Raw genomic sequence first — 144,179 nt, 5'->3', positions numbered from 1 at the left:
ATTATTAAGTAGGCAACATTCCATTGATTAAAAACACCCAGTGAGATCCTCTTGGAGAAAACATAATGACAAAAAGGAATCAAATTAAAATTAATCCTAGAGGTATGAAAAAGATTCTATAGGATGCTCTTTAATAGAATCGGAAAACTCTATATATGGAACCATTAATTAATGACAAAGAAGTTTTCATTACAGTTGATAAAGTGAAATGATTATTGGAGTATTGGAAATGATATAATTAATACAACTTTATTGGAGTTTTCCAGCCTTTTCCTGGCTTAGTGGAAAACATAAAACGAAATGACAAATATGATAGGTCTCTTAAGAGTTCACTTTGTAAATACCAAAATAGAAATAATGGAAAAGTTACTGATACAGTGCTAATAATAGGGATGAAATTTGATCTATGGTGATTATAAGCTAAGAAAAAGCTTGAGACGAAAGCTAGCATCATGGTTGCTATAGATATGCAAAGAGTTAAGAGCCCAAACACCAACCGAAGTGGTAATAATGAGAGGAACTCTTTTTCTACATATCGTGCAGTAAGGATGGACAAATATATTAGTATTGAAATCAAAGAGAAGGATAATGCCATTGCTTCTGACACAGCAAACATCCGAAACACGACGTTTCTCCAATGAGTAGGTAGTCCTTCTTCGTCATTGTTACCACCTGGCACGCTAAAGATTGCTGCAAAAACTACCGTAGCAATGATTGTTGCAACAAGCATACATTGGGTAGCTGTGTTCCTCATCCATTCTTCTCCTTTTCTCAACAAGTTTGCATGCTCAATGGTGAACAACTCTCGAGGTGTTTTGTCCTGTCTATTCTTCATCTCTCGATGTGAGGGTTGTACGAGCAATTCAACTTCCTATATTATTAACATGCATCGTTTGACAAAAGTTGCAAGCAGGTTAATTTTTTAAAAGATGAAAAAAAAATCGCATTAAAGGTTAACCATAATAATAATAACAATAACAGTAATAATAATAACATAGAAATTATTAGCAAATCATTTTAATCAGAACGACAACAAAAATAATAAAAATGAATGAGAAAACTACCTTAAAGATTATCAACTCTTGCTGCATTTCAAAAGCTGCGCCAGGCACACTGCTTGCTTGTTTTGTATCTGGATATTTTGCCGCTAGATGTAATATGCTATTTTCTTCAAAATCCTTATAGCTTGCAACAAGTTGCTTGTTGAAACCAATCTCATATATCAGATCAAATACATTGGTATGACGGTGTATAATAGCAATATGAAATATAGTTCGCTTATTTTCATCTTTAAGATGAACCAAATCAGGAAAAAGGCGAATGAGTTCAGCTAAAAATTTATAGTTACCCAAACGAGCTGCATCAAAGAGTAAACTTTTATTCCTATAGAAGTAATCCCAAACTTTCTCATCTTTTTTTAATATTTTTTCCCAAAGATTTTCCACTAACTTAACAGCTTGATCTGATAAATCTAGGCCTGTTTCTTCATCTTTGATAGTTTGGTCCAGCAAATGCAAGGGCGTTTGAGCCAACCGAAGCAAGGCTGTCATCGTAGTTTTGTCAACCATATAGCAAGCTCCAGCTAGTTCATTTTCTTGATCATCTTCTAGCAATTTCAATGCGAGACCTGAGAAATTCACCCAAATTAATATGTTCAGAAAGCTCATAATTCTCAGAAGACTTGGATCATATGTAATTTGCCCACTTACTTGAATTATTCTTGATCATAATAAATAGTATATATTATATAGATATAGCTGAAATATACAATTAAAATCTAGCTGGAATATTAATAAGTAAACAAATACATACCGTACAAAGTACTATCGATGCTTGCGTAAAATATAGCATTTCTTTGCCGTTTCAATTCTTCTTGGGCTTCGGTATGCCTTTTCATTTTATCGTATAAAAATAGTGCAGTTTCCCTTTGTCCAAACAAAGTAGCTAAATAGAGTGGTGTCATATCTTTACCGCCTCGAATTGTCAGAAGACTTTGATCCTTTTTCAGCATTGCCTGAGCAATTTCCTTACTTCCAGCCATAGCAGCGTAACAGAAGGCAGTGTTGCATTTTTTGTTTTGGAACTTGAGGTAGTCCATTTGTTCCTCTTCAATCAATTTAATCGCCTCCTCTACAAACTGAGTTTGTTTTGCCCCTGCTGCTATATGGAAAACTGTTTCATGTTCCTCTGTGATAGCGGCACCTAATAACTTACGATTATGTCTCATCAAACCAATTATATCCTCAGCCACATTTCCTTCTAGAGCAGCCTTTCGAATGGCCAACAATAACCAGTGCTTATCTCTCCTTTCTTCACAAACAAAAACAATTTGGTTAAATCTTAACTCGATTTATACAGAATCGGTCAACTAATGCTGAAAGGATTTTTCAAAAATAAGGTACCAGCCAGTACAAACATCAGAAGACTATGAACGTTAACGTAAACAATGCATATTCTAAATTAGATTGACATAAGACATATAAAATTAATCTTACGACTCTTAATATAGAACGAATTTCATAAAAGAAAAAATATATCTGGGTGATACTATAGAAAATCTTATCCTTAAATACTACAATATAGGCAATTTTTGTACGTCATCTATGTCTATGTAAGCTTATTGTATGTAAATATAAAAGGAGCTTACCAGAAAGGAGATCAACAATAGGAGGCCACTTAATCATGTTGATATTTTCTGAACTATATAATGAATCAGATCTTGAGGAAGTTTCACTGTTCATGACTTGTTCCGAACGAGATGATGGCCCTGATCCAGCTGAAGTATCACTCTGATTCATATTTTGTTCAAGCGGAGCAACATCTACTATTGCATGTTCCAGTGATGCAGGAGCCGAATTTCGACGTCTTGTCTCCATATCCTTTAATTTTTTTTTTAAATGCAAACAAGCGCATGTTAACGAGTTTACTAGCTAAGAAAACATAAAAAATTTTCATTTTAACATTTATTAGGGTTAATAATTAAAAATTTGTTGTCAAAAAACTCGGATGAAAGCATGCATAGAACAATTGAGACACTACACGGAATTTTCAATATCTAAAATGCATGAAAATTCTAAAAGATCCATACCTCAACAGAGGAAATGATTCCCAGCAGAAAGTTGGAAGTGTTGGTCAACAAATGAAATTTCAGAAGACTAATCTTGACTACAATGTACAAAACACGATCCCATGCTATAGGATTATATCCAAAAATGGGTTTATATAAAGTAGATAGTGTCCTAATGCAAGGTCAAGTACGTATAACAAATTAATTAAAGAAAAAAATTTATATAATATGCATGGAGATTGTCTTTTCCGTTAATTAACTTTATAATGCGAGAATCTTGTAGTTTTTTGCTTAATTAATTAATGAAGTTGGTAGTGAGGCTTCTTTCAATATCTTTTATATTTGTATATAATATTTATAAAAGACAAATAGCCAGGTGGGCACATTGGAGTGGTTATTAAATTAACATTATAATGCAGAGAATCTTGTAGTTTTTTGCTTAATTAATTAATGAAGTTGGTAGTGAGGCTTCTTTGCATGTCTTTTATATTTGTATATAATATTTATAAAAGACAAATAGCCAGATGGGCATATTGGAGTGGTTGTTAAATTAACTTTATAATGCAGAGAATCTTGTGGTTTTTTGCTTAATTAATTAATGATGTTGGCAGTGAGGCTTCTTTCAATATATTTAATATTTGTATATAATATTCATAAAAGACAAATAGCCAGGTGGGCATATTGGAGTGGTTATTATGGTGGTAAATAAATTATGTTGGTAAACATTTTAACTGGAGCAATAATTGGACAGCAGGCCAACAAATCAATTTATTTTAATTTGAAAAATGACTTGATATATGAAATTAAGTAATTCAGCGAGGCCTTCAGAGAAATTACCAAGAAATTTCGCAAATGTAATTGATAAATTAACATATATTTATTAAATGTATTACATCATACGTTTAAATATTTTATCTAAATATTTTTCCAATAAACTCCTACCAATTATGACGCCAGTAATTAATCAATAGCTTAGAGAAAAATATTATCTAAGAATAAATTACCATATTTTAATCCTTCAAACAAACGAACTACAGTCAATAATTTTTTTTGTTCTTTCATAAAAAGTATCTTTTATTGATGGAAAATAAAGATTACCCTTAACAAGGTAGGAAGTGAGTCCAACTACAAAGATAATATATAAAGGTAAAGTCTAGAGCTAAGTGAAACGACAGACAGCATAATTACAACGATCATATAAAAATAGAGACTGAATTTGTAGAGGAGGTTCATGCCTCCATTGAAGAGTTGAAAATTGAAGTCTCATGTTTGCTAAGGTCTCAGCCATTCTATTACCCTCCCGAAAGCAATCCGAAACATGTATTCTCATATGCTGCATGGAGTTTGGTAGACAGGGTTGAACAGACATTGAACAACAGAAGATGAGTCACTCTCCAGCCAATTAATTGCTATTATTTAGGTGATAAATAATTTTTACTTAAAAACTATTTTACTAAGTCCAATTTTAATTCGAAAGGCTTTAAAACATAAACATCCTTCCGGTTTAGTTTAAGTGACAATTAGACCCTAATGTTTAAACAAGTGGAATTAAAAGTCTAAATATTATAACATCTAGTGACATTTTAACCCATTTTCAAAGGAATCTAGATAACATATTGACATTTAATTTTTTTTCTCAAATTAAAAAAAAAAAAAAATCTATTTATATCGTTTCTTGATTCAGACCATTACTTTCTCTTAAATTTGTTTAACTCTTGGTCTCACTATTGAAAGACTTAAAGATAGACCAATACAATTGTTTATTTTGCATGGAATCAGTTCTTATCTATTCAAGATTTGTTATAAATTAAATAAATAAATATATAAACTATTGAGAGCAGAGTTGACATTTTATTTTGTTTAATTTCAACTACTCATAAAATTTTCATGTTCATTATCACTGGGTATGGAAGACTAGAAATCACAAAAAGGAAGAAAATGCCAATTACAGATAGACACAGCCCTAATCAATCAATAATTTTCCAAAACCAAAATATATATAGATAAATTGTTAATATCTTATCTGAATAAAACAAAGTAAATTCGTGAGTACTGCTGGGCCGTAATTGGAGATATAAAATGGCTCAGCTGTGTTGTTGTTTAACTAAATACAAGGCACGGATTGATTATTAACGAAAACACGCCAAAGAAAAATCATTTGAAAGCATTCGTTATTTAAAGAACATTTAGTTGAAAAATTGCTCTAAAATCACGCAGAGTAAAGCTACTAAATAAATGATCAAACTATATATCTCCAAGGCAAAGGAGAAAGATGACGAATAAATAAAAACTAAAATCAATCAATTAGCCATGCAAGCAAGCTACAACTTAAGCAAACTCATGCAAGTTTTTAAGTCATTTTACGATAATCAAATTAGTTAGAGCGAGTTGGCTTTTGGCGCCAGTTTCCCTTTCAACACTTTGCGTCCTCTCTAACTAACTGCAAGTTGCAGCTCAAGTGGCAGTGCAAGTTGCAGATCAGATGGCACAGGAAGACAGCTGAAGAACAAGTTTCAACGGAGAAGATTGTGCAAAAGTTCAAGTATTTTTTGTATAAATTGTAATCATAGTCAAGGTTCTGTGTGTGGAAAATTTTCTTATAAAAAGGAATAAAAAAACGTAGTTCCTATACTCTTTTTCTGTGGTTTTCTTTTTCTTTATGTTCTTCTATCTTTTCATGGTATTAGAGCACGCCGACAGATGTCAATGGCAGATCCTAAAGCATCCTTTTCTTCAGCTTCAGTTGTACGCGAAAAAATAACAAACTCCATTTCAACCTCACCTTTAAGCAATATGCTTTCAACTATTTCAGTAAAACTAGGAGAAAGAAACTATGCATACTGGAAATCTCAGATGCTTCCAGCCTTGAAAGCTTATGATCTGGAAGGTTTTGTTACAGGTGAAAAATCTTGTCCCTCATCCTTTATTCTTGTTGATGAATCTAAAAGAGAAATTATTTTTGAACATGTAATATGGAAGAAAGTTGATCAGTTCTTGTTTGGTCGTTTAAATTCATCAATATTAGAAACAATGTTTCAACATGTAGCAAACTGTGAAACTGCATATGATATATGGCATACCTTAGAGATGCACTTTCTTACTGATTCTAAGGCTAGAGTGTTGCATTTACGAAATCAATTACAAACAACTAGGAAAGATAACTCAAGTATAAACGATTATGTGCTAAAGCTGAAAGAAATTGCTGGCTCTTTAACCACTAGTGGCGTAACTGTTAGTGATGAAGAGTACTGCTCTACATTCTTGATGGTCTTGGCTTTGAATATGATGCCATGGTTGCCACCTTAACATCAAGAAGCAGCAAGGTATCCTTATAGGAAGCGCAGTTTCTACTGCACAAGCACGAAATGAGTTTAGAAAAGAAACATTCAGCTTACTTAGGCTTTCATGAAGCAACGGCTTTTCTTGCTCACAAACAATCTGCTCCTCTGCCTAAAAATGTACTAATGAACAATGATTCAACAAATGCCTCAAGATTCACAATCTCTACCTCCACATCAAGATGAATACAAGAATGCCTATAACAGCACTCAGTAGTTTCAAACCTTCAATCCAGCATTTGGCAGGGGCAAAGGTAGAGGATGAATTTTTTACAAACCACGACTGATTTATCTATTATGTGGAAAGCCAGGTCATATGGCTCTTCATTGCTATCATCATTTTGACACAAATTTTCAAGGACATCAAAACCACAGACCTCAGTTTGGCATGCACAACAGCAGTCCACACAACATGTAAGTCCTGCACAGGCCTACTTTGCAAATACAACAGGTTCATATGCTCCTTATGCACACTGCAGTCTTTTCCTCTGACTCCACCAATGATTCCTCATCAAATGTAGTTTCAAAATACTTCGCATCTGAATCAATCTTCTCCTCATAACCTGAATCAATATGCTGCAATACCTTCCCCTGTTGGAAATCAGAAAAGTCCAACTACAACACCACTTAAAGTGACTGATCCTACTTGGTTCATTGACTTTGGAGCCACTCATCATATCACGTCAGATCCTCAACATCTTCCTTACAAAAATCAATATACAAGATCAGATTCTCTTCAGGTTGGCAACGGTCAATGCCTTGAAATCTCACACAAAGGTTTGGCCTTTATCTCTTCTTCTTGTGTAAATAAATCCTTGCAACTTAGAAATATACTCTATGTTCCTCAAGTTACCAAGAATCTCCTTAGTATTTCCAAAATTACAAGAGATAATCATGTGGTAGTTGAATTCTCTGCTGATGAATGTGTTTTTAGGACAAGCTAACTCAGGAGGTCCTGCTTAGAGGGACTATGCACAATGGTCTCTACCATCTTACCATTCCTTTAGATTCTGTCGAAAATAAACAAGCCATAAGTTTAGCATTGGCTTCTGCTCAATTTCCAAATTCCACGAGTAAAAACTCAATGGTTTCTTCTCAGCATCAGTCCTTGGTTCACAACTCTTCAACAATTTATGTTACTCCTTCTGATTGCTTTAGTGTTTTACCTTCAGATTCTGATATTGTGTATAATCCAACAAATAGTTTGGTCACTTGTACTTCACCTAGTATGCCTAAAAATAAAGTTGTACAAACTGATCCTACACAAGAAGGGGATTTGTGGCACCGCAAACTTGGTCACCCTCATGTATTTGCTCTTAATTCTCTTATTTCACATTTGAATGTAAAGAATCACTTTATCAATAAAGTTAAGTTCTATGAAGCATGTCAGTATGGTAAACTCTACCAGAATTCTTTTCCGACATCAACTTCTCAAACAAGCCAACCTTTTGAACTTGTTTTTGCCAATGTATGGGGTCCTGCACTTGTTACTTCAGCCACTGGATTCAAGTATTATCAGATATTTTTTGATGATTACGCATGCTACTCTTGGATTCATCCTCTAAAACTGAAATATGAGGTACATAATATTGTTTAACAATTTGTTGCATTAGTGGCTCAGCAATTTGATGGCAAGATCAAGACCTTCCAATTAGATTGGGGAGGTAAATTTTGTCTGCTTGCTGTATATTTTGCTCAGCAAGGTATTCATTTCAAGTATCCTTGCCCTCATATCCATCAACGAAATAGAAATGTTAAGCGAAAACATCGCCATGTGATAAAAGTAGGATTAAAGTTGTTAGCTCAAGCCTCTTTGCCACTTAAGTACTAGTGGTTTGCCTTTCACACTATTGTGTATCTAATTAATCGTCTTCCCTCTGCAGCTACATCCAATAACTCACCTTTTCAAATGCTTTTCCATAAAGTTTTAGACTATAAAGCTATTCGTACCTTTGGATGTCAATGTTTTCCTTTCCTTAGACCTTATCAACAACATAAATTTTCTTTTCATTCAGAGCAGTGTGTTCTATTGGGTTATAGTTCTCATCACAAGGGTTATCTCTATCTCAATCCTCATGGCAAAGTTTACACGGTTCAGATTGTCAAGTTCAATGAGCAACTATTTCCTTTTGCCCATGGTTTTTCACTTACCAATTCTGATTTGTCTACTAATGTTGACCTTCCTTTTTCATCTCAGGCCTAGAAAATTCCTCATATATCATTGTTATATCAAGCTTTGTCTCAAAATACCTCAGCTTCTTCATCACCTTCCTCTAATATAGAGCCATCTGCCCATGACACTCCTATTGTGTCCTCCTTACTGTCAGCTATTTCCTCCTCTCCAAGACCACCTGTACCATGTTTGGAAGTTGACATTCGAGCCTACAACATTCTCTCTCAGCCCTCCCATATTCCTACACTCAATGTCCATCCTATGATTACTCGCAGGAAAGCTGCTGCTCTTATCAGTCATGTTCTTCTTGACTTTCATGCAACCACTTCCTCAACTCCCCTTATCCCTAAACACACAGCCATAGTTTCTGTTCCCTCACTTTCCTTTGAGATTCATAGAGAACCCTCATCAGTCACTACTGCCTTACACAATCCACTTTGGTTCTAGGCCATGAATGCTAAGTTTACTACACTACAAAATAATCACACCTGGACTTTAGCTCTTTACATTGATGACATGACTTTAGTTGGCCATAAATGGGTTTTCAAGGTCAAGTTAAATGCTGATGGCAATCTCCAGCGTTACAAAGCATGACTTGTGGCTAAGGGTTTTCATCAAACCCCCGGTGTTGGTTTTTCAGAAACCTTCTCTCTGGTTGTTAAGGCATCCACCATTAGAGTCATCATATGCTTAGCTATGCACAATATGTGGGAGGTCCAACAAATAGACGTAAATAACGCCTTTCTCAATGGCGAACTTACTAAAGCCGTCTTTATGACACAACCTGAGGGATTTGTTGACCAATCTAAACTCCCCGTGTTTTCCGATTGCACAAAGCCTTATACGGCTTAAAACAAGCCCTAGGGCCTAGTTCGATAGGCTTAAAATTGTGTTGTTGAGCAAAGGGTTTTAGAACTCCACTTCTGATTCTAGTCTCTTTTATCTTATTCAAGATGCCATGATAGTTTATATTCTTGTTTATGTTGACGATATACTATTAATTGGCAATAACCCCTCCTTCATTCACTCTATAGTGTCAACTTTAGATGCTCAATTTGGTCTGAAGATTCTCGGACCTGTTCATTATTTTTTGGGCATCTCTGTTGTTCATACTTCCTATGGGTTAAAACTTAATTAGGCCAAGTATGCTCAAGAGATTCTCTCCAAATTTTGAATAACAGACTGCAATCCATGTGCCACCCTTATGGTTCTTTGTTCCAAGCTGCACTTTGAGGATGGTTCTCTCTTTAAACAACCTTCTCTCTATAGAAGTCTCACTGGTGCTCTGCAATATCTTACCATGACTAGGCCTGACCTCTCCTTTGTTGTGAATAAACTTAGCCCATTCGTCAAAGCTCCAACTATCACTTATCAGCAGGATTGCAAACGTGTTCTCTGGTATGTCAAAGGTACAATCACTCATGGTCTAACCTTTCATCGCAGTTCCTCTCTTTAACTTGAGGCTATACGAACGCCGATTAGGCTAGCAATCTGTCTAATCGCTAGTCTACCAGTGGGTACTATCTTTTCCTTGGTTCTAACTTGATACAGTAGGGCTATAGAAAGCAACAATTCATTGCTCTATCTTCTACTGAGGCTGAATACCGAGCTTTAGCTGAGGCCTCTACTAAAGTTGCTTGGCTTTAGAATCTATTCCAGGAGCTTCACATTTCTATTATAGGTTTGCCTGTCCTCTGGTGTGACAACACTAGTGTCGGTGCCCTTGCATCCAATCTGGTTTTCCATGCTCATACAAAGCACAATGAAATCGATGTCCATTTTGTACATGAAATGGTTCAGTCTAAATGCCTTGTGCTGCAGTATGTTGCTTTACCAAGCCTCTCTCTGGCTCTCGGTTTCAGACTCTTCGTGATCATCTTCATGTGTTTAGCTCTTCCTCTGCTCTTCAGCTTGAGGGATGATCTCAAGGACAAGCTTCACCGCCTAAGGAAACTCTAAACACAAATGATAAAAACACACACTAGTAGTAAAGATTTAGGGAGGTTTAGGGACGACATACAAGTTTTGCAGAAGAATTTTTTTTGTTTTTGCTTAAGTTTTGCTTGAGGGATGATGTTAACGATGTTAGCCATGCAAGCAAGCTGCAACTTAAGCAAACTCATGTAGGTTTTTAAGTCATTTTACAATAATCAAATTAGTTACAGCAAGTTAGCTTTTGGTGCCAATTTCCCTTTCAACACTTTGCATGCTCTCTAACTAACTGCAAGTTGCAACTCAAGTGGCAGTGCAAGTTGCAGATTGAATGGCACAAGATGACAACTGAAGAACAAGTTTCAACGGAGAAGATTGTGTAAAAGTTCAAGTATTTTTTGTATAAATTTTAATCATAGTCAAGGTTCTGTGTGTGGAAAATTTTCTTATAAAAAGGAATATAAAAACGTAGTTCCTAACTTCCTATATTCTGTTTTTCTGTGGTTTTCTTTTTCTTTACTTTTCTTCTATCTTTTCACCAACCATCACTTTCGGTAAAAGAGTTCAGAAACTTCGTAGACATTAAGGCTTTTAACGCATTGATATTATTTTTATGCATCATACGCGGTGAGGTTTTCATATTTCTTAGTCATGCAATCAAAGTATTATACGAAGGTCAACCAACACCAATTGCATTTTCCTATCATTCATTATCATTGAATGTGTGTTTATTAACTTTATTTTTTTATTAATCCATTTAATCATATTCTGATATATCACTTTGTGTGAAAAACTTTGTATAGAGTTTTTGTAAGTGTAATATTATTCATCCCTTAAACATAACAAGGTAGATAATGAATGTCATAGAAGCATGAAGGCATAAAATAAGATAAAACTTAATTAAATAAATTGTTCCGAAGAGAAATGGAAGATGCTTATAAAGAAGGATTAAGACAACAATTTTGTGGTTATATCTGGTAAATTTTTAGATAGGAATGAGAAGGATTCAATTTTCATTTTGTAGTGACTTGGTGCAGCATCCCTTCCTGAAAGAAAATAAAATAAGAGACATAATAATCAAATTAAGATTTTTATGTGTGCCTCCATAGATAAAGGATAAACTAATTAAACCTATTGAACCGGGTCAACCTGAACAAGGTTTCTGTAGACGTAAAAATCTACCTGTGCGGAAAGTGGGGTCTGATCCCGCGAGGTTGAGGCCACTAGCGATCTGTTGCACCTACACACGTAGAGAAATACACGCGTGAAGCGAACGGGAAACACCAGGGTGGTGTTTGCCGTAGGCACTCCGACGCTCAAGTCAGCAAGGCTGAAAGGCTAATATAGTGAGGGCTAGGGAATGAGAGATTACCGGAAGTCTAGTCGGGGACTGTGACTACGGTGATGAAGCGAAACTCTCAAGTAAAGAGTTTAGGGTGTGAAGGTATAATGTCGATGTCCTTTGTGAGAGGGCTGGTCTCTGCTTATATAGTGGTCGTCGGGTCTCCCAATCCTGGTGGGAGCAAGAGTCCTAGTATGACTCTGATACCAACCCTAGAAGAATCAGGGCCGTAATCAGCTGTCTTATCAGTGTCCGGGTAGGAAGTTAATTCTGATTAGGAGAATAACTCCCAAATGGGAAAGTCATCAGGAAAGGGGAAGGCGACCTTGAGTAGGGGATTGATCAAGAATAGGAAAATATTGAAGGGGCTATGGGCTCTGGACTCGCCCATGGGCCCAGGAAGTGGACTGGGCTTAAGAGGCTCGCTCCCATGTAGTTTGGGCCGGCTATACCTCGTATCAAATAGAGCTAATCCGAATTGGGCCTCTGCAAGACTGGGCCTAGTCATTCTTCACTAGTGATCCTGTTCCCCTATTTGGGCCAAGGACGATTTTTGGCCCTAACAGTTCGTCCCCCACTCTCTAAGTTGAGAGTAACTTAAGTTAGAGAGTAGGTTACGCTCAAGGCGAGCTCGGTCTTCCCTCATGGACGAACGATCATTGAAGTGAATGCTCTGACCGTTGCAGGTGATCCTTGATTGGACGTCGTTCGATATCCACTCCTAAACAAGAGCATGCCACCATCGCGATGTGCCTAATCGGTTCGATGAGCCGAAGAGCAGAGAACTAGGTATGGTCGCTTGGTACGTCCGCGTGACTAGCAAGGAAACTGCGTAGGGGGCAATCATTCGTCATGCCGGATCGGACGAGTTAAGTAAGTTTACTAAAAAGCTTCATTCGGTCGGGCTGTTGGGACGACCAGTTAGGTGAGGCAACCGAACTACACGTTGACCACACTTTCGCCACGGACGAACGAATGGGCGAGGCTTGATGCGTTCTGAAGAGGGCTTAACCCGGGCTATTCCAAGCTCATTTATCGATCAACCAGGCCTTCTGGGCTGGCCGAGTATGGGATGCTTGGGAGGGCTCCTGACCTGAAAAGCTGAGTCGGTCGGACGGATTGAGTGGCCAAGTGTACTGCTGGGGTGAGCGTGGGATGCGCGTCAAACTCACTTCGGGAGGTACAAGCTGAGTCGGTCGGAAGGTTTGGGCGACCGATATGCAGAATCCGTACAGAGCCACGGTTTCCCAGGTGGTCTGGATCGCTGCCACGTGTATGGTGGCGATCGATCCGTCGTTTCGAGAGCGGGAAAACGAAGAGACCCCCTGACAACTAGCCAATCACGAACTGCCACGTGTCTGTATTCTCTTTACAAATCTGGGGAGCAGACTGTTCATCTTCCGTCCGCGTTTGTTTCGTGCTTTCACCAAAGGAAAAAATCTCTGTTTTTTTGTTCTTCTTTTGTTCTTTTTTGTTCTCAGTTTCTTTGAGCGACGATGGTCTTTTCTGCAACAAGGTAACCATTTTTTCTTTTTAGGCCGTTTTTCTATTCTGTTTGTGGGTTTCTCTTCTTTTTTGTGGTTTTTGGTGGTTGAAACTTTGGGAGGTAGGACGAAGGTTTTTTTTGAACTTTTGAGGGGGTTTATACTGGGTTTCCAAGTGTTTTCGTGTTAGGATTCAAAGAAAAGGTATAGATTTAAATTTTTCGATGGATATCCGGGAAGAATCCGGTGAATTCGAGCATTTTCTGGGTTTTTTGGTAAAATTGGGAAGGAGAAGTCGTGCTTAGTACGAGGTCGTTCGATCGGTCCGCCTGACCGAATAAGGTGTAACCTCTAGAAGAGTTAGGTCATCCGCTCCGTCCAACCGAGTGGAGAAGGGGCGCGTGGAGCGAACTGAAGGGACGGTCGGTCGGTCGGTCATCCAGGGCGAGTGGGAGTTTTTAGGTTCGTGGTACAGTGAGCGAGGCTAGTAGGTGACTTGGTTTGAGCTTGGAGGTGGGTCGGTCGTCTGGGGCGAGCGAAGTACTCTACTGAACCTGGTTCTAGGGTCGGTCGGTTGGAGAGGTCGACCAAGGATAGGGTGAGGTCTAGTCTTCAGGCAGGTCGACTAGTAGCATGCCTCTTCATTCGGCCAATTAGGTGGGGCGACTGAGATTGAAGAGTGACTTTCGCGGGTGTCGGTCGGTGTTAAAGGACGACTGGTAGCTAGGTTGACACTCAAGTGTTTCTTGTAGTTAAGTTCCATAACAAGGAATGTGTCGGTCGGTTTGGACGGGCGAGTCGTCCGCTATGTCAGACGATACGTCAGCAGAGTCGAGTTGAGATGTGGTGGATGTTGGGGACGAGTATGAGCGTGCCCCGACTATGGTGATAATGCCTGAGGGGAGTGTTCCAGTCAGCGTGCCGACTGCAGTTAGTGTTGTTACTCCAGGGTCGAGTGGAGTTAGGCCGAGTGGCTCGGGCCGGCATGGTAGGAGTAGGGAAGACTCTGGAGGGGCTGGTAGTCCATCTTCATCCGGTAGTAGCTCCGAGGAAGAACCGAGCCAGCAGGGCAGTGGGATTTTGACAAGGGATTATCCGCCTGTGCTGAAGGATAGTGATGTGTGGCGCATCCGTACACTGTATCATATCCCTGGTTTGGTCAAAGTCCGGTCCCCACGGTCATACGAGCGGGTTGATTGGGAAGCTGAAGGCTGGGTCTGTGTGTACGAGAAATGGTTTCATGATGGGTTGAGGTTGCTTGTGCCTCGCCTCATCTTGGAGGTGTTGAACCACTTCATTATCGCCCCTTCCCAACTTATGCCGAACGCTTGGAGATTGCTGATGGCCCTGGAGGATCTGTGTGTTCGGCACCAAATTGTGTTCGGGTTGCCCGAGCTGCTGTACTTGTTCTTCCTGAAGGAGAATAATAAAGAGAAGGGCCGATATCTGCTAAACTTGAGGCACGACTGGTCTCATCTGGTGACCGACCTGCTGTCTAGTGATAAAAACTGGAAAGACCGCTACTTTTTCTTGAAGGGTCAGGCTGTTTTTGGAGAGAGGGGCATAGGCGAGATCCCGATCGGCTAGCGAGCTACTGGTGAGAACTTCGTCGTTTCTTTCGTACTTTTGATTACTAAATCTTGATTGTGTTTTTTGTTTGCAGAGCTTGATTTCAATCGTGCTGGGCAGAGCGGGGACGACTTGGACGTAGCTACCCAGAGGGTGTTAGCCATCCCGTTGGAGCAGAGGGATTGGCGAGTAGTGCTAGCAGAGTCTAATTTGAGGAGTAGTATTCTTTGGGCCGGAGTAGAGGCTATTCAGAGAGGTACTCCCTTCCCCTCGCTGAAGCAGACTTGGGATGTGCTCCTGAGTCGATACTGCAACCATGTCATTTTTGGTGAGTCCGAGCTGAACCCACTAACCATTGGAGAGTTTTCACTTGTAGAGTCGCTGATGAAGAAGTTGACTGTCCCGAGGGTGAGCGAATCCATCGCCAGGCGTCGAGAGAAGAGGAAGAGGGAGTCGTTGGTTAGGGCAGATGCGAGGGTTGAGGACGTATTGGCGACGCCGCCCAGTCGACAGCCACCGAGTCAGCAGCCTTCGGCGGGAGCCAGGTCATCCCAGGCTGTCGTTGTGGATGAGGAGACCGGGACTATTACCATCACGATTCTGGCTAATGTGTCGACTTATTCTGACGCGACATCTATGAGTAAGCTGGCCGACTCCTTCTTGTTCCCGACGGATGAGGCGCGCCTGAACCAGATGGGTGCAGTTGCTACCGCTGATTGGGGTGTATCCCGCGCCGTTCAGGTACAGCAGTATTTGTTCATTTTTTCTGTTTTTGACTATGTTCTCATTGCTGAGTTTTGTTGTGCAGGTACTCACTAGCAGTCTCCATCTAAGGAAGTCTGTCGTGGCGCAGGAGAAGCGGATGCAGGATGTATCCAAGGCCAATGCTGGTTTGCGACAGAGGGAGGCAGCGTCTCGGAAGGCTGAACAGGAGAGTCAACAGCGCCTCAGGGATAGTGAGGCCGAGGTTGAGAGGTTACGGCGCGAGTTAGTCGAGAGGACCGCGGAGGTCGAGTCCCTCAGGGAGCAATGCATCTCCATTGCTGATGACGCCATCATTAAGGCCCAAGGCAAGCTCATGCTGGAGTTTAAGGAAGGGCGGACCTCTCATTGGGATCCTGATGAAGACATTCTGCTCATGCAGGAGTTGTTGGAGGAAGGAACTGGTCATCCGGTTGGACAGGACGAGGAGCAGGCGCCTGAGCTTAGTCAGCCGGGTATTAGGGATGTGAGCGACCTGGCTGCGGGGCTGAGCACTAGTGGTGCTTGCGTGGCGACTGATTTGGTGGTGGAGGATGAGGCTCGTGCTGAGGATGCTTAGCGCTCTCCCCCTTTTCCTTTTTTGTATTTTGGGGCCTGTGATGCCCTTTTGTCTGGCGTCTGTGCTGTTTTTTGTATTCTGAACTGGGGCGTTTGATGCCATATATGTTACCTTTGACTGTTCTGGTTTCTCGTGTTGTCTCCTTGGATGAATGAACTGTTCTTTTATTTCTCTTCTTTATTTTTGTGCATGTTACCTCAGCGTGGCCCAATGGCTAAGGCATGTAGGCCTTGTGTTGGGTTGGGTTGGTGCTTTGCTTGACAACGGTATAGGAATCATTCATTCGGTCGGGTTGGCCGAGTGTGTAGTCCCCTGGATGAATAGCAGTGCATCTTTAGTTCAGTTTTTTGGGTAAGATGGGGCCGGTCCCAAGGTGCCAAGTCTTGGATCGGGCAGGGCCGATCTTAAGGTGTTCTCGCCAGTCGAGCGGGGTCGAGTCAAGGGTGTGAGTAATTCATCGATCGGGTCGACTTGAAGGTGTCCGTATGTTTTATCGGGCAGGGCCGATTTGAAGGTGTCCGTACGTTCATCGGGCAGGGCCGATTTGAAGGTGTCCGTACGTTCATCGAGCAGGGCCGATTTGAAGGTGTCCGTACGTATATCGGGCAGGGCCAATTTGAAGGTGTCCGTGCGTATATAGGGCAGGGCCGATTTGAAGGTGTCCGTACGTTCATCGGGCAGGGTCGATTTGAAGGTGTCCATACGTTCATCGGGCAAGGCCGATTTGAAGGTATCCGTACGTTCATCGAGCAGGGCCGATTTGAAGGTTTAAGTAATTCGTCGACCGGGGTCGATTTGAAGATGAGAACTACTGAATAATACTTCATTAAATATCTGGCCATGAGGCCGACTGTCTAAGAGGAGGTGGATAGGCCCACTCATCCTTTTATTAACAATGAAAAGAAATGAAAAAAAACAAAATTCCCGATAAGGACAAGGTTCACCTATAAGTAGTAACGTTTGAGGTGAACGGCATTCTAACTGTTGTTGATGTCTTTGCCCTCGGGGGTCTGGAGTTTGTAGGTGCCCTTCCCTGCTTCTTTGATTATCTTGTAAGGGCCTTCCCAGGTGGGGCCGAGTTTGCCAGAGTTAATCTCCTTGGTGTTTTGGAAGACCTTACGAAGGACCCAGTCGCCTATCTTGAAAGTACGGATCCTCACGCTGTGGTTATAATGTCGGGCAGCCTGTTGCTGGTAGACTGTGTTGCGGATGCTCGCCTATTCCCGTAGCTCGTCCACAGTGTCTAGGTTCTGGCAAAGGTTTTGGCTATTTGATTTCTCGTCCGCCCATTGGAGCCTGGTGGACGGAACTGATATTTCGGCTGGAATGACTGCTTTGGAACCGTATGTCAGGGAGAAAGGTGTTTCACTAGTTGATGATCGAGCCGTGGTTCGGTATGACCAGAGGACTCCGGGTAGCTCGTCCGCCCATGCGCCCTTAGCTTTCTGTAATCGCTTCTTCAGTGTCTGCATGATTGTTTTGTTTGATGACTCGGCTTGGCCGTTAGACTAGGGGTTACGGGGTGTTGAGAAGCTCAACTTTATTCCCCACATGTCACAGAAATCCCTGAAGCCTGAACTAATGAACTGGGACCCATTATCAGTGACAATCTCCTTTGGTATTCCGAACCTGCAGATCACATTCTTCCAGATGAAAGCTTTTACCTCTCGGTCTCTGACTTGAGCGAAGGCTTCGGCTTCGATCCACTTGGTGAAGTAGTCTGTCACAGCCAACATGAAGACTCGTTGCCCCGGTGCAGTAGGTAGCTTTCCCACGATGTCCATTCCCCACTTCATGAATGGCCACGGTGTGAGAATGGAATGGAGTCGTTCTGGTGGGAGGTGTGAGACGTGAGCAAACCTCTAATAGCTGTCGCATTTCTTTGCATAAGCGGTTGAATCGGTGCGTATGGTCGGCCAGTAGTACCCCGCGGTGATCACCTGGTGAGCCAGACTGTGCCCCCCTGCATGGTTGCCGCATTCGCCTTCATGGAGTTCGGCTAGAACACTTTGGGCCTCTTCTAGGCTTATGCATTTGAGGTAGGGGCCCGAGAACGACTTTCTGAGGAGTTGGCCCTCATGTAGGGTGAATCTGGCGGCTTTTGCTTTCAATCGGCGTGCTTCGTTCTTGCCAGCCGGGAGCTCATCATCTTCCAGGTACTTTATTATTGGGGTCATCCAACAGTAGGCTTGTTCAACGCCCATGGCTTCTACAGAAGACTTGTTTGGTGGCGGTTCCTTCCAGTTGGCTGGCTACTGCATGAATAAGAGGGGAATGGATGACTGGGAGGAACATGGGAGTGCTGAGCCAAGGTTGGCGAGGGCGTCGGCATGGTTGTTCTCAGCTCTGGGGATCTGTACTATTGAGAACTCTTCGAATTCGGCCTGTAGCTCTTTGACCATGCTCAAATAGGATGTCATTTTTGAATCACGTGCTTGATACGTACCTTGTAGTTGATTGACCATGAGTTGGGAGTCCGACTTCACTTCTAGTCTCTTGGTGCCAATTTCTCTGGCTAGGGAAAGTCCAGCTAGGAGGACTTCATATTCGGCCTCGTTATTTATGCATTTGAACCCATACCGGACTGCTCGCTGGATGATGTCTCCCTCTGGCATGATCAGTACTATTCCGAGTCCGCTTCCATTGACATTACTCGATCCGTCTACTAGGAAGGTCCACTTTGAGGGTGGTGCACCGTTCATGCATAGTAATTCTCTTTCGGCCTGGGTGGTGGCACTTGGTGTAAAGTCGGCAATGAAGTCTGCCAGTGCTTGGGACTTGACGGCGGTGCGTGGTTGGTAGGATACGTCATACTCGCTGAGCTCTACCGTCCATTGCATGAGTTGGCCTGATAGTTCTGGTTTGTGCAATATTTTCTTAAGCGGGAAGGAGGTGATCACAACTATAGGGTGGCACTGAAAATACGGTCTGAGCTTCCTGGATGCATGGATGAGGGCGAGGGCAAGCTTTTCCAGTTGGCTGTATCGAGTTTCTACGTCGAGGAGCGACTTGCTGATGTAATAGACCGGTGACTGCTTTGTTTCTTCTTCCCGAACTAGCACCGCTGATATGGATGTCTCTGAGACCGCTAGGTAAGTGTAGAGCTTTTCCCCGTCCATGGGTTTGGAAAGCAGCGGGGGGGTGGTCAAATACCTCTTCAGCTGTTGTAGGGCTTCTTCGCATGAGGGGGTCCAATCGAACTTGTTGGATTTTTTGAGGGCATGGAAGAATAGATGGCACTTATCAGCAGACCTAGAGATGAAGCGGCTCAGGGCGGCCACTCGTCCTGCAAGGCGCTGGACATCTCTGATGCAAGTCGGGGATGGTATGCTGAGGACCGCTCTGATCTAGTCGGGGTTTGCTTCTATCCCTCGCTGAGTAACCATATAGCCGAAGAATTTACCTGATGAGACGCCGAATGAGCATTTTTCTGGGTTCAGCTTCATGTTGTACTTCCGGAGAACGGCGAATGCCTGGCTAAGGTAGTCAAGGTGTTGTTCGGCGATCAAGGACTTGACAAGCATGTCATCGATGTACACTTCCATGGTCTTCCCTAAGTGGTCAGAGAACATTTTGTTGACCAGACGTTGGTAGGTGGCTCCAGCGTTCTTTAGTCCAAACGACATCACTTTGTAACAGTAGGTTCCCCTCTCTGTGATGAAGGTTGTCTTCTCTTGGTCGTCCGCATGCATTAGAATCTCGTTGTATCCCGAGAAGGCATCCATGAAACTGAGGAGTTCGTGCCCTGCGGTCGCGTCTACCATTATGTCGATATGTGGAAGGGGGAAAGAGTCCTTGGGGCAGGCTTTGTTCAAGTCAGTGAAGTCGATGTAGACTCTCCACTTCCCGTTCTTTTTCTTTATGATTACAACGTTTGCCAGCCATTCGGGGTAGTGGACCTCTCTGATCATGCAGTTGTTTATGAGCTTTTTAATCTCTTCATTGACGATCCGGTTTCGCTCAGGTGCGAATTTCCTCCTCTTCTGCTTGACTGGCGGGTGATCCGGATCTGCCTTAAGCTGGTAGACCATTGCGTCTGGATTGATTTCGGTCATGTCAGCATGGGACCAAGCGAAACAGTCTTCGTTCCGTTTGAGAAATTCTATCAGCTTCTCTCTTGTCTCGGGTTCGAGGCGGGAGCCTATGTGTGTCTTCCTCTCCGGATCATCCGGATGTATCTGCACTTCATCCAACTCCTCAATGGTTGGTTGGTCAGGCTCTGTTCGAGGGGTCGGATGAGACTGTAATTGCTATGAAGAGTTTCCCTTGCCTTTGAAGGCGTTTTTGTAGCAGTCCCTGGAAGCTTTAGGGTCACCCTTGATCTCCCGTACTCCCCACTTGGTTGGAAACCTGATTGTCTGGTGGAAAGTAGATGGGACTGCCTGCATGTCGTGGATCCAAGGGCGGCCCAAAATAACGTTGTAGGGGGATGGGCAGTCGATCACCAGGAAGACTGTCTGTTTGTTTACTCCGCCAGCATAGATAGGAAGGATGATCTCCCCGATAGTATATTTCTGCTCCGAGCTAAATCCAACTAGCAGTGTCGGTCGCCTGTTGATATTTGCTTCTTCCAGTCCCATTGCTTTTACTGCTTCGAGGAATAGGATATTTGCTAACGAACCTCCGTCTACGAACACTCTTTTCACTAGGATGTTGGCTATTTGCAGGGAGAGGACTAAAGCATCGTGGTGAGGAGCGGCCAGGGTGACCGGTTCGTCATCCTCGAACTGAATTACTTGATGGGAGTATGACCTCGAGACCGGGTGGATGGACTGGACTTCATGATGGTTGGTTCGAGCATGCAGCTTCGCTGATGAGTAACTTATCCCACTGATTTCTGATCCTCCGGAGATTAGCGAGCAGAAACCCTTCGGTGTGGGTTCTCATGGAGGGGGCGACTGCTGTTTGGAGCTTTTCTGGCTAATGGTGTTCTTCCCCTTGTCAGTGAGTAGATCACGGAGATGTCCCCTCTTCAGAAGTGCGGCAACCTCGAGCTGCAAGGCGATACAGTCTGCGGTGTTGTGCCCGTGATCGTTGTGGAACTCGCACTAAATAATACATATTATTGTTATTATTAAGGTATGTCAACTGAATGAGCTGTTTGTAACGCTTAGGCTACTTTTATGATTCAAAAAACACCTACCAATCCACAACCATCTCCATACCCCGAGGTAAATCCTCACGTTCAATTAGAATGGCCCATTGGGAGTTTGTAACTCATTTGTGTATAGTTACCAATTTAAGTGCAGTAAAAAATTTGCCAAGTTGATTAATGAAATTTCATTAACATTCATCCACAAGTGCATAAAATAAAGAATATAACCATATACATGGCACTGACAACATGCACCAGCATCAGCAGAGAAACTACGTTCCAAGAGCCATCAAGGTAATGAAGAAATGTTGAGGTTTTGGCACAAAATGGAAATGAACCTATGAACCTTTCAAGGGAAAGAATACTCTAATAAATTTCAGAGTACAAATGAATAAAATATCAAAAGTTTATATTCAATACACAAGAAGGGATGATATATAGTGTAGGGTTTCTTGCTCAAACATATGGCCACGTCAGCAACAAGGGGCTGACCCATGTTTGTCCAAATAAGGAAAGTATTATTTTTTGGTTTGGACCACAAAACAAATCAGGAAAAACAAATTTATCCTAAGACCACTTAGGTAATATGACACATGTAAAAGATCCTAAAAAGGTAGAGACAAAGATAAACAAAAAATTTTTGCTCATTATTAGACATACATTGTGCTGGGTTGCAATATCTTAAGCGAGTGTGCAAGCACAACTATTGTGCACAACACACACACTAGATATGAAATAAGCCAAGACTAAGTCTAGCAACCAGTGGACATAAATAACTATTATGCACAACACATGACAAAAGAAACAAGCCAAATCATAAGATTGACAACCACCTTCACAGCACCAGCAACATCAAGTGCACGCCATATCCTAGCAACAACTGTATGATGGTGAACGAACGCAAGTGCAAATAATTTCGAAACAGGTTATCTCTAACTTCAAAACTTTCTTCTTTCTTCCTTAATTTGCAAGGAATTTTTTTTTCTTCAATATATTAACAAATATCTTTGTACAATAATATTTCTAATTTTATATTAAATATTTTTGGTTAATGGTCGACAATTAAGGGTGCGTTTATTTCCCTATTTTTCTCCTATCATTTCAAAAATCCACATTTGTTTCCCTATTCTAAAAATATTATTATATTTTATTCAATTAGTTTAAACCCCTTAAGTTTGTAATTTAACTAAACACCCCCTCAAAAAGTATAGGATTGATAAAAACCCCATGACCACCATCGCTGGAAGGTGGCTGGAATTTGGTATAATGGCGCACTGCTAGCTGGATCTGGCCGGTAGTGCATCAATATCACTTTTTTTGCGATCCACAGTGGATCTGACAGAAAAAAGGCTAGATTAAGTCAAGATTGGTCGTTGATGGTTAGATCTTTGGCTGTAGCTAGTCATCAATGACCAGATCTAGCGTCAAGGGCCAGATCTAACCGTAGATTTAGTTAGTAGATCTGGCTAAAAAGACCGTCTCGGCGCATGATGGCTAGATCCAGTTGGTCGTGTGCCGTATGGTGGACTCCGGCTACCCTATAATGGTGGTGGTCAACTGTTGGTATTTAATGGGTGAGTGGGGGTGTATATATAATTTGAATACTTTTATTATAGGGGTGTCTAGAAAATTAATAAACCTAGGGGGTGTTTTATTAATTTTTAAATCTACCTCGTTATTACCACCCAACTTACTTTTTTCAAAAAATACTAAAACAAACGCACCCCAAACGTTTATTTTATTTTAGATTAAATATAATACTCTTTATTATTAATGCACGTCTCCATTGTTAATGCAGATGTAAACTGGAAAGTGAAAATTTTGTTTAGTTGTGGGGGTCAATCCAGTTCCCTATCGCAGTTGGTTCTTCATTGATGTTAAGTAATGTCGATTATACTGTATGCTATTTCAATTTTGTGTTAGTATTACATATGAAAAGCACATATTCAATTTTTTTTTTTTTTTAAATGAGCAAGGGTATCCAGACAGTTTACTCATTAGTGGATACGAACTTCAGTGGTTACCTTTATTAGCAGTCGTGAAAACTCGAACTCAAGAGATATATAAACTTAGTTCTCCTTTACCGTTTATCATCAAACCACCCAATGGTGGTTACCTATTAAATTTTGTATCCCCTGTATAAAACAATAAAAAAATATCGATTCATTGAGCAAAAGGAGAGAGAGGATTCGAAACCTCATAGTTCTTTGTTCCCAAATACTGGTTTTCAAGACCAGAGCTATCAACCACTCGACATCTCTCTAAAAGACAATTTTTATTTCACTTTTATAAACAGAACACGGCCATATTATGATACCATCACTAAAAGTAGAAAAGATATTGTAGACATAAAAATCTACCTGACGGAAGGGGGGTCTGATCTGTGAGGTTGAGGCCACTAACGATCTGCTTACCTGCACAAGTAGAGAAAACACCGTGAAGCGAACGGGAAACACCAGGGTGGTGTTTGCCGTAGGCACTCCGACGCTCAAGTCAGCAAGGCTGAAAGGTAATATAGTGAGGGCTAGGGAATGAGAGATTACCGGAAGTCTAGTCGGGGACTGTGTACGGCGAATAAGCGAAACTCTCAAGTAAAGAGTCTAGGGTGTGAAGGTGTAATGTCGATGTCCTTTGTGAGAGGGCTGGCCTCTGCTTATATAGTGGTCGTTTGGTCTCCCAATCTGGTGGGAGCAAGAGTCCTAGTATGACTCTGATGCCAACCCTGAAGAATCAGGGCCGTAATCAGCTGTCTTATCATTGTCTGAATAGGAAGTTAACTCTGATTTAGGAGAATAACTCCCAAGTGGGAAAGTCACCAGGAAAGGGGAAGGCGACCTTGAGTAGGGGATGATCAAGAATGGGAAAATATTGAAGGGGCTATGGGCTCTGGACACCCATAGGCCCAGGAATTGGACAGGGCTTAAGGGTCGGCCCATGTAGTTTGGGCCGGCTATACCTGTATCAAATAGGGCTAACCCGAATTGGGCCTGTAAGAATAGGCCTGATCATTCTTCACTAGTGATCCTGTTTCCCTATTTGGGCAAGGACGATTTTTGGCCTATCAGTTTGTTCCCCACTCTCTGAGGTGAGAGTAACTCAAGTCAGGAGTAGGTTACGCTCAAGGCAAGCTCGGTCTTCCCTCATGGATGAACGATCATTGAAGTGATCGCTCTGACAATTGTAGGAGATCCTTGATTGGACCTCGTTCGGTATCCACTCCCGACCCAAGATTCATCGTTGGAGGTGCCTGATTGGTTCGGCGAGATGAAGAGTAGAGAGCCAGATGTGATCGGTCGGTACATCCGTACGACAACAGGGGACGTAAGAGGCAATCTCGTCATGTCGGGGCGGACAGGTTCAGGAAGTTATAAAAAAGCTTCATCGGTCGGGATGCTGGGACGACTAAGTGGGTGAGGCACTCTCGGTTACATGTTGTCACCGTTCTCCACGGACGGATGATGGGCGAGATTCTCAATTTGTTCTGAAGATGGCTCGACTGGACCATTCCCAACTCATGCATCGGTCGACCAGGCCTTCCGGGCCGGTGAGCATGGGATGCTTGGGAGGGCTCCCGAACTGAAGAGGCGGTCGGGTGGATCGAGTGGCCAAGTGAATTTGTTGGCGCGTGTAAGATGGAGATGTCGGATTCATTCCGAGCGGTACAAACTGAGTCAGTCGGAAGGACGGGCGATCGAGACGCAGCTTCCGTACGGAACACAGTTTCCCAGGTGATTCGGATCACGCCACGTGTATTGGTGGCGATCGGTCCGTCGTTTCGAGAGCGGGAAAACGAAGAGACTCTTGACAACTGACCAATCACAGCCTGCCACGTGTTTACATTTTCTTTACAAAATTGGGGAGAAGACTGTTCATTCATTCGGTTGGTTTTCTTTTCATCGAAAAATTTCTTCCCCCTTTTTTTTCGTTTTGTCTCAGTTTCTTGAGCGAAGGTGGTCTTTTCTACAAATCATCCAAGGGAATTTTCTTTTTAGGCCGTTTGCTGTTTTGTAGGTAGATTTTCTTTTTTGTTGAAATTTCTGGGAAGTAGGATAAAGGGGTTTTGAACTTTTGAGCAGGTTTAAACTAGGTTTCCAAGTGTGTTTGGTGTTAGGATTTTGGAGAATAGGCGTAGGTTTGAATTTTCGGTGGATATCCGGGAAGAATCGACAGTTTTGAATATTTTCTGGGTTTTTTTAGATTGGGCTGGAAGACGAAGTCGACTTAGGCGTTGTTGGGTCGGTCGATAAGTCTGACCGAGTGGTGAGGAGGCGTGTGGCATGGATTAGGCGATCGGTCATCCAGGGCGAGTGTGAGTCTTTAGGTTTGAGGGATTGGTGATCGGGGTGAGTAGAACTAGGGTTGAAATTGGAGGTGGATCGATCGTCTAGGGCGAGCGAGTTGGTGCTCTGCTGATTTTGGTTAGGGTCGTTAGGTTGGAGGGGTCGACCCAGGGCAGGGGCTCTCGTTGTCGGGCAGGTCGATAGTAGTGAGCTTTTTCTTTCGGTCGGTCGGTCGGATAGGCGGGACGACTGGCTACTTGGAATCCACCTCTCGGTAGAACGGGTCGACTGAGACTGAAGAGGCCGGTTTGAGGGACTCATGCGTGTTGAAGGGCGACCAGTAGCTAGGTTGATACTCATAAGGAACGATGCGGTCGGTTGGGACGGGTAAGTGATCTGATGTCAGACGATACGTCAGCAGGTTCGAGTCAAGATGTGGTTGATGTCGGGGACGAGTATGAGCATGCCCCGACTATCGTGAGATGCTGAAGGTAGCGTCCCAGTTGGCGTACGACTGGAGTTAGTGTAGGCGCTCCAAGGTCGAGTAGAGTGGGAGAGTGGCTCGGGTCGGTAGGTAGGAGTGGGGAAGACTCCAGAGGGGCTGGCAGTCCCTTTCACCGGTAGTAGCTTTGAGGAAGAGCCGAGCCAGCAGGGCAGTGGGATTCTGACCAGGGATTATCCACCCGTGCTGAAGGATAGTGACGTGTGGCGTATCGTACATTGTATCATATCCCTGGTTCTGTCAAAGTTGGACCCCGCGGTCGTACGAGCGGGTTGACTGGGAAGCTGAAGGTTGGGTCTGTGTGTACGAGAAATGGTTTCACGATGGGTTGAGGTTGCTTGTGCCTCGCCTCGTCTGGGAGGTGTGAATCACTTATTATCGCTCCTTCCCAACTTATGTCGAACGCTTGGAGATTGCTGATGGCCTGGAGGATCTGTGTGTTCGACACCAAATTGTGTTCGGGTTGCACGAGCTGCTGTACTCGTACTTCCTGAAGGAGAATGATAAGGAGAAGGGCCGATATCTGCTAAACTGAGGCACGATCGGTTCTCATGGTTACCGACCTGCGGTCCAGTGATAAAAACTGGAAAGACCGTTACTTTTCTTGAAGGGTCAGGCCGTTTTCGGAGACAGGGGCAACGGGCGAGATCCCGATCGGTGGAGAGGCGAATGTTGTTCTTCATGTTGTCCTTGAGTCTTCATTGAAATCCCTAGCATTTGTGATGAGCATGATTGGCTTTGATTCTCATCATTAATTATTTATACTTACGAATCTAACCAAACATATTTATGTAATATTCCTTATTAATCTTCAAGATAATCTATTTTAGTAGTAATCATATCTTTTCAATAATAAAAAATTATTTGAACCAAACGCTACCTCGTAGTAATAAAAGGATTATGAGAATGGAACTGTTCACGTACGTAGCTTTAATTTGCATGAAAGTTGCTAACGATGATGACCCACGAGACTTTTGACATATTTTCCAAAAGGATCACACAACATTATTGTGATCTACTTTATATGATTCATAGGGTTAAATATATTTTGGTCCTTATCTTATTTAGGCCGAAGGGAAAAACTTATTTAACTCAATTCCAGGTGGGTCTCTTTCATCTACTTAAATTATTTATTTCATAGGTGGTCGACCACTTCTTTACGTGGTATTTGGTTCACATACTCAACATAGGAATAGGAAATGGAATGGGCCTCATTCCCATGTTTTGTTTGGCCATTTATCAAAGGGATTGGCATTCCAAAGGATTCTCAAACAAATCCCAATGGCTTAAAAGTCAAAAGGACAAAAATTACGAGGAATGTCAATATATTACTGGACAAGGCGGATGAAAGATCCTATTTGTCTCTCTTTTAAATTTTAAACCTCCATTTTTCCATCAAAGTTGTTAGTTGGCGACTGTCTGTCACGTTATTGACATAATTGCAAATACATAGAAGACCAACAACAGATGATCTGTCGATCTATACAAAATTTGATCGCTAAAACCGGTTTCATGACATCACACACGACAGTTTTCTAGTCCCCCATGCGCCAGCGGTGACGCCAACAGCGTGACAAGCAGTCGTCAATCAACGACTTTGACTAGTTTAGAATTTCTTAATTTTTTTTTAAAATTCGGTTAATTAAACAAAATTTAAATTTATTAAATAAAATAAATTAATATTATATGGAATCATTTATGATAATCAATTTTAATTTATATATTTTAAATAAGGATATATATTTATTTAATTCATTTTCAAATAATTTTATCATGTGATAAAATATACAAATAAATCATTTAAATTTGAGGGCATTGTCATTAAAAAATCACCAAATTTATATCATTCCATAAAGGCTCAGTATTAGAAGCAAACAATGTAATTCCATTATATTATTTTGTTTACGCCACTTTTCCCAATTTCAAACTTAATTAGGATTTTGTTTACATTACTTTTTCCGATTTTAAACTTAATTATGGTTTTTGTTTACGCTATTGTTCCGCAATTTTAAACTTAATTAATTTTTTTTATGTCATTTTTTCCCAATTTAAGTTTTCAAACTTACTTTTTTCCTTTTTAGATTCAGATTCATCCTGCTGTGTGATTATTTTCTCAGTAGCTTTAGTAATATATTTTCATCAAACAAAGAAAATTTTGAAAAAAAAAATGTTTCAATGTTTTAGAATATTTAAAGTTAAGGTTTATGTAAGATTTAAATGTTAAAAATTAAATATAAATATAAAATAGAGTAGGAGTATAGTTATAAATTATTATGTCACTTTAACATTAAGGTTAAAAATTTTAAAACCAAAAATATTGAAAGTGGGGATATTGATCAATTTGATTGGGGCCTAAAAATCCATATTTGACTGTTTTAGATTTTTGGAAGCACTGTTCTGGGCTACCGTTTTCACTGTTTATAGGCTACCTTTTCACTGTATTTTGGGCTACTGTTCTGGGCGGTAGACTTTACGATTTTAGGCTGCTACAATCACTGTTTTGGGGCTGCTGTTCTACTGTTGTTTCTGGCTACAGTTTCATTGTTTTGGGCAAAAACCTTCACTTCTTTGCAGCTCTCCTTTACTGTTTTTGGGCTACAGATTTTTTTTTATTTTTTTTATTTTTTTATAAGGCTGCTTAACCACTCTTTTGGTGTTGATGTTCAACTGTTTCTTGGTCCCTTAGCAACCTTGGGCTGCTTTTTTGAGTAAAATCTGCACTTTTTTGAGCCGTGATAACCACTGTTTGAGGCTGGTGTTTTACTGTTTCTGTCCTGCTGTTTCATTGTTTTGGGCGAAAATCTGCACTGTTTTGGGGCTACTGTTTCACTAATTTTCGGCTGCTTTAACTACTCTTCCACAGTTTCTTCGGCTCTTTGGGGATGCTGTTTACTGTTTTGGGGCTCTTGGAGCATTGATTCTTAAACGTGCTAAAAAAAATTTTGGATCACTGGTTTTCAGCAACCGGCTACCCATTCCGGCCACTGTACTAGCCAAAACATTTAAAGATAATGTATAGTAAAAAGGCCTTAAAAATGAAGGACCACTAATATATGGTTTGATTTTAGTTAACAGAGGAAGCAGTTCTTTCATTGGTAAAACATACTAAAGACAAGATTTAGAGAGTAAAATAATACATATTATTGTTATTATTAAGGTATGTCAACTGAATGAGCTGTTTGTAACGCTTATGGCTACTTTTATGATTCAAAAAACCCTACCAATCCACAACCATCTCCATACCCCGAGGTAAATCCTCACGTTCAATTAGAATGGCCCATTGGGAGTTTGTTAACTCACTTTTGTGTATAGTTACCAATTTTAAGTGCAGTAAAAAAATTTGCCAAGTTGATTAATGAAATTTCATATTTAACATTTCATCCACAAGTGCATAAAATAAAGAATATAACCATATACATGGCACTGACAACATGCACCAGCATCAGCAGAGAAACTACGTTCCAAGAGCCATCAAGGTAATGAATGAAATGTTGAGGTTTTGGCACAAAATGGAAATGAACCTATGAACCTTTCAAGGGAAAGAATACTCTAATAAATTTCAGAGTACAAATGAATAAAATATCAAAAGTTTATATTCAAATACACAAGAAGGGATGATATATAGTGTAGGGTTTCTTGCTCAACACATATGTGCCACGTCAGCCAACAAGGGGCTGACCCATGTTTGTCCAAATAAGGAAAGTATTATTTCTTTTGGTTTGGACCACAAAACAAATCAGGAAAAACAAATTTATTCCCTAAGACCACTTAAGGATAATATGACACATGTAAAAGATCCTAAAAAGGTAGAGACAAAGATAAACAAATATTTTTGCTACATTATTAGACATACAACTTGTGCTGGGTTGCAAATATCTTAAGCGAGTGTGCAAGCACAAACTATTGTGCACACACACACACTAGATATGAAATAAGCCAAGACATAAGTCTAGCAACCAGTGTACATACATAACTATTATGCACACACATGACAAAAGAAACAAGCCAAATCATAAGATTGACAACCACCTTCATCAGCACCAGCAACATCAAGTGCACCGCCATATCCTAGCAACAACTGTATGATGGTGAACGAACGCAAGTGCAAATAATTTCGAAACAGGTTATCTCATAACTTCAAAACTTCTCTTCTTTCTTCCTTAATTTGCAAGGAATTTTTTTTTCTTCAATATATTAACAAATATCTTTCGTACAATAATATTTCTAATTTTATTATTACATATTTTTTGGTTAATGGTCGACAATTAAGGGTGCGTTTATTTCCCTATTTTTCTCCTATCATTTCAAAAATCCACATTTGTTTCCCTATTCTAAAAATATTATTATATTTTATTCAATTAGTTTAAACCCCTTAAGTTTGTTAATTTAACTAAACACCCCCTCAAAAAGTATAGAGATTGATAAAAACACCCCATGACCACCATCGCTGGAAGGTGGCTGGAATTTGGTATAATGGCGCACTGCTAGCTGGATCTGGCCGGTAGTGCATCAATATAGCCTTTTTTTGCTAGATCCACAGTGGATCTGACAGAAAAAAGGCTAGATCTACAGTCAAAGATCTGGTCGTTGATGGTTAGATCTTTGGCTGTAGCTAGTCATCAATGACCAGATCTAGCTGTCAAGGGCCAGATCTAACCGTAGATTTAGTTAGTAGATCTGGCTAAAAAAGACCGTCTCGGCGCATGACTGGCTAGATCCAGTTGGTCGTGTGCCGATATGGTGACTCCGGCTACCCTATAATGGTGGTGGTCAACTGTTGGTATTTAATGGGTGAGTGGGGGTGTATATATAATTTTGAATACTTTTATTATAGGGGTGTCTAGAAAATTAATAAACCTAGGGGGTGTTTTTATTAATTTTTAAATTCTACCTCGTTATTACCACCCAACTCTTACTTTTTTCAAAAAATACTAAAACAAACGCACCCCAAACTGTTTTATTTTATTTTTAGATTAAATATAATACTCTTTATTATTAATGCACGTCTCCATTGTTAATGCAGATGTAAACTGTGAAAGTGAAAATTTTGTTTAGTTGTGTGGGGTCAATCCAGTTCCGTATCGTCAGTTGGTTTCTTCATTGATGTTAAGTAATGTCGATTAATACTGTATGCTATTTCAATTTTGTGTTAGATATTACATATGAAAATGCACCTATTTCAATTTTTTTTTTTTTTTTTAAATGAGCAAGGGTATCCAGACTAGTTTACTCATTAGCTGGATACGAACTTCAGTGGTTACCCTTTATTAGCAGTCGTGAAAACTCGAACTCAAGAGATATATAAACTTAGATTCTCCTTTACCGTTTTATCATCAAACCACCCAATGGTGGTTACCTATTTAAATTTTGTATCCCCTGTTATAAAACAATAAAAAAATATCGATTCATTGAGCAAAAGGAGAGAGAGGATTCGAACCCTCATAGTTCTTTGTTCCCAACTATACTGGTTTTCAAGACCAGAGCTATCAACCACTCGACCATCTCTCTAAAAGACAATTTTTATTTCACTTTTACTAAACAGAACACGGCCATATTAATTGATACCATCACTAAAAGTAGAAAAAGATATTGTAGACATAAAAATCTACCTGTACGGAAAGGGGGGTCTGATCTCGTGAGGTTGAGGCCACTAACGATCTGCTATACCTGCACACGTAGAGAAACACACGCGTGAAGCGAACGGGAAACACCAGGGTGGTGTTTGCCGTAGGCACTCCGACGCTCAAGTCAGCAAGGCTGAAAGGCTAATATAGTGAGGGCTAGGGAATGAGAGATTACCGGAAGTCTAGTCGGGGACTGTGACTACGGCGAATAAGCGAAACTCTCAAGTAAAGAGTCTAGGGTGTGAAGGTGTAATGTCGATGTCCTTTGTGAGAGGGCTGGCCTCTGCTTATATAGTGGTCGTTTGGTCTCCCAATCCTGGTGGGAGCAAGAGTCCTAGTATGACTCTGATGCCAACCCTAGAAGAATCAGGGCCGTAATCAGCTGTCTTATCATTGTCTGAATAGGAAGTTAACTCTGATTTAGGAGAATAACTCCCAAGTGGGAAAGTCACCAGGAAAGGGGAAGGCGACCTTGAGTAGGGGATTGATCAAGAATGGGAAAATATTGAAGGGGCTATGGGCTCTGGACTTACCCATAGGCCCAGGAATTGGACAGGGCTTAAGAGGCTCGCGCCCATGTAGTTTGGGCCGGCTATACCTCGTATCAAATAGGGCTAACCCGAATTGGGCCTCTGTAAGACTAGGCCTGATCATTCTTCACTAGTGATCCTGTTTCCCTATTTGGGCCAAGGACGATTTTTGGCCCTATCAGTTTGTCCCCCACTCTCTGAGTTGAGAGTAACTCAAGTCAGAGAGTAGGTTACGCTCAAGGCAAGCTCGGTCTTCCCTCATGGATGAACGATCATTGAAGTGATCGCTCTGACAATTGTAGGAGATCCTTGATTGGACCTCGTTCGGTATCCACTCCCGACCCAAAGTATTCTATCGTTGTGAGGTGCCTGATTGGTTCGGCGAGCTGAAGAGTAGAGAGCCAGATGTGATCGGTCGGTACATCCGTACGACTAACAGGGGACCGTTAAGAGGCACTCATTCGTCATGTCGGGTCGGACAGGTTCAGGAAGTTTACTAAAAAGCTTCATTCGGTCGGGATGCTGGGACGACTAAGTGGGTGAGGCATCTCGGTTACATGTTGTCCACTCGTTCTCCACGGACGGATGATTGGGCGAGATTCTCAATTTTGTTCTGAAGATGGCTCGACTCGGACCATTCCCAACTCATGCATCGGTCGACCAGGCCTTCCGGGCCGGCTGAGCATGGGATGCTTGGGAGGGCTCCCGAACTGAAGAGTCGGTCGGGTGGATCGAGTGGCCAAGTGAATTTGTTGGCGCGTGTAAGATTGGACGCATGTCGGATTCATTCCGAGCGGTACAAACTGAGTCAGTCGGAAGGAACGGGCGATCGAGACGCAGCTTCCGTACGGAACAACAGTTTCCCAGGTGATTCGGATCACTGCCACGTGTATGGTGGCGATCGGTCCGTCGTTTCGAGAGCGGGAAAACGAAGAGACTCTTGACAACTGACCAATCACAGCCTGCCACGTGTTTACATTTTCTTTACAAAATTGGGGAGAAGACTGTTCATCTTCCATTCGCGTTGGTTTTCTATTTTCATCCGAAAAATTTCTCCCCCTTTTTTCTTCGTTTTTGTCTCAGTTTCTTGAGCGAAGGTGGTCTTTTCTACAATCATCCAAGGTAATTTTTTCTTTTTAGGCCGTTTTGCTGTTTTGTAGGTAGATTTCTTTTTTGTTGAAATTTCTGGGAAGTAGGATAAAGGTGTTTTGAACTTTTGAGCAGGTTTAAACTAGGTTTCCAAGTGTTTTGGTGTTAGGATTTTGGAGAATAGGCGTAGGTTTGAATTTTCCGGTGGATATCCGGGAAGAATCCGACAGTTTTGAATATTTTCTGGGTTTTTTAGATTGGGCCTGGAAGACGAAGTCGACTTAGGCGTTGTTTGGGTCGGTCGATACGTCTGACCGAGTGGTGAGGAGGCGTGTGGCATGGATTAGGCGATCGGTCATCCAGGGCGAGTGTGAGTCTTTAGGTTTTGAGGGATTGGTGATCGGGGTGAGTAGGTAACTAGGGTTGAAATTGGAGGTGGATCGATCGTCTAGGGCGAGCGAGTTGGTGCTCTGCTGATTTTGGCTTAGGGTCGTTAGGTTGGAGGGGTCGACCCAGGGCAGGGGCTCTCGTTGTCGGGCAGGTCGACTAGTAGTGAGCTTTTTCTTTCGGTCGGTCGGTCGGATAGGCGGGACGACTGGCTATCTTGGAATCCACCTCTCGGTAGAACGGGTCGACTGAGACTGAAGAGGCCGGTTTTGAGGGACATCATGCGGTGTTGAAGGGCGACCAGTAGCTAGGTTGATACTCATAAGGAACGAGTCGGTCGGTTGGGACGGGTAAGTGATCTGATGTCAGACGATACGTCAGCAGGTTCGAGTCAAGATGTGGTTGATGTCGGGGACGAGTATGAGCATGCCCCGACTATCGTGATGATGTCTGAAGGTAGCGTCCCAGTTGGCGTACCGACTGGAGTTAGTGTAGTCGCTCCAAGGTCGAGTAGAGCTGGACCGAGTGGCTCGGGTCGGTATGGTAGGAGTGGGGAAGACTCCAGAGGGGCTGGCAGTCCCTCTTCATCCGGTAGTAGCTTTGAGGAAGAGCCGAGCCAGCAGGGCAGTGGGATTCTGACCAGGGATTATCCACCCGTGCTGAAGGATAGTGACGTGTGGCGTATCCGTACATTGTATCATATCCCTGGTTCTGTCAAAGTTTGGACCCCGCGGTCGTACGAGCGGGTTGACTGGGAAGCTGAAGGTTGGGTCTGTGTGTACGAGAAATGGTTTCACGATGGGTTGAGGTTGCTTGTGCCTCGCCTCGTCTGGGAGGTGCTGAATCACTTCATTATCGCTCCTTCCCAACTTATGTCGAACGCTTGGAGATTGCTGATGGCCCTGGAGGATCTGTGTGTTCGACACCAAATTGTGTTCGGGTTGCACGAGCTGCTGTACTCGTACTTCCTGAAGGAGAATGATAAGGAGAAGGGCCGATATCTGCTAAACTTGAGGCACGATCGGTCTCATCTGGTTACCGACCTGCGGTCCAGTGATAAAAACTGGAAAGACCGTTACTTTTTCTTGAAGGGTCAGGCCGTTTTCGGAGACAGGGGCACGGGCGAGATCCCGATCGGCTGGCGAGCCACTGGTGAGAACTTCGTCGTTTCTTTCGTACTTTTGTTGACCAGACGTTGGTAGGTGGCTCCAGCGTTCTTCAATCCAAACGGCATCACTTTGTAATAGTAGGTTCCCCTCTCTGTGATGAAGGCTGTCTTCTCCTGGTCGTCCGCATGTATCAAAATCTGGTTGTATCCCTAGAAAGCGTCCATGAAACTGAGGAGTTCGTGCCCTGCGGTCGCGTCTACCATCATGTTGATATGTGGAAGGGGGAAAGAATCCTTGGGGCAGGCTTTGTTCAAGTCAGTGAAGTCGATGCAGACTCTCCACTTCCCGTTCTTTTTCTTTACAACTACAACGTTTGCCAGCCATTCGGGGTAGTGGACCTCTCTGATCATGCCGTTGTTTAGGAGCTTTTCAATCTCTTCATTGACGATCTGGTTTCGCTCAGGTGCGAATTTCCTCCTCTTTTGCTTGACTGATGGGTGATTCGGATCTGCCTTGAGCTGGTGGACCATTGCGTCTGGATTGATTTCGGTCATGTCGGCATGGGACCAGGCGAAGCAGTCTTCGTTTCGTTTGAGAAATTCTATCAGCTTCTCTCTTGTCTCGGGGTCGAGGCGGGAGCCTATGTGTGTCTTTCTCTCCGGTTCATCCGGATGTATCTGCACTTCATCCAACTCCTCAATGGTTGGTTGGTCAGGCTTTGTTCGAGGGGTTAGATGAGACTGTAATTACTATAAAGAATTTCCCTTGCCTTTGAAGGCGTTTTTGTAGTAGTCCCTGGAAGCTTTAGGGTCACCCTTGATCTCCCGTACTCTCCACTTGGTTGGAAACCTGATTGTCTGGTAGAAAGTAGATGGGACTGCCCGCATGTCGTGGATCCAGGGGCGGCCCAAAATGACGTTGTAGGGGGATGGGCAGTCGATCACCAGGAAGACTGTCTGTTTGTTTACTCCGCCCGCATAGATAGGAAGGATGATCTCCCCGATAGTGTATTTCTGCTCCGAGCTAAATCCAACTAGCAGTGTCGGTCGCCTGTTGATATTTGCTTCTTCCAGCCCCATTGCTTTGACTGCTTCAAGGAATAGGATATTTGCTGATGAACCTCCATCTACGAACACTCTCTTCACTAGGATGTTGGCTATTTGCAGGGAGAGGACTAAAGCATCGTGGTGAGGAACGGCTAGGGTGATCGGTTCGTCATCCTCGAACTGAATTACTTGATGGGAGTATGACCTCGAGACCGGGTGGATGGACTGGACTTCATGATGGTTAGTCCTAGCATGCCGCTTCGCTGATGAGTAAGTTACCCCACTGATTTCTGATCCTCCTGAGATTAGCGAGCAGAAACCCTTCGGTGTGGGTTCTCGCGGAGGGGGCGACTGTTGTTTGGAGCTTTTCTGGCTAATTGTGTTCTTCCCCTTGTCAGTGAGTAGATCATAGAGATGTCCCCTCTTCAGAAGTGCGGCAACCTCGAGCCGCAAGGCGATACAGTCTGCGGTGTTATGCCCGTGATCGTTGTGGAACTCGCACCACTTGGTTGTGTCTCTCCTTGCCTCGGGATTGAGCTTACCAGGCCACTTGACTGCGGATCCCATTCCTTTCATTATTGCTGCGACCTGGGTTGGTTCGACGGTGAGACTGTACTCTGGTATTTTGAACTGGTTCGATCCGAAATGCCTGTTATCATTTCTCAAGGGTTGGCGATCATATGGTCTTTTGGTTCTGCCCATATTGAGTGCGGGGGGTTGGTAGCAGTGTTCTACCGGTCTAGGCTCTGGCTTCCTGTCGTTCCGCCTTGGTTCGTATCTGGAATGGGCAGCTCGGTTCATCTCATCTTCCTCCCACCTTATCTGGATAACGGCTCGGGCTAGAGCATCTTCCATGGTGGTGCAGCCCAGCTTTGTAAGCTCTTTGTATAGTTCTCCATCTGGTAGGAGGCCTTTTCTGAAAGCGTCTATAGCAGTCTCGGGGTTACAGGAGGGAATAGAGATCTTCTCTTTGTTGAATCTGCTAACATACTGTCTTAATGGTTCCCCCCTTCGTTGGTATACTCGGTACAAGTCGGCCGACAACTTCTCTAGCTTCTTGTTGCTAGCGAACTGTTCCACAAAGGTGTCAGTAAGCTGAGCGAATGAATCGATGGATCCGTTCGGGAGGTTCGTGTACCATTGGAACGCCGGGCCGGACAAACTAGAACCGAAATTTTTGCACATGCAGGCTTCTCTAAGCAGTCGGGGTATGGAAACAGTGAACATCCGCTGCTTGTATGAGGCTATGTGGCCGTCCGGGTCAGTGGTACCGTCATATGGTTTCATGTTGGGGATAGTGAATTTCTAGGGCATGTCAGCCAGGGCGATCTCATCCGCAAAGGGTGAATCGGCATAGCAATTCGGTCTACTCTTCTTGGTTGGGATTGGCATTCCTGGGATGCGCCTCATTACTGCCTCAACGTTGGCCAGTCTTTTGGCCAATAACTATTCCACAGGGGAAGGGGATACTATCGGGTCATCCCGTCTTACTGGGTCTGGTACGTTCCGTGGGGTCATCCCTCGGGGGGTAGTCTGATAGATCAGTCCGTCGTGCGCTCCTTGGTAGCATGTGTCTTCGTTCATCCCTTCTGGTTGGATGACTCCCATTGTCACTGTTCTGTTGTTCTTCCCTACATGAACGGTCAGGGGAGTTGTCTGGTAGTCGTTCGGTCTTTCGGGATGGACGGGCTCAATAGCTGGAGTTGGTTTGGTTTGGCCGTTCAACCCGCGAGGGTGAGCCGGGCCGGATGGGGTTTGTGTTTGGGTTGACTGGAGGTGAAGTGGTATGGTGGGGATGGGTTGATCCTTCGGGTTCTCTATTACTGGATCATTTTGATCATGAGGCTGGGATGGGTCGACTGGACCGCGCACTGTTGTATCTTTATCTCCGTTAGTCAGAATGGAGTAGTCGAGCGCCAGTGCATTAAGCTGACGCGGCCCTTTACCAGAATCCGAGGGTCGATGCTCTGGTGTGGAGAGGGGTTGCATGGATGGGATAGTGATGCGGAACCGATTGGGGGGTGCTTGGTCGGGCAGAAACTCGAGTTCATAGAATCGGCTTACTTTCTCTTTTAGCGACTGGTTCTCGACCCTGATGGATGTGTTTTTGGCTTCCAGTGCGGCCACCTTGTCCAAGTTTTATTGCATGAGAGCGGTCAAAGCCTCCAAACCTCGAGGCCTGAGTTAACATCGTCTGGATTGTCAGCCATGGAATATTCCTCCACGTAGCAAGGTTCATCATGCCGAATGATAGCTAGAGGCCCCACGATGGGCGCCAAACTGTAGATGTAAAAATCTACCTGTATGGAAAAGGGGGTCTGATCCCGTGAGGTTGAGGCCACTAGCGATCTGCTGTACCTGCACATGTAGAGAAACACACGCGTGAAGCAAACGGGAAACACCAGGGTGGTGTTTGCTGTAGGCACTCCGACGCTCAAGTCAGCAAGGCTGAAAGGCTAATATGGTGAGGGCTAGGGAAGGAGAGATTATCGGAAGTTTAGTCGGGGACTGTGACTACGACGAATAAGCGAAACTCTCAAGTAAAGAGTCTAGGGTGTGAAGGTGTAATATCGATGTCCTTTGTGAGAGGGCTGGCCTCAGCTTATATAGTGGTCGTCTGGTCTCCCAATCCTGGTGGGAGCAGGAGTCCTAGTATGACTCTGATGCCAACCCTAGAAGAATCAGGGCCGTAATCAGCTGTCTTATCAGTGTCCGAATAGGAAGTTAACTCTGATTTAGGAGAATAACTCCCAAGTGGGAAAGTCACCAGGAAAGGGGAAGGCGACCTTGAATAGGGGATTGATCAAGAATGGGAAAATATTGAAGGGGCTATGGGCTCTACAGTTACCCATAGGCCTAGGAATTGGACAGGGCTTAAGAGGCTCGCGCCCATGTAGTTTGGGCCGGCTATACCTCGTATCAAATAGGGCTAACCCGAATTGGGCCTCTGCAAGACTGGGCCTGGTCATTCTTCACTAGTGATCCTGTTTCCCCATTTGGGCCAATGACGATTTTTGGCCCTAACAGATATTGGGTGTGAATCTATAGGTATATAAAATCGCACCTTTTCATTATGTTGTCTACAGTTTTTTATTATTATTATTATTATTTAAAAGTTTTATTCCAAATTGTGAAACCAAAATTCCAAATGTTTTAGAATGAAATGATTACACCCTTATAATTGAATGATATTTGTCAAAAATAACAATAATAAGAGTAAAATATGCAATACAATAAAAAACAAGTTTTTTGTATTTCCCAAACATCTTATTGAATTGTTAAAGTTTAAGGCTTCGTTTGGTTCACATATTGGGAAAACTTTTCTAGTTTTTCCAAAAAAATTAAGTTTGTTTCACCTATTTTCCAAAATATAATTCTAAATTTTTTAATTTCCTTTAAACCCCCTAAATTTGTTAATTTAACTAAACAACCCCTAAATTTTTTTTAAAAATTGACAAGAACACCCCAGCAACCCAAATTTACCAGATTCTGGCCACCACTACCGGAAGCTGGCCGGAATTTGGTGTAATGACGCACTACCGGCTGAATCTACCCGGTAGTGCACCGATCTAGCATTTTCTGGTCAGATCCATAGTGGATCTGGTCGTCAACGACCAAATCTTTAGCTGTCGACAGTCATCAACGACGGCCGTATCTTTGGCTGCTATTGATGACCAAATGCGGCCAGATCTGCTCGTCAATGGCCATATCGTCGCACAATCGGCAATATCGAGCCGCTCATATGCCGATACGGAAACTCTGACACCCTCCGATGGTGATGACCAGCTATCCGTATTTATGAGTGAAGTTGGAATGTTCTTGTTAACTTTGAATATTTTATTATAGGGGTGTTTAGTAAATAAATAAATATAGAGGGTATTTATGTTAATTTTTAAAATTCTACATCGTAATACCCACTCAATTTATTTTTTTTCAAAAGATTATTCTAAAATCTACCTAATAATAAACTAAACGGAGCCTAATATTTTTTACGAGGGTGGCTAGTTAAGGAGGTATATATACACGTGTTGATTGTTTTCTCCTATTCAAGCACTTGTCGTCTTCACTTTTCTTTTTCTTTATTTTTTTAAGTTGTACGGGATTTTGACTCTAATAATTACACTTTCTCAAATTATGTATGTTTTTATTAAAAATATAACTATAAAATCTGATGATTTACTAATTATATTTTTAATAAAACAGCAAATCTTATATTACTAATATATATTATTAGACTATATTAGGTTTTATAGTCTAGATTAAGTCTAATATTTGACAGTCTAATTAAAACATGTTAAATCATGCAAAAAGATGCTAGACTTGATAGTCTAGTGCATTTAACTATTTTTATTATTTAATTTTTTATTAAAGGTAATTAGATTAAATCATATGATTTTATTATTAAATCTGCCATTTAAACAAACTTTTTACATTTTAGGAAGTAAAATTAACAAAATTGCTTATATATGGAAATATTTCTATTTCGATTGACCTTTTAGCGGTTGAAGCAATTTCAACACACGAGGCCAACTAAAACAAAGTGTTCTAATAAAATAATGGGTATTTTGTTTAATAAAATATATAAAATGTAAAAAAAGAAAAAAAAATCATTTTGTTTATCTATTTATAAAACTTTTCTAACTAATCATTTATTTTATTGGTCATGAAAATACCAATGATTGAATTCATATTTGCAACTTTGTGATAATAAATTGAGTGAATGACAATTTTCCACCCAAGGTTTGCCGTAATTATATTTCCCCGAACGACTTACATCTATCCAAAGTTTGGCGAAACGACAGATTGGTATCCAAAAGGTTTGAAAATGACAAACAGATATCTTCCGTCATGTGCTGTTAGTGAAAAGACTAGAATGCCCTTTGAGAAATATTAGTCTATTTTTTTAATTACTTTTAGACCCCTTAAGTTTATTAATTCCATCAAATACCCTTAGAAAAAAGTTTAAAAATTAACAAAAATACCCTCACCCGCCCATACTTGCCAGATTTCGGCGGCCACTGTCGGTGGTAGCAAGAATCTGTCACAACGGTCTACGCCACAACTGGTAATTCACCAATCTAGCATGTTCCGACCAGATCCACAATGTATTTGACCGAAAAAGGCCAGATCTGACGTGAAAAGGCCAGATCTGGTCGGAAAGTGAAGGCCAAAGATGGAGTGTTGCGGCCGTCAACTGCCAAATCTGGCATTTTTTGACCATATTCGTGGTAGATCTGGCCGGAAAATGCCATATTAACGCTCTACTTGCTAGATCCGACAAATATGTGGTGTAACGCAATTTTCTGGCCAAATTCCAATGGTGGTGGCCGGAATCTGGCACTGCGGCTAGTGGGGGTGTTTTTGTCATTTTACAAAATTTTTATATATTGGGGTATTTAGTTAAATTAGCAAACATATGGGTTTTTTTTTTTTTTATCAATTTTTAAAAAACTAAAATATCAAACTTTCAAGGGCATTCTAGTCTTTTCACTAATAGCACATGATGGAAGGTACCTGTTTGTCGTTTTGAAACCTTTTGGGTACCAATGCGTTTCACCAAACCCTGGGTAGGTGTAATTGGTTTCCCCAATTATATTTTCTCATTCATAAACCGTCATGGAATCTGTTACCTGATAAGGGTAAAGCTACGAAATATTATAATACCCTTTACTTTTGGCTTTGTAATTTTTAAAAGGCTAAATGACATTTTCCCACCTAAACTTTGTTAAATATACTTTACAACTAGTTTGGTTTATATTAATTTTAGGGTTAATAAAATTTAAAAATAAAATCTGTCAGAATCACACCAGCTAGTGCGAATCAGTCAGAATCGCTGGGTGTGATTCCAACCAACTTTATTTTTCAGTTATTAATTTTTTTTTCGAATTTTTTTTTGCAAATTTTTTTTTTCGGGGAAATTATATTTTTGTAATTTCATAAAATTATACAAATTTAATGAAATATTGTTTTATAGTTTTATAATATTTAATTGATAAATATTATAATGTTTTTAAAAATACTATTTTAAATTTTAAATATTTTTAGAAACATGCATACTTTAAAAGTGAAACCTCCATTATAATTATAGAAATTGAATATAGGGATTTAAATGGCTGATTTCAAAGTTAGTAGAGGTAATTTTATGTGTTTATAACTTAACAGTGAACATTACATATAATAAATTTGTACGAACTGAAAAAAATTGCCTTTTTACTATTAAAAGATAAAACTAACGTCTGAATTTAACAAGGTTGGGAAAAAAATATAATGTCTGAATTCAATGATGGTGGGAAAATATTTTTTTCAAAGTTTATGGGTGGAAGAATTATGGAAAATTTTGGCTGGGCAAGTTATTCACTCTAAAACTTTTGATTTAAATGTTCAAAGTTTTTGATATGACAATTCGTGATTATTAGTTATTTTGTGTGTTGCTGTCAAAACCGCAGACTTATCGTATTTTGAGGAGATTTCAGCCATTGACGTTTGTCAAAGCTCTGATACCATGGTGAAATTTTGAGATTGAAAATGTTTGAAGCTCAAAATGAAGATCTGAGAAGAAAAAGACTTTCTCTATTGATTGAAAAGTTACATGAAATGCAGCTGACTTCTCTTAAATATGCAGAGAAGTTTCAGCTCAACTTTACTAAATCAGAGAAGAAAAGAAACTGTAAAAAACGACCACAGTTTTTGTTTAACATTTAAACTATAAACGTCAGCGTTTTTAGTTGCCACTTAAACTGCAGAACGACAGTGTTTGGTCAGTTTTTATCTTGCTAACAGCTCCCCTCAAGCTGAACTACTTCATAGCTTTAGCTTGCCAATTCAACTTGCAGCTAATATTCGCAAAAAAAAAAAAAAAAAAAAAAAAAAAAAAACTGCTGATATTCTCAAGTTTGCTGCAACACAGAATCTTAAGTTCAAATCACTGCTTAAAATTCTGCTTTGAATCTCACAAAACTCTGAAACTCAAAATCTGTCAAAAGCTGAACATAAAATCGAGATATTCTCAAGTTTGCTGCACACAGAATCTTCTTCTTTTGAATCATCACAAAAAAAACTTCAGAGTAACAATTTCACAGTAGAACCTGATCACCAATGCCAATGCCAAATGCCAATGCCAACAACTTCAGAGCAACAATCTCACTGATCCATCACAGTCTCACCGATCCATCACAAAATGCCATCAGACTTAACCATTGTTCACTACTTCAATGCCTTTGCTACCAATAGTTGCAACACAATGACTAACCACCTTCCAAAAGCCATAACGCATCAATCACTACTGCCATCCACCATACTTAACCACTGCTTCACTACTTCACTGCCTTTGCTACCAATAGCTGCAACACAATGACTAACCAACTTCCAATGCTACAATAACTGCAACACAATAACTGCTTCACTGTTTTGGCTACCAACAACTACAACACAATAACTAACCAACTGCATAATACCATAATGCATCAATCACCACTATACTGCTTTAGATAGCAGTTTTTTATCACAACAATTAATCAACACACAACATTGCCAACATGAACAAACATATAGCCAACATATCACAACAATTAACCAACACACAACGCTACCAACATGAACAGACATACAGCCAACATAAACAAATCACTATTTCAACATTTTGTGTAGCAGATTCAGTCACTACTGAACATTTTACTGCAGCATATTCAGTCACTACTCATACTGCCAACATTTTACTGCAGTAGATTCAGTCACTATTACCAGCATTTTATTGCAGCATATTCAGTCACTACTGCCAATATTTCACTGTAGCATATTCAGTCAGATTTAATAGTTAGCTTTGCTTTAATTTCAAATTGAGCAGTAGGAAGAGACTTAGTGAGTATGTCAGCAATTTGCAACTTAGAAGGTAATATTGAACAGCAACTTGTCAGCCAATAATTGTTCACGAATATAATGAGTGTCAATTCTATGTGTTTGGAGCGAGCATGAAAAACTGGATTTGAGGCCAAGGTTCCAGCACTCACATTGTCACACCATATAACTGGAGTTTTGTTGAAGGACAACTAATTCAGTAAACACACTATTCAACCAAGCAATTTCAGTGGCTGTGTGTGCAAGTGCCCTATACTCAACTTCAGTAGAGGAAAGAGCCACTACTTTTGTTTATAGAGCTCCATTGGATTAAGTTAGGACCTAGGAACACACAATACCCACTAGTGACTCTATCTTTCTTATTACTTCCCCAATCAGCATCAGCATAACACTCAATTTGAAGAGAGACAGCAGGAGTGATTTTCAGCCCAGATCTTTAGTACCCTGAAATACCACATGACTCTTTTACAAGCTTGCCAATGAAGGGTGGTAAGAGCTTGTAAGAATTGACTTAACTTATTAACTGTAAAGCTCAAATCTGGTCTAGTTAAAGTCAAATACTGTAAAGCTCCGACAGTACTTTAAATAGGCTGGGATAAGAAAACAGATCATATCTCCTGAAAACAGTCTTGCACTAGTAGCCATAGGAGTAGCACATGCATTAGCTTCTAACATATTTGTCTTGGCAAGTAAATCATAGCATATTTGGACTGTTAAATGTAAACCCGTGGCCGTCCTTGTTGCTTCCAGCCCTAAAAAAAATGAATTGAGCCAAGTGTTTGAGTGCAAATTGGTCATTAAGCTCTGCACTAACTGTTTTAGTAGGACAATCTGAACGGTAACAATATGTCATCGACATAAACCAAAATGTAAGTGACTTGACCATTTTGATGCAGATGAACATGCTCGAATCTGATACAGAATTAACGAAGCCTTTCTGTAGAAGAGCTTGTTAAGCTGTCAACTAGGCCCTTGGAGCCTGCTTAGTCCATAAAGGGCTTGTTTAACTTGCAAACTGAAGTGGGTTGTGCAATATCTTCAAAACCAACAGGTTGAGTCATGTAAACCACTTCATAGTGTGCCATTGAGAAATGCATTGTTTACATCCACCTGCTGGATATCCCAATTTTTTGTCACTGCCAGTAGAATATCCGTATTGTGGAAGGCTTAATTACTGGACTAAAGGTTTAAAATAGTCAAGGCGAGGGTTTGTTGAAACCTTTGGCTACGCCTTGCTTTATACTTTTGCAGTGACCCATCGGCATTGAACTTTGTCCTAAAGACCCATTTATTCCCTACAACATTCATTTCCGAAGAAAAGGGACAAGAGACCAGGTTTGGTTGGCAATTAGAGCATCATACTCTACTTGCATAGCTGACTTCCACTCATGACTAGATAGGCTTCTGGACAGTGCTGGGTTTAGGTATTATGGAGGCAGCAGCTAGTAATGCTGTTTTGGGAAAAAGCAGCAGAGTTTGCTTCTGTAACCATAGGATGAGTGTTTATGGGCACCTCTGAAGAGCTTGGAATGGCGCAAACTTGGACAGGTTCAGATCAATTTCAATGGAACATGATGGTTCAGTTTTTTGTGAGATTGTGTATGATTGGTTCTGTTTTTCTTTGAGAATTGTGTATGACTGATTCTAGTTTTTGAGAAATATATAGGTTGATTCAATGTTGGGAAGTTAGTGGAGTTGTTGAACGATTAGGAAGTTGTGAAGTTGTTAAGTCTACTGTGATAGTACCAGACGTGTTTTGGATGGTGGAGATTCACTGGATGATGTATAGGTACAGGTAGTGTATTTGAGGTAGAGAAGTACTAGATGATGGTATAGGCTGTGTATTTGTGGTGGAGATGCATTGGATGATGATATAGGTATAGGCAGTGTATTTGATGGTGGAAATGCACTGGATGATGGGATTGAGAATGACAGGAATAATAGATGAGGAGTGTTGAACTGGTCATCACAGTCACAAAATTAAACCTAAATACCGTAGTAAGCGGTAGCAGGGTCGAATCCACAGAGAGCAAGACTAATGACCTAATGTATATTTGAGTTAACGAAAGAGAAATTGGCAAAATGATTGATTAAAACAAAGGAAACTAAATGCAAATAATGAAAGAGTGAAATTAAAACTAATAAAGAATTTATAATAAAATGTTTCCGTTACAGTTTTGGTTCGACACGAGACTGACTCACACAATTCTCCTCCACCCTCTACGATCCCCTAAACCCAAGGCAAGGTAAATCAATGAAATGGCTTTCGGCACTCTAGGTATAATCTATCCTGTCTCACCCGATCACTCAAGTTCGATTGGTTAAAAACTATCATTGAACGCGATAAACGCTATACGACAATACCACTAGTTGGTACAATGTTAATAAGTACAACCTATCAACTTGTATTTCTAATCAACCAACTTCACATAAATGCCACAACAGTAGAAATGAAATTAAATCGAACACAACTCAATTACATCGATGCGAAGTAATGAAAAGCAGTATTCGTCATTCAATTATTTCAAACCAACGTTTATCATTCAGCAAGTTCTATGAAAACATTAAATCACAATGGACAACAATATTCATCACAAATTATGCTCAAATCATATTAAAGTATCGAAATCAAACATGAAACGAAAACAAATATAATTCGAAACACAATACTACCAAATTTCCTACAATCAGGCTCATCCAACTAGTCGAGAGCTGATGAGGAGAGTCGTGGAGTCAATCTCGATATCGCCTATGCCGTAACAGACAACCGGGAACTTAGTCGCTCATGGTGGTGATGACGGAGGCTGAAACGATGGAAACGAAGCTGATCATGGCGGAGAGGAGGTAACCGACAGCGATATGATGTGAATAAGGGGTGAAAACGACCAACGGACAGCCCGGAATACGAACAGTCGCACTCGCCGAAAAATGTTAATTTTTTGGCAGGTCTTCCGGAAAACGGTGGCGGAAATGGGATCCGAAGGTACCGATGGAAAGCTCTGGTGATTGGGAGTTCAGATCAGGTCTTGGGGAGGTGAGAAGTCGCCTGAAATGAGCAAGATCTGGGCTAGAAGATGAAGAGGCGCGGCAGCAAAATCGTGGATTCTGGCGGTTTTTGTGGTGGCTGAAGCTTGGAAATGCTAGATCCGGCCGTGGGGAAGGGAGATCGACTCTTGCAGAGCTGAAACGTAGTTGGAACGGCCAAATCTGGACAGGAAGATGAAACGTCGTGGTGGGAAGATGAAGCTCATGGTGGCGTGCGTGTTTCACGGTGGTGATGAAGGGATGATGGTGACCGAAGCAAGGGGAAGCCGAAACGTCGTCGGAAAAGGAGTTGAAGGGTCGCCAGAGCTTGATCAGAGAAGGTGAAGAGTTTTGGTGGGCGGCAGCCACCTGATCTGCGAACTTGCACTGTTGTTTTATACAAAATTTGGCAAATATCCATTTGGTCCCTACACGATTGAAACATGACAAAATCAACCCCTTGAAACATGACAAAATCAGCCCCTTGAAACATGACATTTTACCCCCTAAACAGCATAAATGAGATAAAATCACCCTTAACCACAACCTAATATCAACTCATATACTTTCCAAAATCATTCCAAACATGTTAAATTCATAAGAAAAATATTAGGAAGCGATTTTCGTGAATAAATTCATAAATTCTTTAATTGTCTCAATATACTTCAATTTAATCACACATGGGGTATTTTTATCACCAAAATAGAGTCACTTTCATGACTCTAACAAGGAGAAGAGTAAATCCTTACCACTTGTTGGAGGAGAATCATTTGAAGGACAGGCTACTCCAGGAGAACTAGAGCTAGCTGAGTTGGTAGGATTATGGATGGAAATGAAAGGGAAAAATGTAGATGCAGGGGAAGGGAATTCAAATGAAGCGGGCTGAACAGGTTTCACTGTGGTGAAATCAGAAGAAAAAGGGAATTCATGCTCATTAAACCTAACACTAGGAGTGATAAAGATTCGACCATCAGAGCTAAGACATTTGTAATCCTTATGCATCAAACTATATCCAACAAAAACACACTTACTTGAATGGAAACTAAACTTATGTTTATTAAAAACCCTTAGGAAAGGAAAACAAGCACAACCAAAGACCTTCAAGGTATCATACAAAGGAGGAAATTTAAACAATAGCTGATAAGGAGATGTATGTTGCAGTACATCAGTAGGCATTCTATTTATTAAGTAGACTGCAGTCTAAAAAGAAAGCCACCAGAAACCAATTTATTTCTCCTAACCAAACATATAAACATAACATACCTACCAATTTATTCCTTCCAATCAAACACATTAATATAACATTCCTAGTAATCTTTCAAGTTAATTTATCTTCCCCTTAATATAACATTCTCATTAATTTTGTATTCTTTGAACCAAATGAACCCTAAGGAGAATCTGGGGCATATAGAGTTAAGAGTTGTGGTCAATTCCTAACTATCATCAAAGTAATCCTAAAACTAGGGGTGTGCAAAAAAAACTGATATCTGATATCTGGTCCGTATCTGATCCGAAAAAATCGGATATCTAAAAATTCGGATATCAATTTTGGAAGATGGGGATATCCGAATCCGATCCGGTTTTGTCCATAACAAGAAGTTTTAAGAAGTTATTTTGGGGTCTTAGGTGAAAAGTCTTAAAGTATGTGGACTATTCTAATATTCGATGACAACTTTGGGGGACAAAATGTAATGAAATGCTTATGTGGTAGGGGGTACTAAAGAATAATACAAAATTTTAGGAGGCAAATTGATATTTCCCATGAAATTTTGGATAAAATCGGATATCTAGTTTATCCGATCTGAATATTTAGATCGAATCAAAACTGGATCAGAAGGAATTCGGATCAGATTTGGATCAGGTTTCATCCTGATCCGAATTTTTGGATCAGATCAGAAAAATACAAAATCGGATCGAATATCTGGTTTTGCACATCCCTACCTAAAGCATTGATGTTCACTAAGAACAACAAACTGATTTCTCAAAGACAGAAGATAAATAAATTGCTCTAAAGAGAAAAAAATAACATAGACATGGACTTTTGTTGTAAGTTATAATGTTAAATATGAATTTGAGCCATGTTTACAGTAGGCACCTGACACATCATTGGCCATTGTGGAATTGGCCATAGCAGACCTACCCAAACTCACTTATTTAAAGGTAGCAATCAATGGCTAACCCCAAATCAATAATGGCGCTCAGCTGATTTAAATTTTACTGGTACCTGAACTCATTTCATTGCTGGCCATTTACTTTATCATAGACTGTTTTCTTAGCTTCTTCCAGGCCCGTTTTCTTGTGCTTCATTTAATCGGGCTTAGATTGATTTTTATTCTAAACGTGTTATATAATCATATTGTGCATGAAAAATTGAAAATGAACCTCTCAAATACAATTTCACCACCACTGCCTGCAACAACAATTGCTTAAAAGGAAAAAAGTTACCACATAATTGAATCGAAAAACCTTAATTAATATAAATAGGTTCCGACGATACAATACAATAAACTTTCAACATCAAGCAAATCAGAACGGGGATTTACTTGGCTCAAACAAAAACCTAGAATAGTATGTTGAACAAAATACATCTCTTAGAAGAAGAGGATACTGCAATAGAACATATAGAGTGGCTAGTGTAGACACAACTATAGTAGTAAGCATGATGACACAATTTAATCTATCATGATAAGCTAATAAAATGGTCATGCTAAAAGCTATCATCATGGTGATTATAGATACAAAGAGAGTAGAGAGTCCAACCATCAATTTAAATGGTAACGACTCGAGAAAATTGTCTTCTGTATACCGCGATGTAAGGATCAACAAAAACATTAGGACTGAGATAGAAGAGGAGGCCAATGCGATTGCATCTTATATGACAAAAACCTGAAACCATGTCTCTTTCAGATGAATAGGTAATCGTTTACTACTATCGTTACCACCTGGTACATTAAACACCGATGCAAAAATTATAGTGGTAATGATTGTTGCAACAAGTATACATGAGTTAGCGGTATTCTTCATCCATTGTTCTCCACTTTTCAATAACTCTCCATGCTCTTGAGTGAACAACTCTTGAGGTGTTTGGCCTTTTAAGTTTTTCTTTTCTCGGAAGGAAGGTAGCACTATTTTTTCGATCTCCTATAGATATCAAACATGTTATATTTCAAAATATGGCAATTGAAATTGGGACAATAATTGAATTCAGAAAATTGAATTACCTTAAACCATAATAATTCTCGCTGCATTTGTAGAGCTGCACCTGGTACGATACCAATTCGACTTAGATGTGGTAATTTTGCAGCCAAATGCAACATATTGTTCTGCTGATCCTTATCTTCACAAGTCATGAACAACTCCTTAGTTAAACCTATCTCATATATCAGATTGAATACATTGGCATGACGGTGTAAAACTGCAATGTGAAATATACTATAACCATTTTCATCAAATTGATATATCAAATCAGGATAACGACAAATGAGCTCAAACAAAAATTGGGAATTTCCGAATTTTGCTGCCTCAAAAATGATTTGTGAAGGTGTTTGTGTTAGTTTCACTAGCTCTGAGTCATCTTGTTTTAACATTTCATCCCAAAGGCATCTGACTAATTGAAGAGCTTGAGTTGATTCGAAATCCTTCTTGTGATTCAACTTCATTAATCCTGAGACTAAGAATCAAAGCATGCAATAAATTTTGTACTAATTAATTTTATGGTTGACTAAAATCACAGATAAAAGAAGTTAAGTGTTGAAGAAATTAACGAGTTGATAAGCCTTCTGAATAGACCTTGATTTTTGCTGGAACATATTGAAGGTTTTCGGGCCAAAACATGTAAGGCAGTCTCAGAATTTTCGTCACGAGCCACAGCTAATTCTGGATCATCCTTTAGCATTTTAAATGCGAGATCTGAGCAATTCAATAAATTAATTGTAAGCAAAAAAACTTAAAAGCATGTTAATATTTAGCTAGCTTCTTTAAATTTTTCTTTACTATTTTAATTTTTCTTTTTTAACTTTTCTATGATAAAATATAGGATAAGTTTTAGTATGAATACCATTAATCATGTTATCTTATTATANTCAAAGATTCAATACTCAGCTAAGGAATCCTTCTGCGACTAGGATTCCAGGTCTGGTTTTGCAACAACTACTGAGAACCCAAACGAACTTGGATTCTCACCCATAATACCTTCCTGAAAAGCTTGATTCATCTACTTTAATTTCTCTGAAGAACACTTTTGCAATCGAGGAATCTAGCTCCCTGAAAAACCTGAAAAACATAGCACTGGTCAGAATAACAACAATTCTGGAATTTCCTAATCTTTTATCACTTATTTCCTAAAGTCTATCCAACTATGCCAAACTCACAAAATAAACTATAATCAACTCAAATAGGCATAAAACATAACAAAAAACATAATATGCAAGGAATAAAAATATCTAAATTACACTCTTATCAATTAGCTTTGCCTATTGTCTACATTCAATCCATAAAAACTCTTAACATTAACAAAGCAAAGTTAACCACCTTGAAATTACAACAATTGGTATCAGAGCCCTATTGGTCTTACATGACCTATCAAAACCAGTAAAACACAAACACAACTTCACTCAAGCAAATGGCCAGCAACAGTCTTTCCTTGGTTACACCTCAAGTCTTCACTGGCGAGAAATACACCATTTGGTCAGTGAAGATGCAAAATACTTAGAGGCTTTTGATCTTTGGGAAGTTATAGTTGAAGATAGACTTGTTCCTCCACTTCCCAGAGATCCAACTCTAGCTCAAATCAAAGCCAACATTGAGGAAAAGACCAAAAGATCCAAGGCAAAAATAGTAATCCAGAATTCAGTTTCTGATTCTTACCTCTCCACTGTAAAAATTGGCAAAGGAGATCTTATGCAAGTAGAGGGAAAAGGCACAATTGTTGTTACAACACACAAGGGTGTCAATTTGATCTCTGATGTTTTGTATGTGCCCAACCTCAACCAAAACCTTTTAAGTGTTGGTCAAATGCTTGAAAAAGATTATTATTAAGAGTTCAAGAATAATGTATGCACTATATTTCAACCTAAATGCCTAATGGTGCTGAATTATTGAGTATCAAGATGAAAGGGAAAACATGTACCCTTGACTGGGATGAAGGAGAGTTTGCCAACTCTGGAATAGAAGCTGGAGACATGAATGTGATGAAAGTAAGAGCTTCGATTGATTCTTTGATATCTTCCTTTAATACGTGAATCACAGAGCTGTAGGAACTTGTAATCGCCCGAGTAAAAGCGATAGAGCTGCAAATTTGAGTGCTCAAGGACCATTGAGTGAGGAGACCAAGGCTATTCCTAAAGCTAAAAGACTCGTAGATGTATGGCTACGACAACGGAAGATACTGCAAAACATGTTTGTCTAATGTTTCCTCACATTTGGCTCAGAGAATGACCATGTTAGATTTGGATACTACTAGATGTTTGCTTCCAGAAGACCCTAAACTACTTGATGGTGCGTCACTGAAACCAGACAAGCCAACAGTAATACCCAAGGAGAAAAAGAGTCGTGGCTCTCCACCATTATGGTACATAACGACCAATGAACTGGATTCTCTATCCTCATTTATGAGAGGAAGGCTTACACTTGAGAAAGTTAATGCAGCAATCAATGACATGGCAACATATGCAGAAGAAAATGCCCAAATTATTTCAGGCACAAAGAAGAAGCTGGCAGAGAACCTCTGGGAAAGAGCATTGGAGTTGAGAGATATTGCAACAACAGAACCAATTAAGAGGAAACATTTCTTCCTTGAAACTGACATGAAAGGACTAGCATTGAAGTTTGACAACACCGGAAAAGCAATACTCACTGTCCTTCATCACTAGATGCCAAGGAGGAGTGTTGAAATGTTGGCATATCAGGTGCCAAAAGACCAGGTCAAAATCAATTGGAATAACTGCAGATTACTGCAGACTTAGTCCACAATTTACAGATATGATTTTGCTTGATTTTAGCTATAATTTGTTTATGATTTTTTAGCTGTAACAGCCCTTGATCTTTGCATCTAGCTTAGGTTATCTCAAAAATGTATAAATAANGTGCAGGGGGTTGGTAGCGGTGTTCTACCGGTCTAGGCTCTGGCTTCCTGTCGTTCCGCCTTGGTTCGTATCTGGAATGGGCGGCTCGGTTCATCTCATCTTCCTCCTACCTTATCTGGATAACGGCTCGGGCCAGAGCGTCTTCCATGGTGGTGCAGCCCAGCTTTGTAAGCTCTTTGTATAGCTCTCCATCTGGGAGGAGGCCTTTTCTGGAAGCGTCCACAGCAGTCTCGGGGTTACAGGAGGGAATAGAGATCTTCTCTTTGTTGAACCTGCTAACATACTCTCTTAATGGTTCCCCTCTTCGTTGGTATACTCGGTACAAGTCGGCCGATAACTTTTCTAGCTTCTTGCTGCTGGCGAACTGTTCCACAAAGGTGTCAGTAAGCTGAGCGAATGAATCGATGGATCCGTTCGGGAGGTTCGTGTACCATTGGAGTGCCATGCCGGACAAACTAGAACCGAAACTTTTGCACATGCATGCTTCTCTAAGCGGTCGGGGTATGGAAACAGTGAACATCCGCTGCTTGTATGAGGCTATGTGGTCGTTCGGGTCAGTGGTACCGTCATATGGTTTCATGTTGGGGATAGTGAATTTCTGGGGCATGTCAGCCAGGGTGATCTCATCCGCAAAGGGTGAATCGGCGTAACAATTCGGTCTGCTCTTCTTGGTTGGGATTGACATTCCTGGGATACGCCTCATTACTGCCTCAATGTCGGCCAGTCTCTTAGCCAGTAACTGTTCCACAGGGGAAGGGGATACTACCGGGTCATCCCGTCTTACCGGGTCTGGTACGTCTCATGGGGTCATCCCTCTGGGGGTGGACTGATAGATCAGTCCGTCGTGCGCTCCTTGGTAGCATGTGTCTTCGTTCATCCCTTCTGGTTGGATGACTCCCATTGTCACTGTTCTGTTGTTCTTCCCTACATGAATAGTCAGGGGAGTTGTTTGGTAGTCGTTCGGTCTTTCGGGATGGATGGGCTCAAGAGCTGGAGTTGGTTTGGTTTGGCCGTTCACCCCGCGAGGGTGAGCCGGGCAGGAAGGGGTTTGTATTTGGGTTGACTGGAGGTGAAGTGGTATGGTGGGGATCGGGGTTTATCCTATTCGAGTTTTTACGCTGGGTCGTTTTGATCATGAGGCTGGGATGGGTCGATGGACGTGGACGTTGTATCTTATCTTCGTTAGTCAGAACGGAGTAGTTTAGAGCCAGTGCGTTAAACTGACGCGGGCCTTTTCCTGAATCGAGGGTTGATGCTTGGTGTAGAGAGGGGTGCATGGATGGGATAGTGGTGCGGAACCGATTGGGGGGGTGCTTGGTCGGGCAGAAAAATCGAGTTCATAGAATCGACTTACTCTCTCTTTTAGCGATTGGTTCTCGACCCTGATGGATGTATTTTCGGCTTCCAGTGCGGCCACCTTGTCCAAGTTTTGTTGCATGAGAGCGGTCAAAGCTCCAGTCTGGCCTCGAGGCCGGTTAACGTCGTCTGGATTGTCAGCCATGCAATATTCCTCCACGTAGCTAGGTGTGTCACACCGAATGATTGCTAGAGGCCCCACGGGGGGCGCAAACTGTAGCGTAAAAATCTACCTGTACGGGAAGAGGGGTCTGATTCCGCGAGGTTGAGGCCACTAGCGATCTAATGTACTTGCACACATAGAAAACATATGCGTGAAGCGAACGGGAAACACCAGGGTGGTGTTTGCCGTAGGCACTCCGACGCTTAAGTCAGCAAGGCTAAAAGGCTAATATAGTGAGGGCTAGGGAATGAGAGATTACCGGAAGTCTAGTCGGGGACTGTGACTACGGGAATAAGCGAACTTAAGTAAAGAGTCGGGTGTGGAGGTTGAATGTCGATGCCCTTGTGAGAGGGCTGGCCTCTGCTTATATAGTGGCGTCTGGTCTCCCAATCTGGTGGGAGCAGGAGTCCTAGTGTGACTCGATGCAAACCCTAGAAGAATTAGGTCGTGGGTGAGTTGTCTTACCAGTGTCCAAATAGGAAGGTGACCCTGTTTAGGAGAATCGCTAAGTAGGAAAGTGATCAGGAATAGGAAGGCGTCCGAATAGGAAGTTGACTAGGAGTAGGAAAGTACTATGAAAGGGCTGTGGGCTCTGGATTCGTCCGTGGACCTAGGAAATGGACTAGGTTTAGAGACTCGTGCCCCGTGATTTGGACCGGTTTATACCTCATGTCAAAGTAGAACTAACCGGCTTGGGCCTTGTAGGACTGGGCCGGTCGTCTTCGCTAATGGTCCTATTTCCCTATTTGGGCCAAGGACGATTTTTGGCCCTAACACTTATTGGTAGAAATTAAACGCAAGAGATTAAACCTTGCTAATGAGATTACATCTAATCCTAGACTTAGGATAAATTTCTTTTCTGTGAAATAAATATACATTATTTGTAATTAAAATATTAGAATATGCATTTTTCAGTAGATTCAGAGTCAAATAACTACCATTGGATGACCTATAGTAAAGAGCAAAGAAGATCTAATATGGTCTCCAAGTTCGAGTCCTCTTAATAGTAAAAGAGCAAAAAGGAATTTAACATGGCTCCTAAGAGGAGGATCTAAATGGTCTTTCAAATTCAAGTCCCTTTGGGGTAAAAGAGCAAGAGGGGATCTAACACGGTCTCCTGCGCTCGAGTCCCCATTGTTGTTAATAGAGGTGGCCAATGGAGCTCGTACCGGCTGGTAGTTCAAGGTCCTGAAGGATTAGTTAAGGTGCACGTAGCTGCTCGGATACTCCCAGTCATCAAAAAGAAAAAAAAAAAAAAAAAAAAACGTCGAATTTTCTTTTAATTGTATCTTTCATGCATGGCTCTTTATAGAAACAATCCCTGTTCTATGCAATATTAATCGGTGATGAAGGAAAGCAATAAGGAATGGGATCAACATCAAGTCTTTCTCCTCTTTTTTCCCACCCAACTAAGTCATGTCTAGATCTTCAGGATTGGGAGCGTCCATCAAAGTGGTACAAAAGCTAGCAAGTGGCAGCTCATATTTGATATAGCGCAAACGTTTTCCTGGACAGATCCTCCTCCGGCACCAAATGGGATGTATTGAAAATCTGTGCCCCTGAAATCAACTGAACTATTAAGAAACTCTCGGATAAAAGTCTCAATTTGTCTTGCTGGCTGTTGTTACCATCACTGAGCATATCAAATAAAATAAAAATTTATCTAATAATCTTCAATAAATGAGGCTAATCCATCTACATTTAGTAAAATAGCAGTTTGAATTGAGATAACCCAATGCACTCACCTATATTTGATAAAAAGACGAGCTCTACCAGTTGCTTATCCTTGATGAATAAGAAAATCCAAAACAAAGAAAGATAACAATATTTCAAGCAATTCCCATTCCAAAAGAAATCTCTGTATTGGACCATAGTATAAGGAAGTTGAACGCCAGAAGAAATCTCAATTTAGTACCAAAGCAAAATGTAAAAGTCTGTCAGATCGGCGCAATGTCACAGCAAGTTTCCTCATGTCATACCAAGTCTCACCTTCACACAGAGATTTATTAATCTCCATCTTTCTACCGTGTGAATTATTTACGACCAATAAAGTTGTTTAAAAACTAAGAAAGAATGTAACAATTTTTTCTTAAAAGAGACTATGTTAGTTGAAAAGAATGCATGTTTCATGTTTTTCAAAAGGAAACCATTTTTCAAGATATTCATATGTAAATTAGGGATCATGCTGGCCACTTCTGCTATTACTATTATCTTAAATTAATTAAAACATGATTTATTGTTTTTAATGATTAAGAAAACATGTACCGAAATGTGTACATTCGTTAGAGAGAGATAATAATTTGAATAAGACATATACGGAATATATCAGCTTAATTTATATCAAGCAAGTGGGGCTACTGAGAGGCCATGGAGTTTTCTTCAAGATAATCGATGGGGGTACTAACTAGATATTCTTAGTTGAATAAGTGATGCATGCTTATCAGAGGGAATCAATTTTTCCAGCCATTGATATGTAAATTAGGGATCATGCTGGTCAGTTTATAATACTGTTTCTATTATTAAATTAATTAAAACCACGTTTTTATTGAGTTTAAAAAAAAAAAAAAAAAACTATTTTCGATATAATTAATTAGATTTACTATACATTTTTACCTTTTACCAAGAGTTTGTGTGTTTGTTTGCCTAATCTCTTCAATGGTTAATTCAACGAATAGAGAAAAATATGTAAAATAATATTGGTTAAATATGTGTGAAATCCACCTACTATTTAAACATCCAGAGGGATTTATATAGTCAGAACCTCTTGCAATGGTGAGAGTATTAAAGGGGGTGGCAAAATTTCTGTGGCCCCGGATCCCATTGACAATGGTGGACGAAATAGTCTTGAAAAAAAATCAAACATAAAATAATGAAGAAGTTGAAAGTTATTATAATTATAACATTCGACAATACATAAATACCTCATTTTTTAACTAAATTTAATTATGGTAATGGTCATTTAGTCAAAAGGAATTAGGTTCAATGTATATAAATATCTTGTTTCTTTTAATTAGTCTCCTCTTTCATTGACATATTTCATTAACTTTCTCTCTCCTCTCAGCAAAACACTTTGAAATCACCAACACACAAATACGTCGAAATCTATGTATTCTAGAAGAGTTTGTAGATGGATAGATGCAGGGGCAAGGTTTGACTTTGAGGGGTCAAAATGTAATCTTTAATGCATAGAGGGCCCAATAAAAAGTTACATTTGTAGGGTCTAGAGTTTTAAGTTCAAAACCTAGGGTGGTGGAGTGTAACAATTTGATTATAGGGACTATATATATAAAATTTAAAGTCAAAAAAATAATTATAAAAATTGTGGGCCGAGTGGCCATGGCCACACAATGCTATATTTCCACACTCTATTGGCTGCTGATTGGACCAGGTATTAGCTATGCATGCTCTGATACTTTTCTTATGGTAGAGTTGGTGTTAGTAAACCAAGGAATTTAATTAGCATATGAATATGGCTATTGTAACATCACACGAATATATATATATATATAATTCTAGTCTAATTATATTTGACATTAATTTTGTCAAGACTATAGTTATATATCACTAGATTTATCTATAAAAAAAAAATATTTATATACAGTTATAGAAAAATCTCTAATCAAGACATTTTATGTTAATTCTGTTAAGACCAATTTAATTATCGTTGGATTTTTATTCATAAAATATCATTTCATTACTGAATAATCCAACTTATTTAAGCATAATCAACATCTAGACTTCTTCATAAAGAAAAATTCTCTTATCTATATATGTATGTATGTAAGTTATCTTATTAGCCTAAATACTTGAGATTACCAAACATTAACACTAATTAATAACTGTGAGAGTCTTACTTAATAAGTTATTTCTTTTTAATTTTTCACAAGTTAAAAACAACTATTTGTTTATTGAAGAATTATATGTTTTCAATTCATTGATTTTCACTAAGAGGTCAGGCTTTGTATAAGGAAGATACAATTATAGAATCTCCTATTTATGTCAATTACAATAATAGACATAATTAAGAGATTACAGATATCAAAAACATTATGAATATCCTAAAAACCGATAAAACATGGAGATTATGAAATATTCAAGAGATATTAGGGAAATCCCAACACTACCAACTATTCTATCGATTTCTTTAATTTATAATTATTTTGGCCTGCCAAAGGTTTGAATCTCCGTATTTATAAGGATACTGTATTTATTTATTTGAGCACACATTTATTATTATGGGAGACCCTTTTAGTTCTATATGATTTTACCGATTAAGTTGGCGACTGACTTTAAATGTGAGAGCTCATTTCAATGATATTGAAGCTTCCAATTTTTCGAAAGCCGAAGGCCTGCTCAGTCATCTCCTGAGGTCTCACTGATGAGATAGCTAGCAAAAAATGTGTCAGAGATTGAAAATTTTTGCACGCTGCAAAACTTATATCTTTTCAGAGATGAAAAGACAAACAATAGACTGCTTATTGGGAGAAATTAAACACAAGAGATTAAACCTGTGCTAATTGACATTTACATCTAATCCTTGAAATTGGGAATAATTTTCTTCTTTTTTGTGAAAATAATATACTTTATTTATCGAATCTTTTTCTTTTAATTGTATCTTTATCATGCATGGCTCTATATAGAACATAATCCATGTTCTTATGCAATATTAATCGGTGATGAAGGAGAACAATTAGGAATGGGAATCAACATCAAGTCTTTCTTCCTCTTTACTCCTACACCCAAGGCCTCAGTCATGTCTTGATCTTCAGGATTGGGAGCTTCCAATCAAAGTGGTACAAAAGTTGAGCAAGTGGCAGCTCCATATTTGATTGATACCGCAAACGTTATTCCTGGACAGATCCTCCTGGCACCATATGGGATGTACTCAAAATCTGTCCCCCTGAAATCAAGTGAACTATTAAGAAAATCTCTCAGGATAAAATATCATACACTTGTATTTGGATCACTCAGGTATATTTCAAAACTGGAAAACATCTTAACAACCAATGAAAACTTGAAATTTGTATTAAAAGTCTGGCTGGAAAAATGTTTACACAACTAACTCAAATATGCCCATACATTTACAATAAATTTGGACTAAGGAAATATGCACACATTTATGTAGAATGTTACAACATGTGTAAACAACAGACACGATTGTGTGCTTCATCAAATAAATGTGCAAACATCAAAATTGAATGTGCACGTATAACTTCATAAGTTGACATAAATACTTGCAAGTGCCAGAAGAAATCTCAATTTAATACAAAAGCAAATTGTAATGCTCTGTTAGATCAGCACAATGTCACACTACCAAGTCTCTCTACACAGATTTATTAATCCCCATCTTTCTACCGCTGTGAATTATTTATGAACAATGAAGTTGTTTTAAACACTAAGAAAGAATGTAACAATTTATGTGTTTCTTATTTGTTTCTTTTTTTTGCTGATGAAGAAGGTGGAGGATGATAAGGAATGGGAATAATGTGCAGGTTGTCTCTTCTTCCAACTGTTAATACCAAAGGCCTCTGTCATGTCCAAATCTTCATTCTTCATCCCACTGGGAAGTTTCCAATCAAAATGGTAGAGAAACATCGCAAGGGGAAGCTCAACGTTAGCTAGACCAAATGACATTCCTGGGCAAACTCTTCTACCGGCACCAAATGGGATGTACTCAAAACTGGTCCCCTTGTAGTCTACTGAATGATTAAGGAACCTCTCTGGATTGAAGATCTCGGGTTCACTCCAATATTCTGGATCTCTTCCTATTGCCCATGCATTGACAATGACTCTGGTTTTGATGGGTATGTCGAATCCATTAATCACACAATTCTGTCTACATTCTCTAGGAATTAACAAAGGCGCCGGAGGATGTAGTCTTAGAGTCTCTTTTACTACTAGCTTCAAGTATTTCATTTCATCCACGCTTGATTCATCGATCTTGCCTTTTCTATTGAGTACTTCCCTCACCTCAGCTTTTGCCTTCTCTAGCACCCTTGTATTTCTCATCATTTCACACATTGCCCAATCTATGGTTGTAGCAGCTGTCTCACCACCAGCACCAAAAATATCCTGAAAAGAGAGTGAAAATCGTAAATTGAGAGAAAAATTAAAAGAAATCAAAGCTTCAATTTGTGTGTTTGATTGAATGAATCAACAATACAGTAAGGGTTTGCTACTTTAAGTAAGTCAGTAGCTGAGAGCGTGGAGAGAAAAAGGAAAGTGAAAATACAGAGACATTCGTTCTCTTTAAGAGAGAAAGCAAAAACGACAGCGTTTTTTGTTTTTCCTTAGCTAAATACTGGCTAAGCCCTCAACTTCTGAATTCTGACACTTTAATCCACAAAGAGGATTTATGAATAAATCTCAGCTCAAGGACAAGTTTATACCAAAAAAAAAAAAAGAAAAAAAAAGGGATCCTACATCATGATTTGTACTCAGCCACGAGTTTTTTTCTTCAATGTTTCAAAGTCTTAGAAACTAACATGGCATCCTCTAGTATAAACAAGCGCGACGGCAGTGGCCTACAAATCTGACGAGACCACTGCTTTGATGTTGTCCATAGTTAAGGGAAATTGAAGATCACCATGCTGTTGAACTTTCAAGAGAACATCAACCAGATCTTCAGCTTCCCCACTCTTGTCAATGTTTAACGTTTGCCGTCTCTTCTTGCGGTCATTTATAATTTTTTCAACTATTCTATCAGCTTCTTGATGCAGCTTCTCTACCTGAGACTTGATTCCGGTGATCCATTGGAGAAAATTAGTGGAAGGAAATAGATCTGAAATATTAAAACCTGCCGTCACTTTTACAGTTTTTTCCGTCAATGATGTGAATAATTCTTGATCTTCGGATTTGCTGCCAAAGGCTGCCCTGGAAGTGATACCATAAATCAGTGAGATAATTTTCTCTGTAAGGTCGATTGGCGATCCCGCTTTTGAAGCAATCCAATCAATGAGAGAAGCCACCTCTTCCTCTCTAATTGATCGGAAAGACTGGACTCTTCTCTCGCTAAAAAGCTCCAACATGCAATTTTTCGTAATTGTCTCCAAGAATCATCATATGGTGCAAAGATTATATCATTAGAGTCATGACTCAGGATACTTGTTGCCAGCATCTTAGGCCTTGACGCAAAGTTTATATCATGGGTTTTCATAACTTCTCTAGCATACTCCGGAGACGAAACAACCACTGTGGAAAGTTCCCCGAGCCGTAGGTGCATAAATAGTCCATATTTCCTGGCCAAACCTCTTAATCTGTGATGGGGTAGGGAGCCTCCCAGCTGGTGCAAATTTCCGATGAGAGGTAATTTCAATGGCCCTGGAGGCAAATGCAAAGTTTTGTCAATGGTTTTGGATCTCTTTCCTATTTTCAGGACCATTACGAGAAAGAGAAGAAAGGCGAGAAGGATTGCGAAGTTGGGAAAAGCCAGCTCCATGAGAGAAATTAAAAAAGAAGATTGAGAATTGAGATGATAGGATTATGAGTGTTCTTGACCCTTCTTTAAATACCTTTAATTTATACTTTGCTGAATAATGAAAAGAATTTAGCTGGACCATCTCGCAAGGATATTTTTGAATTCAATAATTTATATCCATGTAAAATAAACAATAATATTTTTCCATCAACTTCAAGATAATTTGCAAACGATGTCTCTATCTATAATTGCATCGTGATATTTGTCTGAATCTCCAAGAATCTGGTCCCAACATTAAGAAGTGAATAATACTAATTTATAGAGACTATATAAATTCTTTCATACAAGCTAGTGACCAAACTAAAATATAAATTCTTTCATACAAAGTGACCAATAACTTAGATTGTATAATATTATTTTTTAGTCTTTGGGATCTTGAAGTAAAGATCAGATAAACCCTCCTATAGTGACCCCCTATTAGCAATCGAGAGAAATTGAATTTAATACTTTTTAAGTAATTCACTCCTTATCATGCCACCATGGGTGGTTTATATTATTAGAATTTATTTATTATTTTTTTTCCTCATGAAGAAGGTAGAGGATGATAAGGAATGGGAATAATTTGCAGGTTTTCTTTTCTTCCAACTGTTATACCAAAGGCCTCGGTCATGTCCAAATCTTCATTCTTCGTCCCACTGGGAGGTTTCCAATCAAAATGGTAGAGGAACATTGCAAGAGGAAGCTCAACATTAGTTAGAACAATTGACATTCCTGGGCATATTCTCCGACTGGTACCAAATGGAATGTACTCAAAACTGGTCCCCTTGTAATCCACATAATGATTAAGGAACCTCTCTGGATTGAAGATATCTGGTTCACTCCAATATTCTGGATCTCTTCCTATCGCCCATGCGTTAATAATGACTTTGGTTTTGATGGGTATGTCTGTTGAAGTCTTGATATTTTGTTGGAAATGCAATGTTCAAGGGTTGGTTGTTTGAAGTTATTTTTTGGCGCCAAGGAAGAGCAGTACGCTATGCTGGAAGAAGTAATTTAGGGGAAGCTAGATTATATTTTGTGTTGTGATGTAATTAGGTAGATGTAGCCGGAAATATGGCTTTATGTCCCTTAATTGTAATGCATTAGTTCACATTGTTTGGCTTAGTTTTAAACATGCCAAAAGGTCCCTGATATAGGGGTTGTAACAGTGGACTGCAAGTATTATATTGTATATAAGTTGTGCTTAATTGTTCAATGAATATAGCTTGTTCTCTTCGGTTTTTTCTCTCTTAGTATAATCTGGCATTCAAACCAACAAAATGGTATCAAAGCCATCTCACCAGACCTCTAGATAAAATCTCAAAACTAATCTTGAACCTTTGTCACCCTCCAGCTTTCTTAAAGAACAACTCTATTCCAAGTCACATAACCCTACATCTATGGTATCTCAGTCAGCCTCCCTTTCACCTTCTGTCTTCAATGGTGAGCAATACCATATTTGGGCTATTAGGATGAAGGCCTATCTAAGAAGGCAAGGGCTCTGGCAATACGTTGAAAAAGAGAAACAACCTCCTTAGCTACGTCCAAATCCCACTCTGAATCAAATGAGGCTGTATGAAGAAGAAATGTTAAAGGCTCTAAGGGCTTTATCTCACATTCATTCGACTATTACAAACCTTGTGTTTACAAGGACAATGGCATGTGAAATAGCAAAAGAAGCATGGGATAAGCTGAGAGAGGAGTTCATGGAAAGTGACACAATGAGAAATATGCAAGTGATGAACTTGAGGAGGGAATTTGAGATGTTGAGAATACAAGAAGTTGAGATAGTGAAAGAATATGTGGAAAAACTTATGAGTGTGGTTAATAAGGTCAGGTTACTTGGAGTGGAAATGAGTGACAAGATGATTGTTGAAAAAGAGCTAGTGAACTTGCCCAAGAGGTTTGAATAAAAGATTTCCTCTCTAGAGGATTCCAAAGACCTGCCACAAATCACCTTTACTGAGTTGGTCCATGCATTGCAAGCTCAAGAACAAAGAAGATTAATGAGGCTGGAGGATGCTAATGAAGGTGTTATGATGGCAGCTCAAAGAAGAAAGAATATGCAAGGGAATAATAGAAGGTATGCCGGAGATAAAAAAGGGAAAGAAAAGACCAGTGGTTAGTGGGGTAAATCAAGTGGAACAAGGGGTTATCCACAATGTCCCCACTGCAAGAAAAAGAGTCACTCAGAGAACAGGTGCTAGTTTATGCTTGGAACTCAATGTAGAGCTTGCAAACAATTTGGCCACATTGAGAAAATGCGCTAGAACAAAGTTACCCAGTCACCACAACAAGCTCAGGCTGTAGAAGATCAACAACAAGGCCACGAGTCTGAACAATTGTTTGTAGCTTCCTGTTACACAACTCATGCCAGCAATGAAGTGTGGCTAATAGATAATGGCTGCACCAACCACATGGCAGCAGATTTGTAGAATTTCATCAAGCTGGACAAGTCTTACTGCTCTAGAGTTAAAATTGGAAATGGAGACTATGTGGGGGTGAATAGAATTGGTGATGTTGTTGTCCTAACACAATCAGGTACCAAAGTTATTTCAAATGTTTTATATGTACCCGAAATCACTCAAAACTTATTAAGTGTAGGACAAATGCTAGAAAAGAATTATTCCTTGCACTTTCAAAACCAATCATGTGTCATATTAGATAGTGAGGAAAATAAGTTGATGAGTGTGAGGATGCTGGGAAAGAGCTTCCCGGTTGAGTGGAAAAAATCATAAAATTATGCACTAACCAGTAAGTCTGAAGAATCTGATCTTTAGCACAAAAGACTTGACCATTTCCACTACATAAGTCTTAAAAAACTTAGAAGTAGAGACATGGTCCTATACCTACCTGAAATTGAAGGGAAGAAAAAACTTTGCACAGCTTGCCAGCTTGGCAAACTCAACATGCCATCTTTTCCATCAAATCATGCCTGGAGAGCCAATGATAAACTACAGCTAATCCACACTGATGTGTGTGGTCCCATGAAGACTGAATCTCTAAATGGAAGTAGATACTTTGTGCTGTTTGTTGATGATTTCTCTCGGATGGCCTAGGTGTATTTCTTGAAGCAAAAAAGTGAAGTAGTTGTTGTATTTAGAAAATTCAAGCTTCTAGTGAAGAATCAAGCTGGAACAATGATCAAAGCTATAAGGAGTGACAATAGGACAGAATATACATCAAGTGAGTTTAGCTCAATTTGCCAAGAAGTTGGAATTTTGCATCAGTTTACTACTCCTTATACCCCACAGCAGAATAGGGTCAGTGAAAGGAGAAACAGAACCATCATGGAGATGGCAAGATGTATGATGGCAGAGAAGAAGCTTCCCAAGATGTTTTGGGCTGAAGTTGTTAATACAAGAGTTTATCTCCTGAATAGACTACCAACTAAAACAGTCAATAACCAAACTCCAGTTGAAGCGTGGAGTGGAATAAAACCAGCAGTGAGCAACCTAAGAGTATTTCAGAGTATTTGCTATGTCATGGTTCCAGCAAGCAAGAGAACCAAGTTGGATGACAAAGCTGAGATAGGTATCTTTATAGGGTACAACAATCAATCAAAAGGTTACATAGTTTATATTCCTAAGTCCAAGAAGATTATGATTACAAGGGATGTAAGGGTTGATGAAACGTTAGTATGGAACTGGGAAGAGAAGAGAATAGATGAAGGAATTAAGCCAAGATAGGAAGAGCCAACAAGGGAACTGATTAATGAGGCAGATTCTGATGAAGAGGAAGAACCTTCAGTAAGAGGAACTAGATCCTTAGCTGAAGTGTATGAAAGGTGCAATTTGGCTATGTTTGAACCCCGGAATTACAATGAAGTTGCAAGGTCAGAAGTGTGGAAAACTGCAATGCATGAGGAGCTTTCAATGATAGAAAAGAATAACACTTGGAAACTTATTGATAGACTAGGAAATAGAAAGGTGATCCAAGTGAAGCGGATTTTCAAGATGAAAGTAAATCCTAATGGATCAGTCCATAAACACAAGGCAAGGCTTGTGGTCAAGGCTTGTGGTTAAAGGTTTTGCACAACAACAAAGGGTTGATTTTTCTGATACTTTTGCGACATCATTAGGTTGTTACTTGCGTTTGCAGCTCAATTTGATTGGAAAATTTTCTAGTTGGATGTTAAATCAGCATTCTTGAATGCTGGATTACTGGGGAGATCTATGTGGAACAGCCAGAAGGCTATAAGGTTAGAGGTAAAGAGGACCAGGTGTATCTGCTGAAGAAGGTTTTGTATGGCCTATGGCCTAAAGCAAGCTCCTAGAGCCTGGTATATCTGGATAAATGACCACCTATGTAACTTAGGATACACAAGGAGTCCTAATAAACATACACTCTATGTTAGGAAGACTGAAAGTGGCTTGACTGTGGTCTCATTGTATGTTGATGACTTGCTGATTACAGGAAGCAACTCTGAAGAATTGAATTAGTTCAAGACAGCCATGCAAAATGAATTTGAAATGACTAATTTAGGATTGATGATTTACTTTCTCGGTATGGAAATAAGTTAGTCTGCAGATGGAATTTTTGTGTGCCAACAGAGGTATGCAAGTGAGATACTCAAGAAGTTTGGCATGGAAGGTTGTAAACCTGTGGATACTCCATTGGTTCCCAACCTAAAGCTGAGCAAAGAGGATGGTGCAGAAAGAGTGGATGAAAGTCAGTATAGAAGTCTGGTTGGTTGCCTTTTGTAACTTACAGCCACTAGATCTGATCTCATGTTTACTGTAAGTTACCTTTCTAGGTTCATGAGCAATCCAAGTGAGCTGTATTTTAGAGCAGCCAAGAGAGTTTTGAGGTATGTGAAAGGGAGCACAATGGTTGGTATTTGGTTTAAGAAATCAGAAAATTTGGAGCTGTTGGGATACATTGACAGTGACTGGGGTGGATCCCTTGATGACCTGAAGAGCACCTCTGGTTATGTGTTTTACATAAATTCAGGTGCAGTTTGTTAGTTGTCAAAGAAGCAAGAGATTGTGGCTTAGTCCACAGTAGAAGCAGAGTACATCTCTGCTGCTGCTATCGTGAACCAAGTTGTATGGCTAAGGAAAATCACGGATGATTTGAAGCAAACTCAGGGAAGTCCAACACAATTTCTTGTAACAATCAGTCTGCTGTAGCCATGGCCAAAAATCTTGTACTCCACAGCAAAACCAAGCACATTAAGATCAAGTATCATGCCATGAGGGACGCTGAACAATTAATGTGGGGAACTCAGTTTGGTGCATTGCAAAAGAGAAAATCAGATTGCTAACATTATGACAAAAGCCTTGTCCAAAGCCAAGTTTGAAGACTTAAGGCTAAAACTTGGTGTTTCCAGTAAAAGTATCAAGTAGGAGTGTTGAAATCATGATATTTTGTTGGAAATGCAATGTTCAAGGGTTGGTTGTTTGAAGTTGTTTTTTGGCGCCAAGGAAGAGTAGTGTGCTGTGTTGGAAGAANGTTGATACTGCAACCATATCATTTTTGGTGAGTCCGGGCTGAACCCACTAACCGTTGGAGAGTTTGCACTTGCAGAGTCGCTGATGAAGAAGTTGACTGTCCCAAGCGCGAGCGAATCCATCGCCAGGCGTCGAGAGAAAAGGAAGAGGGAGTCGTTGGTAAGTGCGGATGCGAGGGTTGAGGATGTATTAGCGACGCCGCCCAGTCGGCAGCCATCGAGTCAGCAGCCTTCGACGGGAGTCAGGTCGTCCCAGGCTGCCGTTATGGATGAGGAGGCCGAGACTATTACCATCACGATTCTGACTACTGCGTCGACTTACTATGACGCTACATCTATGAGTAAGCTGGCTGACTCCTTCTTGTTCCCAGCGGACGAGGCGCGCTTGAACAAGATGGGTGCAGTTACTGCCGCTGATTGGGGTGTATCCCGCACCGTTCAGGTATGGCAGTACTTGTTCATTTTTCTTGTTTGACTGTGTTCTCATTGCTCAATTTTGTTGTGCAGGTACTCACTAGCAGTCTCCATCTAAGGAAGTCTGTCGTGGCGCAGGAGAAGCGGATACAGGATGTATCCAAGGCCAACGCTGGTTTGCGGCAGAAGGAGGCAGCATCCCAGAAGGCCGAACAGGAGAGTCAGCAACGCCTCAGGGATAGTGAGGCCGAGGTCGAGAGGCTACGGCGCAAGTTAACCGAGAGAACCGCGGAGGTTGAGTCCCTCAGGGAGTAGTGCATCTCCATTGCTGATGACGCCATCATTAAGGCCCAAGGCAAGCTCATGCTTTAGTTTAAGGAAGGGCGGACCTCTCATTGGGATCTGGATGAAGACATTCTACTCATGCAAGAGTTGTTGGAAGAGGAAACTAGTCATCCGGTGGGACAGGACGAGGAGCAGGCACCTGAGCTTAGTCAGCCGGGTGTTAAGGACGTGAGCGACCTGGCTGCGGGGCCGAGCACTAGTGGTGCTTGCGTGGAGACTGATTTGATGGAGGATGAGACTCGTGCCGAGGATGCTTAGTGTTTTCCCCCTTTTCCTTTTTGTGTTTTGGGGCCTGCGATGCCCTTTTGTCTGGCGTCTATGCCATTTTTTGTATTCTGAACTGGGGCGTTTGACGCCATATATATTACTTTTGACTGTTCTGGCTTCTCATGTTGTCTCTTTGGATGAATGACCTGTTCTTTTGTTTCTCTCCCTTATTTTTGTGCATGTTACCTCATCGTGGCCTGATGGCTAAGGCACGTAGGCCTTATGTTGGGCTGGGTTGGTGCTGACCCAACACAACGGTATAGGAATCATTCATTCGGTTGGGTTGACCGAGTGTGTAGTCCCCTGGATGGGTGGCGGTGCCTCTTTAGTTCAGTTTCTGGGTTGGATAGGGCCGGTCCCAAGGTGCCAAGTTTTGGATCGGGCAGGGCCGATCTTAAGGTGTTCGAGAGTCGAGCGGGGTCGATTCAAGTGTGAGTAATTCATCGACTGGGTCGACTTGAGGGTGTCCGTCCGTTTTATAGGGCAGGGCCGATTTGAAGTTGTCCGTACGTATATCGGGCGGGGCTGATTTGAAGGTGTTCGTACGTATATCGGGCAGGGCCGATTTGAAGGTATCCGTACGTATATCGGGCGTGGCCGATTTGAAGGTGTCCGTACGTATATCGGGCGTGGCCGATTTGAAGGTGTCCGTATGTATGTCGGGCATGGCCGATTTGAAGGTGTCAGTAATTTGTCGACCGGTGGTCGATTTGAAGATGATAATTACTGAATAATACTTCATTAAATATCTGGCCATGAAGCCGACTGTCTAAGAGGAGGTGGATAGGCCCACTCATCTTTTTTATTAACAATGAAAAGAAACGAAAAACAAGATTCCCAACAAGGACAGGGTTCACCTACGAGTAGTAACGTTTGAGGTGAACGGCATTCCAACTGTTGTTGATGTCTTTGCCCTCGGGGGTCTGGAGTTTGTAAGCGCCTTTCCCTGCTTCTTTGATTATCTTGTAGGGGCCTTCCCAGGTGGGTCCGAGTTTGCCAGAGTTAATCTCCTTGGTGTTTTGGAAGACNGCCGGAGGATGTAGTCTTAGAGTCTCTTTTATTACTAGCTTCAAGTATTTCATTTCATCGACGCTAGTTTCATCGATCTTGCCTTCTCTATTGAAGATTTCCCTCACCTCAGCTTGTGCCTTCTCTAGCACTCTTGTATTTTTCATCATTTCACACATTGCCCAATCTATAGTTGTAGCAGATGTCTCACCACCAGCAGCAAAAATGTCCTGGAAAGAGGATTCATGAATAGATCTCAGCTGAAGGACAAATTTATACCACCAAAAAAAATAAAAAAATAAAAAAAGGCAAATAAATAAATAAATTCTACATCATGATTTGAACTGAGCCACAATTTTTTTCTTCAACGTTTCAAAGTCTTAAAAACTACCATGACATCATTTAGTATAAACTAGAGCTGACGGTGAGTCGTGTTGTGCTTAAAAATTCAAGACTTATCATGCTATGCACCGAGTCGTGCCAAAGCCCGCAAAAATTCGTGTCTTGTCATGCTGTGCCAGCCCACCAAATTTGAAGGCCCATAATATGACTCACTATATATTGTGTCGTGCCCTAGGCCATGCTGTGGGCCTACCCGTGTCCTTTGTAAAAATATTTAATATTTATAAATTATAAAAATATTTTATATATTATATTTAGTTACATTTTGTATTTATATTAATTAAAAAATAAATAATCACTATGAACTATGAACTATAATAAAATAATGAGACATTGAAATATTAACTGAATTTCAACACTTATTATTACTTCTAAATTATAATTATAAATTATAAATACAAACTTAGAAATTAGGATTAAGAATTATTATACATTTTCATTTTCATTAATTTTTAAAATTTTAAAATCTTCAAATATTTCTTATATGTAAACATAGATTAATATTTTTTTTAAATTCTTTTTTTATTTTTTTGTGTCGTCCCGTGTTAGCCTACGTGCCTTTTTTAAGGCCCATGGCATGGCCCTCATAATCGTGGGCCATGCCATGCCGTGCTGTTTTTTTTTTTTTTATGTTGTGCATTATTGTACCGTGCTTTTTTTGTCCCATGGCATGGCACAGTCCATCGTCGGCTCTATAAACAAGCGTGATGGTAATGGTAGGCCACGTTATGGCTTTGGGAGCCATGGCCAACCCAGGTCCAAGGGAAATTTTGAAAATTTACATTTAAAATGTATCAATTTTACCGCCTAACATCTACGTATTCTCTTTGCTCCTTTATTTTCCCAACTCTGAACTTTGGTCCCCTAAATACAATTTCCAGATTTCATCATCACCACTACTTTAAGCTATGCATTTAAGGCTAGTGCGTGCCTAATCAAGTAGTATAACAGTTTGTCAAATTGTGCTCACATGGAAAATATTGGCTTAAAAAAGAAAATATCAAACAAAGTAAATGGAAACTAATTGATTTGACTTACCAAGACCACTGCTTTGATGTTGTCCATAGTTAAGGGAAATTGAAGATCACCATGCTGTTGAACTTTCAAGAGAACATCAACCAGATCTTCAGCTTCCCCACTCTTGTCAATGTTTAAATTAGCATAAAACTGTTAGACGTATTTATAGAGTATATAAGAATGATCATATGACTGATATCCACCTAAGGATTGTCGAAAAGACATGCTCCGAGATGATGCCTAGTATTCTACAAATACGAAACTCTATTGACGGTGAGGTACTTGGCCTAATTAATCATTGTGAGTTTATTAAAGAACTAATGGATTATTTGGATTTCTGTATTTTGAAATGGAATGTTTCTCATTCATAGAAGTGTGTAAGGCAGTCTATCATGCAGAGAAACAAGATAAGTCCCTTACAGCTTATTTTATGGAGTTTAAGAAGACTTATGAAGTGTTGAACATGTTGTTACCCTTTAATGCTGATGTAAAGGTCACAACAAAACAATGGAAGCAAATGGCAGTTATGAGTTTTCTTGTAGGTCTTCCTTCTGAATTTGAGACTGCTAAGTCTTAGGTTCTAGCCAGTCCAAAATCTCTCGTTGCAGGATGTCTTGAGTAGGGTACTTGGCTCAGAAGTTACCCCACCGGTTCAGTTTAGTAGTGCCTCGTCAGCAAAAGAATGACTATGAATCTGGGCAATCACAATTTGGAAGTGGCAACAAAGGAGGGCTAGAAGTTGAATTTGTCCCACATCACCCCAATAGTGGTTTGTTATGTGTTATAAAGTGATTGGGCTCCCTCCTCCCTTGAGCTAGCTTTTGGAGTGAGTTCTACCCAAGGCCCCTTTATCATGGTATTAGAGCCACGTTTGTTTCTCTCCCTCTTTGGTTGGGGCGATGATGGTTTTAGACCTCGGTCTTGCACCTGAGCGTGAGAGAGGGTGTTTAGAGTTGAATTTGTCCCACTTCGCCCTAATAGTGGGCTGTTATAGTGTATATAAGTGATTAGGCTCCTTCTTCCCTTGACTAGCTTTTGGGAGTGAGTTCTACCCAAGCCCACTTTATCAAATGTGTTGTCACTATTGCCATAAGCTAGGACCACATGAAGCATGATTTAGAAAACTTTAGAATAGAACTAAAAGAAATCCCTCTGCCCATGTTGCATCCACCAATGATACTCTTATTAGTCAGTTCTCATTCTGCAGATTTGCCTAGTTTTCATTGTACTAAATCATAAAAACTTCATCTACTCTTGTCATGGCTATGGCTAACTCAGGTAAGCCAAATACATGTCTCATTTCCTCATCCTCCAAATTTCATTGACTCTGGTGCAACAGATCCATGTTAGGTAATCCCACTCTTTGCTACATATCATCAAAACCTTTCAATGTGACTTAGTGAGATGGGTCACCATCCTACGTTCTTGGTTGGGCACAGTACCCTTACCCCACAGCTTCCTTTGTCAAATGTCTTACATTTTATAGTTTTTTTCTTTCAATTTGATTTCTATTAGCCAACTTACTCGTACTCTTAACTGTTGTGTTTTATTCTTCCTGATTATTGCTTGTTTTAGGATCTTACGACAAAGAAGATTATTGGTAAAGGACATGAATCTAGAGGTTTATATATTCTGACGGACCAAAATCTACACCTGTCGCTTGTTCTAGTGTTGCACTCGGTTTCAAGCACATTGTCATTTGGGCCACCATCTCTTCCTTCACTGAAAAAATTATGTCCTCAGTTTAATAAGTGCCTACATTAGAGTGTGAGTCATGTCAGTTGCTAAACATCATCGTGTCGGTTCTAGTCCTAGAGTCAATAAAATAGCTAATTCTCCCTTTGAATTAGTTCACTCTGATGTTTGGGTCCCTGTCTAGTTCTGTCTAAACTGTTTTAGATATTTTGTTACATTTGTGGATGATTCTCTCGTATGACTTGGTTATTCTTAATGAAAAATCGTTCTAATTTGTTTTCTTATTTCTGTGCTTTTTGTGCTGAGATTAAAACTCAATTCAATGTTTCTGTTCATACGTTGCGCAGTTGATAATGCAAAAGAATATCTGTCAGTTTCTTTTCAAAATTACATGACTTAGAATGGCATTCTTCATGAAACTTCATGTGTTGATACTCCATCTCAAAACGGAAAACAGACATCTTCTTGAAACTACCAAAGCCTTATTATTCCAAATGAATGTTCCTAAACCATTCTGGACTGATGCAGTTTCCACCGCCTGCTTCTTGATTAACCGCATGCCGTCTCTATCCTTCATGGTGAGACCCAGTACAGTATTCTTTTCAACAAGCATTATTTTCTCTTGAACCTAGGATATTTGTAGCACTTGCTTTGTTCGGGATGTTCAATAGTCAATCACTAAATTAGATCCCAAGTCATTAAATGTGTTTCTTGGTTATTCTCGACTTTAGAAAGGTATCGGTGCTATTGTCCAGTCTTAATAATATCTTTTTCCATTGATGGTTGCCTTTCTAGAAGAAACACCATACTTTCCATCTTCTCATGCAGATCGCAAGGATAATGATATGATGATTTTTAGTTTATAACCTTCACCACCACTGCACCTATATCTGAACCAGCTCCTGTCTCTGACCCTACACCTATTCCTGCCACTTCCTACATTGCTCTTACTCTGATCTTGCTCCTATCAAAGTCTACTCTCATCGTCCACCTCCCTTTGCTTCATGTCCGGCACAACTCTTTCGTCTCAGATCCAGTTTCAAGTGATGATCTTCCTATTCATTGCAAAGGTAAACGGCAGTGTACTTATCATGTTTCTTCTTTTGTTCTTATGATCATTTGTCACCTTCATCTGCTCTTTTTATTGCTTCCCTTGATTCTATTACTATCCCTAAACTGTTCATGAAGCCCTTCTCATCTTGGTTGCGTAATGCGATGATAGAGGAGATGAATGCCTTAGATGACAATGGTACTTAGGAATTGGTAGATTTATGTTTAGGGAAACATGCTATTGGATGCAAATGGGTGTTTACAGTTAAAGTTAATCCAGATAGGTCAGTTGCTTAGTTAAAAACTTGTCTGGTTGCTAAAGGATATGCTCAAACCTACAGAGTTTTTTATTTTGATCTTTTTCCCCTGTTGCTAAGTTAACCTCTATTCGGTTGTTTATCTCTATGGCGCTACTTATGATTGGCCTTTGCATCTGCTAGACATCAAAATGCTTTTCTTCATGGAGATCTTCAAGAAGAGGTATATATGGAGCACCTCCTTGGTTTGTTGCTCAAGGGGAGTATGGGAAAGTATGTTATCTTCGCAAATCTCTATATGGTTTAAAACAGAGTCTTCGTGCTTGGTTTTGAAAGTTTAATCAGGCTGTTGAGAGATTTGGTATGCTGAAATGTAAAACTGACCTTTAGTTTTCTACAAACGGTCTGAAACTGTCATCATTCTTCTAGTTGTGTATGTGGATGATATTGTATTACTGGGAGTGATGATTGTGGCATCACATCTCTTAAGTCTTTTCTCCATACCTAGTTCCACGCAAAGACTTAGGGATGTTGAAGTTTTCTTAGGGGTTGAAGTACAAGGAGCAAACGGGTGTATTCCTCTCTCAGAGGAAATATGTGCTTGACTTATTAACTGAGACAGGGAAATTGGGGGCAAAGCCATGCATGCTCCGATGGTTCCTAAGGTGTAGCTTACGAAAGATGGTGAACTATTTGGAGATCCTGAGAAATATAGAAGATTGGTTGGGAAGTTGAACTATCTTATGTGTACCGTCCAGATATTGCATATTCAGTAAGTGTTGTCAGTTAGTTTATGGCCTCCCAACAGTTCATCATTGGAGCTTTGGAGTAGATATTGTGTTATTTGAAAAGACGCCCCTGATGTGTATATTATATGCCAACTCGTCACTCTCATATTGAATGTTCTCAGATGCAGAGTCGGCAAGTTCTAGGGTGATAGAAGATCCATATCAGGCTATTGTGTCTTTGTCGAAGGAAATAAACGGTGACTGGCAAGTTGTGTTGCTTGATTTCAAGAAGATTTTTACATAAAGTAAAGATCTTTCAAAGATCTAGTTGGCATACTCTCTTGGATGTTTGTCCACATCTCTTGGGCATTTTTGTTTAAGGCAAGGTGCGCTATCTCCTGGTTCAAGGAGTTGCTGATCTAGGCGCAAACCAGGGTATTGCACCGAATCCAGTGTTGGACAGGTGTGGTTTAGTGGGTTGGGGAGGGTTCCATCGATGAACCCTTCCTTATTTTTTCTGCTACCAAAGCTCGTCGGAAGTCTCTAGCCCAATGGTGTAATTTGGAGATCCGACCAAGGGTTGTTTTACCAGCACAAGCTCAAGCCATCGAAAATCGGTGAAAAAAGGGCATCCCCTGGTTCTGGTTGACGGTGGAGGCTAGAAGAAATTGGAAGATCGGGTAGGGGTTTTGACCCGTCGGTAGGGGTTTTGACCCATACCTAAATGAAATGGGCTAGTTTGAAAGTTGAATCTAGGTTGGTGGCTGGGCTCTGTTTGATGGTTGGACCAGTTTGGATGTTTGGGCCTGTTGGATGAGTGGGTTAGTTTAGTTTGTGGGCCTGTTGGTGTTGGGTTTGTGGTGGGGGACTCATTGTTGGCTGTGGACTGTGAGTCTGGTTCTATGGGTGTTTAGGTTGGGTCCTTTTAGTGATGTTTGGGGAAAAAAAAAAATTCAAATCCTACTGCCTTGTTTTGCATGTTCAGAGAAACAATGGCTTAGAGAGGATTCTAGTGGAAGCAAGATTAGCTCTGATACCATGTCAAAGTTTGAGCTGGAAGGAAGGCAAAAGAGGCAGAACACTACTGAAGAATGCCAATGGATGGAAGCTTGACAAAGTAGTAGACACAACAAGATAATGACACTTTGATTAAAACATATTTATTTCTTGTCGTGGTTGGTTGCTTATCTCTATAGGTCAATCTTATTTGCATTGGTATTAATTTTATGGATGCTTTACTGCTTGTCCACCAAGTGTTTGATAAATTATCGGCTACACACGACCAGGCTATTGTATCAGTACCCATAATTGTTATTCTAGAATTTTGATGCTAAATTCTGTATGGGGCCTGCTCAATTCAACTCTAAATTTCATTCTGTCATAAAGATCTGAACTTTACACTGAGATTTATTCAAAATTAGTCCCTTCACAGAAGATTGATTTACCACACATGTTGGAACATGAACATATCACAAGATGCTTAAAGCTTTAAGAAACACTTGAATCAGGAGAGATCAAATTCTTTTATCTTAATTGGGAATGAAAAACAGACCTTTGAATGATTATTGTTGGCAGGCCCAATACAGAATTTATAAAGAAAGCAGACCTTGAATTGGGATATTTATATTATAAGGAAGTTGAGATATTGAACCGCCAGAAGAAATCTCAATTTAATACACGCAAAATGTAAATGCTCTGTTAGATCGGCACAATGTCATACCAAGTCTCTACACAGAGATTTATTAATCTCCATCTTTCTACCGCTGTGAATTATTTATGAACATAGAGATGTTTTAAACACAAAGAAAGAAAGTAACAATTTCTTTGTGTTCTTATTTGTTTCCTTTTTTTGCTGATGAAAAGGTGGAGGATGATAAGGAATGGGAATAACGTGCAGGTTGTCTTTTCTAGCAACTGTTACACCAAGGCCTCGGTCATGTCGAATCTTCATTCTTCTCACTCACTGGGAAGTTTCCAATCAAAATGGTAGAGAAACATCGCAAGAGGAAGCTCAACGTTAGCTAGACCAAATGACATTCCTGGCATACTCTTCTACCGGCACCAAATGGGATGTACTCAAAACTGGTCCCCTTGTAGTCTACAGAATGATTAAGGAACCTCTCTGGATTGAAGATCTCGGGTTCACTCCAATGTTCTGGATCTCTTCCTATTGCCCATGCGTTAACAATGACTTTGGTTTTGATGGGTATGTCGAATCCATTAATCACACAATTCTCTCTAATTCTCTATGAATTAACAAAGGCGACATTTCACATGTAATACATATATATAAATGAAGCAATAAACCACATGTGAAATAAGAACACTTTCTTCTATTGATAAGATAAAATGTATATACAAAATACATACATTAACATATATACACAAAATACATACATTAACATATATATACAAAACATAATGCCTTGGAGCCGATGACACGATTAGTTCTTAGGGCATACACTAACAAGTCGTTTACTCCTCCATATAAAATAGTGCTTTCTCCTTCAGATTGCCCTAGCCCCCTTTTTCCATTGCTATGTTTCATCTTCGGTGGTCCAATCTGCTGCCGCTGTGGGTTGACTGCGAAAGTAGCAGCCTCAGTATTTGGTTAGGAGTCAAACGAAGTCGATCTTTGGCTTTTGTCTTGCACCGCCAACTTGTAGGTGCGCCGGAGAGATGGCGCCAGTGATGTAGCCAACATTTGTGTCCGAAAAGCCAAAAAATTGTCATTTAAACCAATCAAAAATTGAATTAACCTGTTTTGATCCTTAAGACGCTTGATCTGGTGAAGGATCATGGAGGGTCCTTCAAGCGGTTCTTCAACGGCGTCAAGTTTGTTTCTATTACAAATGTATATTTGGTAGTTATAGGTTGCATATATTTAGAAGTTAATTTCCAGGATTATAGGGATCACATTGATATTGTATCCTAATATAGATTGATCACATACCTAGTTTAGAACATTGCAAGTGTATTTATATATGTATTCTTTTTCTCTATGAATAAGACAAGTAGAATATTCATTCTTAATACTTGTTACATGGTATCAGAGCTAATAAAAGGTGATTAGGGTTTGGGTTTCAAATTGAGAACACTATTTTAGAGTGAGATTTGTTCGACACTGCCTCCCTAGGAAGATTCAAAAGCAGCCGATTGGCAAAACCTCAAGTTCCAGCAATCAGAATCTCTGCGCGTGAGCCCCACGTGCCACCCAAAGCTCCGGTCACTAGTACCACGCGTCGGTGCATGAGCGCGTGTCCACCATTGATGTCTCCTCATGTTCTCTTCATCTACTTCGTCGGCACTTGTACAACACATTTTCGTGTTGGGCTTTGGTAATATCTTACTGGTTACTACTGTTCTTCATTTGTTTATTGGACTTTTACTGTGCTTTGGTCTCTGGTTGGTTGTGGCTATTGATTGATTTGGTGTGTCACTGAAATTTGGTTAATTTGCTTTGTTTTAACTGTTTTTTGGTGTGCATTGGGATTATTGTTTGTTAAAGACATGTCTGATACAAAGCCAGTGGTAGAAACGATACCGACGATGTCGAAAACTACAAAACATAAGCTCATTGGTATAACTAATTACCATGNTGCCTCACGGAAGCTATTCTCTTTGCACACCTCTTCAAATGTCTATTAAATTGGGTAGTGCTTCTAGTGGCATTAATTTTCAGCTTGGTTTTACAGTGGATGCACTCCACCTTCTTTGTACCATCAGGAAGAACCACCCTCCTTAAATTTTGTCCACACTGCTGATGTCTTGGCTCTCTTTCTCCTATGAAGTGGATTGTCATTGTCTTCCACATTTTATGGGCTACTAACACTTTGTTTTATATTTATTGTGGTTGCATAAACGTTACGACGATCTATCGCTCTGATTGTAATTGTACCATCATCCAATGTCGGGATGCTTGAGGAACTGCCTTCCATTTCCATACCTATATTTGAAAAATGAAAATAACAATTAATATAAGTGAAATTAACTGCTCAACTCATATCAACAAACCATATGAAACTTATATAATAAGAATTATTTTGATAGATAAGTCAAAGAAATAAATAATCAAAGAAACTCCTACAACAACAACAACATATGCAAAGGTTGAGGTTTCAATAGCATCAACAAAAATATCAAGCCGATTAAAGCACATTGTACTCTAGCAAGAATACAAACAATGGCATAAACCTCAAATTATTAAACCACAATAATAACAACAACAACACTCAGACTCAACCTAGAAAATTATCAACAAACAAAAGGCAGTAGCCAAACTCAGAAAATTTTATACCTCTCTTTATATTATAGCCAACCAAATACACAGAAGAATTAAACTTAGCAATCACTACCTGACAACACAATCAAAAGGAACAACAATCATTTTGAATAAGAAAAATGATCAAGAATGGGTTTTGAAAACTTTAGTAGGTTGTCATGCAACCATAGAACTCCATTTAAGTTTGAGTTGAAGTCATTTTTCACCTTTTTTGCAAAACTCGTGGACTAAAGCACTGAAGTTTGAGAGAAATGGTTTCACGTCTAAATTCAATCGACATTGGCGTGAAACTCTGAATGTTGAAGCAGTCATGATTCGTGGATGTCGTCAATCGATCGGCGTTGGCATCTACGGTGTCTTTGATGGCAAGAAGAGGAAAAAAAGTGGTGAGATTACATGGTTGAGGGATTTGCAGTTTAGGGGGGTTTAGAGTTAGTGTTTGTTGATTTGGGCATTTAGGGTCGTGTTTTACAACTAATTACTTAGGGGGGTTAAATGTCATTTAAAAAAAAAATTAAACTTGAATATAACCAGTACCCCACAGTTTATAAAACTCACAAAAGTAACTCTGCTTATGCGAGCCACCTCAGGCTCACGAGCCTATCGAGCTGAGCCTCCCCTTGATCAAACTCGACTCGTTTTTATTTGAGCCGAGCTGACTCAACAGAAGTCAAGTGGAGCCATAAACGAGCTTCAAACGAGTTGAGTCAAACTGGCTCACGAGCTACTCGACCCGTCTGACAGCCCTATCAAGAACATTATTAGTATCTTAAAACTTACAAAATATGGAGATTATTAAAATATTCAGGAGATATTCAAGAAATCTCAACACTACCAACTACTCTATCGATTTCCTTCATTTATAATTATTTTGGCCTGCCAAAGGTTTGAATCTCCATATTTATAAGGATACTATATTTATATATTTGAGCGCACATTTAGTATTGTGGGAGACGCTTTTAGTTGCATAGGACTTTAACTGTTAAGTTGGCAATTGACTTTAAATGGGAGAGCTTATTTCAATGATATTGAAGCTTTCAATTTTTCGAAAGCCGAAGGCCTGCTCTGTCATCTTCATGGGCCTCATTAATGACATAGCCAGCAAAAAATGCGTCAGAGATGAAAAAAATTTGCACACTGCAAAACGTATATCTTTTTAGAGATGAAAAGACAAACAGTAGACTGCTTATTGGTAGAAATTAAACGCAAGAGATTAAACCTATGCTAATTGAGATTTACATCTAATCCTAGACATTAGGAATAATTTTCTTTTCTGTGAAAATAATATACATTATTTGTAATTAAAATAATTAGAATATGCATTTTTCAGTAGATTCAGACGTCAAATCAACTACCATTGGATGACCTAATAGTAAAAGAGCAAAGAAAGATCTAATATGGTCTCCCAAGTTCGAGTCCTCTTAATAGTAAAAGAGCAAAATGAGAATTTAACATGGTCTCCTAAGAGGAGGATCTAACATGGTCTTTCAAATTCAAGTCCCTTTGAGGGTAAAAGAGCAAGAGGGGGATCTAACACGGTCTCCTGCGCTCGAGTCCCCATTGTTGTTAATAGAGGTGGCCAATGGAGCTCGTACCCGGCTGGTAGTTCTAAGGTCCCGAAGGATTAGTTAAGGTGCACGTAAGCTGACTCGGATACTCCCAGTCATCAAAAAAAAAAAAAAAAAAAAAAAACGTCGAATCTTTTTCTTTTAATTGTATCTTTATCATGCATGGCTCTTTATAGAACATAATCCATGTTCTTATGCAATATTAATCGGTGATGAAGGAAAGCAATAAGGAATGGGATCAACATCAAGTCTTTCTTCCTCTTTCTCCCACACCCAAGGCCTAAGTCATGTCTAGATCTTCAGGATTGGGAGCGTCCAATCAAAGTGGTACAAAAGCTGAGCAAGTGGCAGCTCCATATTTGATAGCGCAAACGTTATTCCTGGACAGATCCTCCTTCCGGCACCAAATGGGATGTATTGAAAATCTGTGCCCCTGAAATCAACTGAACTATTAAGAAAATCTCTCCGGATAAAATGTCTCACATTTGTCTTGCTGGCTGTTGTCACCATCACTGAGCATATCAAATAAAATAAAAAATTTATCTAATAATCTTCAATAAATGAAGGCTAATCCATCTACATATTAGTAAAATAGCAGTTTGAATTGAGATAACTCCAATGCACTCACCTATATTTGATAAAAAAGACGAGCTCTACGCAGTTGCTTATCCTTGATGAATAAGAAAATCCAAAACAAAAGAAGATAACAATATTTCAAGCAATTCCCATTTCCAAAAGAAATCTCTGTATTGGACCATAGTATAAGGAAGTTGAACGCCAGAAGAAATCTCAATTTAGTACCAAAGCAAAATGTAAAAGTTCTGTCAGATCGGCGCAATGTCACAGCAAGTTTCCTCATGTCATACCAAGTCTCACCTTCACACAGAGATTTATTAATCTCCATCTTTCTACCGCTGTGAATTATTTACGACCAATAAAGTTGTTTTAAAAACTAAGAAAGAATGTAACAATTTTTTCTTAAAAGAGACTATGTTAGTTGAAAAGTAATGCATGTTTCATGTTTTTTTCAAAAGGAAACCATTTTTCAAGATATTCATATGTAAATTAGGGATCATGCTGGCCAGTTCTGCTATTTACTATTATTCTTAAATTAATTAAAAACATGATTTATTTGTTTTAATGATCTAAGAAAACATGTACAGAAATGTGTACATTCGTTAGAGAGAATAATAATTTGAATAAGACATATACGGAATATATCAGCTTAATTTTATATCAAGCAAGGTGGGGCTACTGAGATGGCCATGGAAGTTTTTCTCAAAGGATAATCGATGGGGGTACTAACTAGATATTCTTAGTTGAATAAGTGATGCATGCTTATCAGAGGGAATCAATTTTTCCAGCCATTGATATGTAAATTAGGGATCATGCTGGTCAGTTATATAATACTGTTTACTATTATTAAATGTTAATTAAAACCACGTTTTTATTTGAGTTTAAAAAAAAAAAAAAACTATTTTCGATATAATTAATTAGTATTTACTATACAGTTTTTACCTTTTACCAAGAGTTTGTTGATTTTGTTTGCCTAATCTCTTCAATGGTTAATTCAACGAATGGATGAAAAATTATGTAAAATAATATTGGTCTAATATATGTTGAACTCTCACCTACTAGTTTAAACTCATCCAGGAGGGGATAGAAAGTCATTGTAATTTTGCGTATATTTGGTGTATTTTAATGAGTATATCAACTAATTTATATAGTGGCTTTGAATACAATAAAGGCAATGATATAATCAGTAGATGTAATAAAGTCTTAATTACAAAATCAATCAAATAATTGTAAATCAATAATTGCTTGATTCCAACATGAATATCTTCAGCATTCCATATTTCATCAAAGAGTTTGTAGATGGATATTCAAATATAACTCTATGAATAGGGGCCTCATAATTATAGAGTTACATTTATAGAGTTACATTTGTCAAGTCTAAAGTGTTAAGTTCGAGATTGAGAATTTGATTTATAAGGACTAAATAATTTCTATATAAATTAAAAAAATAAAAATTGTAGGGTCGAGATGCCATGACCACCATATAAAGTAATTCTTAGTCAAGTGTCTTACTATTAATTTTGTTAGACTATATTTAATTATCGTTAGATTCTCCGTAAAATATCATTTCATCATTACACTGAGAATAGATCCGATGGTATTTAGTATGGTCTTGACACAATAAATATCTAGACTTTTTCAATTAATCACCCAGGCCCTAAAGTAAACACCGGATGAATCTCCTAGTAGTCACCCTTATTAGTGCCTGAAGGGACTAAAACTCAAAACCCATGTTGAACCTTTTTGCTCTTTTACCATCAGATGGCCACCTCACTTAAAAACTCATATTAAATCTTTTTTCTCTTTACTATCAGGTCACCAGAAATGGTTAGCCTAAATTACTTGAAGATTACAAAAACACCACACTAATAACTGTGAAGCCCCGTAGAGTGCTTATCCTTGATGAATAAGAAAATCCAATAACAAAAGAAGCAAAATGCCAAAAGCCCACTGCTACAATCACATGCCATAAAATAGGATTATTATTAAATCCCCCAACCATGAAGATAATGACAACTTTGTAAAAAACAAATATTTATTTCTGTCGTGGTTGGTTGCTTATCTCTATAGTCAATCTTATTTGCATTGTGATTAATTTTATGGGATGCTTTACTGCTTGTCCACCAAGTTGTTTGATAAAATTTCGGCTACACAAACGACCAGGGCTATTGATTCAAGTACCCATAATGTTATTCTAGAATTTTGATGCTAAATTCTGTATGGGCCTGCTCATTCAACTCTAATTTCATTCTGTCATAAAGTCTGAACTCTACACTGAGATTATTCAAATTAGTCCCCTTCACAGAAGATTGATTTACCACACATGTTGAAGAACAAGAACACATATCACAAGATGCTTAAAGTCTTAAGAAACACTTGAATCAGGAGAGGATTCAAATTCTTTTATCTTTAAATTGGGAATGAGAAACAGACCTTTGAATGATTATTGTGGCAGGCCCAATACAGAATTTAAAGAAAGCAACCTTGAATTGGGATTTATATTATAAGGAAGTTGAGATATTGAACGCCAGAAGAAATCTCAATTTAATATTAAAGCAAATGTAAATGCTCTATTAGATCGCACAATGTCATACCAAGCTCTACACAGAGATTTATTAATCTCCATCTTCTACCGCTGTGAATTATTTATGAACAATAGAGATGTTTTAAACACAAAGAAAGAAAGTAACAATTTCTTTGTGTTCTATTTGTTTCCTTTTTTTGCTGATGAAGGGTGGAGGATGATAAGGAATGGGAATAACGTGCAGGTTGTCTTTTCTAGCAACTGTTCACCAAAGGCCTCGGTCATGTCGAAATCTTCATTCTCATCTCACTGGGAAGTTTCCATCAAAATGGTAGAGACATCGCAAGAGGAAGCTCAACGTTGCTAGACCAAATGACATTCCTGGGCATACTCTTCTACCGCACCAAATGGGATGTACTCAAAACTGGTCCCCTTGTAGTCTACAGAATGATTAAGGAACCTCTCTGGATTGAAGATCTCGGGTTCACTCCAATGTTCTGGATCTCTTCCTATTGCCCATGCGTTAACAATGACTTGGTTTTGATGGGTATGTCGAATCCATTAATCACACAATTCTCTCTACATTCTATGAATTACAAAGGCGCCGGAGGATGTAGTCTTAGAGTCTCTTTATTACTAGCTTCAAGTATCATTTCATCGCCGCTAGTTTCATCGATCTTGCCTTCTCTATTGAAGATTTCCCTCACCTCAGCTTGTGCCTTCTCTAGCACTCTTGTATTTTTCATCATTTCACACATTGCCCAATCATAGTTGTAGCAGATGTCTCACCACCAGCAGCAAAAATGTCCTGGAAAGAGGTTCATAATAGATCTCAGCTGAAGGACAAATTTATACCACCAAAAAAAAAAAAATAAAAAAGGCAAATAATAATAAATTCTACATCATGATTTGAACTGAGCCACAAATTTTTTTCTTCAACGTTTCAAAGTCTTAAAAACTACCATGACATCATTTAGTATAACTAGAGCTGACGGTGAGTCGTGTTGTGCTTAAAAATTCAGACTTATCATGCTATGCACCGAGTCGTGCCAAACCGCAAAAATCGTTTCTGTCATGCTGTGCCAGCCCACCAAATTTGAAGGCCCATAATATGACTCACTATATATTGTGTCGTGCCCTAGGCCATGCTGTGGCCTACCCGTGTCCTTTGTAAAAATATTAATTTTATAAATTATAAAAATATTTTATATTATATTTAGTTACATTTTGTATTTATATAATTAAATAAATAATCCACTATGAACTATGAACTATAATAAATAATGAGAATTGAATATTAACTGAATTTCACACTTTTATTACTTCTAAATTATAATTATAAATTATAAATACAAACTTAGAAATTAGGATTAAGAATTATTATACATTTCATTTTCATTAATTTTTAAAATTTTAAAATCTTCAAATTTCTTATATGTAAACATAGATTAATATTTTTTTAAATTCTTTTTTTATTTTTTGTGTCGTCCCGTGTTAGCCTACGTGCCTTTTTAAGGCCCATGGCATGGCCCTCATAATCGTGGCCATGCCATGCCGTGCGTTTTTTTTTTTTTATGTTGTGCATTATTGTACCGTGCTTTTTTTGTCCCATGGCTGGCACAGTCCATCGTCGGCTCTATAAACAAGCGTGATGGTATGGTAGGCCACGTTATGGCTTTGGGAGCCATGGCCAACCCAGGTCCAAGGGAAATTTTGAAAATTACATTTAAAATGTATCAATTTACCGCCTAACATCTACGTATTCTCTTTGCTCCTTTATTTTCCCAACTCTGAACTTTGGTCCCCTAAATACAATTTCCAGATTTCATCATCACCACTACTTTAAGCTATGCATTTAAGGCTAGTGCGTGCCTAATCAAGTAGTTATACAGTTTGTCAAATTGTGCTCACATGATATTGGCTTAAAAAAGAAAATATCAAACAAAGTAAATGGAAACTAATTGATTTGACTTACCAAGACCACTGCTTTGATGTTGTCCATAGTTAAGGGAAATTGAAGATCACCATGCTGTTGAACTTCAAGAGAACATCAACCAGATCTTCAGCTTCCCCACTCTTTCAATGTTTAACGTTTCCCGTCTCTTCTTGTGGTCATTTATAATTTTTTCAACTATTCTGTCAGCTTCTTGATGCAGCCTCTCTATCTGAGACTTGACTCCAGTGATCCATGGAGAAATTAATGGAAGGAATAGTTCTGAAATACTAAAACCTGCCGTCACTTTTAAAGTTTCTTCCACAATGAAATGAATAATTCTTGATCTTTGGATTTGCCACCAAAAGCTGCCCTGGAAGTGATACCATATTAGTGAAGCAATTTTCTCTGTAAGGTTAATTGGTGATCCTGCTTTGAACCAACCAATCATGAGAGTAGCCACCTCTTCCTCTCTAATTGATCGGAAAGACTGGACTCTTCTCGCGCTAAAAGTTCCAACGTGCAAATTTTCGTAACTGTCTCCATAATCACCATATGGTGAACAGACTATATCAGTAGAGTCATAAACATGATATTGTTGCCACCGTTTGAGGCCTTACGCAAAGTTTATATCATGGGTTTTCATAACTTCTCTAGCATACTCCGGCGATGAAACAACCACCATGGAACTTCCCCGAGCTGTAGGTGCATAATGGTCCATATTTCCCGGCCAAGTCTCTAATCTGTGATGCGTAGAGAGCCTCCCAGCTGGTGCAAGTTTCCGATGAGAGGTAATTTCAATGGCCTGGAGGCTTCTTCGAGTTTGGCGTTTGCGCTTCTGGTCGTTTCAGAATTTTGAATAAAGTAAAAGAAAAAGGAGGAAGTTAAGATAAGGGTGAAGGATTGAATTGAAACTCCATGACTACAAGGAATTTAGTTACACCATCCCAAGCTTCATATATAAAAGAATTGATAAGAGCTGTTACCACAGTTAGGTATAAATAAATTTTATCTTTTAGTCTTGTAACTTTATCAAAATAGTAATTATCAGTATTTTTTATTCGGACGACCCTCTATTTTGTCAGGACTATGCATATATCTATTAGATTTAAATTAAAATATCTCAATGAGATAAATCCCTAATGCATAATGATTCTGATAAAGTTTACATTATAACGTTCTGATTAGAGAATAATATATACCATTATCAACCTAGCTAATGTGGTTATAATATATATATATTTTTTTTTTATTTTAAAGCGTTGTGCAAAGTAGAAACTGCATTAAATTTACATTATTTATGAAAGACAATAAATTATATTTCACGAGGCCCCGAGAAAATATATCTTTTTGAAATTTCCTATTGTTGATGCGGGATTTTGACATCACCTAATCGACACGTACGCAACGTTGGTTGGCCATGAAACACACGTGAATATGATAAAATGTAGTAGTAAGAGCTTTTTAAAGTGGTTCGGATGCAAGGTAACAAGTCCTACGTCCACCGATAGTTGTATTAATATTGTGGGTCAGGTCGCAACAGCGGACTGACTTACAAATGATTAGTGAAAAGTAAATGCAAAGATACAAGAGAGAGAGTGTAGCTAATTCAGAGTGTAAATGGTCGATTCCCCTCAATAAAGGGTCTTCTCCTTTTTATAGTGAGATGAGTGCAAGTATCATCATTAAATCCGTGGGTTGGTGTGAATGTCAGGACAAAATTCGGCTTTATCACACTGCCCACCTTCCAAACTGATTTCACGCGATTTGGAGCAGTGAATGGCCACGGGATCTCCACGGTGTCTAGCAGGTCTGGTGCACGCTACCGTTCGCGAAAGCAGGTCACACTCCATCACATGATTTCCTACGTCAGCCCTTGATTTCCTAGCATAACACCTATGGATGATAATTCAATGTTTCGATCACAAAAATACCAAAAAATTGTTTAAAGAATGAAAACAAAGTCATAAACCATATGGTACTTATATCCACATTTCTTTGAAACTCCAAAATGTATTCCATAAAAATAAATACAGTATTTTTTTTTTTTTCAATAGAAGAAATAAGTTTAACAAAAATGTTCTTTGTGTTCATTGGTACCAATAAACCTTTCACTAGGGCCGATAAACTATTTTCGATGCCATCCAATGAGGTCTGTAGTTTATCAGCTTAATTTAAAGAAAGCGAGGAGGGACCACGAGATGGCTGGAAGTTTTTTCTAAAAGAGAATATGTTAGTTGAAAAGTGATGCATGTTTCATGTTTTTTCACAACGAAATAGTGCTTTAAAAAAAATCAAAACATGAAATAATGAAGAAGTTGAAACTTATTAAGTATAACATTCGAAATTCGTACATAAATATCCTCATTTTAAATTAAATTTAATTATAATGGTCATTTAGTCAGGAACTAGGTTCAATGATATAATATATCTTGTTTCTTTTAATAGTATCCTCTTTCGTGGACATATTTAATTAATTTTATCTCTCCTCTCAAAAGCACATTTAATATCACCAACACACAACACGTCGAAATCATGTATTCTAGAAGAGTTTGTAATGGTAGATGCGGGCAAAGGCTTGACTTTGAGGGTCAAATGTAATCTTTAATGAATAGGGGCCACCATAGAATTACATTGTAGGGTCTAGAGTGTTAATTTCAAAACCTAGAGTGGCCGAAGGTAGCAATTTGATTTTATAGGGACTATTTTTCTATATAAAATTTAAAAATAAAATTGTGGACCGAAGTGGCCATGGCCACCATATGCTTTATTGCCACACTATGACTGTGAGCTGATTGGACCGGTATTAGCCACGCATGCTGATGCATCTTTCCTAGGATAGAGTTGTGGTTGTAACCAAGGAATTTAATTATCATATGATAAAAAAAAAAAAAAAATAGCATAAACAATATCTAGATTTCTAGTCAATATATATAATAATTCTCTAGTCAATATATTTTGACATTAATTTTGTCAAGACTATACTTATATATCACTAGATTTATCTATAAAAAAATAACTACAATATCTAGATTTCTTCACTAAAAGATTGATTTCCTTATCTATCCATGTATGTTTGTAAGTTATGTTATTAGCCTAATTACTTGAAGATATTTATTTTTTTATTTTTGATAATCGAGGTGTTCGGGTCAGTTTGTGCGCATCTCAACTAATTTTCAGGGTGCATTGAACATCCTACAAGCCCAATGTTCTAGGTAAACCACAATGTGGTAGGTGACCCCTGTGGTTTGAATCCAAGAAATCAATGAAGAACAAATTTTCTTGACCATCAGCCAACCCATTAGGCTCCATTACTTAAAATAACCAAACACTAACACTAATAACTGTGAAGTTCTACTTGAAACGCGATTAATTATGTCTTTTTTTAAATTATTCACAAGTTAAAAACACTATATGTTTAATTAAAGAATTGTATGTTTTCAATTTATTGCTTTTCACTAAGAGTTATAGGCTTTATATGAGGATAATCTGCAGAATCTCCTAATTATGTCAATTACAATATATACATAATTAGGACTATAAGATATCGAGAATTAGGTTGTAATCAAGTCGAGCCGAGCCGAGTCTTCAGCTAATCAAGCTCAAGTCTGTCGAGCCAGGAAATGGTGATCGAACTTGAACTCGTTCTGGTTCAAGTTCGAGCTGGCTTGCGAGCTCGAATTCAAGCCAAGCTCATTAGGCTCAGTCAACCCTGGCTTGACCACCCCCAATTTCAGCCCTAATATATTTTTTTTTTTTTTTTTGCTCATCAACCTGTTTAATTATCAATTTTGCAAACACATCTACTATAAATGACAATACATAAAAAAAAAATTAGCTACTGCATTTCCTTAATCATATTAACCATGCCGGTTTGTATTAGAAATTAATTTAAGTAACTAAATTTCTTAGTTTAGTTCACTTGACTTAATTAATGTTTGAGCAAAACGAAATAACATGTGATTTTGAGCCGCAACTAACAATTGTACATGCTAGTAGTAAGCTAGTAACTATACATCAAAATACAAGCCAAGTCATCAAATAGCTGTCCAATAATAAAAAAAATAGGTGGCTGTAGATGGGCTGTCTTCTACCGAAACCACCAGTTTCCCGAGGCTGCAAACAATTCAATTTAGTAAGTTTCTTTTTATGTAAATATTCTAATTGATTGGCTTGAAACTAAAAAAAAAAAATTAGAAGAACAAGAGATCATGCATGCTCCCATGTGGTTTAGGTAACTCTCACATTTAATATATGCATAATCATGAAACGAAACCAAATGAATCAACACGAACCTGCGCATGCCTACTACCGTGCAACCAACTGTATGAATCCCAGGAACTTATAGGATATGAAGCTTGATCTCCAACGTTGCTGCCTTCCTAAAATGAAAAAGGAGGAAAATTAAAGTTTAGTTAAATAAAGATACTGTAATTATTAATTGAACTAAAACTATATTCATATAACATACTTTGCACAATTCTTCACCCATTCAAAGAGCAACACCAATCACATCCACATAAGAGAATCTTTTTATGTTGAGAGCCAATGATTCGATATGTTCAATTACCCTACTCTCGCACTAAAGCAACACCAGAAGCAACCTAATGATAGAGATGGCTAATATATCTCACGAGCCATGGTAGACAAAATTAGGTATTTGTTGAATTTGTCTTCACCCCTGTAAAGCATCAAACGCACCAGGATCCCCCACAATTTATGGCATCCCTCTCTCAAATAATAGTCTAACTCAAATTTACTTGGCTCAACAGTCTCAACTACATCTAGAAAGTTAATAAATCATCTCAATCCTCTGCCTTGTCTTTTTGCTGCCCCCACCGCTCACCAACAGCCTAATCCATCCCTTACTGATGTAGAAGCACAGACAGTATTTATGCTTTACTATCATCATACTCCCTATATACCTCATACAAGGCATCCAGAACAATCACAGTATTTGCCTGCGCTTCATGGTTAGGATACATCTTAGGGAACGACCACTAAATCACCCTCATCTTCAATCTAGGGTCCAGTACAGCAGCCACGACCATCAGCATATTACATTCCCCCCAATTTTTGTCAAACTTTTCTTTATTTTTCAAACCATCCTAATAAAATCACTTCATCTTCACTCTTTCTATCCACATGATTTTGATTAGACAAACTTGTTTTAGAAACAAATTTGCTGTTGGATATCATCCCTAAGATGAGATTGGTCACACCACTAAAACCTTTAAAATATCACATACTTTCTCTACTTTGTCTTAATCATCCTCCTGAGGACAATAATGATACTTAAATCCCTTTCCTTCAATCTTGAAAAAACACGTCTAAACCTAATTGCCGTTGCCAACATTTCATATGTGAATTCCACCATGTTTTTCATAAAAATAAGCTTACGAAACGGCAATCGCAACTGTTAACAATCTTTGAAAAAACCTTAACCTACTTTTAGAGGTATGATATTGATACACTATCATGGATGTCATCAATGATAGTCTAATTTGATAAAGACCATCTTGAACACTAGATTCAAAATGTGCACAACATCTATATGAAACAACTTGCCCCCGCAAATGAGCTTCGCTATAGCTTGGAAATTTCCCTAAGGACTTTAATTGCAACTCATTGCTTGTATTATGTCCACTGAGATCGTATGGACCTTATTTCATTCCCAATCGATCAAACACTTGTAAATGGCATCAGAAATGGCAACACCGTTACAGGGAGGAGGAAATGAACAAAGTTGAGGATCGTCTATTCAGCTTCCAATTATCATCGATTTAATGCCCAGTCCACACACCATTTTCCATCTTTTGATTTCATGAAATCCATAGATTTGTGGTCAAATTGATCTTTCTAGCACCCTTCAATAGCATCTTCAACTTCTACTTCTCATTTTCAATCACCTTCACACAATCATTTTTGCAGGTATTACGCGAAATGGATTCCATTCAGGAATCTCATACTTCATCATGTGTTTCAATCCCTCTTCCTCCCAATCGTAATGGATGCTCATGCATCGCACCCAATGGCAATAGTTCCCTCATCTTCAACATATCGAACTTGCCTCTAGAGCAGGCAGGATAACAATTGCAGATTAGCACCGGTAGGGGAAAATATTTGTTGTTGCCTCACGGAAGCTATTCTCTTTGCACACCTCTTCAAATGTCTATTAATTGGTAGTGCTTCTAGTGGCATTATTTTTCAGCTTGGTTTTACAGTGGATGCACTCCACCTTCTTTGTACCATCAGAAGAACCACCCTCCTTAAATTTTGTCCACACTGCTGATTTCTTGGCTCTCTTTCTCCTATGAAGTGGTTGTCATTGTCTTCCACATTTTTATGGGCTACTAACACTTTGTTTTATATTTATTGTGGTTGCATAAACGTTACGACATCTATCGCTCTGATTGTAATTGTACCTCATCCAATGTCGGGATCCTGCCTTCCATTTCCATACCTATATTTGAAAAATAAAAATAACAATTATTAATTGAAATTAACTGCTCAACTCTATCAACAAACCATGAAACTTATATAATAAGAATTTGATGTTAAGTCAAAGAAATAAATAATCAAAAAACTCCTACACACAACACAACATTGCAAAGGTTGAGTTTCAATAGCATCAACAATATACAAGCCGATTAAAGCACATTGTACTCTAGCAGAATACAAACAATGGCATAAACCTCAAATTATTAAACCACATAATAACAACACAACACTCAGACTCAACCTAGAAAATTATCAACAAACAAAGGCGTAGCCAAACTCAGAAAATTTTATACCTCTCTTTATATTATGCCAACCAAATACACAGAAGATTAAACTTAGCAATCACTACCTGACAACACAATCAAAGAACAACAATCATTTTGAATAGAAAAAGATCAGAATGGGTTTTGAAAACTTTAGTAGGTTGTCATGCAACCATAGAACTCCATTTAAGTTTGAGTTGAAGTCATTTTTCACCTTTTTGCAAAACTCGTGGACTAAAGCACTGAAGTTTGAGAGAAATGGTTTCACGTCTAAATTCATCGCATTGGCGTGAAACTCTGAAAGTTGAAGCAGTCATGATTCGTGATGTCGTCATCGATCGGCGTTGGCATCTACGGTGTCTTCGATGGCAAGAAGAGGAAAAAAAGGGTTGAGATTACATGGTTGAGGGATTTGCAGTTTAGGTTTGTTGATTTGGGCATTTGGGTCGTGTTTACAACTAATTACTTAGGGGTTAAATGTCATTTAAAAAAAAAATAACTTGAATATAACCATTACCCCACAGTTTATAAAACTCACAAAAGTAACTCTGCTTATGCGAGCCACCTCCGGCTCACGAGCCTATCGAGTTGAGCCTCCCCCTGATCAAACTCGATTCGTTTTTAAATGTGGAGCTCGAGCCGAGTTGACTCACAGAAGTCAAGTGGACCATAAATGAGCTTCAAACGAGTCGAGTCAACCGGCTCACAGCTACTCTTTCAGAAAGGATATCGGTGCTATTGTCCAAGTCTTAATAAGTATCTTGTTTCCATTGATATTGCCTTTCTAGAAGAAACACCATACTTTCCATCTTCTCCCGCAGATCGTCAGAAGGATAATGATGATGATGATTTGTTAGTTTATACCTTCACCACCACTGCACCTATATTTGAACCAGCTTACTATTCCTACACTTCCTACATTTGCTCCTATCTCTGATCTTGCTCCTATCAAAGTCTACTCTCATCGTCCACCTCCTCTTACTTCATGTCCAGCACCAACTTCTTCATCATCAGATCCAATTTCAAGTGATGATCTTCCTATTGCATTGCCAAAAGGTAAACGGCAGTGTACTTATCATGTTTCTTCTTTTGTTTCTTATGATCATTTGTCACCTTCATCATGCTCTTTTATTGCTTCCCTTGATTCTATTACTATCCCTAAAACTGTTCATGAAGCCCTTTCTCATCTTGGTTGGCGTAATGCGATGATAGAGGAGATGAATGCCTTAGATGACAATGGTACTTAGGAATTGGTAGATTTATGTTTAGGGAAACATGCTATTGGATGCAAATGGGTGTTTACAGTTAAAGTTAATCTAGATAGGTCTGTTGCTTAGTTAAAAGCTTGTCTGGTTGCTAAAGGATATGCTCAAACCTACGGAGTTGATTATTTTGATACTTTTTCCCCTGTTGCTAAGTTAACCTCTATTCGGTTGTTTATCTCTATGGCAGCTACTTATGATTGGCCTTTGCATCTGCTAGACATCAAGAATGCTTTTCTTCATGGAGATCTTCAAGAAGAGGTATATATGGAGCAACCTCCTTGGTTTGTTGCTCAAGGGGAGTATGGGAAAGTATGTTATCTTCGCAAATCTCTATATGGTTTAAAACAGAGTCTTCGTGCTTGGTTTTGAAAGTTTAATCAGGCTGTTGAGAGATTTGGTATGCTGAAATGTAAAACTGACCATTTAGTTTTCTACAAACGGTTTGAAACTGTCATCATTCTTCTAGTTGTGTATGTGGATGATATTGTTATTACTGGGAGTGATGATGTGGGCATCACATCTCTTAAGTCTTTTCTCCATACCTAGTTCCACGCAAAAGACTTAGGGATGTTGAAGTATTTCTTAGGGGTTGAAGTTACAAGGAGCAAACGGGGTATATTCCTCTCTCAGAGGAAATATGTGCTTGACTTATTAACTGAGACAGGGAAATTGGGGGCAAAGCCATGCAGTGCTCCGATGGTTCCTAATGTGTAGCTTACGAAAGATGGTGAACTATTTGGAGATCCTGAGAAATATAGAAGAGTGGTTGGGAAGTTGAACTATCTTATGGTGACTCGTCCAAATATTGCATATTCAGTAAGTGTTGTCAGTTAGTTTATGGCCTCCCCAACAGTTCATCATTGGGTAGCTTTGGAGTAGATATTGTGTTATTTGAAAAGAACCCCTGGATGTGGTATATTATATGCCAATCATAGTCACTCTCATATTGAATGTTTTTCAGATGCAGAGTCGGCAAGTTCTAAGGTAGATAGAAGATCCATATCAAGCTATTGTGTCTTTGTCAAAGGAAATAAATGGTGACTGGCAGGTTGTGTTCCTTGATTTCAAGAAGATTTTTACATAAAGTAAAGATCTTTGCAAAGATCTAGTTGGCATACATCTTTTGGATGTTTGTCCACATCTCTTGGGCATTTTCAGTTTAAGGCAAGCTGGCAGCTATCTCCTGGTTCAGGGAGTTACTGATCTAGGCACAAACCAGGGTATTGCACCGAATCTAGTGCTGGGACAGGTGTGGTTTAGTGGGTTGGGGAAGGGTTCCATCGATGAACCTTTCCTTATTTTTTTGCTACCAAAGCTCGCCGGAAGTCTCTAGCCCAAGTGGTGTAATTTTGAGATCCGACCAAGGGTTGTTTTACCAGTACAAGCTCAAAGCCATCGAAAATCGGTGAAAAAAGGGCATCCCCTGGTTCTGGTTGACCGGTGGAGGCTGGAAGAAATTGGAAGATCTGGTAGGGGTTTTGACCTGTCGGGTTAGGGTTTTGACCCATAAACCTAAATGGAAATGGGCTAGTTTGAAAGTTGAATCTAGGTTGGTGGCTGGGCTCTGTTTGATGGTTGGACCACTTTGGATGTTTGGGCCTGTTGGATGAGTGGGGTTAGTTTAGTTGTGTGGGCCTGTTGGATGAGTTGGGTTTGTGTGTGGGGACTCATTTGTGGCTGTGGACTGTGAGTCTGGTTCTATGGGTGTTTAGGTTGGGTCCTTTTAGTGATGTTTGGGGAAAAAAAAAATTCAAATCCTACTGCCTTGTTTTGCATGTTCAGAGAAACAATGGCTTAGAGAGGATTCTAGCGGAAGCAAAGATTAGCTCTGATACCATGTCAAAGTTTGAGCTTGAAGGAAGGCAAAAGAGGCAAAACACTACCGAAGAATGCCAATGGATGGAAGCTTGACAAAGTAGCAGACACAATGCTGAAGAATGTCAAGAAAAGAGATAATGAAAGATTGTAATTTTTGCGTATATTTTTGTGTATTTTAATGAGTATATCAACTAATTTATATAGTGGCTTTGAATACAATAAAGGCAATGATATAATACAGTAAAGGAAATGTAATAAAGTCTTAATTACAAAATCAATCAAATAATTGTAAATCAATAATTGCTTGATTCCAACATGAATATCTTCAGCATTCCATATTTCATCAAAGAGTTTGTAGATGGATAGTCAAAATATAATCTTCAATGAATAGGGGCCTCATAATTATAGAGTTACATTTATAGAGTTACATTTGTCAAGTCTAAAGTGTTAAGTTCGAGATTGAGAATTTGATTTATAAGGACTAAATAATTTCTATATAAAATTAAAAAAAATAAAAATTGTAGGGTCGAGATGGCCATGACCACCATATAAAGTAATTCTTTAGTCAAGATGTCTTACTATTAATTTTGTTAAGACTATATTTAATTATCGTTAGATTCTTATCCGTAAAATATTATTTCATTACACTGATGAATAGATCCGATGGTATTTAAGTATGGTCTTGACACAATAAATATCTAGACTTTTTCAATTAATCACCCGAGGCCCTAAAGTAAACAACCGGATGAATCTCCTTAGTAGTCACCCTTATTAGTGCCTGAAGGGACTAAAACTCAAAAACCCATGTTGAACCTTTTTGCTCTTTTACCATCAAGATGGCCACCTCTAACTTAAAAACTCATATTAAATCTTTTTTCTCTTTTACTATCAGGTCACCCAGAAATGGTTAGCCTAAATTACTTGAAGATTACAAAAACACCAACACTAATAACTGTGAAGCCCCGTAGAGTTGCTTATCCTTGATGAATAAGAAAATCCAAATTAAACAAAAGAAGCAAAATGCCAAAAGCCCCACTGCTACAATCACATGCCATAAAATAGGATTATTATTAAATCCCCCAACCATGAAGATAATGACAACTTTGATTAAAACAAAATATTTATTTCTTGTCGTGGTTGGNTATCTCATGTCAAAGTAGAACTAACCTGGCTTGGGCCTTTGTAGGACTGGGCCTGGTCCGTCTTCGCTAATGGTCCTATTTCCCTATTTAGGCCAAGGACGATTTTTGGCCCTAACAGTTTGTCCCCCACTCTCTGAGTTGAGAGTATCTCAAGTCAGAGAATAAGTTGCGCTCAAGGCGAGCTCGTTCTTTCCTCATGGACGAGCGATCATTGGAGAGATCTGACCGTCGCAAGTGATTTGATTAGACCTTGGTCGGTATCCATTCCTGAACAAGAGCACGCCACCATCGCGGTGTGCCTGATCGGTTCGACGAGCCAAAAAGCAGAGAACTAGGTAAGGTCGCTCGGTACGTCAGTGCGATTATCGAGGAAACCGCGCAAGGGGCAATCATTTGTCCTGTCGGAATGGGCGAAGTTTAGGAAGTTCACCGAGGAGCTTCATTCGATCGGGGTGTTGAGACGACTAGGTAGGTGAGGTGACCGAACATGTTGACCACTCGTTCGCCTCGGACGGACGAATGGACGAGGCTTGATGGCGTTCTGAAGTTAGCAAGGAAACCGCGCAAGGGGCAATCATTCGTCCTGCCGGAACGGGCGAAGTTCAGGAAGTTCACTGAGGAGCTTCATTCAGTCGGGCTGTTGGGACGAAAGTTGGACGCGTGTCGAACATACTTCTAGATGTACAAGCTGAGTCGGCCGGGAGGGTCGGGCGACCGAGATGCAGAATCCATACAGGTCCACGGTTTCCCAGGTGGTCAGGATCGCTGCCACATGTATGGTGGCGATCGATTTGTCGTTTCGAGAGCGGGAAAACGAAGAGACTCCTGACAACTGACCAATCATAGCCTGCCACGTGTCTGCATTTTTCTTTACAAAATTGGGGAGCAGACTGTTCATCTTCCATTCACGTTGGTTTTGTGTTTTCATCCGAAAAATCTCTCCCCTTTTTTTTTGCGTTTATGTCCCAGGTTCTTGAGCGAAGGTGGTTTTTTCTACAATCATCCAAGGTAATTTCTTCTTTTTAGGTCGTTTTGCTGTTCTGTATGTAGATTTCTCTTTTGTTGAAATTTTTGGGAGGTAGGATAAAGGTGTTTTGAGCTTTTGAGCGGGTTTAAACTGGATTTTCGAGTGTTTTGGTGTTAGGATTTTGGAGAATAGGTGTAGGTTTGAATTTTCCGGTGGGTATTGGGGAAGAATCCGGTAGTTTCGAATATTTTTTGGGTTTTTTGGATTGGGCCTGGAAGACGAAGTCGACTTAGGTGTTGTTTGGGTCGGTCGATACGTCTGACCGAGTGGTGAGGGGTCGTGTGGTGTGGACTAGGCGATCGGTCATCCAGGGTGAGCGGGGGTTTTCAGGTTCGTGGGAGTGAGCGAGGTTAGCAGGTGACTCGGGTGGACTTGGAGGTGGGTCAGTCGCCAGGGGCGAGCGAACTACTGTACTGAATCTGGTTTTAGGGTCGGTCGATCGGAGGGGTCGACCAAGGGTAGGTTGACCTATTTATCAGACAGGTCGGGTAGTAGCGTCTCTTCATTCGGTCAATTAGGCGGGGCGACTAAGATTGAAGATTGACTTTCGTGGGTGTCGATCGGTGTTGAAGGGCGACTGGTAGCTGGGTTGACATTTTGGCTGTTTAGTTCTCCAAAGAACGGGTCGGTCGGTTCGGACGGGCGAGTCATCCGCTATGTTTGACGATATGTCATCGGAGTCGAGTCGAGATGGGGTTGATGTTAGGGACGAGTATGAGCGTGCCCCGACTATGGTGATGATGCCTGAGGGGAACATTTCGGTCGACGTGCCGACCGCAGTTAGTGTTACTGCTCCAGGGTCGAGTGGAGTTGGGCCAAGTGGCTCGGGTAGGTATGGTAGGAGTGGGGAAGACTCCGGAGGGGCTGGCAGTCCCTCTTCATCCAGTAGTAGCTTTGAGGAAGAGCTGAGCCAGCAGGGCAGTGGGATTCTGACCAGGGATTATCCGTCCATGCTGAAGGACAGTGACGTGTGGCGTATCCGTACGCTGTATCATATCCTTGGTTCTGTCAAAGTCCGGACCCCGCGATCGTACGAGCGGGTTGATTGGGAAGCTGAAGGTTGGGTCTGTATGTATGAGAAATGGTTTCACGATGGGTTGAGGTTGCCTGTGCCTCGCCTTGTCTGGGAGGTGCTGAATCANTATTCTGTCAGCTTCTTGATGCAGCTTCTCTAACTGAGACTTGACCCCAGTGATCCATTGGAGAAAATTAATGGAAGGAAATAGTTCTGAAATACTAAAACCTGCCGTCACTTTTAAAGTTTCTTCCATCAATGAAATGAATAATTCTTGATCTTTGGATTTGCCACCAAAAGCTGCCCTGGAAGTGATACCATATATTAGTGAGGCAATTTTCTCTGTAAGGTTAATTGGTGATCCTGCATTTGAACCAACCCAATCAATGAGAGTAGCCACCTCTTCCTCTCTAATTGATCGGAAAGACTGGACTCTTCTCGCGCTAAAAAGTTCCAACGTGCAAATTTTTCGTAACTGTCTCCAATAATCACCATATGGTGAACAGATTATATCAGTAGAGTCATAAGACATGATATTTGTTGCCACCGTTTGAGGCCTTGACGCAAAGTTTATATCATGGGTTTTCATAACTTCTCTAGCATACTCCGGCGATGAAACAACCACCATGGAAACTTCCCCGAGCTGTAGGTGCATAAATGGTCCATATTTCCTGGCCAAGTCTCTTAATCTGTGATGTGGTAGAGAGCCTCCCAGCTGGTGCAAGTTTCCGATGAGAGGTAATTTCAATGGCCCTGGAGGCTTCTTCGAGTTTGGCGTTTGCGCTTCTGGTCGTTTCAGAATTTTGAATGAAGTAAAAAGAAAAAGGAGGAAGGTTAAGATAAGGGTGAAGGATTGAAATTGAAGCTCCATGACTACAAGGAATTTAGTTACACCATCCCAAAGCTTCATATATAAAAGAAATTGATAAGAGCTGTTACCACAGGTTAAGGGTATAAAATAAATTTTATCTTTTTAGTCTTGTAATCTTTATCAAAATAGTAATTATCAGTAATTTTTTATTCAGGACGACCCATCTAATTTTGTCAGGACTATGCATATATACTATTAGATTTAAATTAAAATATCATTCAATGAGATAAATCCAATAATGCATAATTATGATTCTGATAAAGTTTACATTATAACGTTCTGATTAGAGAATAATATAATATACCATTATCTAACCTAGCTAATGTGGTTATAATATATATATATATTTTTTTTTTATTTTAAAGCGATTGTGCAAAGTAAAGAAACTGCATTAAATTTACATTATTTATGAAAGACAATAAATTATNGAGGAAGATTGGGATAAGATACATAAAGTTTGTGAAATTTTGAAGGTTTTCAATGTTACCACTAGCATCATTTTAGGGTTTGAATATCCAACATCAAATAAATTTCTTGTCGAGCTTTGTAAGGTGAAGGTTTTGTTGGATAAACATGCTGAGGATGAAAATGAATTTTTGAGGACCATGGTGACGAAGATGAAAGGGAAATTTGATAAATATTAGGGGGAGTGCAATTTGTTGATAGCTATAGCTGTTGTTTTGGACCCTAGGTGCAAAATGAGAGTGTTGGACTATGCTTTCCCTAAGATTTATGGTGATCTTGACGCACGGGTTCATTCTACAACAGTTTGGGATGCCTTGTACGAGTTGTACAGGGAATATGTGGCCGCTAGTCAATCATCTACTGATCAACATATGTCTGCAACTAAACAGGGTAGGGGGAAGGGGAGTGGAAGTGGGAGTGGGAGTGGGAGTGGGAGTAGTAGTGGGACGAATGTAGATGATGACTCTTCTAGTTGGTTGGATTTAATGAACTATGTGGACGTGATTGAAACTGTTGCCCCGGAAAAATCGGAGTTAGATTCCTATTTTGAAGAGCCATGTTATAAGTGTCAAGTGGATTATGAGGCGTTTGATGCCTTAAAGTGGTGGCAAGCAAATAGTTTGAAATATCCAGTGTTATGCAAGGTGGCTCGTGATATACTTGCCATTCCTATTAGCACGGTGGCTTCAGAGGCTACCTTTAGTGAGGGAAGTAGAGTTATTGACAATTATCGATCTCGACTATCTCTAGACACAGTGCAAGCACTACTATGTGGAGGTGATTGGTGTCGCAGTCAGCTAGGACTAATGAAGATGGATCAAGTAAGTTCAATTAACAAATAAATTATTACTGTTTTTATGTCTTGTTTATTTTGAATATTATTTTCTTTTACTCTAACGTTAAACTTTCTGATTTTTTCTTATATATGTTTTAGTCGGATGAGGAACCACTGGAGATTACCCTTCCTATCTCTTCAGTTGAAGGGATTGAGTAGATTGTTTGACCCTCAAACATATATTCACAGGTTTGTAAATATATAGGCCTTTTGTAGTTTTTTTAATTTCTATGCAGAAAACCTGGTTATTCAATATAGATATTGAGATTATTTAGTATTGCTGTGTTGATTTTGATTTGGGGAATGGTGATTGCTGTGTTGATTTTGATTTGGTGAATGATGAATTGCAAACATTTGACTCGCAAATTATTTGCTTCCTTTGTATTTACACTTTGCAGGTGGGAGCGTGGGAGGCCTGGCTTTGGGTGGCTTTTGTGCCTTTCTTCTACTTTGGGTGGCTTTGGGTTTTTCTCTCCTGGTCTACTCGGATTTTGCTATCACAAAGTCTATATTTCTTGAATTAGTTTTCTGCTCTTTTGTCTTTGTATATAGCTTCATGGAGTATACTTTTGTGTTTGTATATAGCTTCATGTGTTTGGACTTTGGACATAGGCACATGGCTTCATGGAGTGTACTTTTGGTTTGTACATAGCTTCATGGAATGTACTTTTGGTTTGTATATAGCTTCATGTGTTTGTACAATTGTAATGCGTATTTCATCCAACAACTTTAAACTTGTCATTTCATTTTATGTTTTGGAAGATTGTTGGTGTTGGAAATTGAAGATTGTGTTGAATTATGGGCAAAATTTGCATTTATCTAAGTACAATGTTGACAAAATTTGCTTGAATTAGGTTTCTTAGACAGATTTATAAGTGGGATATTGTATTGTATGTAGAATTGTATGTAGATAGGTGGAAGTCGAAGCTGGAACTGCAGGAAGATTTAAAATTACAATTGCAGTCTGTCTCGAGCTCGTTCGAGCTCGAGTACTCCTTCACACTCGCAAGCTCGAGTTCAAGCTTGAGTACTGAAGCTCGATTAAGGTCGAGCTCGAGCTCGGTACTGTTCATTACGAACTGAGCTCAAGTAGCGAGACACTCGACTCGGCTCGTATACATCCCTAGGCCTACGCATGCTGATGCATCTTTCTCTATGGTAAAGTTGGTGTTAGTAAACCAAGGAATTTAATTATCATGTGAATTATGGCTATTGTAACATCACACCAAACTAATATATATAATAATTCTCTAGTCAATATATTTTGACATTTGGGACTGTACTAAGCAACCTGTAACCTCTTGAAGAATACACAGATGACAATTTGGGAGGTGAGTCTATTTAAATTTGTTTGTAGATATCAGTTTTTTGATAAGCTTCTTCCTAAATCCAACATTCAATGTTGTGACTTTGCTAATATCTATCTAAATTTGTTTTAGGCTTTGCATAAGTGCCAGCTTGGAAATGAAGTTAGAAAGAAGGAAGGGAAGCTAGATTTCAGAGTTGTCTTTTCTTTTATTCTATCATACAAGTTGTAAAATTGTTCGAACTTGATAATGGCGCAGAATTTAATTGCATAAGTTCATATGGTTTTTGTAGTTACTGAGAATGGAGAGAATTAAAGTATGGGACAGAGGTAGTTGGTGTGCCCCGGGCATGTGCCACTTAAGAAAAGTAAAGTCGTCGTGCTTGATGAAGCTACTGCATCCGTCGATACTGCTACTGATAATTTGATTCAGCTAACTTTTCGACAACACTTCACTGACTGCACAGTCATAACCATTGCACATAGGATAACTTATGTTCTTGATAGTGATATGGTTCTTCTTCTTAATTGCGGTTTCTATAGTCCAGAATCTGGATATTCTTTTATTGGTTGTGTTATTGTCACGGTAACAATAATTATTTTTCAATATCTTGGCGTAGGACTTGTTGAGGAATATGATTCTCCAGACAAAGTTGCTCGAGAACAAGTCATCGTCTTTTGCACAACTTGTTGCAGAATACAATCTCAGGGCAAATTCCAGTTTCTTTTGTTACTGTAATCTGCTTTGGAATCAAATGCTTTAATTAGTAAAGCAATTCTATTTTTGAAGTGAAAGCACTATAGTATTGTATTTAACCTATCAATTTCTGTCCATCTGAACAAATTATTTAACAATATTAAACAACAAATAGCCCCGAAAACTGTACTCTAAAGCATTTTAATTTATTTCCCTTGACCCTTGACATTACTTATTTGAAGCAAACAAGTTTAACAAGCTTAACCATTTTACACACTGCACATCTACACGTACATCGATCATAATCTCACAAGATCTATATGTTGTTGGGAGATTAAGATTAAGAACGATAAGGAATAGGAATCAGCATCAAGTCTGTTTTCCTGCCTAAAGTTACACCAAAGACCTCAGTCATGTCTAGATCTTCAGGATTCATCCCATTTGGGAGCTTCCAATCAAAATGGTATAGAAGTTGTGCGAGTGGCAGCTCAATATTTGGCAGTGCAAACATTAAGCCTGGACAGATTCTCCTTCCAACTCCAAATGGAATGTATTCAAAATCTGCCCCCCTGAAATCAATTGCACTGCCAAGAAATCTCTCAGGATAAAATGTCTCAGCGTCATTCCAGTATCCAGGATCTCTTCCAATTGCCCATCCGTTAACAACCACTCTAGTCTTTTCAGGAATCTTGTACCCGTTGATTTCACAACTCTCTCTGCATTCCCTTGGAAGTAAAAGAGGTACTGGAGCATGCAGCCTCATGGTTTCTTTGATCACTGATTTCAAGTACTTCAATTCCTGAATGCCATTTTCATCAACATATCCTTTTCCATCAAAGACTCGTCTTACTTCAGCTTGTGCCTCTTTCATTACCCTTGGGTTTCTTAACAATTCTAGCATTGCTCACTGTAAAGCCGTTGATGATGTCTCACTTCCAGCACTAAAAATATCCTGAGAAACTGTTGGATGATGGCTTGAAACGCTGTCGTATTAGAACTTAAATGGAACGACGTCGTTTTGATTCAAACCTAAGAAACAATCCTGAGCGTTGATGAAAAGAAGATCTAACGGCTGGAATTTAACCCTAATGTCAACCATATAAATGTAGAGTTATTTTGGCATTTTACGCATTATGTTTTTGTGCAAATCTCTCTCTTCTTCGTTAAACACCATTTTGAGTCTTTTAGGGTTTCAATCTGGGTTGAGTGAATCTTGTAACTTGTTGATTGAGTAACTGGGTTAGGTCATTATGGGTGTATTGTATACGCTGTTTATAGGGAGTCGAAGGGTGTAATCTCTAGGGTGAGTTACGGGTTGAAAAAAGGGTTTTTGAGGAATTTGTGTTGCTGTGTGTAATCTATAATCTTGATAGTGATTTAGTGCAGCGAGCTCGTGTAATTCCCGAGTTCAACGTGGACGTAGCTTGCTCAAATATAGAGCAAGTGAACCACGGTAAATCTTATTGTTCTTGTGTGTGTTTTGTGTTTCTTGTTTTTGATCTTTTGTTACTTGGTTGATTCTTTTTGTGAGTGGTTATAACAGTGGTATCAAAGCCATTTCTTGGAGATTAGGGTTCTTTTGTTACGAAATTAGGGTTTCGTGAAATTGGGGTTTTTGGAAATTGGGGCTTTTCGAAACTGTGATTCCTTCTAGTCTCCAATAGGATCTAGGGAGTCAAATCTTGGTAAATTCTAAAGGTATATAGACTGGAAACCAATAACTGCCTTAAAAACTGCTTAGTAGTAATTGGCAAATTTTGGTGTAACAATGCCACGTACCTTTTTAGGTTCTTTATTGTTTTCTTTATTATCATTATATTGTAATGAGTACCGCTCGTATAGAGATCTCCCAATATGATGGGAAGATCGATTTTGGGAGTTGGAAGAAAAAGATGAAAGCATTGCTTTCTCACAACAAGGTTGCCATCGCACTGGAAGAGGACTCCGAAAAATGGCTAGAGGAGATCAATGAAAAGGCGTACAATCTGATAATAATGAATCTGTCCGACAGCGTCCTCCGGAAGGTAGATGGAATTGAATCACCGATTGAACTCTAGGGTAAACTCACTACCTTGTATGCTTTGCAATCTGCCCCCAACCTAGCTTTTTTAAAGGGGGCTTTATTCTCTTATAAAATGTATAGTGTTAAGAGTATAGATGAAAACCTAGACGAGTTTTTAAAAATGACCTTGGTCCTAAAAGGGACAGATCAAGCTTTAGGAGAAACCAGCCCAGCCATGATTCTATTGAATTCTTTGACTGATGACTACCAGGTAGTCAAGAATGCCCTACAGTATTCGGGTACTGTACCAAATCTTGACCTAATAACAACATGACTTAGGGCTAGAGAATTAGAATTGAAAACCCAGAAACGGAATGGCACAAATCTATTTGTTAAGAGTAGACCAGAACCTAGTCAAACTGGCAAAGGAAATAAGAATAATCAGGGGGCTAGAAATAAGAAAAAATGGAAGGGCAATAACAAGCATAGAGGAGATTCTAGAAAATGCTTCTTTTGTAATAAAATTGGGCATATTAAAAAGAATTGTTTTGAGTGGATTAAAAAACAAAAACAAGGGAATACTGAGAATAACCTAGCCACTACTAGAAACCTGGTAGAGGAACCTGAAGTACTTACTGTGTCAATGAATGACACTGGTGAAGAGTGGGTGTTGGACTCAGGCTGTTCTTTTCACATGAGTCCTAGGAGAGACTGGTTCCAGGAATTTGAAAATGTTGAAAATGAAACTGTTTACATGGGAAACAATAATACATGTAGAGTAAGAGGGATAGGCACAGTGACTCTAAGGGCTAACACTGGAAAAGTGGTAAAACTAACTAGGGTTAGATACATACCAAAACTTAAAAAAATTTGATATCCCTTGGCACCTTAGATGAATCAGGATGTTGTTACAAAGCAGAACATGGATGCTTGAACATATATAGAGATAACAACCTGATACTGAAAGGAGAGAAAAGAAATGGCCTTTATATTCTTTGTGGGAACCATTCCCAAAACTATTTTAATTCTGTGATTACTTCTACTAACTTGCCCAATACAGAAAAGTGGCACCTTAGATTAGGCCACATGAGTCAAAGAGGTATGGACATTCCGAAGAATAAAGGGCAGTTTGGTAAGGACAAGACCACATCCCTTGAATTCTGTGAGAATTGTGTTTTAGGGAAATAGCATAGAAATAGTTTCACCAAGAGGACACACCTAGCCACTAGACCACTATAATACATACACTCTGACCTTTGGGGACCTGGAAAAGTGAAATCTTATGGAGGGAATAGCTACTTTCTGTCTCTGGTGGATGATTACAACCGCAAGGTGTGGGTGTACTTATTGAAATCCAAAGATCAGGCTCTAGCTAGGTTTAAGTACTAGAAAACCTTAGTAGAGAACCAAATGGGAAAAAGGGTGAAGGTTCTTAGAACAGACAATGGGCTGGAATTCTGTAATCAAGAATTTGACAAGTTTTGTTGTGACCAAGGGGTTTTAAGACATAGGACAATAACCTATACCCCACAACAGAATGGAGTGGNTAAAAGAAACTTGATATCCCTTGGCACCTTAGATGAATCAGGATGTTGTTACAAAGCAGAACATGGATGCGTGAACATATATAGGGATAACAACTTGATACTGACAGGAGAGAAGAGAAATGGCCTTTATATTCTTTGTGGAAATTATTCCCAAAACTGTTTTAACTCTGTGATTACTTCTACTAACTTGTCCAATACAGAAAAGTGGCACCTTAGATTAGGCCACATGAGTCAAAGGGGCATGGACATTCTTAAGAATAAAGGGCAGTTTGGAAAGGACAAGACCACTTCCCTCGAATTCTGTGAGAATTGTGTTCTAGGGAAACAGCACAGAAATAGTTTCACCAAAGGGATACACCTAGCCACTAGTCCACTAGAATACATTCACTCTGACCTTTGGGGACCTGGAAAAGTGAAGTCTTATGGAGGGAATAATTACTTCATGTCTCTGGTGGATGACTATAGCTGCAAGGTGTGGGTATACTTGTTGAAAACCAAAGATCAGGCCCTAGCTAGGTTTAAGGATTGGAAAACCTTAGTAGAAAATCAAATGGGAAAAAAGGTGAAGGTTCTCAGAACAGACAATGGGCTAGAATTCTGTAATCAAGAATTAGATAAGTTCTGTAGTGACCAAGGGGTTTTAAGACATAGGACAGTGACATATACCCCACAACAGAATGGAGTGGCATAACGAATGAATAGAACCCTCCTTGATAAGGTTAGGTGCCTGTTAATAACCTCCAAACTCCCCACCTCATTTTGGGGAGAAGCTCTTACAACAGCTGTTTACTTTGTAAATAGAAACCCATCTATTGCTATAAACTTAAAGAGCCCTGAGGAAATGTGGATAGGTAGAGTCCCAGCCTTAAGCCACTTAAGAGTTTTTGGGTGTGCAGCTTATGCACACACCACAGGAGGCAAATTGGAACCTGGGTCAACCAAGTGCATATTCCTGGGGTATCAAGAAGGGACCAAAGGCTATAGACTCTGGGAAAGAGATACTTCAGGGGTTAAAATCATTATGAGCAGAGATGTCATATTCAATGAGGGAGTTTTTCCTTGTAAGGAATCTAGAACAGAAACTGACCCCATGTCAAGAACAGATGATCCCTTCACCCAACCTGAAGTTACACCAATTGAGGTGGAGCTTCCTGTCCAAACTCAAACCAGCCAAGAAACTGGAGCTGTTACTGAACATGGAGAAGAAACTGGACAAACTGATCCAGAACAAGAGGATGAGATAGAAACAGTAGATGATACTGAGATCCAACCTGAACACTTGCAAGAGACAGAACCAGAAGACAGGTAAGGGCACCCATGAGATATTCCTATGCTGACCTAATATACACTACCCTCCTTGCAGGTACTGAAGTACAAAGAAGAGAACCAGAAACCTATGAGGAAGCCATGCAGACAAAAGAAAGTGACCAATGGAAGGCTGCAATGGAAGCTGAAATGAAATCCTTGGAGGTGAACAGAACCTGGAAGCTTGTACCAAAGCTTAAGGATCAAAAACTTGTACAATGCAAGTGGTTGTTCAAACTAAAGGAAGGTATCACTGATAAGGATCCCCTCAGGTATAAGGCTAGCCTTGTAGCAAAGGGTTTCACCCAAAGAGAGGGAATTGACTTCAATGAAGTCTTTTCCCCAGTAGTTAAGTACAAAACCATAAGGCTTATGCTGTCCATAGTAGCTCACCAGGATCTAGAGCTTGAACAATTAGATGTCACAACTGCATTCCTTCATGGAGATCTTGAGGAAGAGATCTACATGAGTCAACCCTTAGGTTTCATAGATAAAAGGGCCCCTAATCATGTCTGCCTACTGTTGAAATCCTTATATGGTCTAAAGCAATCCCCTAGACAATGGTATAAGAGGTTTGACACCTTTATAGTAAGTATAGGATTCACTAGGAGTAAATATGACAATTGTTTCTACTTTGCTGTTTTAGATGAAATACCTATTTACTTACTGTTGTATGTAGATGACATGTTACTAATAAGTAAATCAAAGCCTCTGATCTGTGAGTTAAAGAAGAAACTGAATGCAGAATTTGAAATGAAAGACCTAGAGGATGGTAGAAAGATATTAGGAATGCAAATTGATAGAAACAGGAGTAAATGCAAACTGAAAATTCACCAGTGTTCATATCTGCATAATTTAGTAGAAAAGTTTGGAATGTCAGGGTCCAAAACTGTCTCAATGCCTTTAGCAAACCACTTCACCTTAAGCAAGTCCCAATGCCCTAATACAAATGCTGAGTCAATTAGAATGGAGACCATTCCCTATGCTAATGTGATTGGATCCTTGATGTATGCTATGATTAGCACTAGGTTTGACCTATCATTTGTGATATCTTTGCTGAGTAGATTCATGTCCAATCCTGGTATGGAACATTGGACAGCCTTGAAGTGGGTACTCAAATATATTAGTGGGTCTTTGAATGTGGGACTGGAATATTATAAAAGATCTGACTCACTTGAGCTGGATGGTTTTGTAGACTCTAATTTTGCAGGTGACAGGGACACTAGAAAGTCAACCACTGCATATTACTTTACCTTGGGGGGCAACTGCATCAGCTGGAAGTCCCAATTACAGCCTATAGTTGCACTATCAACAACCGAGGTTGAATATGTGGTTGTAGCTGATGTATTTAAAGAGGCAATATGGCTCAAAGGGATCCTGAGTGAAGCAAAACTGACTGAACTGAGACCAACCATTTTTTCAGACAGTCAAAGTGCAATATATTTGAGTAAGAATCCAATGTACCATGAGCGAACCAAACACATAGATGTTCGCTATCACTTTGTGAGAGATCTGATCACTAGGGGGGAGATAATACTTAATAAGGTTCCTACTGAGAATAATCCAGCATACATGGGTACGAAGATTGTTACAATTGCGAAGTTCAAGCATTGCTTGAACCTACTGTCCATTCAGTAAGCAACAGTAACAAGAGAACAATGAAGGACTCACTAAAGGCAAGCTGCACTAGCACAGGGGCTGTTTTTCAACCCATCAAGGTGGAGATTGTTGGATGATGGCTTGAAACACTGTCGTATTTGCACTTAAGTGGAACGACGTCGCTTTGATCTAAATGACAGAAACAATCCTGAGCGTTGATGAGAAGAAGATCCAACGGCTGAAATTCAACCCTAATTTCAACCATATAAAAGCAGAATTATTTTGGCAGTTTATGCATTCGATTCATTTTTCGTTTTACAAGTCTCTCTGTTCTTCGTTAAAACACCATTGTTGAGCCTTTAGGGTTTTTCAGTTTGGGTTGAGTGTTTCCTGTAACTTGGTTATTGAGTGACTGGTCAAGTCATTCTGGGTGTATTGTATACGCTGTATTTAGGGATTCGAAGGGTGTAATCTCTAGGGTTAGTTACGGGTTGAAGAAGGGGTTTTGAGGGATTTGTGTTGCTGTGTTTGTAATCTGTAATCTTGACAGTATTAGTGTAGCGAGCTTGTGTGATTCTCGAGTTCAACGTGGACGTAGCTTGCTCAACCATAGAGCAAGTGAACCACGGTAAATCTGTTGTTCTTGTGTGTGATTGGTGTGATTCTTGTTCTTGATCTGTTGCTATTTTTGGTTTATTCTTTCTGTGAGTAGTTATAACAATTACAAACAAAATTCATGCCCAAATGGAGTACAGAAAACAATTGTTTCTTTGAAGGCTATAAAACATCGTGTTTAGCACACCGTAATAGACTGAACTGATTATTTCATACTGTGTTGGAGTGAATTTAAGTGCTTTGGATAGGAAATATACTGTTGGATGTGTGGTTTGACGACAGACTATAACGTATAAATAATAATTTAAATAAAAATATAATTATATAAAAAAATTAGATTATTGAAATAGTTTTAAAAGATCAATAAATACTATAAACTTTAAATAAAAAATTTTGAAAATTGAAAAACAAAAATTCCTCACTTTTTATTAATTTTAATCATATTAAAAGAATGATATAAATAAAATTAATTTTTAAAAAATTGGTGTAAAATTCATTTATCTTATTTAAATATCATAAAAAAATATATAATTCTTCATTATAATTGTAAACTAAATTGAAATTAAACAATACCACATTATGTTGCCTTTAACCTAGGTAAGAAAGGTGGTCATTTCACAGTGTGTACATTATTTTAGTCATTATGTTACCTTAATTGACCTGGGTAATTCGGTCATTCAATTCAAAACATATCGTATTAATCATTATTATAACTACATACTTGAGCTAAAACATTTTCACACTGAAAACTAATAAAGGTTTGAGAAATTTTGGATAAAAGGACATTTAATAAAAATTATTTAACAATAAATCTTTTGTCATAAAAATAATCTCCATTTTCAGAACATGAAACATTTTTAATGTTATAAATATATTATTTAATTAATAATTTTACTGGTTTTTAAGACCAAAATAGGTTACCGTTTTAACCTTATTTTTAAGAAAACACAAAAGACATTTAATTTCTTCACCATTTATTACAATATAAAATAAAACGAGTGTAAATCATGTAAAACTCGATTTCTTAACTTTATTTGCGGAACGTAAAAATAATTAAAAATCGTGGAATAGAGTATTGTCCACAATATTTTTTTTTTGAAAATTTAGTTTAAACATAAATAATATGAAATTAAATATATCCAGTTACCCAAAACATAATAGTGTAAGAAAGTTTATAAGTATATTATTAAAAACAAGAGTCGAATTTGATATTATCTACAGTAGCACATACATCATGATCATGTACAATACATAACTAATATCTACGTTCATGGTGAAGCCTTCTTTACAACGGCAAAGAGTAGCAGCACTACAAACAAACTATCCTGCGATTTCCTGTTACGAATCCGATATATCTACACTGTCTCTCAATTCCCTTCCCTTGGTTTCAAATGGAAAAAGCAGAGCAGAGGCTATTGCAACAACTATTACTACCTCAAACAGAATCACGGCTACCGTTTGGTGACACCCGGTGACAAGTCCGACCGCTACAAGCGGGCATACCATGCCACCAACTCTTCCCACGGCGCTTGCAACTCCATAGCTAGTTGATCTCATCGCAGTAGGATATATCTGCAGAGAATAAAATTTTACATATAGTACAACCCCATCAAATTATATGCAACTAATATGTTACCAAGGTTGACGAGGGAATGCAGGAGAGCATTTCAGTATTTTTTGGACATCCTTTGTGCATTGAATCAAGTTAGGCTGTGACAGATAAATTGGTAATCGATCTATGAAAGCAGTCACCGAGAGAGGAAAATAACATTTTTCAATTCATTAATCTTGGTGAGGCTTGAAAGCGTAAGATAATTGGAAATTAGAATCATGAAGTCGTATACGATTACCTCAGGGGCATAAATGCTGGCAACAGTTATGGTTCCAGTGGCACTCATGCGTGCTCCAAATAATAATACTGTCGTTAAAATAGCAGACTGATTGGAGACCAGTGGCAGAAGAAAAATGCAAGCTAAGAGAAACATAGTAGCCATCGAGAACTTGCGCCCAATTTTGTCCACTAGTATTGCTGACAAGATAAGCCCAGGAAGCTCTGTAAGATAAATGCCAGAAAGATGTTAAACCTCGCTTCTATTCAAAAGAGCATAACAATATTTTCAATTTGAGTACAAGCGAGTCCACGGAGGGCATGCTTACCTGCCAAACTAGTGATAAACACGTTCAAATAGAGGCTATTATCCGAATGCAGGATGGTTGAGCCGCCACATTTACTTTGCCTACTACTTAGCTTTGAAGTCAACAACACCATACCATAATATGAGAATGCAGTTGAAAAGAATAGCACCCATAGGAGAAGAGTTGTCCGAATTATATTTGATGAGAAAAGCATAAAAAATGATGAAAAGCCGGACTTAAATTTCCTGGTCATTTTTCTTCTTGTTGAGAGCGGGGGGGTATCTACTGATGAAGCAGATTGTTCATTCTGCCGGGTACTTTTATCAGAAATAAGCATGCCTGGAGGGAGTTTTGCGCGGTTGAAGCGAGCTATCTTCTCAAGAATTTGATGTGCATCAGTTGTTCTACCTCTCATACATAAATATCTTGGTGACTCAGGTACAAGACCATAAAAGAGAAGCAGAGCAAAGGACGGTATAGAAGACAATGCTAATAGCCACCTCCAATTCAATTTTGGCATGACAATCTGCACATTGACAAAAATGTTGAAACATTATACAATCCCCAAGTTCTCATTCACCAGCATATCAGTTTTTTATTCTATTTATGAAAGACTCCTAAGCTTCTTATATTAAGACTTTAAAAATTCAAGCTTTGAGAAAAGCTCAATATGCAGAAATAACCTTTTAATGACCTTATCGCTACGAGCTAGATCAGAAACTATCATCGAAACATCCAGTTTCAAAAAGTCACACTATGGACTAAGAGTGATTTGGATAATACCTGGAAGTTAGGAAATGAAACATACCCAGGCAAGTGAAGCTTCAAAAATTGTTCCAGCGGTCCAAAAAGCAGAAAAGACTACCATCCATGTGCCTCTATATGAAATTGGGATGAACTCTAGAAAATAGGCTAAGAAAACAGGTCCCCCGCCCAAACCAAAGCCAACCAGGCAACGAGATATCACCAATAACAAATAATTTGGAGAGAAAGCACTTAACAGTCCAGCTCCACTAGTTACAGATGCTATGCTGAGAAAACACTTCCTGAAAATAGAAGACAAAAGCAAGCAATTAAACAGTATAATATGAAATAAAATCATCATCAATTAGGAAGCACTGGGACTTGATAATAAGACCAACTTCCAGATACACTTAAAAATACATCAAGAAAAAAAAAAATAGAGGTAAACTTGATTGAAACATATATATATATATATATAATTAATATGTGTGTGTGAGAAACTGTTTATTCTATTATGTGATACAGAGTAATCCTGCTGTACTGAGCACCAATATAATCCATGATGCATAAAACCAGAGGAGAACCAGAACAATATAATATAAATACTACATTAGATGGCAGGAACCAAATTAAAACGGTTGAAGGGAGAGATTCACAATGGATAAAGTATTCCTTCTAGATTCTAATCATACTTACTGTGACAGAACATAAAGGCTATATAAATGTTTTGGAAAACCGAACATACATACGTGCCTTGTGTATTCATGGACATTTTCAGGGAACATTAAGGCCCTGGTGTTATTAATATGCAAATTAGATTACTTTGTTAGTGCAACTGTCTTCGGGTGGATACATATTAATGCTGATAGCTTACATTTTAAAAATACAATCAAAGATAAAAAGTCTTTGATACCTATATGAACAGAACATATGTCTAAGTTCAAATGATCAATATAAATGCACAGAAGCATACATCCAAATTTTAGAGTGAAAAAGTGATGAAGTTTCCAAGAAATTATGCACGTTTTATTAATTTTCAGAAGTAGATAAGTAGAATCAAATCATGTCAACACTGACCTCCATCAGAGAATATGAAAATCTAGGTATGAGAATTTAAACTTCCAATTACATCATTGAACATAATTAAGGACATGAGCACATCCAAGCAAATATATAGGATGCCTAACTTACATGTAAAAGAAGCAAATGAAATTATGTATAAGGAAAAAGAAAAGGGTAAACTAGCCTACCTCCTTCCATAATTATCAGATATTAGGCCCCAAGAATAGGCTCCAAGTAGCATACCAGCAAAAACAACAGTTGTTAACAAGCTCTCTTCGCTCGAAGAGAGTCCCCACTTCAACTTGACTGCTGGTCCGACAAAAGAGAGAATCATAATCTCCATTGCTTCTGAAACCCACCCTAGTCCAGCATATGCTAGCACAAGACCTTGGAACTTCCCAAACCTCATAGCAGAAAGCGCCTCATCCAGCGTGTACACAGGCCTTCCATCTTCCATCTTGTCAACCAGATTGAAACAAAATAAGATGTTCTATCTTAGAATTGAAGAATGTTCATAAAAAATTCAAACATGATTTTCACTTTCATAAATGGCGAATCAATTCAAGTACTTTTGATGAACAATTCTTCTTCCATGCTTTACTTTCTAAAAATAGAAACTTCTCTCTTTATGCGCAGGCAGAGCTATATTTCTTACAAATGTTATCAGAGAAACTATTTTTTCTACTTAATTTGATGAGAGTGTCCCTTACCTCAAACAAAATCATATACCTCTAGAAACAAAAATTAATATATGATCTAAGTGACAGAGAATATTTGAAGTTAATGTTGAATTTTAGAATTAATACTTTTTAAAATACAAACCATTTCGATATGTTTAAGCAAATGATATATTTCAATTTCACAAGTTAGACAATCCACCTGAAGACGAATTTGGTTTCAGGAGACAGTAACTATGGATGAAAACAAATTCTTCATCAATAACAAATCAAAACCTATTCAGAACACTTGAAAGTAACTTCCCTTTTCTATCTTTGCAAAACCCTTGTGGGAAATTGAGTAAAATTTTATATTTCACGCAGGTAAGGCAACTAAATTCACAACAAGTGCACTTCAATACTCATACCCAAATAAAAGAAAGCAGTTTTGAATTAGCTTCACAAGAATTGCTCATAATCTGACAGTAACAACAATCACTATCTAACAATTAATATCTCAAAATAAACCATTCAAGAATGTTAAACAAGAGAGAACAGATATACCTTTCAGAAGCAGACCACCTTCCTTCACCTAAAACACTTAACTAAAACTACACTACGCTAAAAGTCTTAATCATTGTGATGTTGTTTAAATAAAAGAACAATACATAGTGGGTAATACGCCACTATGAGTGTATTATTAACAATACATCTGAGGAGGCCAACCACAAAACGTCTCGTGTGGTATATACTATATACTATATATCTGTTTGATTGATGCTATGAGTGGACCCATTGAAAGGGACAGATTGGATTGTTATAGACTTATAGTTCAAGTTTTATTGATGTTATCGTGTTCAAGAAAGCTTAGAGACTGACTGTCACGCGCTTCTACTTCTAAACTTTATATCCAAAATTATCGTAACTAAACTCATGCCCACGTCCTTTACATACAAATCTTTTGAGCTGTGCTAGCTCAGTCACTTGTCACTAGCGTAGTCATGAAGTAATTATTTTGATCCCTACAAAGAAAAAACTTTGGGCCTTGTAAAATGTTTGTGCCTTCCAATGGGTTTCCTCTTACTGTAAGAGGAATAACAGATTTCTATTCAATTTTACAAATTATATATCATGTGAGTGGATTTCTCAGTTATAATTATGCAAAGTGCTATTTCAATGGACATTTTTATCAATTAATAATCCTAAACACTCCAAAAATTATCACGAAATTCTCATTCCAAATGATGTTGTATCATATGTGGTGATTTAGTGAAATAACATGACAATGCTAAATAAGATAACACATAATTTGTAATGTAAATTTTGGGATATACTTTAAGATGGGAAGTATTACTCTTTATGACCTCCATTCTCTATATAAGGGTAAAATGATAAAGAAAAGGAAGTTGTAAACCTCAACACAATCACATTACACCCAATCACCCATTATAGTAAACCTCCTCAAAGAGTGAAGTTTTTTCACCGAAATTCTAAAAATATTATGTTAGATTGAAGGTTGCCTGTAATTGTTCTAGAACTTTTGCTTATTTATTGTGACACTGACAGGGCATTGTACTAACAAAGAAAATGAAAGTTTGCTATAATATTGAAATGGGTATGGAGAGATTAGGAAAGGAATGATTGACAAGAGATAAAAAAGGTACACCCTATTTATGAATTTCAATCTATTAGGAGTGCTTAAAACCCAACCCAATTGGAAATAGGGTGCACCAATCTTAACCCACTCTATTTGGGTATATGGGGTCATCCAAACTTAATTAATAAAATATTTTATAAAATATAAATTGAAGACAATTTTTTACTATATATCTGTAGATTATCTTGACTAAACCAAAATGAAGTAATCCTGTTGAACTTGTAGGTATTTTGGCCTTAATTTTAAGACAAATGGATTCTCAGGACAGGAAAAGAGACAGCAGCTACTGTTTCTCTGAAGCGAGGCTATGGACAAGCAGAAAAATAAACCATTGAAATATTAAAACTCATGTTGTGGTGATTGACTTCCAGAAATTAGTGTACCATTCAGCAAACTTTACATAACTCTTCGAAATCACTAACCAAAATAATTTACATTACAGAAAAATAACAATGACATCATATATACAGTGCCAGGAAACACAGCTGCAAACTGGTTTCACGCTTGCTGCAACTTCTCCTCCCCAATGATCCATCTCGACAACCTACTCGGATCTTTAGCAAACAATTTACATGATGTCGGGATGATCCGAAGATCAGCACCAATTTGATCATACATCCTGCGGACTGCTTCCATCTCTGCTTCGACAACATCTTTGTCTACCACATCAAGTCTATTCATTTCTAGAACATGAGAATAGTGCATCTCCCTCTGATGATTATTTTGGAAGGGTTCCATTGCTGGGCCCTGCAATTCCAAAAGTTGACTATAAGAGCTTGTTTCCAGTGCCAATTAATTGTTATTACATGCCCATATGCATCAATTATGAAAATGATTAGCACATTACCTGGCATAGTTCAGTATAATGTTTATATATCTTACTGCCTTCATCTTGATCACCGAGCACTGTTCCACCATACCAACCATTGGCTTCATCAGCAGAGGTCATTGTGAGATATCTATTACTTGAAAACTAAACGTGGTAATCAAATAATATTCTTAACATAACTCTAGTAATCTCACATTAACCCCAACTAAACACCCTCTTAGAGTATTTAGGATTATGATTCTAATTATAAGGTTGGCTGGATCGGGAGTATAAAAGATAACGGGGGTAATCTTTTTTTTATTTTGCAAGATTTCTGTGTTTGATTTGCAAGTAATAAAATATTATGGTAATCTTTTATTGCAAATAGTGGTTACTGTTGGTAATGTGGAGGGTAATCTTATTACCTTGTTAGGGGCTGTTATTAAAACATTAGCGGAGTAATATGATTTTTCTACCCATTTTGCCCTTAATTAAAAACCATTTCAGATACAATTGCCCTCAAATGTCTACCAAATAACAATTATCCAACCTCCCTACACTTGAGAAATTAGCTAAAACACCCTAGCCACAAAAAGCTTAAAAGTTAACAAAATACCCCCAGCCATCCAAGACCACTGTCGGCTGTGACTCTCCACCGCCGGCCACCGGCGTTAATCACCATAATGATGCACAATCGATGGGATCTAGCCAGTCGTGCACTGGTAAGGCCTTTTCCAGCCATGGATCACAAATCTATGGCTGTTTTACAGCCAGATCTGACGTTTCTATGGTCGTTTCACAACCAGATCTTTGGCTGTCAAATGGCCATAAATCTGGCCCTTTTTCTACCATGGATTTGTGATACATGTCCATTTTTGGCTTTGTCGGTACACGGTCGGCCATATACGGCTAGTCGTGTGCCATTCCGTTGATTGCCGACGGCGGTCGGTGGTGGTGGCTGGCTGCCGGTAGTGGCTTGGGGTGGGTGAGGGTGATTTTGCTACAAATTAAAGTTTTATATGGTTGGGGTGTTTTGGCAAAATTTTGAAATGTGGGGGGGTAAAAAAATTATTCAAAAAATAATAATAAAAAATACTATTATATTAATATCTAAAAAGGAGGGCAATTTAGTAATTCACATAACATACCCACCTATTTATCCTCCTAACCAAACATATTATTCACCAATTTATTCGAACCAACCTAACACATTTTCTAAATATTCCCAGTAATCTTTAAGGTGATATTTCTTTCCGTTAATATTATATACCCCTATAATAAAACATTATATAATCCAAACGCCCTATAACTTAAGATAATAATCATCTTTATCCAATATTTAAAGTTACAATAATGTTTTGCTTACACCTAAGTCATATAAATCACACAACTGAGCATTATTCATAGGGGGCGTTTGGTTGGGGGTTATATGAGATTAATGAGGTTATGTCATCTTATATTACTTGATTACCACGTTTGGTTGTTAAGTAATATAAAATTCCGGTAATCTTCCAATACTAAAAGTAGTTACTATTGGCAATATTGGAGATAATCTCTATTTTCTTAAATATTGTAAGATTACTAAGGTAATCTTATTTTTGTTACAATTCTATCTTGTATTAATAAAATTTTAGGACAATAATACTCTTATTTTTAAATTAATTTACATGAATTTGGCTTTTACTATTTCAAACCCAATTAATTAACTCTTTGGACAAAATTACCCTTAAATTCAAAACAAATAGTAGCCCACCAAGCCACCACCCTCACCTACCTACCGCCAGCCAAACCACTGCCGACCGCTACTAGAAGTCGCTGAAAGAAGTTGGAAATAATCGTGAGTAGCTCACCATCATCGGGAGGCTCCGATATGGTTGTTTCTGTCATATTGATGGATGAAAACGGCCATGTCAGAGTAGATTTGGCCAGAAATGGCCATTCTAGCCATTTTCAGCCAGATCTATGACCTTTATCTGCCATATCTGAATGAGATATGGCCGTTCACAGCCAAATCTATTTTGGCTAGAATAGATCTGGCCGTTAAAGGCCATGGATCTGGTCGAAAATGGCTAGAATGGATCTAGCCATTTCCAACCAAATCTACTCCAATATGACATTTTCGGCCATCAATATGGCCAAAAACAACAATATCGGAGCCTCCCGATGTCTCTCGGCTACTTAGGACGACTCCAGGTGACTTCCGGCTATGGATGGTGGTGGCGAGTAGTGGCTTGGGGTGATAGGGGTGATTTTGTTATAAATAAAAGTTTTATATAAACGGGGGTGTCTTAACTAAATCTGAAATGTTGGGGGTTAAAAAAATTATTTAAAAATTAATAATAAAAATAATATTATATTAATATTTAAAAAAGATGGCAATTTAGTAATTTAAATAACATACTCACAAATTTATTCCTCTCAACCAAACATATTAATATAACATACCTACCAATTTATTCTAACTAACCAAACACATTTTCCTAAAGATTCCTAGCAATTTTCAAGGTAATTTATTCCAACTAACCAAACACATTTTCCTAAAGATTCTTAATAATCTTCAAAATAATCTAATTTTTCAATAATCTAATATTCCCTGAATCAAACATACCTTTAAATGTTCTTATGAACTCTTCATTTATGCCCCTTCGACTTGATATTTTATCTCTAAAAATCATTTAAGTAATATTATGAAATAAAGATATTGAAACTTGTTGTGTGTCAAATCATGAAGCATAGATTTGTGCCACGTGTCAAGTCATTTAGTGTTGTGCAGAAAATCCAAAGAGCATACATCCCAATTTAGCACAAAGATATCCTTCCAAAATCAATGTCGAACCTAATCTATCAAAGTTTGGTTTCGCTTCCAGTGCTAGAAGTTAGGAAAGGATAATTCTTAAAGAAGATATTAGACTCCGCAAATTCAGGGGTGAAGATCAAGTTAATTTCCTATTTCATTGATTTTGTATTAAACTCAAACTTATTGTAATGGGTAAAATACCCAAACCCTAGCTTGTTTAGGGAAAGGACACAAGAATCACTAAGCCTAACACACACATAGAGAGAAATTTATTCGCAAAGGGCTGAGGGGAGAGACAACTTAAAGGATTCTTTGAGATAACTATTTGTAACTTAGCTCTTTGTTCTCATAAACATTCAATACCATAAACAGTGGATGTAAGATTTGCATAATAAACATCCAAACCACTTAAAAAAAAAATTGTTCTATGTGACTGTGTTCGGTTATTGTTCTTTTATCAATCCAACATCAAATTCGCGAATCTCAAACAGATTCTTGCACAGATTCATAAAAAATCATGTGTACTTCTAGTTGATGCCATTTTTTGCATCAACAAAACCTGGTCATGATGTATGAATATTGGAGCAATAGTAGAATCATTAGATATCATCTTATTTTTTTTATTTTTTTTTTAGTACTATTTGGTAGAAAATTATATATTAAATATGCTATAATTTTTAGTGGTGGAACTTGTACTGTTTAGAATAGTACAGATGTTTATAAATTAGGAATCCATAACAGTGCAAATGATATGTTTGTTTCTACTGTAGACAAATTCAAATTTAAAAATCAATTTAATATTTTAATAATAGTATAGATGGAGAAAAACTACAATTAAAGTTTCAATTAAGAATCAGAAATTTCATTTAGTGTGAATATTTTAAACTTTACATAACCAATACGTCTATATATATTGATTTTATTGATTTATTATTAATAAATTGAAATGAGATAAGAGATTAATAGATAAACAAACAAAGATAATAACAATTATATTATATTCAAGTTAAATTTGAAACTTAAAACCTTTATGTAATATATGAAATAATTATAAATTTATGCGGCAAAAAATAATATGATTATATCTTTTAATTTTGTATATATATTATTTTTGTAAACTTTTTTTTCCTTAAATTTATCATATTCTGTGGTTAAATCCCATAGAAGAAAAATTCTGGGTCCATCCCTCTGCTTGCACGTACCAAAAACATTATGGAACCATGTTACTCTGTATAAGACCGTAAATATACAACGGTCTCTTATAGTTATATATCAACACCATTCATATATAAAGTTGTTTCTTGACAAGTTACAGCTATTCAAAAAGAGAAAAAATAATTCTTCATTCGGATACTGCTTAACACATTATGGCATTTGACTCCATCAATTCCTCCTCAACAACTACATGATCACAATCCATTACTTTTTTTGCAAAGAATTACCTCCAATTTTGAGATTTTAGCCCCACGAAAATCGGCTTTGTCATCAATCAAGGACATTTCCAACATCCCATTTCCCTTTTTCCTGCAAAAGCTAAACACATATAATCCATAGGAAAATAACTGATGGTTTTTTTTTTTTTTTTTTTCATCATTCTATCGGAATGCTGGTGAGCTGCTTACCTTCATTATGGATATGTCTGATAAACAAGAAGGATATGCATTCAAGCACATGATTATATCATGATACAGGAATTTTACAGATTCTACGACCGTTCCTCTGACGATTTGTATATTCGAAATGCAGCATAACACATTGTAGCATTACCTATCACTGTAAGCATAGCTTGAAGAGCCACCAATACCTAAAGATCATAGATTAACAAGCATGTCATTCGAGATATTTTATCTCAGAAGAATAACACTATAACATCATACGCAGTTTCATTTCCTATCATTACTCAAGCACATTTGTAACTTTATAACAAAATTCAGGGAGCACATAATTTTTTACTCTACAGTTGCAACATCTGCTAAACTCCTTATTCATGGATAAATACATAGCAATGATTGTGTTAAATCAGTAATTTCCTGCATTTATTCAATTTGCTTAACTAATTTCACTTGTTCTTTTTATATCAGTCAAGCCTATCAGAGAGTAACCAAATTAATTCCTGACAATGCCAGTTTTTTTATAACTCCCATGTTGCACATATACTTGTAGAATAATTGTCCTTCGTTTTCTAATAAATATCTCACAACCTCCCTTGGGTTTTCTCCTAATCCTTACAAGTTCTCCATAATTGTGATTATGCTTTTCATTTATCGGAAAATGGCACACATCTGATTATTGGGTTGTTAACATATAAAGATGGCAAAAGAGGTAATAGTGTTTCCACCTCTAAGTCTTTAGTTACTTCAATATCAATCACTTGGTAATGGGTGAAGAATGAAACATCACAGCAATGACAGGCATTGCAGTTCCATGGGAACAAAAGTCAGGAAGAAAATTACAAATACTAGACTAACAATGTACAAAACATGTCCAACTTAACTTAGTACCATAACTAATAGTTGAATACAGTGTAAAGCATCAAAGTAAGGTAAATGAACCGTTTGATTAAAACCAGTAAACAACAGCTTCTCCATTTCAATAAATTCATACTATTACGCAAAACAAATGTATAGTAAATAAATAACTTCAGAAAAGATAAAGCTCACCTCAAGAGACTCAGAATTATAAAAGAAATGCCATGTGCATGCGCAAAATGCTCCACCAAGCAGGGGTACCTAAACAATAATGGAGATGAAGAAAGAGTTTACGAAGAAACAATTTCATTTAGAAGATTGCAAACCAACAAAATATGCTCTATAGAAAGTTGTAAATCTAAATGAGTCAGCACTTATTGTGTAAATAAATCAGAACCTACAAGCCAATCTGAAAGGCTAATACCTAAAAGATATAAGGCATTCAAAGACAAGTACTGTCCCCATTAAAGTAAGAAGGAAACTAGAATCAGTATCATTCCAACTATTTCCAAGAAGACTGCAACATAAAGGGGCAACAGTTTTTATGCAGTCATAATCATCCTATTATGGTTTTTGTATCAGTTGCTTTGGTCCATTTATTTTCTCATTGAAGTTGGAACGAGTTTTACAATCCTTATAACTAGGTCAAGTCTATTTAGACTTGTGTTGTGTGGAGTTTAGTATTTAGAATTTCTAAGTTTAGGCTATAAACCAAATTTGTAGGGGTGACTACGTTTCACAATGTGTTGACTTAATTATAAATAGTAAACTTATCCCTTAAAATCATATTAAAGCAAACTAGAACAGTCCTAGTTTGATTACTAATGCTTCTAATTTAGCGAAGTAATTGAAGCAAATATTTCACAAAATTCATCTACGAAACATGTTTACCAAGCATACACCAATTAATAATGCATTCCAAAATTTTAGGTTAGTCATACAAGGAATTTAATGTAACTAGCAAAGATTGAGAAAAGGAACTCACCATTCCCCATGAAAGACCTTTCCATGCTTCATAACCAGATTTCTCTCCATATTGCCACACTAAAGCCATTGCGGTAATCCTTTTGAACAGAAAATTTAGAGTCAATTATACTTCTTTTTTCGGTTGAAATGGTTGAAGAACTCAAAATTCAAACCCCAAAATATACTGAATGTTAATTATCGGTATAAAGAGAAAATTCATACAACTGTACAACACAACAAAGTTATAATAATGAATCTATATAGCTAAGTTGTGGTTAGCATTTCATTTACCACGTAAAGCCTAGAGAAAACACACACAGACATGCCTAGGAGATACCTGCTTTCTATCAAATTTTCACTCATCAAACTTAGCATTAACGAGAATAAATAAAACACAGTTATTATAATAGCCACAATTGTGAGAGAAGAAAACCCTCACCATTCAACAACACTGGAGACATGCACGGCCCAGGTGGGCAAGGACAAGGCATTGGATGGTTCACTCAGTTGCAAAGATGAGGCCAACAACGGCAATTCAGCGGCTGAGGCAGGTCCCACTCCCACCACCTGGAGGGCCAAAGCAGCTCCAACTAGACCAATAACAGCCTTTTCATTGTCAAGAATTAGGGGTGGACAAAAAAATAGGGTAGAACGGGAACCGAAGGGTACCCGGGTTTCGGTTCTGGTTCCTACCCGGAACCGTCTGCCACAGGGTCGGTTCCGGTTCCGAAAACCTGGAACCGATACTGTACGGTTCCGGTTCCACCCCTGTAAGAACCGAGTACCGGAACCGGAACCGGAACAAAGAGAAGAAGAAGAGACAGAAAAGAAAGTGCCACCGGGACCAAGCATGAAAGATTGACTGAAAATGAAATCAAACATCGCAAACCAAATCACACTGACAGTACCAAAAATCTAATCTCTTAATCACAAACCAAATCAAAAAGAAAAAAAAATCAAATCAAGCATACAACCTGCAGAGAAATACTCCCAAATACATTCAAACCAGCAAAATCAACTTGCAAACATATGAACCCAAATACATCCAAACCAGCAAAATCAACCATGCAACCTGAGAAAAAAAAGTATTATACGTAATTTTAATTTTGGGGAAAAGGCAAAGTGAAGAGAGAGGGAGCCTGCCGATCTAGGTGTTAGAGGAGACAGAGAATGAGGAGGAAGCGTTAGAGGTGTTTGAGACGGTGGTGGTGGTGAGGCTCAGGTAAGGGATGGTACGTGTTTGGATAAAGATGGTAAAGAACTAAAGCTTTATTTTAATTCAAAAATTAAATATGAATGCTAACAAATAGTCAAGAAAAATAAAATTTTGTTAAATTTTGAAAAACAGCTGATTTGACTATGCCTCCATGTCTATTAGTATTATCTACAAACAACTTCATGTGAGCAAATAATAAATATAGCAGATTTTTAGATAATCCTTATCTTTTACCGACCAATTGAGTACTTACACTTAAAAAGAGATTGGGTTGATGGCTTCACCTCTAGTTATTAATCACATGTTGTAATTCTTGCTTTTGCTCAATAAATAGCCGCAGTTACTATTGAGTATTGACTTGAGGTTGAGGAGGAGTATGTGTTTCGCATTTTTTTTTCTCATTCTCTCCACACTCCACTTGAGAGCTCCATTAATTTGCAGCTTCAGATTGCATCCTACCAAAATCAAACTTGCGAGTCCAAGTGAGAGAAGAGCTCATGAGGAGAATTAGAGGAAACAACGAGAGAGGAGAGAGAAAACAATTATATGTAACTTTAATTTTGGGGGTGCATTGTAATTTTTACAGGTATGTTTGTTATTTTTTTAATTAGTAGGGGGGTTACATAGTATTTTTGGTACTCGAAATCGGAACTAGAATCTGTGTTACAGATTCCAATTCTAGGAATTAAGGAATAGCAGCCGATGTTTTCGGTTCTGATTCCAAAAGCTAGGAACCGGTTAGTTTCGGTTCTTTTGAAATTGGATGGATACCTAGGCCCACCCACCCCTAAGTCTGTCAGACGCTTCTACTTTCTAAACTTTTTATAAAAAATTATGATAACTAAATTCATACCACGTCTTTTACATTTAAATCTTTTGAGTTGTGCTAGCTCAATACTGTCACTCAGCAACACGTGTCCAAACATCTTCCTTAATAATTGGAGTCCAAGTCGTTGTTTCACTAAATTCGAGGAGCTGACATTCTTATTAATATCACTATCTCATTAACTTTAAATATTGAATAGAGATGATTATTATTTAAAGTTATGTATAATTAAAATCATAATCCTAAACACTCTAAAGATTATCACAAAATTCTCATCCCAAATAATGTTGTATTATCTATGGTTACTTAGTGAAATAACATAACAATACTAAATAAGATGACACATCATTTATAATGTAAATTTTGGGATATATTTTGGGACGGGAAGTATTACTCTTTATCACCTCCATTTTCTATATAAGGGTAAAATGATAAAGAAGAGGGAGGTGTAAACCTCAACACAATCACCCATTATAGTAAACCTCCTCAAAGAGTGTTTTTTCACAGAAATTCTGAAAATATTATGTTAGATTAGTGAAGATTGAAGGTCGCCTGTAATTGTTCTACAACTTTTGCTTATTTATTGTGACAGGGCATTGTACTAACGAAGAAAATGAAAGTCTGCTATAATATTGAAATAGAAATGGAGATTAGGGAAGGAATGATTCACAAGAGATAAAAGGGAACACCCTATTTATGAATTTCTATCTATTTGGAGTGCTTCAAACCCAACCCAAGGCGTTGCACCAATCTTGACCCATTCTATTTGGGCTGGATATGGGGTTATCCAAACTTAATTAAGAAAAAATCTTATAAAATATAAATTGAAGACAATTTTTTACTATATATCGGTAGATTATCTTGACTAAAGCAAAATGAAGTAATCCTGTTGACCTTGTAGGTATTTTGGCCTTAATTTTAAGACTAATGGATTCTGAAGACAGGAAAAGAGACAGCAGCTATTCTTTCTCTAAAGCGAGGCTATGGACAAGCAGGAAAATAAACCATTGAAATATTAAAACTCATGTTGTGGTGATTGACTTCCAGAAATTAGTGTACCATTCAACAAACTTTACATAACTACTCAAATGCTTTTTATCTTCGAAATTACTAACCAAAATAATTTACATTACAGAAAGATAACAATGACGTTATATATACAGTGCCAGGAAACACAGCTGCAAACTGGTTTCACACTTTCTGCAACTTCTCCTCCCCAATGATCTATCTCGACAACCTACTCGGATCTTCAGCAAACAATTTACATGATGTCGGGATGATCCGAAGATCAGCACCAATTTGATCATACTCCCTGAGGACTGCTTCCATCTCTGCTTCGACCACATCTTTGTCTACCACATCAAGTCTATTCATTTCTAGAACATGAGAATAGTGCATCTCCCTCTGATGATCATTTTGGAAGGGTTCCATTGCTGGGCCCTGCAATTCCAAAAGTTGACTATAAGAGCTCGTTTCCAGTGCCAATTAATTGTTATTACATGCCCATATGCATCAATTATGAAAATGATTAGAGCTAGCTATATTTCATTTTCCTTCAAAGAACATGAACACATTACCTGGCATAGTTCAGTATAATGTTTATATATCTCACTGCCTTCATCTTGATCACCGAGCAGTGTTCCACCATACCAACCATTGGCTTCATCAGCAGAGGTCATAGTGAGATACCTAGATAACCACGAGACAATAAATTAAGTTTATAAACAGAAATGAAAAGAGATGAGAAAATCAGTCACAGAAATGAACACTAAACATTCCCATTTTAAAGTGCCATCGCCATTCTGAATTTGCTATTGGAGTAAAAACTCTAAACCTTCGGTGATTTCACAAAAGAACAAATAACCCTTTAGTTTTTCAAAAATAATAACAAACCCTTGATATAAGTCTAATTATCCATGACGGACACCTGACACAAACAGACTAGTGAAATCCCGTATTTTCTTCTAATTTTTAAAAGCTTTCATTAAACGGCCAAAAACTTGAGACCCCCAGTCATTTCCTCAATACAAATAACCCTATACTTTTTTGGTGACATTATCCAAATGTAATAATTAATTTTACAAGAAAGAGGGACCACTTATAAATTAAACTTCGTAGCTAGGCCGGGCAATGCGGCAATAAGAGTGAAGAAAAATTGAAAAATAACTTGTGTATACCTGCAACTTGGTGAAACCTAGCAACCTATCCATTTATAATTGAGAAAAGCTCATTTGTAATTTCTATATGATTCAAAGTTTCAAAGAATTAATCAATTTTTTTTTTATCTTTTAAGAAAACATAGTAATTCAGCATGAATGACTTTGTCTAGAAAAAAATCAATCTGACCCTTCAACTTGAATTTACCTTTAATACAATATTTTATCTATTCCAACAAAATTATATTAATTTAGGTGCATGGGATGAAATAAATTAAACTTTTATGAATTCTTTCAAGGTTTGTTCTGACATATTCTAAGAGCATAAGATAAAAAAAAGTTTACCAACGTATTTTTACACTCAAAAATAATTTTTCAAAAAGATAACATAAGCAAGAGTTATCCGTATTTTCAATATATGTCATGGAGTTTAAAGTTATCTATTTTTTTTATTTTATTTTATCTGATCTTTAGCATCATCAAATACCATTTTAGCCTACAACTGCTCAACTGTAACAGAAATTTCATTAGCATTGGATTAATTTTTATTTATTATTATTATTATTTTTTTTTTTTTGCCTTTAAAAAAAAGGCCGGGATTATTTGTATTTTAAGGGAATGACATGGGATTTAGAGTTATTATACTTTCCTAGACAATTGATAACAGATGATAAGTGAATTCTAGAGTGAAACTTTTAAGTAACATTTTAATGTGTTTAAGATTATAAATCCAGATAACCTACACATGTATAAAATGTTCTTGTATCTAAGATTTAATGGTGGTCATCTCCAACAGATTGTGTTTGAATTAAAACATAACAGCTGTGTCTGAATCAACATACTACAACACTAATCAATAAATCTAAGGCTACCTACATATCTAAAAGGGATGAAAATTTCTAAAACCCTCAACGTCAATTGAACAAATTAAAGTCAAAATCCTATTCCAACTTCACAAATAAACTGATAGTTGCGTATAGAATCATGTCAAAAGATACTCCAAGCATGCATATTTGCTACATAATGTATAATCTAGCCAGGTTTCATCTAAATCATACCAATGGCTACATGGCCCATGAGCAGAGTAGAAAATACATGCATTGTCACCTTTTGGTTCTTAAAGGCTATTATGGAGTTCAAGCTTTGGCACAAAACAAGCAACTTGAGGGCCAGCCTAGCTAGTGACAAACTGAGTTGGGTTAACTAAGTTAAAACATTGAGAAACAGCATTGAAGTATCCTCCTATACAAAATGGGAATGCTTTACATAGAAAATTACCTTTGGAAGACATCTTCTTCGTTTATGTCATCAACCGGAGAAAGCCAATTCAAGTCACAGAAACTGTTGGCTCTGATTTCATTATGAACTTCCCGATTTACCATTTCATGTGATGTAACTTTGGGAGCAGACACACTTCCTTCAAGCTTTCTCTGGCCGAAGAGCCAATTTGGACTCTTCAACTGTATTTCACTGCATAAGAAACTTGCCCGAGTTAACAAGTATAAAATAAATTGCCGCACAAATTCTCATATTTGCACTGGCAAGATCAAAGTGTTAAACAAACTAAAAATCAGATAATGAAAATACTTCAAGCAAATAACTAAGAGTGATGAAATAAAAATGTGGACATAAGCAATGTAAACAAAAGGAGCTTATTTTTCAAGTTATTAAGTTCAAACAAGTACTCTAAAACTAGTAACCAAATGAAGAAACTAAACATGCTTATGAACTTGGTGGACGGATAAGCCTCTTGATCTAAGGTGATCCACACAGCTACACAACAATACATATAACAAACAAGACTGTATAGGACCCTAGATAGTTGACTAAAAGAGTATCTGAAGCTGTATTAAAAAGGTAGAAAAACCTGAAATCATAAGCTTAGAGGGAAAGTATGTCCTCAACAGCAGAACAGAAGAGATGGAGGAAGTCATAAACATAACCAGAAAAACTAAGAGAGTAAAAAAATCAAAATCTTTTAAGAAATGAGATAGAAATTGTGCACAAATGCAGAATGAGAAAGGGAGGAAGATTTACGCTGCATCAGGTGCCACGCCCGAATTTCCAGCACCACCACCTGGTCTTTGGTCTGGTTCACTGCAAAGTCTAACATTTTTTATTGAGCTACATGTTTTCGCTATCAATTTTTCAAAGGAAGTCAATTTCAGCCGAGAAAAATCTTCTCTGCATGCTGGAACAGGGGCAAGAATCATCCCTTGTCCTACAGCTTTAACAGTAGCTTCCAAACTGCATAGTGGACAATTGAAAGAGAAAAAAAAAAACTAAATTCTAATAGGATAACATATCTGCTACTGTGTGTGAGTAACAAGAGTCAATTAAGCTTATAGCTTGTCCAAAGCAAAGATAAGATACCTACCATTTATCAGGGCATAAGTCATCACCAATCCCGGAAACGTGAAGATAATAATCAGAATCCAATTCCCATAGAGCAGGTTTCCCTTCCTGTGGTTTAAAATAACCCAAAAATCTGGTAAAACCAACAAAACATAATAGTTTCAGAATATAAACAAGCTGACGTAAACTTTAAAACCAATTTAATTTACAGCCAGAGCATTGTATCACTATCTTTTCAGAGATGTTACTAAGCCTTTATGGAATAAAACTTTAAAGGATAAGGAAAAAGCAATTTATACATGTAAAATTAAAAATAAAATATGACAGGAAGAAATAAGTACAAATTTATTGCATCTTGCTTTTCACCATCCGTGTAGGCATTACTGTAGTATCGCTTGATAGACTTAAGAAATTCTCTGGATTGGGTAGTAGCTCTCCACCTTCCCTGCCTCTCCGGAAACACCTGAGAAGAAGGATGTATTGGTAGTCCAAAAAAGAAGACACACAACTAGATGTGCAAATTCAATAACCAATAAATGCATATTAAAATATAGCATGTCAGAGATAATCATACAGAATTGTGAGCAGCAGAGCCACCATATTGTTGTGCAAGAGCATCCCCCATGCTCTGATACATATCCATAAGAGCTGCAGCTATGCTGCTATTAGGGTCAACTTTTGGCATGTCTGTCAAACCCATTGCATGAAGTTGGAGGCCCAAAGCAGCAAGCCCATAAGCATACTGGGCAACATTAGTACGATCTAAGCAGTCAATGCAATTCGTACGCAGGACTCCACTTTGGAAACATGGTGCTACACCATCATGGTTGTCTTTTTTATTTTGTTGGCCAAAATCCGTATCTCTTTCTCGATTAATTATAGAACTTAAATTCTCACCACCACTTGCAAGCCTTGCAAGGTCCCCTGAACTGGCACGCAACTCTCTGAGAGAAGCATCTCTGCAAGAAACAAACACAAAAAGAAAAACAACGTTCCCTGTTCAGTTAGAATTTTGAAAATCATAATACGTGTCTTGTCTAGGCACCTAATAAAGTTTTATGCTGAGATAGAAAACCAAACACAACCTCAAAGAATGGGCTTCCAAAAACCATGTATTTATGCACCTGTAACAGTCTACATAGTATCTCCAGAATAGAGTGCCAATAACAGAAATAAAAATGTTCATATATTTAAGCACCTGTAACAGTTAACATAGTGTCTCCATATATTTAACTCCGGTTTTGAATTAAAAAAAAAAAAAAAAAAGAACTCCAAGAGTATATATAGCCATCATGTTTGTTTAAAGAGTAGAGTGCCAATAGCAGAAAATGAATATGTCGTTTGCATACGACACCTACACTTAATCAACATGTTAATATTATCTAGTAGAAGTGAAAGAAAAAAGGAATGTGAATATAGAATTTGTAAAATTTTGTGAGGAAAGAAATAGAATTAATTTTGTGGCTTCCATAAAAGAATTTAATGTATTCTCAAGAGGAAGTACTCAGTCAAAACTTCAAGAGTGCTAAGTTGCTTCTCCCAAGATTTTGAGAATAAAGCTTCTTTAAGAAAATTTTGCCCTTCCCAACCCATATTACTTAGAAACTTCCTACTTAGAATTGTTTTCTCCATGGTTGTAGTCAGTCCATCTACAACTAATGTGAAAAGAAATGAGAAAAGCCATCTCCTCCCATTATCCCCCTTTGTCTCCCATTTATATATATACAAAAGCCACAATCCAACATCCCCAGTTATAGTCAGTCCATCTACAACTAATGTGAAAACAAATGAGAAAAGCCATCTACTCTTTTATTCCCCCCTTGCCTCCCATTTATAGATTTCGAAAAGCCATAATCCAACCTCCCCAGCTCCCCCTCACAAAGAACAAAGTCCATCAAACCCCAATCTAAATGCTAAGAAACCTTTTCAAGATCTATTTAACCACCATCCCATCTAGCTTTTTCTTTCCTACATTACTCAACTTCATTGGCCACCAACGCAACATAAAAATATTTGTGTGCCCTTGGCAAAGGCTCATTGTGGAGTGGAGGCTTAGCACTTCTTTCTTTCAGTCTATTAGGCAATTGAAACAAGAATTAGTGGCCTACAATGGATTAAATGCAACAACCGCCCTAAAGTTTCACAAACTAAAAGCTAGACACTAACTTTAGGAGTATTATACAAAATCACCCTTAAAGTTTGAAAATTATTCAAAAACCACCCCTATTGACATAATCTTTTAGTCTACCATTAACAAACTATGAAACATCACTTATACCCTTATTTTTATATCTTACTTAAAAACAATTAGATAAAAATCCCAAAAACACCCTACTAATAATATCACAAACTTTGTGGTGTCTTTCATAATATCCAAAAAAAAATTCTATTCTTCAAATCCCTAAATCCTTCCAAATGACACAAATGGTGACAAGGCCAACGGTGTCCATGCCAATGGTGGCCGAATTAGTAGTCTAATGTGACCGCCGCACGACCTTATGCGGCGCCCAGTATGGTTGCATCATGGCCCCATGTTGTTGCCTGCAAAGGCCTCGTCACAGCCTCAATTTACTACTGGTGATGACCATGTGACGACCTTAAGCTACAACCAACTTGGGCCACATAGGTGGTGCTTCTTTCCAACAAGACAACCACTGTATACAACTACCACAATACTTCATGCACACCCCAGCCACCACCATTGCCCACATTTCAGACAAATAATACCTCCTCCTTCCAATTTTTTTTTTTTTTTTAATTATTTTTGTGGGTCAGATTTTGATTTGGGTGTTTATACAAGTGCTATGAATGTGGGTTTTCTATGTTTTTGCCTTTCATTTGGTGCCAAATAAAGAAACGAGTTGCCTTTACTATCCAAGAAGTCAGGACTATATTTATTCTACCTTTGAAATCATATATTCTGCTTACATGCATGGAAAGGATTTTTTGTGGAAAATTGCTTGAGGATAGAAGGTTTTGCAGGAAATAATAGGTAATGGGGAAAGATTCATATACCAAAACTCTTAAAGAAGACTACATGTGTTCAAACTATTTATCAAAAGTATCTAAAAACTAGAGCACAATTTAATACCTTCCAGTTCGACTAGGTTGGTTGGTTTTCCTCTTAATGATGCTTGGTTTACCACTATAGAAAAAACCAGTCAAGTCAAGTGCTTCACTTGCCACGCCACCCAAAACCGCTAAAACATTGGCAGACTTGCTAGAAATCAGCAAAGAAAAACAAAGAAAAAAAAATGGTTAGCTGACATGAAATGCAGCTTCTTTCTTGTGTTATTGGATGATGATTACTTTGTGAGATAAAATACATGATTACCTCTTTGCAAACTTATGGAAGTCCCAATGTATAAATCGAACTTGGTTTTCCTCAGGGATAATTGTGTTAAGATACCCAACTGCATCTGCAAACTCACGCCTTAGCATCATTTCTCGCGGCCTTTTCTCAACAGTCTGCGTTTTAATATGTAAATGAGCTCCAAAAAAGTATTTAAATGTGGAGAAATGATTTAATGAGTAACTAATATATAAAGGTCGACAAAGACAAAAGAGAAAATGTTACGTCACAATGTCTTTCTACATTTATATGTGCTCTTAAAAACAAATATTCGCATGGGGGGAGAACCCTCATAGCCAAGTTGCAGTTAATGAAATAAATAAGAACTGGAACAAACAAAAATGAATACATAATATAATTATGAAGAATATATGTCAAGCTTTCACTTACTTTTCCTAAGGTTTGGCCCAATTGTAAAGTAGTTTTTTTTTTTTTTTCTTTTCAACAAAGACCTCCATATGAAGGTTTCTGGTGATATTATAGAATTGTGTGTATTGGCAGTTCTACAATATTTAATTGGAAAGAAATAAAAAGATTTTATCACGATGCTTGGATTAATGATATAAGTCAAGCTTTCTTGCTAAGATTTCGTTTATATCTTTGAAAACTGAAACCTACAACAACAAAGAAAGAGCACCTTATCTTGTTAAAATCCAGATTTCAAGCATTGCTAAGTTCTATTTCTTTCCGATCATTATACACCTAATTTAGGAAAGAAATCACACAATGCACAATTGCACTGATGATTTTTACAGTCAATAATTACATACAAAGTACCAACACGATTCCCTAGTCAACACACCGTCATACAAAAAAGTCAAAAAAAAGAAAGCAAAGAACCAATCCGCAAGCACTTAAAGAAAAACTTGCTAAGAGAACACCTGAAAAAAACGTATTCCATATTCTTCCATCTGCTCATTTGATTGATTGAAACAAAATTAAAAAAAAAAAAAAAAAAAAAAAAAAAAACTAATGACACAAAAGAATAAATTATCTACTCTCTATCTGATAGCAAACCCACTCCCAAATGATATGCATTGGCTGGTATTGGGCCTTTGATAGGAATTGGGCTGGGTGGTGGGTCTTTTATGGGCTTAGGTGAAACTCTCCTTGGAAAACCAGCTTGCCAAGTGAAGGTGCTCAAGCCCTCATAACCACATGCCCACCCTTTTCCCTTCCAATATGGGATTCTAAACTATCATTCAAGTTCTTAGAGAACTAGATCAATCAAATTTACCTTGATCCTATACAGTTTTGTCATTTTCGTTATCAGCCTTATATTTGTTCCATCAAACGCACTCAATTCATGCATACTAGCCCTCATGTACTCATCTACCATGACAATGACAAAATAATATTGAATCAGAAATACCCATGTTGTTTAGAACCATTGACAAAAGAATCTGGTCGAAAAAGCATATTTAAAGACTTAAATAACTAATCTCAGCAATGTGATTAAATTATAAGCCTTGCGCAATGTTGGGAGAAAACAATCATCACTGTTGCTTAAATTTTGGTCAATACAAAAATGAAAAATATTAATTCACCAACAAATATTCTGTTAGCAAACATGCAAGCATAATGAGATATAAAGAGTAAAGAAAGCAAGTTGCACAAAATGTAATTGAAAGTAACCTTGATTAAATTTAAAACAATTATTGGATTGCATATCTTTTGCAGGTCTTCAAAATGCAGTTAGTTGCCTGTAGTAGGGTCAAACCTCTGTACTGAAATAAGAAGGAAAAAGAAGAGAACATCGAAAGGGTTTTTAGAAAATACTTAAACCAAATAATAAAATAAAATAAAGGTATAAACAATGTTCTACAGATAATATCAGGCTTAGGACTGAACCTGGAAGCTTCTTGGGACCAGAAAAGGGGAATTGAACCCCGCATCTGCACCACAGAACTCATTTTTCTTACATGACCCAGCTTCCTCATCGAGGACAATTTGCTCGTTTCAACATCATTCGCAACTCTTCCTCGGTCATTTACTCCCCTTTTCAAGAACTACAGACAATATAAACTTTTAATATGAAACGCCATAAAAGATGTAATGAATACAACATTTCCAAATGGAAATACTGCCTGAATTTTATTAAGTGAAGCCTTTATGGTCTTTGAAGCATTTCCTATAGTTGATTTGATAGTTTCATGAAAAATAAGAAAAAAAAAAAAAATCCTTTGTTATCATATCACTAGTGTTATCAGTAACAGAAAAATGAGAAAAACAAAAAATAAAAATAGCCCCTGACTTCTGTCCTCTCTATCATTGCTTATTCTCTCTGTATTCCTTACACTCCTCTATCAGAGGATGATAGAGAATTTTGCTGATGCACAGTCAAGCTCCAACTAAAAACTTGTTGACGCACAGCGAGGGAAAAAATTAAAATAAAGTACAAAGAGGATTGATATATTAATTTCTCAAAGTTTGAAGATGGAAAATTTTGATAAAGAATGAAGAGAACAATTCAGGCAATGGAAATAACCAAAATTTTCTTGCCTACTTATCAGTTGAGGAGAGAAATTACATTCAACCATACACATGTGGCTTCATATTTAGGTAACTTAAAAACTTTCATAAAATTCAAATTGTACTAGGTAAGGCAAAATACAAATGAAAACAAACACTTTTAGATGAGTGGAATCCATGAAAGAACGACCTACAATTAGCATCAAAAAAAGTCGGAAGTACCTTTTAAACCACTTAAAATAACCTAAGCCATCATGAACGGGATTTACTACTAAAAGTTCTTCCAAAGTGATGCTTCCAGAGATAATTCAGGAAAATTTAAAACAACTCCGTACCATGCATACAATATCAGAAGACTTGTTTCACATAGCCCAATAGTGTGAATGACAATCACAATTTCATGAATAAATGAACATGAGTTCAAACCAAAGAGTACCGTGTCAGCAAAATGCCGCGAGCGTCTAGAAATCAGAGAAACGCTGAAATCCCTTCCAAAGATGGATAGCCTAGTCTGCCATCATCAATCTATATTCTCACACTTTGAACCAATTAACAAGCGTATACAGAAAGTACATAAGCAGAAATACAAGAAGCCAACTGCATTGTCAGATATATTTAAAATGATACAGCAATAGAAAAGATAGAAAGCACATTGGAGAAAATTTTTGATTAAATAAATTTTGTATAGCACAAAAAAACTTGAAATAAATAATTATAATAATATATTATATGATTTTTTAGATTAGTGCCATAAATATCTTTCTTATAATTTATCACTGTGGATATGGTATTTTAGTCATACATTACTATTTTCATTATTTTGCTAAGGTAAGAGTAAGGGTAAAATAGAAATTTTAAGCTTTTTTAAAGGTCAACTAATGCTAAATTAACTGAATCTATTCGTAAGGAGTGTTTCTGAATGACGTTTTCAAAATTTTGGGAGACAGATTGATTAAAAACTGCAAACTTCCCATTGGCTTGACCATTCCAAAACTTCTAGGATGATTAATGATGTTTGCCTCTAAAAAAATGAGAAGAGGCTAATTTCATATGGCACTAATTTTTCTGTATAACTTCAGTAACTTAAATATTTTTGGAATAGATAAATAGTTTTTGAAAGGTTTTTAAATTTCTTACAATATTTAAAATTTTTGGATTCTTCATCTAATTTTAAATATATTAGCTAATATATATCTTTGTAAAACTAATCACTTTTTTCAAAGGTTATCCATAAATTTTATGGATTTTTCCTGAATTTTTTGCATCATTTTTTTTACCTTTTAAATTTATAGAAATAAAAGAAATTTCATTAAGGATAAAATGGACAAATAAGAAATAGAAAAATTGCGTGGGTCCAAATCAGTCAACTCTCATATTTAACAGAAAGATTTAACGACAGGGGGTGTTCTTGGTAGTTTCCGTAGTTATGGGTATGGCATGGAAAGTGTCAGTTTTTCAATTTACAATGGGTGTGATTGTCATTAACCCTTTTTTGTGAGAAAATATATTCTTAGATATTTAGGGGCTTTGGTGTCTAAACAATTTAAGGATATATTTTTTTATTATTCTTAAGAGATGAGACCCTGTCTTGAAAATAATTTGAAGTCCTTTATTCAGTTTCTAAATACTGTAGATATCTAGTGGACTGTTGGTTCATTATATTGTAATTCATTTTAATTCTAACAAATCTACTTTCTTCTTATCATTTAAAGTGGAAAATTTAAATTACATCAATAGAAAATAACCATTGAAAGAAAATACATACCTGCTTAAAATGGCCATGAACTAATGCTATCGTCCAAATAGTGTTATTGCACCTCGATCGAATGGCTTGCGTTAGATATGCATTCCACACAAATATGTTATCATAAGGCATACCTTCCTCACATGACAAACATTCTTTTGCAAACTTTGCATGATGGGATATGTATAGCTAAAGAAAAAATCTTTGGTCAAATTACACTGGATAGTAGCTTTTTGTACCTGCAAATTTGCAAATATACAGTTCATAACCCCATTAAAGTGCTTCGAAAGTTTACTAAAAACAACAAATGCAGGTGGGAACAAGGGATGCACGTAATCCTGAAGCAATCAATCAATGCTTCCAAAAAAAATAAAGAAAATAGGCAGGAACTATTGCAAGGATAGATTAAGCACAACTACAGAGATTGAATCATTCATGCAACCCAGCAAAAGGAATTAAGCTTCTGATAGAGAGAAGAAAAAAATAACAAGATAGATATATAGAATTAATGAGATAGGGAGGAATTAGATATTTAGAAGAGAACTAGCAAGAGATTCCAGGAAACAATACTCAATATCAATCTTATTATAATCATCAACTCTTTATATTTCTACAAAAATAAGACTTATTTATAGGCTAAAGAAACCAAATCCAATTCTAATGATTCTAATCCAATACGGCATGAACTATGGAATTTCTAATCTAATTAACCAAGAATAACAATGAAATAAAAGACTGAAATAACTAAGACACTCAATCCTAAAATATAGAAAGATAAGAACTAAATATCCCTTTGCATCCTATATGGTCTACATCAGCTTCCTAGCTGAGAAGGTTGGCTTGGTATTTAGGGGCTTCCAAGTTCTAGTTCATCCATATTAAAATGAGGTATTTGAGAAAATGGTAAATGTTGTGGAGGATTGGTTATGGTAAATAGTCAAAACGAACCATTTTGTTCTATTTAAAGCAGGAATTAAGTAAGAGAATCTAGATTTATACCAGCATTCTCTGACATTGAAGATATCTGGTTTAAATGGAAAGAGACAAGCTGATTGAAAATGATAATAGCCACCATATATAAGGGCCTTAGTTGTTTTGCACTTTTGCTATCTAGCCTTAGCTTTGATTGATTATTAAGAATAAAGAAAACTTCCCCATTCAAATTTTCTCTTCTCACTTCTCTAATTCCTCCCCTTGCTTTTTCTATTCCATGATCTTCATAAGTTTCTTATTTTCTTCCTCAAATTTTCTCTCCTGACTTCTATTCCTCCCATTTCTTTTTCTCTTCCACGATCTTCATACGTTCCCTATTGTAACACTAGAGGGTTTATGTGGACAGTTTGTCCTTGGTATTAGGAAAATTTGTTCATTCTCTTGTAAAATCTCCTTTCCATAATTCAACTATGCTTTGTTTCATAGCATATAACAAAAGATCATTTATAAAACAGAAAAGAAACAATTAGCACACAAGTAACCTACAATAGCAAGTCAGAGAAAGCAATAAAAGTTCCTCTACTTTTTATATAACGGAACTGGAAAACTGTTGTCAGATGATTTCTTTAGGTTTTGGCCATTTTATTGGTGGTAATGGATCGGAAAACTTGACTATACATGGCCATTCTCTTAACTTTACTGTTTTTCACACCATGATCTGAAAAAGAAAAAAAAGAGTAATGGCAAGAGGAGTGCATCACTATAAAATAAAAAATAAAAAATAAAAGTAAAAAAATAAACTCAAGCAATTATTTCATTTCACGCATAAACATATTGAAAAGGGTAAAAATCCTGGAAAATAAACAATTAAGGCATTCATTTTCTCATACAACAATAGATAACCAGGCATGAGAACCAATTCTGGCTCTAAATTAAAATGACGATTGCAACTAGTAAAGATCACAGTAGTCGAGAAAGGAGAAATAAGTATTAAAAAAAAAAAAAAATCTTTTAAGAATAAATCCACGACTTTAAACTGCCTAGGTCCATAAAAATTCAATAAAAATTCAGTTTAACCCAACGACTTATGGCCAAATAAATGAAAAATACACCAAGTGGAAAATACCTGAGTTCGGCTTTCGAATGCGCCACATCTGATTGAATAGAGACATGAGGAATCGTAATCAATTGGCTCTCATCTATACTGTATATTGCATGACCGCATATACATCCAATTTGTCTTCGCTTGGTAACCAAAATCAAATAATATGACTCCAAAAACTTAATGCAACCTTTACCAAAAAAAAAAAAAAAAACACACTCAGTTATATACTGAAATGCACAAAAATAATAATATAATAGAAATAATAAGGTCTTTATCCCAAAATAATAATAATAATAATAAGTCTAACCTGCAATGCCAAAAACCTTAGCCACAGGGTTGAGGCCGCCGGTAGCACGATTTCCTTCATCAATCCGTTGAAGCAAGTTTTTGATTTCCTGAGGTGAATAAACCACCGGATCCTCGCTGATATTTAGATCAGACGGCTCCGATCGATCAATTTTCAACACTCGAAAAAACCTCTTGTTCCTGTCACTCCCAATTAAATAGAACCTCTGCTCAAAAACACCCAAACTCAATTCAGTTGAATAGCCCTTAGTTTATCAATTATTTGAAAATTACAGTTAAAAAAAAAACCTCACCGCTCTGGTCTCGTAAAGCTTGAACTTTTCAAGGGAGCAGGAATTGGGATCTATCTCGGGGTCGTTTGAGGGGTGGATTTTTGCGGAAGAGGAAGCATATGCAGGCAAATGAGATTTCGCCATTGAAATAAGCTTCTTACTGATCTTGTCGGGTACATATTTTATTTATAGGCTTCCATGGTGAAGGGATTTCAATGGTGTCACACTAGTTACGTTTTAAAGTTAGATTAAATTACATTTTCCCACCCTAGGTTTGGAAAATTTATTTCCCACCCTAATTTGAGAATTTCGGAACCATCATGTTCCACCCAATTTTTAAATTTCAAATATTTACTTAACCATCAAAGGGTACTTATGTTTTTCTATGCAATATATATAAACTTGAATAAAAAAATAAACTTAAATCAACCATAATCTCTCTCATTATTTTTTTTAAACTAGAAAAATAATCCAAAAACATAAGTTTATACAAAAAAAAAAAAAAAACCCAAAATTTAAGGCCATGGCTGTTGCGGGGGCTGCTAGATAAGGCCATGGTCGTTGCTACCGGACTTGATGGTATGTCATGGCTATTTTGTTATTTCATTCTTTCTAGATTCGATTTTGAAGTTTTGTTTTTAATATGTTTGGAGATGGTTGATTATGTGAAGTTGTGTTTTTCATGTGTTTGGATATGGTTAATTATATGAAAGTTTGTTCATATATTTTTTTATATATGTGAGTGTTCGGATCAGTTTGCACATATCTCGACTAGTCTGAATCAGCTTGCGAGTACCTCGACTAGTCCTTTGGGACTCTGAAGTTAATGGTCAGGTAAGCCTTCAGTGGTTATCCCTTATTAATAGTTGTGAGAATTTGAATTTAGGACCTCTTGAGCAATACACCTAAAGGTATGTTTAGGAGTTTTTTTTTCACTAGTTTTGGGGGGTTTTTAATTGACTGGTTTTGAGGTATTCTAAAACCATTACTTGCTAGATTTTTTATGGACTGGTTTTGACTAGTTTAAAAACCCCCCAAAACCAGTGTAGTGTATTTTTGAGAGGTTTATAAAACACCTCAAATCGGAGTGTTTTGGCTGGTTTAAAAATTTTATCCCAAAAAAACCCTTTCCACTATTATTCCGTGATATACAATAATCCCTTTACTGCTAAAAAAAAGTCACATAATAGAGGGGCAAAGGAAAAGACTGACCTTTCTTCGTTTGATTCTTCCTTCTCCCAGCTTCTTCAATTCTCTCAACAAGGTTTGTTTCTCTCTTTCTCTCTCATTTTTTGTTTGGGTTTACCATGCCATGCCTAAATGAGGGAAGGATCCTTTGTTCTTCTTAATTGATTTGCCTTAGATTTGCAATAGGTTATTCTTTTTAATTAGGTTTTCAGTTGGTGGTAAAATTAATCACATTTGAGTTTTGGTGCTTTCAACAGTTCACGTGCAGATTTATTGCAGAGATTGTAGTTGATGGTACTATTGCCTCCATGGTTATGTTGAAATAGTACCATCATCTCCAATTGCTTACAGCTACCCAGACTGTTTATTTTTATTCCTCAAAACAGGCAGGCATGGGACAAGGTTTGCACGATGCTAATGAGTGCAGTTTTTGCATCCTATGAATTTCTTGTGAAAAAATCTACTCTACTCTAGCGAAGATGAGAAACCACGTTGTTACTGATGCTGGGCAGAGTATGTTTTGGTAGAAAATAGTCTCTCTGCTTGAGGCAGTTAAAAATGCACCTATATCTCCTTAAACATGTGATAATTCTTGAAATTTTTGCTTCAATTTTGGTTGTTTATACTCAAACTATTTATTTTTTTGAACAGTTCTCTTTTAGAGTTTGTTATTCTTGGATATAAATTGGGTTACTAAATGGAAAACCCGAACTCATTGGTAATGTGGGAAGCTCAATTTGGCTTCATTTGCATATATTTTCAACAAATCTAGTTGTTGAGTGGAAGTCAAATTACCAAGTATGCTAGTAGTGTCAGCATAACGAATGTCATCAACTACATTACATATTTTAGTGAGAACATACAAATAAATTAAATAATATACAATGAAAGAACTTACAAATAGAACTTTGATACTAAGTATTGGTAATTGAAAAAAAAAAAAAAACTCCCAAGTACTGGTTGAAGTTGGGGTATTTTTATGAATATATATGTAAATTTATCATTTTAAAAAACTGTCAGAACCGTTGGAAAATAAACTCCCAAGCACATGTTGTATGTTTTAAAAACTGCTACTAAAAACCCCTCAAAACCACTACAGTGGTTTACCTTCAAAACCGTTACAATGGTTTACCTTTATAACCGCTACCATAAAACTCCCAAACAGACCCTAAGAGTCCCCAAACAAACAGCCAAACTATCTAGAGGTAATTATAAAAGTTTAATGTGGTGATGTGAAAGTTTGATTTTGTATCTCCCAAAGAACATTTTTATCATAAATAGAACACAAATTTTAGAAGAGATAATGAGAGGACATTTCAAAATCAATAACTTTAACTAAAAATTTTTAAATGATTGAAATATTAATATGTAGATAATTTAATTGTTTCAAAATTAAAAATCTACTTTATCCCTTTCCATGGCTTACCAACTTAAACAATATTTTTTTATATTCCTTATTTTTATTAATCATCAACCAAAAAAAAAAAAAAAAAACCGAATTTAACTAAAATACCAATATTTTGATTTTGCCTCAATTAAAATTACTTAAAGGTTTTATAAAAGATCTAGCCTTTGTTTGTCTCATAATACAAATTTCAAAATGTTTGATTACAATAAAAATTTTTTTGGTAATTGGGGTGTCTTAGCCAGTTTGCATGCATCTTAACTAATTCTCGAGGTCCATTGAACACCCTATAATTTTTAAATAATTATTGCGGACTATCTAGTTATGTCCTTTTTTTAAATACCTAGCTTTAATAACTTTTTGATGTCTAACTAGACTATAATTATTTCTAAAGTTGATAAAGCAATATTTCAACATCTATTATTTATTTAATCATGTTTAAATTATTTCATTCATACTAATCTCATTTTTTATAATTATCATTTACTCCCTTCGTTTCTCTTTAAAAGTCGTTTTAGCCTTAAAAAAATATTCCAAAATAAATGTCGTTTGGCCAAATGCAACTCTCTCTCTCTTTCTCGAAGTATGCCCTTGTCTCCTCTCTTTCTTTCCCTCACCCCTCATCTCCTCTCTCTCTCTCTCTCTCTCTCTCTCTCTCTCTTTCACTTTCTCTTTCTCTTTAAAAGCCATTTATTTTCCATCAATCATGATTGCCATTTCCCACGAAGAGGAAGGAGCAAAGAGAAAAAAATTTACATTAAAAAATTAATTTATTAAAAAGCGTGTAATGACTTAAAATGACTTTTAAAGAGAAACGGAAGGATTATTATTTTGCTATTTTATCCCTTTAAAAACACAATTATCATATGTTTAATTTTATCTAAAAATCAACTAAATGTGTAACCTTGCTTGGGATGGTATAATTGTAAGTTCAAGGTTGGTTTGGTAGATTTGGATATTTATTAAGAGAAGGATTTAAGAAATTTGTTAAGTTGGTAAGTAATACGAGGGGGTAAAATAGATTTTTAATCTTAAAATTGGATGAAAGCTTGACGTATCACTAACGATGTGGGTGTTTTTTATATTTTTATAATAAAATGAATGAATTAGATATTAACCAATCTTGAAGGGGTAAAATACACCAAATAACAACTACGTTTGGTAAGGTTTTTAGAATAGCATTTTTGGAAAGTAGGATAGGATTCTGAGAAGTTTTGGTATATTTCTGAATAGTATTTTTTGAAAATATTTAGATTATTTAACCTCTTAAGTTTGTTAATTTAACTAAACACCCATCACAATAAAAGTTTATAAATCAACAAAACATCCCCACCCACCCACATATTGTTGATAGCCGGCCACAACCGTCGAAAGATGGTCGGAATCTATCGGAATGGTGCACGACTAGCTGGTTCTAGCTGGTCGTGTGTCGATCTGACATTTTTTGACCAAATCTATGCGCTAGATCCACTGTGATTTTTGCCCTTTCTAATTGCTCCCAGCGTCAGAAATCTCTTTGAAACCACCAATCATCTCACCGGCCTCCCACCTCCAAAATCCCTATCCTTTCTAACACCAATTGCCCGTTAGTCGCTGCCCCCCACCATTTAGGGTTTTGCCATTTTGAAGACTTGGCGTTGAGATTTTTGAGTTTTTGATGGCTTTTTGGATTGGATTTTGATTGTGGAAGTACTTTTGTTGTTTGTATATTTGCATGATTGATTTTCAGTCGCTGGTGCTCCCACGACGATGGCGGTTGGTGGTGGTGGTGGCTATTGGTGGCGACAGTGGCTGCTGGCAGGTGATAGTGGCTTGGGTGGGTGGGGGTGTTTTTATTAATTTTAAAACTTTTATTAAGAAATGAATTATTAATGTTTTGAGTTGAATATAATATAGTTGGATTTTGAAGAGAATTGAGAATATTAAAACAAATGTGTGTT

At 38.1% G+C, this 144,179-nt stretch overlaps 8 protein-coding genes and 2 pseudogenes across 11 annotated transcripts in view; 1 reads left to right on the top strand and 9 right to left on the bottom strand.

The window, feature by feature from the left end:
- The window catches only part of LOC116119331, a 5,771-nt gene extending 2,895 nt beyond the window's left edge, over window positions 1-2,876 (bottom strand). Inside the window, exons 1-3 of the mRNA XM_031405273.1 lie at window positions 2,648-2,876; window positions 1,813-2,310; window positions 1,065-1,627 (exon numbers count right to left, since the gene is read on the bottom strand). Of these exons, the coding sequence (XP_031261133.1) occupies window positions 1,065-1,627; window positions 1,813-2,310; window positions 2,648-2,876 (1,290 nt within the window). The remainder of the gene's footprint in view (window positions 1-1,064; window positions 1,628-1,812; window positions 2,311-2,647) is intronic.
- Window positions 2,877-35,591: 32,715 nt separating this feature from the next.
- On the bottom strand, window positions 35,592-37,175 carry LOC116119330. Its single transcript, XM_031405272.1, has 2 exons — window positions 36,431-37,175; window positions 35,592-36,352 (listed from the first exon to the last, which is right to left on the bottom strand). The coding sequence occupies exons 1-2, from the start codon at window positions 37,173-37,175 to the stop codon at window positions 35,592-35,594; spliced, it is 1,506 nt and encodes a 501-aa protein (XP_031261132.1).
- Window positions 37,176-49,256: 12,081 nt separating this feature from the next.
- Window positions 49,257-50,670, bottom strand: LOC116119320 (ankyrin repeat-containing protein NPR4-like). Of its 2 annotated transcripts, none has more exons than XM_031405260.1 (3): window positions 50,556-50,670; window positions 49,988-50,436; window positions 49,257-49,907 (listed from the first exon to the last, which is right to left on the bottom strand). In XM_031405260.1, exons 1-3 carry the CDS (start codon window positions 50,659-50,661, stop codon window positions 49,638-49,640), a joined length of 825 nt encoding a protein of 274 aa, XP_031261120.1. In that variant the 5' UTR covers window positions 50,662-50,670; the 3' UTR covers window positions 49,257-49,637. The 2 variants fall into 2 exon arrangements, with proteins under 2 accessions (XP_031261120.1, XP_031261122.1); XM_031405262.1 differs by having other exon boundaries at window positions 49,988-50,103.
- Window positions 50,671-51,946: 1,276 nt separating this feature from the next.
- On the top strand, window positions 51,947-52,636 carry LOC116119329 (annotated as a pseudogene).
- A 6,920-nt stretch (window positions 52,637-59,556) lies between these two features.
- On the bottom strand, window positions 59,557-99,300 carry LOC116119301 (cytochrome P450 71D11-like). The gene is made up of 5 exons (XM_031405241.1): window positions 98,501-99,300; window positions 85,500-85,541; window positions 70,751-70,867; window positions 69,342-69,540; window positions 59,557-60,241 (listed from the first exon to the last, which is right to left on the bottom strand). The coding sequence occupies exons 1-5, from the start codon at window positions 99,281-99,283 to the stop codon at window positions 59,784-59,786; spliced, it is 1,599 nt and encodes a 532-aa protein (XP_031261101.1). The 5' UTR covers window positions 99,284-99,300; the 3' UTR covers window positions 59,557-59,783.
- LOC116119302 lies at window positions 60,790-61,826 on the bottom strand (annotated as a pseudogene).
- A 3,427-nt stretch (window positions 99,301-102,727) lies between the features above and the next one.
- Window positions 102,728-103,498, bottom strand: LOC116119323 (cytochrome P450 71D10-like). Its single transcript, XM_031405266.1, has one exon. It carries the CDS (start codon window positions 103,446-103,448, stop codon window positions 102,888-102,890), a length of 561 nt encoding a protein of 186 aa, XP_031261126.1. The 5' UTR covers window positions 103,449-103,498; the 3' UTR covers window positions 102,728-102,887.
- A 7,272-nt stretch (window positions 103,499-110,770) lies between these two features.
- LOC116119310 (organic cation/carnitine transporter 7-like) lies at window positions 110,771-114,752 on the bottom strand. Its single transcript, XM_031405250.1, has 6 exons — window positions 114,642-114,752; window positions 113,746-114,014; window positions 112,560-112,797; window positions 111,773-112,277; window positions 111,466-111,668; window positions 110,771-111,187 (listed from the first exon to the last, which is right to left on the bottom strand). Exons 1-6 carry the CDS (start codon window positions 114,687-114,689, stop codon window positions 110,954-110,956), a joined length of 1,497 nt encoding a protein of 498 aa, XP_031261110.1. The 5' UTR covers window positions 114,690-114,752; the 3' UTR covers window positions 110,771-110,953.
- A 5,946-nt stretch (window positions 114,753-120,698) lies between these two features.
- LOC116119308 lies at window positions 120,699-124,295 on the bottom strand. 3 transcript variants are annotated; one of them, XR_004126386.1, is made up of 6 exons: window positions 123,884-124,294; window positions 123,349-123,771; window positions 122,929-123,007; window positions 122,136-122,204; window positions 121,098-121,279; window positions 120,699-121,008 (listed from the first exon to the last, which is right to left on the bottom strand). XR_004126386.1 is itself a non-coding variant. In XM_031405248.1 (5 exons), the coding sequence occupies exons 1-5, from the start codon at window positions 123,907-123,909 to the stop codon at window positions 121,181-121,183; spliced, it is 696 nt and encodes a 231-aa protein (XP_031261108.1). In that variant the 5' UTR covers window positions 123,910-124,295; the 3' UTR covers window positions 121,097-121,180. The 3 variants fall into 3 exon arrangements, 1 of the variants encoding a protein (XP_031261108.1); XR_004126385.1 differs by having other exon boundaries at window positions 120,699-120,999; window positions 123,884-124,293; XM_031405248.1 differs by lacking the exon at window positions 120,699-121,008 and having other exon boundaries at window positions 121,097-121,279; window positions 123,884-124,295.
- A 1,663-nt stretch (window positions 124,296-125,958) lies between these two features.
- On the bottom strand, window positions 125,959-139,827 carry LOC116119309 (phosphoinositide phosphatase SAC1-like). Its single transcript, XM_031405249.1, is given in 18 exon segments — window positions 125,959-126,391; window positions 126,529-126,640; window positions 128,386-128,577; window positions 129,145-129,354; window positions 129,485-129,595; window positions 129,804-129,925; window positions 130,037-130,421; window positions 132,554-132,682; window positions 132,797-132,930; window positions 134,450-134,541; window positions 134,640-134,823; window positions 135,723-135,797; window positions 137,052-137,179; window positions 137,182-137,244; window positions 137,247-137,269; window positions 139,090-139,255; window positions 139,376-139,580; window positions 139,668-139,827. Coding segments are annotated over 18 exon segments (2,703 nt in total). The 5' UTR covers window positions 139,791-139,827; the 3' UTR covers window positions 125,959-126,142.
- Between the last annotated feature and the right edge of the window lie 4,352 nt (window positions 139,828-144,179).

Source organism: Pistacia vera, unplaced genomic scaffold, assembly GCF_008641045.1.
Source record: "Pistacia vera cultivar Batoury unplaced genomic scaffold, PisVer_v2 Contig880, whole genome shotgun sequence".
Classification (NCBI taxonomy): Eukaryota; Viridiplantae; Streptophyta; class Magnoliopsida; order Sapindales; family Anacardiaceae; genus Pistacia; species Pistacia vera.
Note: the sequence above shows the minus strand (reverse complement) of the source record. Positions and strands in the feature narration are given on the sequence as shown.

Bases quoted from the DNA above. Each gene is read 5' to 3' on its own strand.
- LOC116119330 (XM_031405272.1), bottom strand. From the start codon at position 37,175: ATGAAACCATATGACGGTACCACTGACCCGGACGGCCACATAGCCTCA. The intron at 36,353-36,430 runs GTAAGCTCAATC...ATAACACCGCAG, and splicing joins ATCCGCAGTCAAGTGGCCTG to ACTGTATCGCCTTGCGGCTC.
- LOC116119320 (XM_031405260.1), bottom strand. From the start codon at position 50,661: ATGCTAAAGGATGATCCAGAATTAGCTGTGGCTCGTGACGAAAATTCT. The intron at 50,437-50,555 runs GTCTATTCAGAA...TTTGATTCTTAG, and splicing joins ATGTTCCAGCAAAAATCAAG to TCTCAGGATTAATGAAGTTG. The intron at 49,908-49,987 runs GTAATTCAATTT...TGATATCTATAG, and splicing joins GAGAATTATTATGGTTTAAG to GAGATCGAAAAAATAGTGCT.
- LOC116119301 (XM_031405241.1), bottom strand. From the start codon at position 99,283: ATGAAGCTTTGGGATGGTGTAACTAAATTCCTTGTAGTCATGGAGCTT. The intron at 70,868-85,499 runs TTAAACATTGAA...TTTTATGCTAAT, and splicing joins ACAAGAAGAGACGGGAAACG to TTAAACATTGACAAGAGTGG. The intron at 69,541-70,750 runs GTAAGTCAAATC...TCCTCTTTCCAG, and splicing joins ACATCAAAGCAGTGGTCTTG to GACATTTTTGCTGCTGGTGG.
- LOC116119323 (XM_031405266.1), bottom strand. From the start codon at position 103,448: ATGCTAGAATTGTTAAGAAACCCAAGGGTAATGAAAGAGGCACAAGCT.
- LOC116119310 (XM_031405250.1), bottom strand. From the start codon at position 114,689: ATGAGCAATTCTTGTGAAGCTAATTCAAAACTGCTTTCTTTTATTTGG. The intron at 114,015-114,641 runs GTATGAGTATTG...CTGGTTGACAAG, and splicing joins AACTGCTTTCTTTTATTTGG to ATGGAAGATGGAAGGCCTGT. The intron at 112,278-112,559 runs GTATGTTTCATT...GTCAATGTGCAG, and splicing joins TTGAAGCTTCACTTGCCTGG to ATTGTCATGCCAAAATTGAA.
- LOC116119308 (XM_031405248.1), bottom strand. From the start codon at position 123,909: ATGTATTTGGGAGTATTTCTCTGCAG. The intron at 123,772-123,883 runs GTTGTATGCTTG...TTTCATTTTCAG, and splicing joins TTGGGAGTATTTCTCTGCAG to TCAATCTTTCATGCTTGGTC. The intron at 122,205-122,928 runs GTGAGTTCCTTT...ATTATTGTTTAG, and splicing joins AAGGTCTTTCATGGGGAATG to GTACCCCTGCTTGGTGGAGC.